Genomic DNA, 140,092 nt, shown 5'->3' on the forward strand with positions numbered 1-140,092 from the left:
CAGCAGGCCCAGTAAGCTCCGCTCTCAAGAGGACAGCTAGATACCCCGCAGTTCCCAGGAACACATGGTGAGACCGAAGTGTCAGAGATACCCAGGCTCGGTGAAGAGCGTCCAACGACGCCTCCGATCTGGGGTTCGGGCCGCCACGCCGTGGCCAAACACCCATTCTAACACCACTCCGGGCCTGAGGTCGAGTTGGGGATCTTGCCTCCCGGAGCCGCCAGCATTTCAGGTGGAAGGGGAAGGGCTTGGAATGGGTGATGTGTACGAGCCTCTTTACCAGGAGGACTCCTTTCAAAAACCCAGCAGCGGGCGCTTGGAATGTCAGCACCCTTCAAAGTGGCAAACCACCCCTGGCTTGGGGATTACTGTGGCACGGATTTCCTCTCCACTTGGCATGTGAGTCGCAGATCAGCCAGGCTTGGCCACAGGGTGCTGGGAACCAGGTCAGAGGAGGGTCCCTGTAGGCACGGAAGCCAGAAGGAGCGGGAATCCCAGACGCCCCCAAGCCCCTGGCAGGACACACACATGCGACCCCCATGTCCCGCATCCCATTGTCGGGTGATATCAGGGGGTATCAGCCGTGTGGGGACAAGGGGGCCATCCCCCCACAGGCAGGGGTGAGTGTGAGCGGGCACACACTGACCCTGCAAGCCAAGCCGGGCTCTGGGGCTCTGGCCCCAGGAGGATCTGGTGCCTGCTGGCCCGCGGCCCTGAGCAGTAGCCCCTCGGGGAGCCAGGGCCTCGCTGCAGAGGAGTCTGCAGGCCACCAGCTAGGCCCCTGGCTCAGGCCCCATTACGGACTAAACTCTGTCCCCGCAAGATTCCTAAGTGGAGATCCTAACCCCTGGGACCTCCGAAGGTGCCCCTATTTGGAAATAGGGTCATTGCAGGTGAGCGAGGTAGGGGGAGTAGGGTGGACTTCGAGCCAGGTGACCGTGTCCTTATGCAAGGGGGAACGTGGACATAGAGCATGAAGGCAGAGGTCCGGGTGACGTTTCCACAAGCCAGGAAGCCAAAGATGCCAGCAAACCCCCAGAAGCCTGGGGAGAGGCCTGGAGCAGACAGACGCCTCCTCCCGGCCCCCAGCCCGCGGAGGGAGTGCAGGCCGGCCAGCACCTCGGACTTCTGGCCCCAGACTGAGGGAGAGCAAATGTCTGCTGTTCAGGTCACCGGGACTGTGGGGTGTGGTATGGCCTCCCCTGGGACACAGCTTCGGTTCCCTTTCGGTGCTAAGCTCTGGCGCCTGTAGACATTTCTGGGCTAAAGAAAGGAGGAGGGCGCCTCTCCGTGGTCGGGCCGGAAGGACCAATTTCTCTGATCTCAGTTCACCTCAGGGCCTCCTGGCGGAGCACGGCCCAGAGTCCTGTTCCGGGATGGGAGGCTCTGGGGCCGCCCCCGCCCTGAGACAGTGCTGGGACCCCTCCGCCTGTGTCCTGTGGGCCCTGCCACGCGTTCCCTCTGGGCAGCTCTAGCCGTAGGTTCCTGAAAGCATCTGCTTCCCAGCACGCACGGGGGAGGTCACGGCAGAGAGCAATGCCCCGCAGAGGGACAGCTGTGCTGACAACATCCTCCCCTGCGCTGGGGACTGCTGCCTCCCTGGGGAGCCCCCTTTCCGGCCACCGCCCCAGCTATAGGGAAGCCCCTTTGGGCCCCTCTGCGGGAGGGACTGGGGTTCTGGTTTCCGCGGGGACGGGGGCGCTGGGGAGTGTGAGGGCCGCCAGGGAGGCGGCGGGGCCGAGGGGCTGCTGGGACAGTTGGGGCTCCGAGGACCCCGGTCCCCGGAATGTGCATCACCAAGAGTGAACTTGACCTGAACCGCAGACTCTGGGTCATGACGGGTCGGTGCAGGCTTGTCAACTTCTGGGACAAAGATATCACTCTGGGGGGGATGTCCATCCTGGGGAGGCTGTGCACATGCTGGGGCGGCGGGAAATGGGGACCGTCTGTGACTTCCTCTCAGTTTTGCTTTGAACTCACACCGCTGTCAAATATAGTCCAGTAAAACAACAAAAAGCTGCCGGCAGCAAATGGCCCGGGTGACCGCCAGCCCTGAGCATCCTAGGGACCCAGCCCCACTTCCGGGGCAGAGCAGGGGTGAGGGCAGACCCCGCCCCTCCCTAGGGTGGATTCAAGGACGGCAGCGAGGGGAGTGTTGAAGAAGCTCCAGAGGCTCAAGCCTCTGCCTCTCTGAACGGGGGACGTCCCCCCATACAACCCCTCTCCCCCCTGCCACAGCATTTCCATTACCGAGACGCCTCTGACTCTGCACCCCAAAGCAGACCGGAGTTCGTTCCTGACCTGCTCCTGGCCGAGAACAGGGTGGCAGCCGCTGGGATGCTCCAGCCCCATAGAGGACTCCTCTGCCCAGCTCACTGCGCTGGGGCGGGGCCCCTAAGGACATCCCTGTGCTGGAGGGCTTGACGCCACGTGCCTGTGCCCAGCCCACCCCATGCGGACCCTCTGCTAGTCCTCACGCCCATCCAGAGCTGAGGTCCCAGTGTGGGCCCCCCGGAGAGGCGGGGGCCCAGAGAGGAGGCTGCGGACTCTGACCCCGCAGAGCCCCACACCTCCGTCCCGTTACTGCACCCCACCAGGGCACATACCCCTCGCGCCCCTGCCGGGCCTCGGTCTCCACAGATCCTCCACCTCATTAATCTGAGTAGTTCTCGTGGTGTCATTTGGACACTTGAGAATGCCAGCTTGGAAGGAAAGGGCCGCTGGATGGTGGGGCACGCTGGCTCCAGGGACCCTTTGAACACACCGGCTGCCATCCCACAGAGGCTCAGCGGGCCAGCTGGGGGGACATCCTTATCCCCCCACCCAGCAGAGCTGACAGCCCACCTGGCCTGCACTTTGATGCTCCCCCCGACTGTGCTCCCCCCTCGGCTGGGCGTGTCACCATCCTCTGGCCGCACGGACCCTGTCCTCTGGGCAGTTTGCACGGTGGGCTGCCTCCTGGAGAGGCTGCTGGGATGGGAAACATGCAGGAGGGGGGCCCTCTGGACAGCAGATGGAGGGCTCCTGCTGCTCTCGCTGCCCCCCCGCCCCGTAAGATCGGGCACTCTATCTGGAGGGGGCCTTCGTGGTGCCTCTCCTGGAGCCATGGGCACGCCCCGGGACTGTTGGGAAAGACATGGGTGTTGAAACAGAAAAGCATCACACAGCAGATGAGCGGCCCACTCCCTGCCAGGGTCAGCATTGGACCCCGGATTCCGCAGCGCCCAGATCTCCAAGACTATCTCCCCAAGACCTCCCAAGGCAAAGGTTCTAATTTTCTTCTTTAAAGGAAAACCTGCCCACAAGGGCAGTAAGTAAAAGGAATGAACAAAGAAATGCTTGGGATTCTCTTTTCGTGATTTATTAACAACGTTTGTTTCGATTTTGGGGAGGATCAGCCCGAGGCCCACTTCTTCTTTTTTGTGTGGGCCTGGCATCCTGAGGTCTCCTGGGGTTTCCTGGCAGCTGTGTGTGGTGATGGGCATACCCGACTTGCTTCCACTCCGTCACAGAACCGGGGACCTGCAGGATCCCTGGGCACATGCCTGCCCTTTTGCAGGGGACATGACTGAGGACCAGAAGGTCAGCGGGCTCAGGGCTGAGCTCCCAACTGGGAGCCCCCTCCAGTCTGGCCTCTGCCCTCTTCCCGGCCCAGCAGAGAGCTCTCCCAGTGCAGGGACCCCCCCCCCCCCGGAGTGTGGGGGTGTGCACTGAACAAATAGGTTATTTCGGGGAGCTGCGGAGTTCCCTCCTTTGGGCCTGCAGGGCTTCCCGCGGGGAGAGGATGAGGATGGTCAGGGGTGGTTCAGGCCTGCTGCCCTTGGACCCCTCAGAGCGTTCAGATCACAGACATGCAGGTGCGGCAGTGTGGGAGCCGCATGTGAGGGGCTGAGTGAATCAGAATGAAACTAAGACGGTCAGATCCTCAGGCTCACTGGCCTTGTTCAGGATGCTTCAAGCTATGCAGGTGCCCCCCTGTATTGGGCACAAAGAATAGAACGTTGCCATCATCGCGGAAGGTCCTAGGGGACGTGCTGCTCTAAGTCCCTGGATGTCCAAGTTCTTCCTGACACCAGCCTCCCCCAGAAGCCGGCATCCCCGATGCTCCAGCCCTCCAGCCCAGGCATCTGCCCCCACGCCCCAGCCCTCCAGGACAATCCTGCTGAGAACTCCAGGGGGCGGGGTTGGAGGGACAGCGTGCTGCTTTTTCGGTTTCGGTTTCGTTTCTGTGCTCCGGATATCTGGTTTCATTTCTCTCGGCGATGCTCAGGGGGAGTGAGCAGCACAGCATATAAAAGGGAAGCAAGGAAGGACCGGATGACTCTCCTGCTGCGGGAGGGCGCTGCGAAGAAGGCAAGAAGGCGCCGAGGTAAGGGGTCCCTTCCTCCGGGGCGGCTGTGCAGGGAGGACCGTGCCTTTCTGCCGCAGATGTACCTTTCCAAAGGATTTCCCGGGGACCGTGGCTTGTGCCTGAAGGCGGCAGGCAGAAAGACAAGTTTCTGCAGGGGCCCCCTTGGGAGATTCGGGGAGGCTTGGGTGGCGTGGGGGCCCCCTGCACGCCCAGGGTGCGTTCTAGAGGACGCGGCTGGTCTGGAGGCACAGGCGGCCCCCCTCCCTGGAGCTGACCAAAACCTTGTGGCCACAAAGGGGTGGTTTCTGGGACGGTTTCTGGGTGGTTTCTCGCTAACGCGTCGGGGGGGCGGGGGGCTCTGCGCCCCTGTGATGTTGTGAGTTGTAACGAGGCGAGTTAACTCTCGTCCCCGGCTGTATGTTACATCCCACAGTCAGTAATGCAGTTAACAACGCTGTAGTGCGTATTCGAGAGTTGCTTAGAAAGGAGATATTAAAAGTCCTTATTAGAAGAAAAACTGTTGACTCGATGTTAATTAGATTTACTGCAGTGATCATTCTGCAACATATTACAAATACCAGGAAAAAAAATATATATATATATATATATATCTAATTTGATCTTCGTCCTGTTCCTGACACAGAGCTCCTAATGTTAATAAGGACTTTAGGTAGCCTCCAAGGGTGGGACTGGCCAGCGACTCCTGAGGGAACTTTCATTCAACCCCCCTGACCTGGGGGGAGGGAGAGTGGTTGGAATTTGAAGCAGTCTCCAGGGGTCAGTGATTTCATCTGTCAGGTCTGTGCAATGACACCACCGTAAAAACCCCAAAGGAGAGGGTTTGGAGCGCTTCCAGGCTGGTGAACACGGGGGCCCCTGGGCCAATCTTTACTTCTGAACCAGCCCTGGGAGTTTCACCACTGATCGATGTCCCCGATACCATTGCGCTGTCTCCTGGGCTGCCAGTGGCCGCTCGTCCTTGCCTTCTTCTCTTCCCCTAAAATCCTTAACCACCGGGTTCTGTTCCTCTGCAATTTCGATGTATCTCCCGAGGTTCCGCAAAAAATGTGCTCCGGGCGAGTAGTGCTGGTCAGGCCCAGATCCCAGGGTGGCCGGGGCCTGAAATGGCCTTTCTTATGTCAAGAAGGCTGCATCTCGTCTTTCTTTTTCTGGAGACCTTCTAATTCTTTCTGCTTGCAAAATCTGAAAACAAGAATAAGGCAATATAAGACTCTGGGAATGAGAGCCAAGGAGCATGGCAAGGCCCACAGCCGTACGAGTCCCCACGATTCCCTTGTGCGCCTGCTTGCCGCCGCTGGGAACAGTGCGCAGGCGGATCGTGTCCTTCACCCTTGGACAACAGGGAGCCCATGATTCACCAGGAAAGCAAAGTCCTCCACCTTGGCCCTCTGCAAAGGAATTTATTCTGTGTACATATTGCGGAGGTTAATAGAACTTGCGTGATTTTCTTATTTAAGATGAAATAAGTCAACAGATTTGTTCTTGAGGTCTCCCCCCGGTCTGCAGACAGGGGTGCGTGGTGTGGAGTTGCGGGGCTGGCCAAGGTCGGGCTGGGAGGGGACTGCCCAGGGACGACGGGCCACTCTGCCCTCCTGTGTCTTTGCAGAGTTTGTCAAGGGTGGCGCTAAGCAGCAGAGAGCACAGCCCCCAGCTCTGACTGGGTGAAGGCCCATGTCTAAGGCCCACAGTTCTTGCCCCTACTGGAGGCCCAAGATATTTCCTCCCCAACAGCAACCAAAAAAGGAAATGAACTTCTTCCAGCCACAGCCGCCACCATCTGGAGAGGCAACAGGACACACCATGTATCCCCCAAAGCATCAAGTCGGGGGGCGGGACCCAGCTGACCTCACCAAAGTGTTCCACTCCATGACACTGAACCCACAGCAGCCAGAAGGAAGCAGGGCCCAACAGAAGACAAAGGTAGGTCACTCAGAGGGACATCAGGAAGGGTGTGTTCCAGCTCCCGGCCAGAGGTGAGCTCCCCAGTCATGGCTGTAAACCCACAAGTCTGGTCCAATCCTGCCAGTAAAGCCGGTGCCCCTGGGTCTCCCAGGCACCGCCAGCAATCACCTGGACATACCCAATCTCTGGGGCAGCAAGCCTGGGGCTTCTGTCCCAAGGGCCAGTGTTTCCTCCCTCTCTCCGGGAGGAGATGCTTTAGTCAGCATCACCATGGCTAACCCACCCCACTCCCAGCCCCGCCCCTGCTCAGCAGCCCAGGGCCTGGTTCCTGTCCCCACTCCGGTCAGGTGCTCCCACCTCTGGGTGCTTTCTGCCTGTTCAGTGAGGCACCTGCCAGCCAGCTACCCCACATCAGCGGAAGCAAAGCCTCTGCAGGAGGAGAATACGGGGAACTCCCTGGGGCCCACTCACCTCCTGTCCGCACCCCAGCATCAGGGGAGGCATACATCCTGCCCCAAATTCTTGGCGGCGCTGGAAAAGGAGATGCCTTTTCCAGGGCCCCGAGCACAGGCTGGCTAGCCAGTACGAGGAGAGGGTGCGCCCCTACATCGACCTCATCGACTCCCTGCGGGCCCTGGGCGTGGAGCAGGACCTGGCCCTGCCCGCCATCGCCGTCATCGGAGACCAGAGCTCGGGCAAGAGCTCCGTGCTGGAGGCTCTGTCGGGGGTCGCCCTCCCCAGAGGCAGCGGTAAGCACCCGGGGCCAGCTTCGCTCTGCAGCCTGCTGGGTCACCCACGGGCCACAAGGCATCCCTGGGGGGCTGGCGTCTTCTTGGGCAGGCCCTGGAAGGCTTAGGTCTGTAGCGCATGGCCTGGGCTAGCAGATGTGTGTGTGGCGGGGGAGTCCCTCGCGGCCCCCGGATTCCTGGCCCTCTTTCCCATCAATAGCTCTTGCTGGTCCTGGGCTGGAGGAGGAGACGATGCTGCCCTTAGAGGGCCGGCAGTATAGACAGGTGGAATGCTCAGGACTTTGCAATAGGAACGCCCAGCCCCAAGCAGCTCAGGGAGGTTCCAGCCTTGAACCCTGCAAATGCCCTTGAACAGCCTCCTTCGGACGTCCCGACTCTTGCCCTGGCTCTAGCTGCCTTCTCCCCACCAACCCCAAGTGTGAGGCGCTTGGAAGAGGTGAGACAAGTCTCACTGTTCCACTCATCCATCTGTCCGCGACCCTCTGCGGCCACCCGGACAAAGGCTGGTCCCGGGGCCAAAGCCCAAGGTGGGACTCCAGCTCAGGCGTCCAGGGGAGCCCTCGGACACACAGAGCCTCAGCTCGGGCTTGTGTGACTTCTAGAGCAACACAGTGGGGATGGTGGCTGTGGTCGGCCTGGAGGCTCAGTGACCACAGAGCACAGGGCCCCGGGTCGGGGCTGGCGGGCACGGCGGCAAATGTCTCTTTCCTCAGACCTGTGCCCCTTTGTGCCCACCCAATCCGAGCCCCTGTCCCTACCCAGCCCTGGAGACGGACCAAAACTTCAGACGAGGACTCCCGGGACGTCGGGGCAGCTCTTTGGGGGCAAGGGAAAAGGGCACCTGCAAACCCTCCTTTTCAAGGGAACTTAGCATGTCGGGGACACTGTCTCAGGGATCGTGACCAGGTGCCCGCTCCTGCTGAAGCTGAAGAGGCAGCTGCAGGAGAGCGCGTGGAAGGGTCGGATCAGCTACGGCACCAAGGAGGTCCAGCTCCAGGACCCCTCCCAGGTGGAGAAGGAGATCCTCAAAGGTAGGAGGCCCGGGGTTTCTGCAGGTGTGGCTCTGGGGGCTGCTTCCCTGCTCTCCCGCCTGGCCATGGGGCCTCTTCCTCCCGGGCTTTTCCATGTGTCGGTCCTCCTGCCTCCCATGCTGTCCCCTCCTCTGGGCAGTACCTCCCACAGAATACACCCCCCCCCCACTGTCCCCGTCACCATTGTCCTGAGCCACTGTCCTGCAGATTACTAAAGCTAATTCAGAACGTGGAGGGGCTCCATGCGACTCATAACAAACACGGCCTCTCCCCGTGACTTCCCGGGCTCAGATCCCCCAGAACCCCACACCTGCAGGCCTCAAATGGCTCAGCAGAGGGACCGCCTCCAGAACGGGGAAGTCCTGTCCTCCCCGTTCTTGTGCTCGCCCCGCCGCCCTGCCGGAGGGAGAAGGCTTCTCCAGCCCTGATGCTCCAGGACCCTCTCTCTGTTCCAAGGTGGCTCCATGGCTAATTCCAAGAGGAGAGGGAGGAAGGGAGGTGGGTATTGAGCCCACCCTTAGGAACAAGGCCAGATGATGGGGAAGCATCGTTCTTAGGTCTCCATGCTTCCCCTTGAGCCGGTGACCAGTGACCTCTGTATCCTTGTCCTTGGCACATGTGTCTCTTGACATTGGCCCGCCCCTCCCCCTCCTCCAGACCATCCCAGCTTCCTCTCATTTCCGGGTTTCCCGAGGCGGTCCAGCCCCGGGCCCTCATCCGGTCTGCAGCAGCCACTCTGTCTAGGGGCTCGTTGGCACTGCAGAGTCTCAGGGAGACACCCCAGACCCGCCCGGTCCGAATCTGGACTTGAACCAGGCACCACAATGGGTCCTATGTGCCCAGAGTGCGAGGAGCCACGCTTGGAGCCGGGTGGGCTACATGACTCGGGCACTCTGCACCGAGTCAGACTCCAAGACCTACCCCCATTCAAAATTACTAAGAATTTCAAGACCGTGAAAGCAGATTAGTAAACCAGGCAGGGGGCCCTCTGAACCAAGGGGCTCCCCGTGACGGCTCGGGCCCCACGTGCATGCAGCAGGCCGTGGCTCTGAGATGTGTGCACGAGGCGTCTGAGTCGGTCCCTGTTCTGGTCGCGGCACCAACAGCCTGCGGGAAGGCTGGTTTTTCCTAGCTCACCCCTAGGGGTGAGATCCCAGGGACCTATCTGGTGGCCCCTGTCTTCCCGAGGGCATCTGAACATCACTGTGGGTGACGGGCAAGCAAGGGCACGCACAGCCGGGCAGCTGGAGAGTGACAGTGAGAGTCGGGGGGGCGGGGGGGGAGACAGTCTCAGCTCCGCCCACATGTCCTCCTTCTGGCTGCGAGGTTTGCTCTGCGATGCTCTCGTGCCCACATCCGCATGTCTGTCCTTCCTCCCCACACCTGTCCTGGCTTGCGGATGGGACGGAAACTCCGCACCGATGGCTGTCTTTATTGACACCTTCAGACCCCCGACCCAGGGACCCCGTCCGTCCGTGGGCCACCCTCTAGGAGGACGGAGGCCGTCCTGCTGCACCGGCAGAGCTTGAGCCCAGCTCGAAACGGAAACTTACTTCTGTCTTTGAACCCTGTGACCCAGTGGAGATACTTGGTGTCCTCAGGACAGGGCGGCCAGCTTCCTGCAGAGTGAGCCATGCGAGAGAAAGCAGGTGGCGGCCACAGCGTTTCCTTCCTGCTGGTCACGCACGGTCACTCCCCCCATCTCTGTCCTGGGACAGAGGTCCCTATGTCCGGCCCCCACACAAGGGCTCACCTTTGGGGGGGGTGTGGAAGCATCTGCAGCCGTGCTTGAAGCCACTATAACATGCCCTGGAAAATATTAAAAAGCACGAAGGGAACAGAACCCTTTCGTCGTCCCATCGTGAGCGTATGGTATGTTTCCCACCCCGGGGCAGGGGTGAGGTCTATGCATTCAGTGGCCCCCCACGTGGCCTCAGAGACCTCTCCTCAGGCCTCTGTGAAGTGTTTCCTAAGCACCAGGGGCTCTCGGCATATCCTTGGAGGGGTTGTTAATCTGGACTCTGGGTTTGCCCCCTGCCTCGGCCTCCGCAGCCCAGAACACCTTAGCTGGGAATGGAGTCAGCATCAGCCATGAGCTCATTAGCGTGGACATCACCTCCCCCGAGGTTCCGGATCTGACCCTCATCGACCTCCCCGGCATCACCCGGGTTCCTGTGGGAAACCAGCCCCGGGACATTGGGCTGCAGGTGAGCTTTTCTGGAACTTGGGAATGGGCCCAGCTGGAGACAGGGAGACTTCCTGGTCTGGGCGGGCAGGCCCAGGGCTCTGGAGTGCCGCCACCCTGGACCTGGTCCCTGGTCCCTGGCCCTGGTCCTGGCTCTGGTCCCCAGCCCTGGTCCCCGACCCTGGGGCTCTGGCTGGGGGTGGTTGGGGAGGAGAACAGAAGAGCCGTGCGCAGGGCATGGAGCAGAGGCTGTCACTCCCCAAGGCTCTCTGGTGGCTCCGGGTCCATCAGCATGAAAGTTCCCCGCATCCGATGTGCTCCGGCCGCATGAGCTCATGGGCCACACCTGTCACTGTGTCCCGTTCCTCCCCTGCTCCAGCCACACCCGAGTCCCTGACAGTCCTCGAGCCCCCCAGCTTTGCACCTTCTCCTGCCTCTCTCTGAAATGCTCCCCCTGCCCAGATTTCCACGGGGCGCCTTCCCCCACTTCCTCCAGAGCTCTCCCAAAAGCCACCTTCACTGGGATTCCCTCCCTGATGCCCAGTACCCCGCACCTGGTCCTTCCACTTCTGTTTACCGTCCCTGTTGAGTGTCTGTGTTCCCTCCTGGGACAAAGACTCCCGAGGGACATCACCTGTGGGTTCATGAACCTCTGCATCCTGGAATGGACCTACCACCTGGGGGTGCCCGTCATGTTCATTGCATGAAAAAAGGTGAAGAAGTGTGTTTCCCATAGTGATTCCTACCCCGAGCCTATCCCCCCCTGCCAAGGGACGTCACCAGGATCTGAGACATTTACTGTTGTCACGGCTTGGGAAAGAGGGGCTGTTACCGGCATGCAGTGGGTAGAAACCAGAGACGCAGCTAAATTTATTCTGTAACGCACCAGCTAACCCCCCTGCAGCAAAGAGCTATGTGTCCTGAACTGTCCACGGTGCTGACAAGGAGAGCCCGGGGTGGGGTGCTGGCTCACAGACCTCGGCAGAACAGGTGCTGCCCTCGGGTGCAGCGGAGGGAACAGAGACCACCAAGAAGACGACTTTTATTTTAACTTAAAGATAATTCACGTTCAATGTGAGTTTAGTCCATAATGTTATTCTATGACATGAGTTGATGCTATTAGGTAGCTTATAGGAGTTGATTGTAACTTTACTCAGGGAAATTTTCCCACAGCTAGGACCTCACGGGGCCTCTTGGTGTTTGTCATCTTTATTCGACCCCATCATTTAATTGTCTCTACGACGCTAGCCTGCACTTACATGACGCAAGTTTCCTATTTGTGGCTGTGCAGGATTATTTCCTTGCGCAACAGAATAATTTCCTGGGGCATCATAAGAGAAAAAACTCTGTGGGAATTGCACCCGAATATACAAAATTGTGTCCCTAGGTGCTGGCTTTCTCCATGTTGGTCTGCACTGTCCGAGGGGAAAATATTTTGAAATTCGATATGTAAGGCTCGTGCTGCCCACATCTCTCTTTTGCCTACAGATTCTAAGAAGTTTTATTGGATTTCTCTAAATTTGAGTGAGCTAGATTCCTTCCAAGAACAAACTCCAGAAAAAGACATTGATATTGGGGATGAACACGTGGAGGGATATTATCAACATCAGATACTATGGTAGAAGGCACTGAGCACCTGCCACTTGGGGCACCATGGGGGACTCGGCATGGGGACTGAGAGCTCACAAAGGTACCCCCGGGCTCCCAGGGCAAACAGGACACATACCAAACACTGTAAGAGAAGCATCACAGGAGAGCCTTGGAGAAGAAGGAGAGTTCTAGTCTGGCTACAGGGACCAGAGAGTCGGCGGGAAAGAAGAAATATCAGTGTAGGGGGGCAGGTTCTGAAGGGACGTAGGAAATCAGCAGAGAACCCAGTAAAGGCAGATGGTACAAGCTTGCCTGTGGAAGGGGACGGGCCACATCAACGCCCCGAAGAGTGAAAACTGGTTCATGCTCTTGGAAGTTGGCTTGTTGCCATCACACCTCTCTAGCCGGGCTGTTGGTTAACCGGAGATATCCTCTTCCTTTGTGTGATTTTTATTTTTCCATCAGATCAAGGCACTCATCAAGAAGTACATTCAGAGGCAGGAGACCATCAACTTGGTGGTGGTCCCCTGCAACGTGGACATCGCCACGACAGAGGCGCTGAGCATGGCTCAGGAGGTGGACCCCAACGGAGACAGGACCATAGGTAAGAAGACGGAACCAAGCTTCCAGAGGACAGGGAGGAAGGGGAGACTTCTATATTTAGAAGTTCGCAGAACGTAGCCCTCTTCCCTGCAGAAGCTCCATAGGCTTAGGACGCCTTCACCCACTGCCGATGGCAATCTCCACTCACAGTCAGGGTGACAGATGTGACCAGAGCCTGGAGGGTCTTCATCCTCTTTCCTCCTGGCCCTCATTGATGTTTGCAAAACCTTCCGGATGGGGGGCCAGAACTGCCTTATCTGCTCTCCCACAGTGGTCTGGAAGGAAGAAATTGACCAGCCCATCAGCTCTGCTGTTCCACAGTTAAAGGTCTTGGAACCTGTTGGTACATGGCAAGGACCTTCATAAGGTCTCAGGGAACATTCTACCGGGCTGATGTTGGGGCATGAGAGTCTGCAGAATTGGTGTTCAAGCAGAAGTCTTTGTGGGGAGCTGGGTTCTCTTAAATATCTTCTAAAAAAAAAAATTCACCCTGGAAGGTGTTACAGGGAACTTGACTTGAGAGCACACACAGTCTGGGTTTGAATCCTTGTTCTAGCACTTAAAGGCTACAGAGCCTTGGGTAATATATTTAACCTCTCCGACCTCCCCATCTTCATCCACAAACTGGTATCACAGTCCTACCTATGCGTTGGGTGGTTGGGAGGATTCCATGAAGAAATATCGTATAGCATGGTCCATAGGTCCAAGCATGTAGTATTTTCTCAGCAAAGGAGAGCTGCTCTTTTTTTTTATTAGTAATTCCGTCACTCACCATCACTTCTTCCTCAGTCATTCCGCCTACCCAGGGAGCTGACCCTCCTAAACTTTGTAGGTCGTTTCCTGATGAAACGCATACCTGACGTGTAATTGCCTTTTCTGTTTCTTCCCAAATAAATGCCTGGTTTTCCAGGAAGGACAGAAATGAATATTAGGGGCACAGACCTTCAGCATATCATTTCATTCTGTGCGGGACCCCCCTGGTGCGCTGTTACCTATCGACTTCCGCAAACATCACCAACACACCAAGTCCGACAGGACACTCAGGCTTTGGGGCCCTGGTTGTCATGCCTCCGTGCTCTGTGTCCTCTCTCGATCCTAAGTCAGGAAGGATGCCTCAGTGATGGCCACACCAGGTGACATCATCTGTCTCGTAGGGTCAGCTATCTGGATATGAGTAGGTCTATAGAAGGGGAGGTGGTCGGGAGTTAGTGGGTGAGCAGAGAGTTTCAGTTCTGCAAGATGAAGCAAATCCTGGGCAGGGGGTGAGAGGCAGGGACTTCACAATGGTGAGGATATGGACACCGCTGAACTGTCCACTTTAAAGTGGCCCAAACAGTAACTTTTATGTGATGTAGATTTTACCATGATTTTTAAAAATACGTGGTTTTTAAAAACAGGAAACCTGAAGATGGAGTGAAGGAGGAAGCAGCTGATTTTCATTAGCTGCATTATTCTGTTGCACGCACGAATTATACAGACTTTTCCACGATTTTTAGAAAGAGAACCGAATGCCTGTCCGTACAGTACTTGGGACGGGCGCAACTAGAACGAGGTTGATGACGAATTGAGTAGAGGTTTACATAACGCCAAGCTGCAGAAACAACTGGGAGCCCATATATTTGCAGGCCCGCCAGTCCATCCCCTAACCCGCCCACTGTTCCACGCATGGTGCCGGCTTGGCCAGCTCCAGTGGGACTCCTATGGCCACCATGGCACAGAAATGGCATCTGGAAAGTCGCCAATGCCCTCCGTGCTGACACGCATGCAGTCCTTTCTCTGTCCCCGTCTCCTCCCCCTCAGACCCAGTCCGATGGCTGACCACTCCCTCCTCGGAATCTCTCCCTCCTTTGCTGTAACACGGCCCGCTGTCTTCCAGGTCACCAACCTTCACTGGCCACTGGAGGTCACATTCCTAGTCTTGTCTGGTTGTTCCTTCCCTTCTCTGACCTCTAAGTATCGGAAACCCAAAACGTGGTTCTGAGATCTCCCCTCTATCGCACGTGCTCATTAGGCAAGCTGACCGGCTTTAAGTCTCTCTCTGTGCTGGCAACTCCCAGACCTAAATTTGTAACCCTTCCCGTTCCCTGGAATCGACATTTCCACTTGGATGTCCATTGAATGTCTCCAGTGGAACGTGACCAAAAGACCGCTCCCGACACCCCAACCCCCCAGCTCTCCTCCCTCCCACGGCTTCTCCTCACTCACAGCACCGCACCTGCCGGCCAAGTTCTAGAGCCAAACCTAAGAGTCACACCTGACACCTCCTTCCCCGGCTTCCATGTCTGATTCATCTACAGTCCCGATGACTCTGTCTCCAAAACTAAGCCAAGTCTGTCCACTCCTCTCCGTCTCTGTGCTCACCACTAGACCAGACCCCATCGTCTCCTGCCTGGATGACTCAACCTTCCTTCGACTGGGTCTCCAGACACCCGCCTTGCCTACTACACCCCCCGCTGGCCTTTAAGTGTGTAAATAAATCAGACCCCCCCCCCTTCGGCTTTTTCTTGATTGCTTGTATATTTCTAGACTAATTTGGCTTTTACCCACTAGGGGGTGAGAGGATAGTCACAAAACCAGGGACCTGGCAGTCTTGTTCCCAGCCCCTTTCTCGATACCTAAAGCAGAGTGCTTAATAGGCATCCTTAAATTCAATATAAACATGTCACGTACTCAGGAAAGGGTTCATTGAAAAAATAAGAAACGTTGTTGACCGTGCCCTTCTCTGTGGCCCAGTAGCTGGGCCACTAGACGATCTTCACGAACCGAGGCTGTCGAAGGAGGCATGAGTTTCCTACTTGGGTTCTCAGCTTCAAACAGAGGCACTGGGTGAGAAGGCCTGTCTCCCCAGCGATGGGGAGTTCTCACTGCAAACTTCCTTCTTTCTTATCTTCCTGCTTTCTCAGACTCCAGCTCAGCGTTCTGGGCTTTCCTGAGTGACTGCTGGCTCCGAGGAGGGGCCTTCATGGTGCTGCCGCCCCTCCCGGTGGAGGGTCCTCTCCTTTCCCGGTGGCAGGTGCCAGCGCAGGTTCAGAGACCTGTCGGCTCCCTTGGGGACACGGAGGTCTGTGCGCACACAGACCTCTTTGTCAGTGTAGAGGTACGCTCTTGAGGACCACCCTTGGTAAAGGTCAAACAGAGAGAAATCCCGCAACTTAGATGCCAGGGAAGGTTCAGGAAATGAGAAGTCCGATGGCCAGATTCCACCCCAGATTAAAAACAAGGACAAAGAGAGTAGAAGATGACTTTGGGTTTCCCCCTGTGACAGACCAAAGAAAAAGTGGCTACTTGAGCAAGTAAAGACACAGGTAAGAGGGTGGCGAGGGACTGCGTGAGTCGGATTTCAGGCCCTGCACCGTCGGAGCTCCAGAAGGCTTCCCAGGTCCTGGCCAAGGCAGGATCCCAGAACCTAGCGGCAGTCAAGTACATGGAAGGAGAAAACTGACCCCTTCCGCTGTCTTTGCCGCTCCTCCCCCAGGAATCCTGACCAAACCGGATCTCGTGGACAGCGGTGCGGAACCCGTGGTTGTGAAGGTGGCTCAGAACCTCACGTACCGTCTGCAGAAGGGCTTCATGATGGTGCGGTGCCGGGGCCAGGAGGAGATCACCAACAAGCTGAGCCTGGCCGAGGCAACCAAGAAGGAAACGATGTTCTTCCAGAAACATCCGTATTTCAGGTGAGCTTCCTTAGGACCGTCCCAGGACTGCCCTCTGTGGAGGCCAGCCCTGCCTTCCAGGCCAGAACTGGCCAAGACAGGGGGCCAAGTGAGAGAGATCAACGTGGTCAATGTGTTCACCCCGGGTCTGGGGCGGGGCCCCAGGATTCTTGTTTCCATCACGTTCCAGTGTTACCGGGGCAGGGACAGCGCTGTGAACACCAGGACTCAGGTCCGCGGGGAAGGGAAGTCTTGGACGTGCTTTGTCATTGTGCGTCCGAGCGGAAACCTTTGCGTGCCTGTGGGCAGGGACTCACTGTTGCGAGACAAACGCGCAGAGCAGCACTTGAAAAACGGTCTTGTGGGACCAGCTACGGAGCCTTGCCGTGCCCTTAAAATCGGTTGTTCACGGATTCAACACACACGTATTTGTAAAACCCTTAGAACCGTGCCGGCGGCTTAGTGAGCACCGTGTGAATTTTTAACTTTAACTGTATTGTGGTAAGAACCTAACATGAGATTAACCGTCTGAACACATGTCCAGCGCACAACACCGTCTTCCTAACTACGGGCACGAGGCTGACCAGCCACCTCCAGAACGTTCTCATCTGCGTCCCTGGAACGTCGTCCCTGGTGATTAGCAAGTCCCGGTTTCCCGTCCCCCAGCACCTGGGACCACCACTCCACTCTCTAGTTCTGTGAGCTTGGCCAGTGCAGACAGATCATGCAGGCGGCATCGGACGGTTTTTGCCCTTCTGGAAACAGCTTATTTCGATCAGCGTGACGTCCTTAACATTCCTCCGTGGGGGAACGCGTGTCAGAACGCCCTTCTTTTTTTTTTTTAAAGACTTTATTTATTTGACAGAGAGAGATCACAAGTAGGCAGAGAGGCAGGCAGACGGGGGTGGGGGGGGGGGGGAAGCAGGCTCCCTGCCGAGCAGAGAGCCCGACGCAGGACTCGATCCCAGGACTCTCGGATCATGACCCGAGCCGAAGCCAGAGGCTTAAACCACTGAGTCACCCAGGCGCCCCAAAACGCCCCTCTTTAAAAGCTGAACCATATTCCTTTGTGCATCTTGTCTTTATCCGTTCATCCACCCACGGACACTGAGCTCGTTCCCGCGTCTGTCGAGCGAACCACAGTGCGCATTGGAGCGCTAACGTCTCTTTCTTCATTTCTTGTGCCAAATGCCCAGGACTGGGATTGCTGGACTGTACGGCAGTTCCGTATCATCATTTCTCCGACACTGCTTTATTTCTCTATAAATTCTCCTACACCGCTCTCCACAGCGGCTGCACCGTTGGCTTCCGGCCAGCAGTGCACGAGGGCTCCTGTGCCTCCACGTCCTTGTCGACGCTCGTGGGGTCTGGGGATGGCACCCGTCCTAGCGGGTGTGCAGTGCTGTGTGGTTGTGCTTCTGGTTTGTGTTCTCTGGATGCCGGTGGCTTGGAGCTTTTTCTCACGGACCTGTTTACCCTTGGTGTGTCTTCTTGGAAGAGATCTCTGTTTGAGAACTGGGCCTGTTTTTAAACGGGTGGGGTTTGTTTGTTTGTTTGTTTTAAGATTTTATTTATTTATTTGACAGAGATCGCAGTAGGCAGAGAGGCAGGCAGAGAGAGAGGAGGAAGCAGGCTCCCTGCTGAGCAGAGAGCCCGATGCAGGGCTTGATCCGGGGACCCTGGGATCATGACCTGAGCCGAAGGCAGAGGCTTAGCCCACTGAGACCTCCAGGCTCCCGGTTTTGGGGGTTTTATTGTTGTCGTCATTGTTGACTTGTGGGAGTTCCTTGTACGTCTTGGAAACTGACCCCTTATCAGCTCCGTGGCTCACACATATCTTTTCTCACTCCGAGGGCTGCTTTTCCCTTCGTTGGTCGTCTCCATCGCTCTGGAGAAGCTTTGGAGTTGACGTAACCCTGTTTGTTTTTGCAGCGGTCGCCTGTGTTTTTCGTGTCGTATCCATAAAATCACTTCCAAGACCAATATCACGAAGATTTTTCTCCTGACGTTTTCGTCCAGGAGTTTATTTTTTTCCCCAAGATTTTATTTATTTATTTATTTATTTATTTATTTATTTATTTGAGAGACACAGAGAGAGAGCAGGAGACGGGGGAGAAGCAGAGGGAGAGGGATAAGTGGATTTCCCGCCAAGACAGGGCTCGATCCCATGACCCTGAGATCATGACCTGAGCTGAAACCAAGAGTTTGACGCTCAGCCGACTGAGCCACCCAGGCGCCCCTTACATTCAAGCCTTTATTCAGACTTTTGTGTAGTCGTGTAAGAGATGGATGGATCCAAGTGCACTATTTTTGCACACGGTTGTTGTTTTCCCATCATCTTTCGGGGAAGAGACTGTTCCCGTTACATATCCTTGACCCTCCAACACGGACCAGCTAATCGCATGTGCGTGGGTTTATTTCCGGCTCACTGTTCCGTTCCGCTGGTCTGGGTACCTGTCTTTATGCAAACACCGTATTGTTTCAGTTACCGTAGCTCCGTACTACGTATTTGAGACCAGGAAGCAGAGTGCCTCCTTTTTCTTCTTTATCAAGACGGATTTCGCTATTTGGAAATAATTGTTACAAGAAACAAAACACTAGTGTGAGTGAGTCACTTATCCTCTATGAAGTTAAGTGTTTTGGTTGTCCTGTAGCTAAGAAGATGACTTACCTCACGAGTTTGTTGAGATGATAAAAAGAGAAAATAAATGTAACCTTTTGAGCAGCCAGCTTGCTCGAGTTTGGGCTCACCCCGTAATTAGGAACTGCCTTTCAAATGCGCTGCTTGGCTTTCCGATGGCCTGTGTCACCCTAGGGAGATGACACAGAAAGCCCGGAGTGGGAAAAACGATCATATTCGTTATCAACCTTAGAAATAGAAGAGTGAGTTCTTTTTTCCAGCAAAAATGAATTTATTTGGGAATAACTGAATTGCGATTTGGGACATTCGAGCCATATAGCCGAACCAAAGGCAAGCCCAGCAAACAAAGGAGAGGAACGTTATCTTACGGCGAAGAGGGAGGACTTGGGTTGTTTGGAACTCAGTCCGCGGGAGGAAGGCAAGCGTTCAGGGTGCTGACGGTTTTTTGTCGGCTGAGTCGCAAGGGTGGTGGGTTGCTTGTGGGAGAGTCAGCTCACATCCTTTCCGGCTGGGGTTCTCAGCCGAGGTTTCTCTCCCATTGAGGAGTCTCCTCTGGTCTTCTGGTCCTGACACTTCTTGGGCGGTGGTGTGGCATGGGAGCTCCCCCTTCTGGCCTCCCGGCTCCATTTCAGCGAGGTTTCCCTGACAGTACCGAAAACCAGGGCGCTTCCTGAATAGCCCGTTTGTTCTGTCTTGTCTCAGAGCTCTCCTGCAGGAAGGAAAGGCTACCGTGCCCTGTGTGGCGGAAAGACTGACCAACGAGCTCATCTTGCACATCCATGTGAGTCAACGGGGTTGGGTTGCCTCTTGTAGAAATTACAGCCTACCCAAGTCCCTTCGTCCTGCCATGGCTGAGCTGCCCGCACAAGCCGATCGGCAAGTGCATTCTGAAAACCAAATCGCTCCCGGTCAGAGGTTCCCAACAGAGCTTCCAGAGCCTGGAGGCAAGAGCTGCGGGCTGTTGAGGCAAATTGTCGAATCCGTCAATCTGGGGGAAGCACAGAGGAGGAGGAGTGGGATCAGCCAGTTCAGAAGGGTGAGAGGAAGGCACACTGACTTAGCAAATGCCTCCTTTTGCAAGAGGCTGACACCTCGTCAACCTTGAAAATGAAAGTCAGTGGTTTTACCAACCTGTCAGACAAAAGCGATAAATTCTTCCGAGCCAGGAAATACAGACTCCAAGAACGTTTGGTGGGAAGGGGCCAGAGCTTCTCAAGCTGCGTGCACGAGGCACCTGGAATCTTATTTAAACTCAGATTCCCGGGTCCCAATCCAAGTTTCTGAGTCGGTAGATCTAGGGGGTGGGGGACAGTGAATCCAGCCTTTTAACTTCCCAGGTGGTCCAGGGAATATACTTTGAGGAGCCCTGTTAATCCAGAAACTGCCTGCAAGCCCCCACGCACCCCTCCTTCCAGACTGCAGTGATCCCCAGAGGTGGAGGGCGCAGAATGGCTCCTGGCCCAAAGACAGCCCTCCTGGCGCCTCTCGAGGTCCTTCCTTCTCCCCCCCCCACCCCCCCCCCCACCCCCCGCTTCGCATCAGCATCGCTGACTGCTTAGGGCTCCTCCCAGCCTGACACCGATATCCAAGACGTCTCCTCTACCGTAGCACCGTTTATCTGCTTATAACACCCAAATGATCACCAGCATAACATTTTACTAAAGAAAACTTACATTATACGCAAGTGTACCTGTTTCCTAAAAAAGTTTTTTTAAGATTTTATTTATTAATTTGGAGAGAGATAGAGCACGCAGGGGGAGGGGCAGAGGACGAGGGAGAGAGAGAATCCCAAGCAGACTCCCCGCTGAGCACAGAGCCCAAGCTGGGACTCGATCTCAGGACCTGAGCCAAAACCAAGAGTTGGATTTTTTTTTTTAAAGATTTCATTTATTTATTTGACAGACAGAGATGACAAGCAGGTAGAGAAGCAGGCAGAGAGAGGGGGGTAAGCAGGCTCCCCGCTGAGCAGAGAGCCCGATGATGTGTAGCTCCATCCCAGGACCCTGAGATCATGACCTGAGCCGAAGGCTCACCCAGGCACCCCAAGAGTTGGATGCTTAATCGGCTGGCCACCCAGGCACCCTTTCTTGTACTCTAACTACAGAGCACCACCCAAAGCCCAACCTGGCCATGCCCCGATTCCTCCCTAGTCCAACGACATCAACGAAACAGCAAATTCCTGCACGCGGTCCTTCAGGCTGTAGGCGCACTCAGTGCCTGCACAGCCCTCCCGGGGCCCCTCAACGGGCGTCCGTGTTCACGGGCTTCACACAGTAACAGGAACTCCAGATCCCCTCGAGAGTGTTCGCAGGGGACTCTGTGTCTAAGAAACCTGTCGGCCAGTGTGAGCCAGCTGCGGCTTTCATTGCCGGCTCCTTGTTCAGAAATCACTCCCGCTGCTAGAGGAGCAAATTCGGGAGAGTCACCAGAGGGCCACCGAGGAGCTGCACCAGTGTGGAGACGACACCCCCAGCGACGAGGCCGACAGGATGTTCTTCCTGATCGACGTGAGCATGACCCGGGGCTCCACGGGACACTCGGCACAGGACCGGGCCACCGTGTCACCAGACCCCGGAGATGGCCGCACGCTCCCCTGGGGCCTGCCCCCCTGATAGTGGCCCCCCATACATCCCTGCCTGTGGCCTGCCGGGAGCCCTGTTTCGTGGGGAGCTGCCCGCCCGAGGGCTGGGGAGGTGGGGTGGCTGCCGGGTTTCTTGACCGCCCCCCCTCCGCCCACCCACCACCATACGCCGCTGCCCCAGGGAAGTCCCCGGCTCTTTAATGGCATTACAGCACAGTCTGATGACTTTGTCTCAATTTAGAAAATCAAGATGTTTAATCAGGACATTGAGAAGCTTACAGAGGGAGAAGAAGTCGTCAAGGAGAGAGAGACCCGCTTATTTAACAAAATCAGGGAGGAGTTTGAGAACTGGGTGCTCGTACTCACTGCCAATACCCAAAAAGGTAAGTCCTGGGACAAAGCTCCCCCGAAACTCGGGACCAGAGGCTCCTCGTGGCTCAGAGGAAGCGCACAAACAGCCGCACATGCTACACAAGACACCAGGGGCCCCTTAGCCATCGATAATGGCTTCCCAGCCATCTGTGTGCGCACTGTCCCCACCAGAGACAACTCCACCACCGCCAGCCTTCTTCTTGCTTCTTTGAGACTAGACAGTTCTGCTCACCTCCTGTGCCTTCCTCTCTTCGCCCCTAAGGCAGAGGTCAGTGGTTTGATAAGAACCCCTTGCTCTGCCTGGGGAAGTTCCAACGTCCCTTCTGCTGGAGCCCAGATGCCTGCAGGGTGTGTGATGTGTGTGTGTGTGCGTGTGCGTGTGTGTGTCTAGCACCTGAAAAAAATAACCACTGTTCACGCCCATGGTGGGATTCCTCCAACTGTCATCTGGACGTGTTCTTGGGAGATCTGTGAATCCTATAATAATATTTAAGGTTCTGTTTTTGTGGAGCGAATCTGGTACCTTCTACCAGTTACGAACACTAAACTCATCTCTCAGGCTGAGGACTCTTAACTAAAACACGTTTCCATATGATAACGATTTTGTTTCTTAAAAGCCAGTTTTCCTTCAACTAGTATTACGAGACCATAATTATTTTTTTCATTATTAAAAAAAACTCCATTTAGGAATATTGCCTTAGGATGCAGTGGGTAAGCAAGACTCCAAGAAAAAGATGTTTCTATTTTTTTAATGGTGATTTGTTTTCTCCTGCAGTTAAAAATATTATTCACGAAAAAGTCTCAATATATGAAAAGCAGTATCGCGGCAAGGAGCTTCTTGGCTTTGTCAACTACAAGACGTTCCAGACCATAGTGCACCAGTACCTAGAACAGCTGGTCGACCCCGCAATCACCGTGCTCCAGAAGGCTGTTGGTGAGGAGCTCTCCTGAGTGCCTTTCGTAGGGTCACCCCGGCCCGCTACCATCTGGAGCGCTCAGTGCCTCCAAGGGAGGGGTCGGGATGCAATTACAAAACCAAGCAGGAAGCTCTTCCTTGACCATATGTGGGGGGAGGACAAGAGTCAGGGGAGTGTTCTCGGGTCATCCCCCACCCCTCCACGCAGCCACATGGGGTATAGTTGGATGCTGGTCCCTGAGATAACACACGCTCCATCCAAGGACGGGAAATTGACAGGACCTGGGCAGGGCGGTGGTGGTTTTGCTTCTCCGTGGGAAAACGTACTGTCCCCTCCTTCACTCCTGGTCTGTAGAGCTGGGGAGCACAAGGTTGGAACGGGGCCCATGTAACATGATTCCTTTTTCCCTGTGTCTCTAACCCGTTTTACTCCTGCTTGCCATTTATGGATGCCTTGTTCTTTCTCGGGTCAGAAATCATCCGGCAAACGTTCTCCGACACAGCCAAGAAGCATTTTAGTGGGTTTTCCAACCTTAATCAAAGAGCCCAGGTAAGCACCCACGGTCTACGAGCGAGTCACCTGTACTGCTGGCTCTTTGGTCGGGGTCTAACCTTTGAAAGAAGCAGGATATTTCCTGTTGTCTAGAAATTCGAGGCCGAGGTTAGAACTGTGGGCTGGCTGGGCCGGCGGCTGGTAGTCTGCGCTCCCCGGGAGGGACGGAACAAAGCGCCGGCGTCTGCGGGAAGCTACCGCGGGCCGCAGTCTCGGTGCTGGTGCTCTGAACATACCTGGTGACTGGCCACTTCTTTGAACCTCTTCCCGCTACAAAGGACAGGATCGTCCATTAGTCCTACTCCAAAATCTTTCTCAGTTGGACTTAAAAATATTGTCGCAGTTGTGTGGGTTTCTACGGAAACAGCTCCAAAGCCCCCTCCGTGATGGGAAGCAGGGGTGCTCCAGCTCCCCACCCGACTCCCGGGCTCTCGATAAAAGCCTTCTGCTCAGGGCTGAGCCCGTGGGTCTGAATCTCATTCCACAGCTCAGGTGAGCAGGAAAGAGAATTTCCGCCATTTTCCCATAACGGCTGGATGTCACCTTTTACACCGTTGGCCAGTCTGACTTCGGACTCTCCAGCTCTCCCAGGGGCTGTGTCTGAGGCCTCGGGTGCCTCCCCAGGGGATGGGGACAGGCCTGGTCCTGGACCGCTGTTTCTCCAGGTCTGCCTGTCCTTCCCAGGTCTCAGCGGTTGACCCCCTGCCCCCCACCATGCTCCTGACCCCAAGAAGGGGCTCGTCTGCACCAGGTCACCCTTCCCTTCTTCCCTGAATGCCTCTGGCTGCTGGGGCGATGCAGGAGTCGCAGGATTCCCAGGAAACACAGCCGTCCAGCTGTTACCCCGTTGTCTTCATTTGTGCGGATTTGTTCTGGAAGGCGTGGATTCAAGCCAGTTAGAGACCGGAGGGAGGGAGGTAGAATTACGGAGTAGACACCATCGAGGAGGCAGGCAGATGGGGACGCGGGAGCGAAGGGAGGTCAGGGCAGAGGGGAGGACCCGCGTGGAGCAGTGGGTGGGACCCTGCAGGGGCAGAGAGACAGGATGCAAGAGGGCACCATGGCGTGGGCAGGGAGCCCCCCTAGAGTCGCTTTGTAAAATCACAGGCCTTCTTTGACCTGAAATTATGTTTAATACCATCTCAACATAATAGTACTTCCTACGGTGTTTAAAACAACCAAGGGGAGGGGCGCCTGGGGGACTCAGTGGGTTAAAGCCTCTGCCTTTGACTCAGGTCATGATCTCAGGGTCCTGGGATCGAGCCCCGCATCGGGCTCTCTGCTCTCAGGGAGCCTGCTTCCTCCTCTCTCTCTGCCTGCTGCTCTGCCTGCTTGTGATCTCGCTATCGAATAAATAAATAAAATCTTTAAGAAAAAAAAGGAAAAGAGAAAAAAAAACCAACCAAGGGGAGCCAAGAAGTCATGTGCTTTCTCTTCTCCAACCAGAGCAAGATTGAAGACTTAAAGACGAGACAAGCAGAAATAGCGGAAAATCTGATCCGACTTCAGTTCCGGATGGAACAGCTGGTGTACTGTCAAGACGAGATTTACAGCGTGGTTCTGAACCAAGTCCGGAAAGAGGTTTTCAACCCGGTGGGAAAGCCCATGCCGGATCACGAGTTGAAACTGTCTTTCTCGAAAGATACGTCTTCGATGTCGTCCATCACTGAAATTGGGACGCACCTGAATGCGTATTTCTGGGTGAGCACGTAGGTCCGGGACGGGGGTCTTCTCCCTGCAGACCCCGGGCATTCTGACTGAAGCTGCTTCGCGGGGCAGGGTCTCTGCCGGGTATGCAGCCCCTTCCGCAGGCATAAATGTTCGCATATTATCTCATTTATAGTTATAGCCCTGGTGTCAACAAATAGTTGCAACCCTGGCTAGGAGCTTTCCACTAATTCGGGAATTGGGGAATCAGGTTTGCAATGGGATACGGCATGTACTCAAAACGCATTCCAATGGCAAAGTTCTTTATATTTTATGCTATGCATGAATCCCCAAATTGCTAGTGTCAGAATACAGTGAGATACAATCAGCACTAACTTTACTAGTCAGCATGCAGCTCTCCTCGATGTTCAGAAGGCACTCGGGTCTCGAATGGCCTCAGACTCACCAGCTGCACAAAACTGGAATGAAAATTCCTTTACTTAAATTCTGTGACCCGATCACCTCCAGAGTTTCCAGACACGGTCAGAAATGTGGAGTGCAGAGAAGGGAAGAGAGCTTTTAACCTGCCAAGGAGCCCAACTCCTAAAGGCCTTTCTTCCTTTATTTTTAAGATTTATTTATTTTAGCGAGAAAGAGAGAGCAAATTCAGGCGGAGGAAAAGGAGGAGCGGGAAGAGAGAGAGAAGCAGACTCCGCACTGAGCAGGGACCTGATGCGGGGCTCGATCTCACGACCCTGAGATCATGACCAGAGCTGAAATCAATAGTCAGACCCTACCTGACTTAGCCACCCACGAGCCACCACTCTTGAAGCCTTTTCTGAATCAGAGTAGAAAGCAGTTACGCAGATGTGAAGTCCAGCTGTCCTGCAAACTTGCTCCTACCCACGCAGACAGGGAATGAGGTGGTCACTAACGCAGGCCTCAGTCTGCTCTCAGAAGGGACCAGGGATCGCAGGACCCAGAGGTCTCTCTGGGGAGGTGGAGTGGGATGAGGCTGGAGGAGGAAAGGGGCGAGCTCCCAGGAAGGCGGGGATGTCCAGAAGTGTGCTGCGGGTCCGCTAGCCTGCCAGGTGGGTTCTTAGTTTTGAGGGAGCACCTGCCTGGTCGTGGAACTCAGGCAGCCCATTTAGAACCTTCCCATGTCTTAAAGCTGATCATGGCAATGGGGTGCCCCAGGACCTATCGAGGCAATCACTCACAGATCCAAGAATCCCAAGGCTTTGCTGCGACCACAGGTGGAGACCCCTCCGGCTGACGTCTTTATCCCTTCTTCCAGGAAACCAGCAAACGTCTGGCCAACCAGATCCCATTCATAATTCAGTATTTCATACTCCAGGAGAACGGCAGTTGCCTACAGAAAGCCATGATGCAGGTCCTACAGGAGAGGGAGAACTATTCCTGGCTGCTTCAAGAGCAGAGCGACGCCGCTGCCAAGAGGAGATTCCTTAAGGAGAAAATTTACCGGCTATCTCAGGCGCAGCGCACCCTCTATAATTTCTACTGTTAAAGGGGGCGCATCCGCGAAGGGCAACGATGCTTTGGGATTTTCTCTTCTGTGCATTCACCTTAAGGGGAGGAGAGAGGTGGCCTCTCACTTGGAACCAAGCTTTTCTGCTGCCCCCTGTGTCCACCTTCTCTGTACTGCGCTGGCGCTCAGCCCAGAGTTTGTATCTAACGTCCTCACACAGTCGGGGCGGTCACCTCCGTCAGGAGGTCCTCTCTGATCTCCCCGAAGTGGTGGCTCTCCAGTCCTTGAGCCTCACAGCCCCGGTCACGGCGTTGTCACCTACAGCTCTCTTTCTTTGCTGGGTTGTAAGGCCCCAGAGCGGGGAGGTCAGGGTCACGTTCTTCTGTATTTCCAGAATCTTGAATGGCACCGGCTACACTCTAGCCCCTTAATTCACGATCTGTCGCTGAGCACGTGAATGAGGAAACCTCCCGGGCGCTACGGCTTAAATCCAGACTTGGGTGGTTTCAGATGGTGTCCCTTGGCTGGTCGCTCTCAGAGCAATTCAGCCGTGCCACCTGCTTCCCGAGGTTGACCGTAGCCGGGGTTGACCGTAGCTGTGTTTCCGGCCGCCCAAGGGAAAAGAGCTTGAATGATACCGATTCTAATGTATATGGTTTCCTGGCTCCGGTGAGTTCCCATGGACATGCGAAGTCTTGAAGAGAAGGTTAATAAGGAAAAACATTTTTTGAAGAGTGTATTTGTTTATTTGACACAGAGAGAAAGAGAAAGCACAAGCAGGGTGAGCAGGAGAGGGAGAAACAGGCTCCCCACTGAGCCAGGAGCCCAATGCGGGGCTCGATCCCAGGATTCTGGGATCATGACCTGAGCCAAAGGCAGACATTTAACTGACTGAGCCAACTGGCGCCTCAGGAAAAAAATTTTTTAATGTAGAGATTTATAGCAGTGGCCATCTCTAGGTTGGAGGATTATGGCTAATTTTATTTTGTTCGTCATGCTAGGTAATACCTACTTCAGAGGAATTTTAGGAGGGTCAAGGGAAACCATTTCTGCAAAACACCTGTCCCAAAGCAGGTGTTCAAAAATGCCAGCAACTCCTCCCTCCCCATCCAACACCGCTTCCTTCCTTTCTCTCTAGGTCTGTAGAGCAGCCCTCGCTTCTAAAACCCCTGCAGCCCGCTCTATCTCCCTGTCCTTTGATACTCTGTGAGGCAGCTGCTCTGAGGTGGTAGAGGAGAGCGACCTCATTGTTTTGCACACGCCGTTGTCCCAGCGCCCTGGTTGAAGAGACCACCCTTCCCCCACTGGTCGTGGCACCCTCGCCAAAAAATCATCTGGCCGTACGCGGAAGTGTTTATTTCTGTCTCTGTTCTAGTCCGCTGGTCTGTGTCTGACTTTAGGCCAATACCACCGTGTTTTGGTAATGGTAGCTTTGCATTAAATTTGAAATCAGGAAGAGGGGGTCCTTAGGGTCCTTCTTCTTTCTCAGGATGGTTTTGCCCATTTCGAGGTAGCTTGAGATTGTACGTGAATCTTAGGGTGGGTTTTTCCTCTCTCTACCAAAAATGTCATTGGAATATTGACAGGGACGGTGCTGACTCTGGAGGCCACTTTGGAGGATATTTGCATCTTAATGATAATAAATCTTGCAATCCATGAACACGGGATGTCTTTCCATTTATTTATGTCTTCTTTAACGACTTTGAGCAATGTTTTTATCATTTTCAGCATATGCATCTTTCATTTCCATGATTAGGTTAATCCCCAAATTGTTTATTCTTTTTGATTCTATTATAAGTGGAACTGGTTTTCTTTATTTCTTGTCCAGATCGTTCATTGTTAGGGTTACAGAAATGCAACTGACTTTCACGTGATCATTTCGTATCTTGGTACTCTCCAATTTGTTCACTAGTCCTAACAGGTTTTTGTTTTTTGTTTTGGGGGGTTTTTGCGGAACATTTGTGGTTTTCCACTTGTAAAGTCATTCAATCTTTGAACACTCTGTGAACAGAGAATATTGTACTTCTTCCTTTCCAGTCTGGATGTCTTTCATTTTGTTATCTTGCTGGATTCGTCCTCGGATACCATCTTGAATTGTAGTGGCAAAAGGGGAATGTCCCTGGTTTTAAAGAACCTTTGTGGGCACCTGGGTGGCTCAGTGGGTTAAGCCGCTGCCTTTGGCTCAGGTCATGATCTCGGGGTCCTGGGATCGAGTCCCGCATCGGGCTCTCTGCTCAGCAGAGAGCCTGCTTCCCTCTCCCTCTCTCTCTCTGCCTGCCTGCCTCTCTATTTACTTGTGATCTCTCTCTGTCAAATAAATAAATAAAATCTTAAAAAAAAAAAAAAGAATGTTTAAAAAATAAATAAATAAATAAATAAATAAAGAACCTTTGTGATATTGAAGCTAACCGTTATGGAAAGAGCATAGGAAAGAGAAAATATTGGTCTTAGTTCTGGCGTCCTTTACTTTTCTTTTTTCTTTTGTAATTCGGATTTTCCCCCTCATTTTATGAGTTGGGTCACATACACCAAAAGTAGCAGCTCTGAGAAGACCCACGGTCCCTGTTCCCTTGTTTGTCATCTTCTTAACCTTTAAATTGTAAATGCTGTTGTGAAAATAAAGTCTGATCATTAATACTTGTTCCATTAATTGCATGTTCAAAGCTTCCCCATTTCACACATATGTGCACACGCCTCCACGCGCGCACACACACAGAGCCTTGGCCAAAGCTGCTCATCTGCCACCTTGGGACTGACCCCAAGCCCAGGTGTGAGCACGCGGGGAATGCACCCAGGCTTGGTGTCACCGAGTTCTGGGGCTGCCGCAGCAAAGTACCACGAACTAGATGGCTTCCACGGGTGAAGTCTGTTCTCTCACACTCTGGAGGCTAGAGGTCTGAAGTCGAGACACAGGCAGGGTTGGAGCCTTCTGGAGCGGAGGGAGAAGGTGTCCAACCCGCCCCCCAGCTGCAGCTGTCCTGGGCGGTCTGAGCCTGGCAGCTGCATCTCCCAGTCCCTGCCCTGTCCTTGCGGGGCTTCAACGGCCTTCTTTGTGTCTCTCCGGCCCAGGTCCCTCTTTCTCATGTATAGACCCCAGTGGTCAGGCTGAATCAGGACGACCTTGTCTCGGGATCCACAACTTAATGACATCTTTAGAGATGCTACTTGCAAGTGAGGTCACGGTCCCAGGCTCTTGGCTGAGCACAGGAACACAGTGCTGGGGACCCACAGTGAGGAGCACGGCACCTGGCCCGTTCCCATGAGAATAAGCGCCCCCTCCTCTCCGCAGCTGAACACAACCCCATGGTGCTCCCTTTCACATCACCGATGCCTGCGGCCCACAGGCAGGGTGCTGAGCCACGTGGTCCCTGGGGCCCCATCGTCCCCGGGGCCTTCGAGCCTCCACCAGACCCTCTGCTCCCACCAGCAGGTGAGGAGAGAGATGGTAGGGGATCTGCAGGGAGGTTCCCGGGAGCCCAGGAGATCACTTCCTCCCGCGTCCAAGGGCAGGTCTTGGGCTCCGGCTGCACCCAACTGCAAGGCAGGCTGGGAAACGTGGTCCAGCGAGGCCGACGGAGGAAGGGGAGCCAGGTTTTGGGTGTTGCCACACCAGTCCCCACATCCACCGGGAGCGTTCCTGGAACAAGACACGGGCGTGAAGAAAAAGACATGTTCCCTGCTCTTGTCTCTCCCACCGGGTGGCTGACTCGTGCACACGCAGGCACACATATGCACACAACGGTCTCCTCCCCTGCGGTCCTGTGGGGCTGCGGTTTGCTCCTCACGAGTGCAGAAGGAAGACCACCCAAACGGGGAGCAAAGCTATTCGGCCAGACTATTGCAGGCAAGTCAGCCGCCATCATCGAGGTCCTGGCAGAGCCTCCCAGGCAGGGAAAGGAACGGCCAGGCTTCATGGGGGGAAACACGGAGGCTCCCTGCGAGCCTGGAGGAGGCTGTGGCCCGGGGAGGCTGGACCCGCCTAACTAGAAGCAAGCATCCCACGTGACTGCGTCGGGGGTATACATGCAGCTTTCTCTGGTTGGTCCGAAAGCAGGAACGGGGACAAAAAAAATTAGAGAATCTACCAGTTATTAAGCAAACCCTGGTCATTGGGGACGAACGGTCATGAAGATTATTGTTCAGCTTTCTGGACTGTTGGCAGGGAGCCTGCGGACTTCCTACGTCCGACTTACAGCAGGCGGCTCCCTGGGCTGGTCAGTTTCTGGGCAGGGGCTGCAGGAGCACCGTGTTGACAGACGGTCTGGCCACCGTGTGAGTCCAGCCAGTCTCTCCCAGCTTCCCTCACCCTGTGGGACCTTCCCTTCTCCAGGACTTCCCGTCTTGTTTCTACGCTGTGAGACCCTCGGATGCCCCTTTCGGCATGCACAGTGACATGGCAGGACGGTAATCTATCGTTATGTAACAAAGTATCCCGAGCTCTAGCCCCCCAAATTTCCTGTCTTGGCCTCTTGGGATCAGGGATTCGCATGTTCCTCAGCAGGTGCCGCTGACTCCCGGCGGCGTCTCAGGGAGCCGGTCCAGCGGGAAGCCAGGTGCCTGCTCTCTTAGCTGGAGGCTCGGCGGCAGGAGGACCGACCTCTGTGATGGGCGGAGGGACGGGCCCCCAGGTAGCCGGGCCCTAATCTCTGGCGCCTGTGACCGTGAGCGGAACTGTGTACAGTCTCTGAGCACGAGGGACTCCGTGCGGAGGCTCCATTTTACCTTCCGGCTAATGAACTCTTGGACTGGATCGGAATCCAGAATCGTTTTACAAGTGGCTGATCATAAAATCCAACAAAATGACTGGCGTTCGGCCACAAAACTGATGATATGAACTCTAGGAAGAGCGAGGAGTTAATGAGTGCAGCCAGGAACACGTTTGTTTGATGACAGCGAGAAATGAATCCTTCAGCTGGTGATCAAGAGAGGCTCAGCCAGTTAGCACTGAATTCACGGGGTTTTTTCTTCCTTTTCTAAATCATGTGATTGTCTTCTTCTTCTTTCTCATAAACCCCCCTGGCTTTCCCTACCCAAGCGGGACACTTTTCTGGTTACTCCGGAAGATGCACTCCCAGAGTCGCAATCCGGGCGCCCCAAATGAAGGCCCTTGTCTTCTCTGAGTTTTGCCCTTCTTCCTCAGGTAGAAGCTACTTTGTTCATTTTAAAAAAAAAATACTTTATTTATAGAGCTTGAGCAGGTGGAGGGGCAGAGGGAGAGGGAGAGAATCTCAAGCAGACACCATGCTGAGTGTGGAGCCCGACACGGGGCTCGAACTTATGACTCTGAGATCATGACCTGAGCTGAAATCAAGAGTCGGACGCTCAACCGACTGAGCCACCCAGCTGCCCCAGGTAGGAGGGGGGTGAGGGGGCAGCTACTTTAAGTGGAGAAAGGATCTCTACGGGTCTGAGGAAGCTACAGACCTTGAGATGGGGAGAGGACTCCAAATTATCCAGCTGGGCGCCAGATGCCATCCCAGGTGTCCTCATGAGAGGGAGGAGGAGCAAGAGGGGCTACAGGGAAGTCAGTGCAAAGAAGGTGCCGATGGGAAGATGCACCTGCTGGCTTTGGAGAAGGAGGAAGGGACCCTGAGCCAAGACAGGTAAGGAACGCAGCTCTCGAAGCTGGATAAGGTGAAGACAAGCATTCTGTCCAGAGTCTCTCAGGGGAACATGGCCCTGTCAACACTGTGACTTCAGCCCCCTGGGAAACTGACCTTGGGCTTCTGACCTCAAAACTGTAAGAGAGTCAGTGTCTGCTGTTTCAAGCCACTGAGTTTGTGGCAATTTGTTACCATAGCTGCGGGAAACCAACACGGCCCCCAAGCTCCCTCGCCTGTCTGCGGGTGGCTGTGGCCAGAGACATGGGTTCCTTGCCACATCACATGTCGGTCCATTGGCACAACACGGCAGCCCAAATGCAAGCACTATGGGGTTATCAGGATCCGGATGGCATTTGATACATAGAATTGACTGGGTTTTCCTGAAAGCTGCTCAACCCAGTGGGACGCCAGGCAGTGCGGAAATGCGTGCAGAAATCCGTTCCCGTCATGGTACCTGAACACGGAAGACGTCTTAGAAATGCTTTTTGGAGCAATGAGTGATGACTGGCGGGTGCCCGCAAAGGCGACACAGAGAACAGGAAGGCTCGTGAGAACGTGGAAAGGAGTCTCCATTTCTCACGAGCTGTGTGATTTTGGGCAAAGGGGTCCGCTTCTCTGAGCCTTCCCTGACTATTTGAGTCTGGCTCTGTTGGAGATCTTGGGTGTAAAGAAATCGGCCCAGTAATATGGCATGAATGCTCCGCAGCCAAGGAACGGCATTTTTAATAGAGCTCCTGTGTGAGGACGGTCTCTCCACTTCCTACACTATGGATGGGCTGCCCACTTTCCATAGCAGGCAAGCACCCCCCCACTTTTTAAAGACTTTACTTATTTATTGGACAGAGACACAGCGAGAGAGGGAACATAAGCAGGGGGAGTGAGAGAGGGAGAAGCAGGCTCCTTGCCGAGCAGGGAGACCTCTATGGGACTCCATCCCAGGACCCTGGGATCATGACCTGAGCCAAAGGCAGACGCTTAACGACTGAGCCACCCAGGCGCCCCGGCATCCCACACCCTATAGTATGAAATACTGAGCCCAGCTGCAGGCAGAGGAGGAAGGAGGCAGCCTGGGTTGGAATTCGAGAATTGGCGGAAAGAAAAGGGAGGGCAGCACAGAGGGGACGCTGCGCGGGAACTCGGGCACTGCTCTGCCCTTCCGCCTAGACGCCGCGTGAGCGCCACCCCACCAGTCCCCACCCGCTCCCAACACTGCCCCCTCCCCTTCCCCCGCCCCGGCAAAACCGCGCCCCCGCAGAGATGGACGTCGGGGAGGAGCCCCTGCCAGAGGGCCTCCTGCCCCGCCCCTGCCGCCTCCGGCCCCGCCCCTGCCGCCTCCGGCCCCGCCCCTGCCGCCTCCGGCCCCGCCCCTGCCGCCTCCGGCCCCGCCCCCGCTCCTGCCGCCTCCGGCCCCGCCCCCTCCGGGGCACGCGCAGGACCGCGTCCCGGCAGAGCTGGACATCCGGGAGGAACCCGGGTCTGAGAGCCTGGGCGGTCGCCGCCCCTCTTCCGCCCGGCACCGCCCCTCCCCCCGCCTCCGGCCTCGCCCCCTCCCCCTCCGGCCTCGCCCCCTCCTCCCGCTCTCTGACGTCCCTTTCTGCAATCCAAGAAGCAGGGAAACCGAAATCGAAGCCGAGTTGTCTAGGAAACGCAAGGTCGGGCAGCAGATGCTTAGGGTCATTCCCCGGGGTCACCAGAGAGCCCTGTCTGCAGGATGACACCCACCATCCTTCTTCCGGTAGTTCTTTCTAGAAACATCTATCATGCTGGGGGCCGCGAACTCCGCTAGATCCCAGGGCCTGGTGCTGCCCTGTGGACAGCCTGGCGGCGTTCCGAGAGGTCAAGGCAGTGTGACGAGGCTACGTGCCGTGGGTGGGATGCGGGGAACCCGGGCTCTCGGGGAGCCGGTGCCCTCGGTCTGGGGAAGACAGCCGGAGGCTGTGGGCTGAGAAAATGCTCAGAGCGCAGGGGAGGGAGGAGCAGCCCCTTGAGCGGGAGGGCTTGTGCGTAGGGAGCAAGGTGTTGCCTTCAGGCGGGGGTGGGGCTGAGCCAGGTGAGGCTGGGCATGGGCAGGCCTGGCACATCTTTGGAATATCGCACCTGTTCCCACCCCGCTATGGGGCGCCCTGCGGCATGGAAGCCGGGCGCCGGCCGCTTCCCACGGGCGCTGATGCTGAGAAATGCACCGGGGTGGAGACAGGGAGTCGTGCCTGAGGGCGTGTGTGGCTCTCCATGAGCCCCAGCTTGGCCGTCCTCGGCGGGCCAGGGCCGGGCCGGGCAGGTGAAGAGAGGGCTGGACAAGGTCCAGCGAGACCTGGAAGGACCTGGTAGCCAGGCCGGCGCTGGCCCAGGAAGTGGCGTCCGTGGGATCGTGCGCTCCTGCGTTTCCTGTGGATGCTGTTTTGGCCAGCTGCCTTTGAACGGAACCGGGACACAGTAGGAAAAGGGCAGTACAACGCAGAGCCACTGGGCCGGCTGCGCCTTCAGTCTGCACACCAGACAGATCACCCAGCAAGCCCAGTCCTCGCCCTGGCATTATTAACTCGTTCCACCTGGTTTTCACATATGCCCCTAGTCCTGTCTGATTTCGTTCCTTCCTCAAAGTGTGGCTAGGGGGAGCATCCTGTATTTGAAGAAGTACCGTCATTCCTCCGAGGCACGTCTTGTCTCTCCCCAGGCCTGCTCACACTGTCCCTTGTATCTGTGCACTTTTTCCTCTAGCCTGTTCACAGCCCATCAGGAGATGATGTCATTCATCCTCATGACTAGGAAGTAACGGAGGCCTGGAGTGATGAGTGGCCAGAGAGAAGCTCCTCACTGATGATGGGAAGAGCCTGTGTTCTCCCCCCAGGACCCCAACACCGGGCCCTGCAGAGCAAGGGGACTTCACCTATACTGTGGGGCCCCCTTCCCTCCCACTGACGCTTTCCCTGACCTGGAGCTGAGGCGGGTTCTGGGTTTCTGAGTGGACTGCGAGTGACCCTTCCTAACACGGTCTTTGGGGAGCTTGTTGTCTGCAACTCTGAGCCGAGCTAAGGAGCATGGAGGCAGGGGCCCTCCTTTTCCAAACGGGAATGGTACTCCCCACCCACAGAGGGCCACCCTCGGGCCTGCTTGCCCTTAGCCGCCACCTTCCATCCATCTCCATCCTGGAGAAATCAGATACGCCCAACTCAGAAGAGGACTTGAGGTGGGCCGGGAGGCAGACGCAGGTCTAGTGAAAATTAATAAAGAGAAGTTCACGGAAGTGGATTCCGGATGCTGGGTGGGGTAGGGGAGCCCTGCCACTGGGAGTCAGTGACAGGAATGGTCGTGAGTCACCGACCCCGTGGGAGACTCTGCAGCAGGTGAGAACCATCCGTCAGGGTCCAACAGGGAAGGGGGCACTGCATCCCCCAGCAGCCAGCAGCCACCCCCGCAACTCAGCCAGCCAGAAACCGCCATCGGCGCAATGCTTGCCTTTCTCCAGCAGACTTCTGTTCAAAACCGCCCCTCCCAGCTCCCTTTCTCTTCTCCACAACATAATGTTCCCCTCCTCTGTTGCGCTTGCCTGTGGTTTTGCTCTAGCTTGCTTGTCCCGATTTGCAATTTTTCTGCTGTTCCCAAATAAACCCATCCTGTGGTGGTGAAATAATTTTTTTTATTTTTTTCTTTGTAAGGATAAGAGCTTTCTGCATGGGAGGGGAAGTTGGCTGGGGGAGCAGCGGGGGGGGGGGGGCAGGTGTGGGTCACTGACGTAGTAGGATGCTTGCGAATCCGGCAGGTGCCTGACCGATCCAGAATTCCGCTGGCAGGAATTCAAGACCCCCAGTGATCCGTGCACCTGCTCCGATGCCCAGACATTAAGGGACTGCCCAGGTTCACGGCTGCCTTCGGCTCCGGATGGCTCGAGGCTCCTAAGGCAGCAGTTCTCAAACTGGCTTCCGAGGCCCCGCACCTGAGTTTCCGATTCCGCAGGTCGTGGCCCCGGAATCTGCATTTCTCTCCAGTTCCCAGGGATGCGAGGGCGAGGGCGAGGGCCGGGGATGGGCTGGAGCGCAATCCGGGCGCCGCGCAGAGGCCGCAGGGGGACCCTGATGGACAGGCACCCGGCGGTCGAGGGGAGGCCGTGCGGGGTGGGCCGTTCGGTTTCGTTTCTGCGCCGCGCCGCCCCCCTCCCTCGCTTCTAAGGAAGTTTCGTTTCTCCGCGGCGGCGGCGGCGGCGGCGGCGGGGGCGGGGGCGGGCGGGCAGTGAGGGGCGGTGCCTGGCGCTGTATAAAAGCGGAGGCTGCCGGGAACCCTCGCGGCTGCGCGGGGACCGGTGAGTGTCGCTCTCCTGCGTCGGGCGCCTCTGGGTCCCGGCACCTTCCAGCGAGCTGGGGGAGGGGGGTGGCGGTTTGGGTGGAGGGGGGATGGCTGCGGAGACCAGCGCCCTAGGGGGCGAGGGGGATTGCAGCAGCTGGTCGCGCTGATGCTGCTGGTGAAGGCAGTGATGGAGGGATGGGCTGGGCTCGAGCACGCCTGATTCTGCTTCTCGCCAGCAAACAGGTTGCTAAGCCTCCTGATGACTCATCAGAAACGCCCCCCCCCCCCCCCCGACTGCCGCCCGCCCAGACCTGGGGGCTTTTCTGCTGGGGGAGGTGGGCCGGCGAGGGGATGGCGGCCAAGGGGGTCTCCCAGGGAGCTAGTCAAGGGGTGCGCACTAAGAAAGTTTCACATCCACCGCTGCGGGGCCTCCAAGCCCACCTCAAAGGAGGACCATCGCTTGGATCCTTTTATATTTCCTGCCATTAACCCTCAAAATAAGCGGTTATTTTGCCAGCAACAGTGGGTTTATTGGGGGAAAGGCCGAGATCTGCAATCCGGGACACGCAGGCTCTGGCCGACACGTCCCACCAACAAAAGGACAGGAACGTTGTTTTCTGGAAGGGGGTTGGGAGGGGCTGTTGGACCCCAGGTCCCCTGGAGAAATGCAAGGGTTTCAGGGTGATGGCAGGCTCCTGCTGGCCGGGTTGCCGGAGTGGCCGATCTCTTGTAGGAGACGCAGTGAGCATCCTTCCCTGTCGGGGGCCGGAACTGATGATTCTCTTCTGTTGGGGCCTGTAATTGACAGTCCTGGCGCGGACTGAGGAGGAATGAATGGTACAGACCCCTTCTGGCCTCCCACTACTTAAGTGAGGTGTTAATTTTGTTACTTTTCACGTTGCTAAGGAGTGCGAACCAGGCAAGACAACAGTGGGATTGCGTAGACGAGGGTCTGCGCTAACCTGCGGGCCACCGGGAGGGTCCGCGCTAGAGGGCGTTCTGAGCAGCCGAGCCGCGCAGGGGGGCCGCGCAGGGGGGCCGCGCAGGGGGACCGAGCGGCAGGTGGGAGGACCGAGGCTTCTGGTCAGGTGCCTGCCCGTCGTACCCGCAACCCAGGGGGTGGAAGGCTGCCCAGGGTCTCCCTTCGCTGTGGCTTGTGCAGCGGGGTCAGCCTGAGGGGGTGGGGACCTGCTAATTTTCGGGGATGGAGGAGGGTAAGACAGTCTTGGGGGCTGACAGAGGGAACCAGGCTCTGAGACCTGCGCTCTCCAACAGGGACGACCGCTGAGCTGTGCATGTGGGATTCCCGGAATTACCTGGTCAAATTTTAAGTCGGATTTTTGTCAGAAGCAGGGTCAAGTGATGCTAGCCCCCAGCTGTCACTCCCAAACGGCTCCTAAAATGTCTAACTGTGTCAGGTTTCCACTTTGGAGCAGAGCTGCTGGCCAGGATGGCCGGCCAGCCCTGTCATCTGGACAGCACCCCCCCCCCCCCGCCATTTTCTTCCTGGCTTCCCTCCCCCCACCTCCTGGCACTGAGCTCAGCATGGTTAGGTAGAGAACATCAGGTCTAAGGTACTAGATATTCTCCCCTCCATCACACACACACAAAAAAAGTAAATGTCTGTGGGTTTTTGGAAGGCAGAACGCTCTCAAGAGAAAAAGTAAATTTAAGTTCTGCCAGGATTATTTTTAAAACTGGACTTAATTTTGTTGGACAAGTTTTGGACTTTGGATCAGGCATTCAGCAGGATGCATTGGTAGGTAGTTCTTTTTTTTTAAGGTTTTATTTATTTATTTGATGGACAGAGATCACAAGTAGGCAGAGAGGCAGGCGTTGGAGGGGGGAGGGAGCAGGCTCCCTGCTGAGCAGAGAGCCCAATGCTGGGCTTGATCCCAGGACCCTGAGATCATGACCTGAGCCGAAGGCAGAGGCTTAACCCACTGAGCCACCCAGGCGCCCCTGGTAGGTGGTTCTTATTAGAGATTGGACCCTAATAAGAGGCTTTCCCACAAGGGGAGTGACACACTGGGGCACCTCTGGAGGCCACCCCCACTCCCTACCCCAGTGACGTTGCTGGGAGATAATGTCCAGGTCTGGAAGCCGCAGGCAAACTTCTACCTTCTGGAACCCAAAGTGCGGGGGACAGCGGACAGCTGCCTCCGTGAAGAGCGGACGCGGTGTGTTCACACACCTTCCCTAGCTAGTTTCCCCACTTCCCGCCCCAAACCCTGGCGGTGAGAGAAGAGGCGTCCCCGACTGCTGGGGGTGAGGAAGATGAGTGTGGACAGAGGTGAGGGGTGGTGTGTCTACCTCAGAACTCTCCAAAGTCTTGTCTGTAAACACAAGACATTTTATGAGTGGTTTGGGGCTGAGAGCTTGACTCCATCAAGGCCAAAATGGGTGAACACTTTCAGTTCGGTCTAAGCGCTGCAGCGGGATGCTGAGTGTGGTGGGTACTAAGAAACGGGCTTTAATTCCTGAGATCGCCCTGCTCCCGAGATCCAAACTGATCTTCAGAGATGACCTGTGAAAGGGTGCAAACATCTAAGAGGTACAGATAAGACTTTGAGTTCAAGGAATTGTCATCCTATGGCACAGAATGGGGGAATATATTCATGAAATCCTCTATTCACCAAATTTGAACCCGAGGCCATGGCACGGCAAGCCCTGGGGCCACCGATGCCCCCTCTCTGGGTGCATGAGGCCAACTGAGGCAGCTGCGGTCTTCAGCCTGGGGCCCCAATCTGGGACCTCCTGAGCACGCAAAGTGTTTCCAAAGTCATGGTAGGGAAGGAAAGGGGTAAGGAAATAAATTTCCAGATTGCTCTATTCCATAAGTACTCTTTGCAATTGACTGCTTTCCAAAAAACCTTTCTCCTACTTGTGATAAAAGGAACACATCCCGTCTCTCCCTGGTTCTCTCAACTGCCCCAATATTTATTTATTTATTTATTTATATTTGTTAATTTGAGAGCAAGAGCAGGAGGAGCAGAGAGAATCTCAAGTAGACCCCACGCACTGGGTGCGGAGCCCAGCTCGAGCCTCGATCCCCCTACCCCGAGATCACGACCCAAGCAGAAGCCAAGAGCCGCTCACCCAACTGACTGCCCCTTCCAGGTGCCCCTCAACTACCCCCAAATTAAAGGAAGACTGCAGAGCTCTTGGGCGAGGGTCTCGTGAAGAAAAGCACAGAGAGCATCAGAAAAAAAGTCACTGATTCAGGGGCGCCTGGGTGGCTCAGCCAGTTAAGTGGCCACCTTCGGCTCAGGTCATGATCCCAGCAGAGTCCTGGGATTGAGCCTCGCATCAGGCTCCCTCCTTAGCGGGGAGCCTGCTTCTCCCTCTCCCTCTGCCTGCCTCTCTGCCTACTTGTGCTCTGTCTCTAATTCTCTGTCAAATAAATAAAATCTTTTTTTAAAAAAAAAAAGATCATTGATTCAGGCAGTAATTTGACAGTAAGGCTCTCTGCCTTATCCATCTATCTTAGAACTAAAATATTTAAGATTTACCAAAAGGATTCTGAGAACTATGGCCTTGCTTCAACGCGCGTCCCCTGCACACCGTTCTCTGCAACAGGACCTTCCCTTGATGAGCACTCACGTTTATTCACCCATTTGTGGTCTAATTTGTAAAATTTGCATCATTTCAAGGAAGTGTGGGAGAACGGCTCTGCGTTTCTGTCTCAACTAGTCAGCGTTACATCGTCAAGTTAAAAGGAAGGTGTATTGGAGGTAAGCAGGTGTTTTTTATTTTTCATGACATTTATTTCAAGTTATGGAAAATTTTTCACTTACTTTTATCCGAGGTTATTAGGTATAGAAAATGTAATATTTAGAGACTTGTGGTCCCAGACATTTTAAAAAATGAATTCCAAATTCCATGTGTATGTGTTTTTTGGATACAGACAAGTATGCTAAAGTGGTTGATTAACTTCTTCCAAACAAAGTCATATTGTGTCTGTACCGTACCTGTATGAGAAAGTGGGTATTAGCCGAACCTATTGTGGTAATCAGAATAGGTTCAAAATACACAAAATACGTAAATCAAACCATCATGTTTTACGCCTGAAACTTACGCAGCGATGGGTGTCAATTATTTCTCAATAAAACTGGAAAAAAAATAGAATAAAGTAAAGGACCCTAAGATACACTCATGTGGGAGAGATGGAATAAAAACATGAAGTCGGGAACAAAGGGGACAGAGTGAAAGAACTTGGAGTTCAGGCATTTTTTTTCGACGATCAAATTTCCCCAGTTTTCAGAATCTCGCAGCTCCATTGGAAGTGGTTCTATAATAATTTTACTTTTGCCTGTGAATTTTAGTTCATTTTATTTTTTTTAAAGGTTTTATTTATTTATTTGAGGGAGAGAGAGAGAGACTGCGCGCATGTGTGCACCCATATTGCAGGGTTTGGGGGGGAAAGGGAAGGAGAAGCAGGCTACCTGCTGGGCAGAGAGCCAGATGCGGGGCTCAATGCAGGACTCCATACATGGCTCGTTGAGCAGAGAGCCTGATGCGGGGCTTGTTGCGGGACTCGATGCGGGGCTTGATCCCAGGACCCTGGGATCATGACCTGAGCCGAAGGCAGAGGCTTTAACACACTGAGCCACTCAGGCGCCCCAACATGTGAATCTTAAAAACGCATCCATCATTTCATTCTTTGCCACTATTTAAATGTGTGGCGAAAACATTTTTAGTGTGCAACCTAAAATTGTAACAGGAAATACCTAGGGGGAAGGACTCTTCAGGGGTCTGGGAGCACATTCCTAAAGACAGTTGAGCCGGGAGGCAGGTGTGTTCCCTTCCGTCATTTGGCTCTTTGTCATTTTTTTCCTAGTCCCTGCAGAGTTAAGGAGCCCCCAGTGTGTCCACTGGGGTTCGGGACTGAAGGTGCCGGCTTCGGAATTGGTGTTAACCCTCATGTGCTTGACTGTAGGTGGCAGTGACAGAGGAAGAAGATGGTTAATTCTACCGGAAACGTCACTGACTCAGACCTTGGTCCGATGCTGAATGGACTTGCCGATAAGGCAGAGAAAAATCCAGACACGGTAAGCTGCTGCCTGAGCACCTCTGTCCGTGTGGACAGGAGCTGTGCTGGGGGCTGTCCTTGTAGACCCCCGAGATGATGCCTCCTTGTCTCTCCCACCATGCTTGCCGGTGCGGTCCCTCCTCTGTTCCGCCAAGGCCCCTCCGGCAGCCTAGAGTGGTGTTGACACTTTGCCTTGGCCGACACTGGTTGCTGGGATGCAGTTTCAGCCTGGGAATCCAGGGGAGATGCTGAATGCTGACGGGCTCCCTTAGGAACTGGCCTGGGCTCTGGGCTCAAGGTCATGGATCATTACCCTCTTTCGGGTTGACCCCATCTTCATAATCAATGCCAAACAATATCTGAAACAATATTAAAAGCCACATAGAAGGACGTAGAAAGATAAGAAGGTCCCTGGTATCACGTTCCTTGCCGGACTGTTACCAGCAGTGGGGCAGTAGGAACTCACCCTACCCACACCCTCGTGCTTCGCCGGAGCTTGGCCAGAGGTTGGCCAGAGCTTGGCCTTTCTCAGTCACCTTGAATGCGCGTGTCTTGTAATCCAGCAATTCCATTTCTAGCTGGAGACCTTGGTTCTCAGTGTGTGGCCCCCACACCAGCATCCTCAGCAAGGCCTGGGAAGTCTGAAATGCAAATGTGTTTGAAATGTAGATATCATCCAGAAGCATCCCCCTTCCCCAGACCTAAAGAACTGGGAGCTCCAGGGGTGGGGCCTACTGGTTGTGTTTCAACCGGCCATCCAGGGGATCCTGTCTGTGGTCAGGTTTGAGAACCACTCAGACACTCCTACGGGGACCCACCGAGAGCCATCTTCATAACGGTGTTGTTTATGAGAGCAAAATCCAGAATCGATACAAGTGCGCAAGGAAGCCGGATGCATCCGTAGGTAGCGGGATGCTCATGGGGCAGGATCCTCTTTAGGAGTGGGAATCTAGGCACTGAGATCTAAAACACCACGGTGGCAAAACAGAGTCAAGGCACAGAAGAAATGTGTGGTGTGGTCCCATTTACGTGAAGTCCCAAATCAGGCAGCAGGAAGCAGTGTATGGCTTAAAGTAGGTGGTTAAAACCATTAAGAAGAACAAGAACGTGGTTCTCAGAGCCTCAGGATGGAGGGACCCTCGATGGGGGGAGGGGTAACAGCAGGAAGGGGATGGGGGAGGGTACAGGGAGTGTCCGGCGTGCTACGATTATGTTTTCTTTCTTTTTTTTTTTTTGGATTATGTGTTTTCTTAATTCAGGTAGTTGGTTCATGCAATATCACTACTATTCATGTTGTATAAACTCTTGTGAATGTGTGATTTAAGGAAAAGGAAACAAGGGGAACCTGGGCGGCCCAGTCGTTAAGTGTCTGCCTTCGGCTCAGGTCACGATCCCAGGCCCCGCATTGGGCTCCCCGCTCAGTGGGAAGCCTGCTTCTCCCTCTGCCTCTACCCTTGCTTGGGTTCCCTCTCTCACTGTGTCTGTCTCTGTCAAATAAATAATTAAAATCTTAAAAAAAAAAAAGAAAGAAAAAAGAAGTGAAAAAAAAAGAACCTAGGAGGAAGGCTAAGCGGGAGGCTGGTGGGTACCAAGGTGTAGCCAGGCCACCACGGTGCTGTCCCTGGGGAGGTGAGCTCCAGACCCTTCGGAAGCTTGTTACAGAGAAAAATTGCAGCAGGCTCTTTGCAAACGTGGCCAGGAGGATCTTCTTCATGCCTGTCGCTTTAATGGAGAGAGATTGAGATCAGGATAATATATGAGGAGGACAAGTGGGAACATATAGACATCCAGAAATGTGCGGGAGAGGAGGGAGAACTACTAAGAGCAGGTTAGCATCAAGGGGGCCAGGGGAAGGAAATCAATTAGCTCTCAACAGCGAGGGTCTTCTGGATGAATGAAATATAAATAGCTTCTGACCATGATATAAAGGAACTATTAAAACTTAGGTATATTATGAAGCCCATTCTCATATTTTCTTCTTAATCAGGTTGTTTTCTTGTCAAGTTTTGAGAGTTCTTTATATATTCTGGGCATAAGTCCTTTGCCAAATATCTGTTTTGCAAACATTTTTTCCCAGGTTATGGCTTATTTTTATTCTCTTAATGGTATTCTTGAAAGATTGGATGTTTTTGATTTTGATGAAGTCTGACTTATTGATGGCTCTTTTATGAATTGTGCTTTCAGGGCCATAGCTAAGAAAACAGGGCCTAACCGACAGCCACAAAGATTTTTCTCCTGTTTTCTTCTAAAAGTTATGTAGTTTTGGGTTTTGCATTTAAGTCTATGATCCATTGTGGGATAGTTTTTTTTTTATATGTGTGGAGTATAGGTACAAAGTTGTTTTGTGTGTGGATGCTCAGTTGGCCAACCACCATTTGTCTTAAGTCTTATCTTTCCACTGCATTGCCCTTGCACTTTGGTCAAAAATCAGTTGGCCACGCATAATGTCAGTTTATTTCTGAAATACATGTTCTGTTCTATTGATCTCTTTCTCCTTTTTTACACCAATATCACATTGTTTGGTTACTGAAGATTTTTAAGTAAATATTGAAATCAGGTAATGTTAGCCTTCCAACTTTATTCTTCTTTTTCCAAAATCACTTTGAGTATTCTAGGCATTTTTAGGCCATTTATATTTATTGTGGTTGTTAATGTAATTAAGTTTGAGAAGATTGTTTTGCTATTAGCTTTCTCCTTGACTTATCTGTATTTTATTTCCCCTTTTCTCTGTTCGTAACTTCTTTCAAAGTAATCAGATTATTTTTTATGATTCTTTTATTTCATTTATTAGTTTATTAAATATGCCTGTTTTAGGGTTTATAGTATACATCTTTAACTAATCAAGTCTACCTTGAGGTGGTACTATGTGATTTCATGTTTAAACAAGAACCTTAGAACCATATGCTTCCAAACCATATCCTTCCATTTCTCCCCTCCCAGCCTTCATGCTGTTTTTCTTTTTTAGAAGATTTTATTTATTTATTTGAGAGAGACAGAGAAAATACACAAGCAATGGGGGGAGGGCCACAGGCAGAGGGAGAAGCAGACTCCCTGCTGAAGCAGGAAGCCTGACATGGAACTCGATCCCAGGACCCTGGGATCATGACCTGAGCCAAAGGCAGATGTTCAACCGACTGAGCCACCCATAACCTGCCTTCATGCTATTTTTATCATAAATTTTGATTTGACCCTATCACAAACCCCAAACATATTGTTCTTATTATTTATGTTTGGTCATATGTCTTTTAAAGATATGTAAGTTATTCTAAAAAAAGTATAGTAACCATTTCTAGCATAGATTTCTTTGTGTAGATTTAGATTTTCATTCAGTCTCATTTTCCTTCTGGCAGAAGGACTCTAATATTCCCTGTGGTGCTGATCTGCTGGTGAGGAATTCATTCACTTTTTTATGTCTGAAAAAGTCTCTGTCTTCATTTGTTAAAAAGATATTTTAGCTAGGTATAGTTCTAGGTTGATGGATGATTCCCCCCAGTATTTAAAAAAGGTTATTCCAATTATCTTCTTCTTTAAATTATTTCTGATGAGAAATCTGCTGTGTACATTTCATCTTTGTTTTTCAGTGCCTAACATGTTCTCTGGCTGCTTGAATCACTGTCTCCATCACCACTTTCGAGCAATTTGATTAAAATGGGCCTTGATGTAGTTTATGCTTCCTATGTTTGGGGTTCATTGAGCTTCTTGGGTCTTTGGGTTAATCATTCAAGTTTGGGAAATTTTTATCTATTACTTCTTTTAATATTTCTTTCTGTTCTTTTCTCATTCTCTTTTGTGAGCACCATGAACCTATGGTATTAGGCTGATTGAAGTCTGTCTTTGATAGAAAATGGTCCACAGGCCATGACGGAATTCTTTGATTCTGCTTTCTTTAGGAGCCTGAGAACAGCCTGTGTAGCCACTATGAGGAGAAGGTGCGCCCCTGCATTGACCTCATCGACTCCCTGCGGGCCCTGGGCGTGGAGCAGGACCTGGCCCTGCCCGCCATCGCCGTCATTGGGGACCAGAGCTCGGGCAAGAGCTCCGTGCTGGAGGCTCTGTCGGGGGTCTCCCTCCCCAGAGGCAGCGGTAAGCACCTGTCCTGTGTATTAGTCAGCTCAGGCTGCCCTAACAAGATGCCACAGATTGGAAGGCTAAAACAATAGAAATTTATTTCTTACAGTTCTGGAGGCTGGAAATCCAAAATCTAGGTGTTGGCTGGGTTGGTTTCTCCCACAGCCTTTCTCCTCGTGCAGGTGACCATCTTATCATTGTGTCCTCATATGGCCTTCAGTCTGTGCACACATGTCTGGGATCTCTTCTCTTTTTTGGATGGATGCCAGTTGTATTGGTTAAGGCTCCACTCTTAAGACCTCCTTTAACCGTAATTACCCTTTTAAAGAAAAGCCCCATCTCCAAAGGCAGTCATATTGGGGTTAGGTATGAATATGGGAGGGGGGACATGACTCAGTCCACACACCCTCATATGGCCCATTTTTATGTGTATTGTATGTAAACTGCACTTCGTGGCAGGTCTACATAAATGTATTTGGGCACCCAGAACCATGTGGATGTCTGTCCCGAGTCCCTTCTCAAGAAGCGACCCTCCCAGTGGGAGGTAAAGACTGGTGCTCTGGTCAGTGTTGTTGTTTGAGCGCCAAGGCCAAGGGATAACGAGGGCTCCAGGGGAGGGGGCAGACCTGAGATGGGCTTTGAAATACAGGTCAGATGTAGAGGAGGGTGGGATCTGGAAATTTACAGCAGGAGGGCAGTGGTGAGGGGGCCTGGTGAGAGCAGTGTGCGTTCCTGATGGCAGTGGACGGTGTATCCAGGGGGTTAATGGAGGACCCTTGCCTGAGTTTGGCGGTTTCCGAAACACTGTGGCATGCCTCTGGAGCCAATGGCAAGACGCTGAGATGATGGGAGAAGCACAGAGTATTGACTCTCAAGCGTTAGTGAGCAAAAAACTTCCTGGGCTGTGTAGTCCCCATGCGTATTTCTAAGGCCACCCGGACGTAAAGCATCAAGTATCAGAGAACGAGACAGGACGTTTTTAGTGGTCTGCCTGGATGATTATGGAAATGTCAAAGGCCACCCTCTAAGACCCCTCAGAGCAGAGGACAGGACTAATATGGACATGGTCTCCAGGGATTGTTACAAGATGTCCTCTGGTGCTGAAACTGAAGAAGGCCACGAACCAGGACGAGTGGAAGGGCAAAGTGAGTTACCAGGACTTCGAGAAAGAGATTTCAGACCCCTTGGAGGTGGAAGCGGAAATCAATAAAGGTGAGGGCCTCACGTCTGTTCATCATCGCCTCTTCGGACGTCTGGTCACCTGTGTGAAGTGGGAGGGGGTCCATCTCTCACTGCTCCTACCTTTCCCGGTCTGGGCCCGTCCTGCTCCCCTGGGAACCCTCCCTCCCCAGCCAGGTCTGCGTCAGGTCCCAGCTCCCTTGTAGCTTCTCTTCTCTGACCCCCGTTAAGACCAGCACTTTGGACAGAATCTGACCTCAGCCATTTGTTGCTCTGTTTGTAAGTATCTGAGAGTGATGCAAATTTTAAAATTTAAACAGGGAACATCTGTCCCTTACTCAAAGGCTCTCCCACTCCGCAGATGGGATGAAGGAAGGATCAGGGTGTAGGGCCAGGGAACCCCTTTCGTGTTCACCTGGTAAAAAGGCATTCCAGACCATCCCTGAACCCTCTTTAGAAGCTTTTCCTGGGCCTTTTCTTCCAAGAGTGAAATGCACGCGTGTGCATAATCCTAGCTCAGGTTGACGGATGGGGGATCTCAGTGAATGAAAACCACACTGATCACTCAGCCATCTTAGAGCATCTGAAAGGAGAAATAGAGCTTGAAGTCGGTCGGGACCCCGACCGACCTGTTGGCTGCTGCTAGGACTGAGCGAGGCGAATAAATGGCCTTCCCCTTGTTGACCCGACTTTCTTCCTTATCACCATTAAGGTTCAGTTATTGGAGGTGGGTACAAACCGATCTCAAAACCTCGTGGCTTGGAGCTGTTTGCTTCTCGTGGTTCCGTGGCTCAGCTGGGCAGTTCTTCCCCTCCAGCTGGCTTCGCTGGGGCCGGCAGTCTAGGATGGCGTGGGTCACCTACCCAAGCCCAGGGCTGGACTCTCCATGCGGTGGCCGTCCTCCTCTGGGAGTCCAGACTGGGCTTTTTATGTGGCGGGTGGGTGGTTCCCAGCGGCAAGAGAGGAGGAGCCTCCATGCTCCAGTTCTTGATCTCTCCTGGGATCCATTCTGTGATGTCCTGTCAGCCAAAGGGGGCCCCATGGGACACTCTCTGGATGGGAGAAGGTCGCCCTGTAGAAAAGCCTACAGCGATGGCAGGACATCTAGAGGCCACGTTGTCCAGTGGGCCGCTAACAAGGTGGTTTGAGTGATCTGCCCGTTTTATTTCTCTTGTGCGTAGATGTCTGGAGGCAGGCAGCCCAGAGCTGGTTTGGGGTTTCCGGTGTCTGGAGCCCGACTCCCTTGTTGTTTCTCCATTGTGTGTGGCCATCAGTCCCAATGCTGCCTGATCTAGACGGAAAGCCCCTGTCCCAGCTCGGGGACACCAACACAGGGCTTCTCCTGTCTTCCCAGTGCAGTTTCTGGAGGTTTCCTCTGTCTTTGTCACACTTACCGCATAGGCCAGACTTAATCTCACAACCGCATGTACGGTAAATGGATACTGGGCACCTGGGTAACAGAGGGTGATGCCGTTGTCTCCGTCACTCCTGTCCCCGAGTTCCTGACCGCTAGAAAGCAGGCCAGAAAGGCATTCTGGATTTGTGGAGAGGAGTCCAGGGGTGTTAGCTAACAATTTGATGAAATACAATATATCCTTTTTTTTTTTTAGATTTTATTTATTTAACAGAGAGAGAGGGAGCGAGCATGAGCAGGGGGACGGGCAGAGGGAGAAGCAGACTCCCCCACTGAGCAGAGAGCCCAATACGGGACTCGATCTCAGAACCCCGGGGTCATGACCCGAGCTGAAGGCAGACGCTTCACCGACTGAGCCCCCCAGGCCCCCCAGAAATACATGTATATCTTGAAATTTTCATCATTAAGGAGAAAGCAGCAGAATGAGATCCTGTGTGGGAATACCAATGCTCATCAATTTTTCAACAAGGAAAATCCCCTCCATAAGTTCCCAGACCATGCTTCAAGAGTTCCCATGTGTTTTTATTTGCTTTCATTTTACGTTGTTAATTTCCTGATGGCATCAAAGGGAAGATTTAGTGTGACAGCGGCAAGAACGCAGGTCTGCCCCGCTCTGGACCGGTACAAGTCAGGGTGATCCCGAGAGATGTTTTCACTAAATGTTTTCTCTCCGGAGACAGCTCTGGCCACTGGAAAGAAGATACTGAGTTATTCTTTGAGGTTCCTTTTAGCTCCAGAAAGGGGCGTCTGCTCCCAGTAGGCCTTGTCCGCGACTCGTGCGGGAGGACTGGCTGTAGGGAGATGCTTCCGCTCGAAGCTGTATTGACTTTTTCTCATTTTCCCTGTCCCCAGCCCAGAATGCCATTGCCGGGGAAGGACAGGGGATCAGCCATGAGCTCATCAACCTGGAGGTCAGCTCCCCTCACGTCCCGGATCTGACCCTGATCGACCTCCCTGGCATCACCAGGGTGGCCGTGGGCAATCAGCCGGCTGACATCGGACGCCAGGTAAAGCCTCGTTCCGGAGGGTGGAGCGGTGCCGCAAACAGCAGTGGGCTTGGGGCTGAGTCGGGAGAGTGTTCATCAGAAAGTGTGAGGGGGATTGGGAGTGCGTGTCGGTCTCCATGGCCTCCATTTGACTTGCTGGAGTCCGATGGAGGCTTTCTGGGGAGCCTGAGGCCAACAGGGAGAACCAGAAATCCATTATACAGGTGTGTGGGGTATCCACAGTGACCCACCTTTGGTTATTAGTTTACATCGGGTGACGTATTTAAGCCGATATGTGTTAGGAAGGGGTTTTATGTAGGGAGAGGAAGCATTAGAAACAAGTATAATGACGCTTTCTTACTGGTGAATGTCACCCAAGGGGTTAAAGATTTAGGGCACAGTCAAGCACGTCTGGGCATCTTGTTTTTCCCTGTGGTTATCAGCTGTGGAGTCCTAGGAGGCGGTTGGTGAGCTAAGATCTGGCGGTCCCCACCCCCGTCGCCCCGCCCCGCCCTGACCCGGAGCTCCGCTTCTGCTGTGGCGAACTCAGTTTCTCGTCACTCTGGCTCTGGCAATACCACCGGGCTCGTTCTGCAGGCTCCTTTCTCTTGGGGAGCTACCCCTGGGACTCTGAGGTCCCGAAGCAAGTGCAAGGTCAGGACCTGTCCTTGTTCTCATACACACTCTCTCGATTTCCCACAGACCAAGCAGCTCATCAGGAAGTACATCCTCAGGCAGGAGACCATCAACTTGGTGGTGGTCCCCTGCAACGTGGACATCGCCACGACAGAGGCGCTGAGCATGGCTCAGGAGGTGGACCCCGACGGAGACAGGACCATAGGTAAGAAGACGGAAGAGCCCAACAGCCATAGGTGGTAACCTTCACTTTGCGGTGGGCTCAGCAGATGAGGCCGCCGGTCCTGGGGGGACCTGTGCTTCTCCAGGTGTGGGCCACGCCTCCCCCACCGGCACCAGAAAGAGCTAAAGGATGTTTAGCAATGCGAGGCCCAGCAAACGCCCTCAGGGAGGGTCTCCGGGGCAGAGCCCAAGACCCTGCATTCGACGATTTGCCTCAGGAAGGGGGTTCTACGGCCCAGGCAAGTTTGAGAACCAGCCCAATAGAGAATGAACGCTTCCGCTGGGCAGAAGGAAAATTGAAAGGTCGTAACACATGTTGCTGTGTCTCTGGCATGAGGGCCAAGACCTGGGTGAAGCCAACCCCCCCCAGCCGCCCACGGGGGCACGTGATCTTTGCGCCACCGGAGCTGTGGTTCTGTCCCTGGCCGGGGGCTCTGCCCGCACAGTGGTCCTGCGGGGGCGTCCGTGTGCCCTCGAGCAGGCTGAGAGGAAGCAGCGCGCGGCCTCTAATCGGAAGACTCCGGCTTGCAGGAATCTTGACAAAGCCTGACCTGGTGGACAGAGGTACCGAAAGCAAGGTGGTGGACGTGGCCCAGAACCTTGTCTGTCACCTGAAGAAGGGCTACATGATTGTCAAGTGCCGGGGCCAGCAGGACATCCAGGACCAGGTAACCCTGGCCAAGGCTCTGCAGAAAGAGAGAGACTTCTTCGAAGACCACCCACATTTCAGGTACCCTGGCCGTGTTTTCGCAAGGGCGCACCAAAACCTGGGGAGAAGGGTTGCTGTCCAAAAGCAGACATCCGCGGTGTCTGCACCTTGGCAGTGACCGTGGGAGTCCCCTGGAAGACCAGAAGAGGAATTGACAAAGTTACCAAAAAATACCTTCGAAGGATTAGATAAGGAGGGAATGGGCTGCAGTCGTTTCTCTGGTGTGGTGCTGCCGCCAAAATAAAAACATAAATGCCTTAAAATGGGGGGGGGGATCAGAAAGCCCAGAAGCTGACCCAGGTACATGTATGTGATGTATGACCCATGTGGCCTTTCAAGTCACGGGCCGCATTAGTTTGACTCTCAATCAGCGGCACAGCGGGGAATTGTCAGTTTTACGTACATTTTACCACGATCAAAAAATTGACGGATGTGGAAAGTGATATTTAGCTGTGAGTGTACCCTCCCAAACAGGCTCGTAAAATCATGGTTCCCTGCTGCCCTGTAAAATAAAAGTCCAAAAAAAGTCCTTTAAAATATAAGGATTCCTGTACTAACTCAGCAAACACAGATTTGGGTAGAACGAGAATAGGCCCTCCTTCCTCCAAGCAGCTCGTGGTTTAGGCTCCGGTCTTGGGGAAGGGTGTGTCCCCTACATCAGTGTCCTCTGCGCTCCCATGTAGGCACTCATCAGTGTGTTTTCCTGAAGCCCTATGCCACCAAGTATCCATATATGTGCACGTATTACACGCAGAAGGGTGTGTGTGTTATGAAAACTCATTTGTAGGTGACCACGTGTATTTCTATAAAGACCAGTTTTTATAGCTGGAGGTCGTGAGACACACTTAATATATCAGCTGGAAGGGGCCACCTATACTTTTTTTTTTTTAAATATTTTATTCATTTGAGACAGAGAGAGAGGAAGAGAGCATGGGCAGAGGGAGAGACACAGGGAGAGGGAAAAGCAGGCTCCCCACTGAGCAGGGAGCCAGACACGGGACTTAATCCCAGGACCTGGTGCTCACAACCCAAGTCAAAGGCAGATGCTTAACCCACTGAGCCACCCAGGTGCCCCTATCTGCCCCCCCCTTTTTTTTGAAGTAGGCTCCATGGCCGACACAGAGCCCAACGCGGGTCTTGAACTCACAACCCTGAGCTCAAGACCCAAGCTGAGGTCAAGTGTCAATGCTCAACAGACTGAGCCACCGAGGCGCCCCGTGCCATTTTCACATTAAACTTTTAATTTTAATTCCAGTTAGTTAACGTGCCGTGTTGCATTCCTTTGAGGTGTACAGGATAGTGACTCAAGAACTCCGTACAGCCCTCCACCCCTCGAAGTATCCGTAATAAGTCCAATGGAGGCATCGTCACTCCGTGCGAGCCGGGGCGCTCATCAGTCGGGTGCCCACTGGAAGTCGCTTGGCTCTGTGGGCAGCAGAAAGCTAACTCGCATTTTCTGGCCACGCCAAGGTGGGTGTGTGCACCGTCTCCTCTGCTCTGTCTGCAGGGTTCTCCTGGAGGAAGGAAGGGCCACCGTCCCCTGCCTGGCGGACAAGCTGACCTCCGAACTCATCATGCACATCTGTGTAAGCACGGGCACAGCGGTCCGTTTTCTGAATAGAGCCCCGCAAACCCAAAGCTGCACCGTGCAGGCTGAGTGACCCACTGATGCTCCCGGGGGCAGGCGACATTGCAGGAGTGGGTCAGTGGGTCTCCAGGGCGGCTCTCCCTTTCCAGCAAGCTCCCAGATGCTGTGGACGCTGTTCGCCAGAGGACCATACGTTGGGTGGAGCTCACAGACGATATCCACACGGCCTAATTAACAATGAAAACCTTACGGGCCCTGCACCTACATTCCCTTTCCCCTTACCGGCCACTGTCATACGCCTTGGTCGTTGAGATGATCGTAGCATTTCATATTTTAGGTCTCTCTGGGTTTCTTTCTCAGAATTTGTCTGGATAGAATCTCTTGCGGTTTCCCGTGTGGAATCCCTTAGATTTCTTGGCACACATCTCTCTTGCATTTTGCGCTTGATAATTCCTGGGTCAGAGGCCTTGGTGCCCTGGGTTCTGCTGGTCACCCCCCCACGATGACCTGGCTTCGGGTTTTGACTCTGGGCCTGTTTTGGGACTGGATCTGTGGCCACTCGGGGAAGCCCAGGTTCGAAATCCTTTTCTCCGGGGAGAGGCAACCTTGGCTCCTGCCAGCCCCTCGGAAGGGCCTCCTGCCTGAACACTTCAGATTCTCCGCTTGACTGCCTCAGGGAGTGCAGATTTGAGCGGCACACCCGTCTGAGGGCTGGCTCGTGGTCACAGATTTTCAGTCCTGATTTTATGTTCTTCTGCTCAGCTCCGGGTCCAGGGGTCCCGTGCAGTCCCCGAGAATGGGGAGGGAGGGCGGGGTTGTTCCTAGCTGACTCGCCAGCGAGAGCCTGGCTCTTTGGGGTCCCGGCTGTATGTAGAAGGAAGACGCCGGCTCCTTAGATTCCCTGCCTCCAGCAAACCCGCCGGATTTATTCTTAGCCCCAGCCAAGTCCTATTCCTTGCAACAGATGCCCCGTGAGGCCGTGGTTCTCCTCTTGCTTCCTCGTCCATCCCCAGTCTCCTACGTCACCCAGCCGTGCTGCCCCTGCCCACCCACTGATGCTTTTCCAGCGATGCTTTCCCCGCGTCAGCCAGCAGTTTTTAATGTTTGCCAGCAGAGGGAGCTGGTGCCCGCCATCCACCACGTTATCAGGCACAGAAGTCCCCAGTACCATTCATCTGCGGACAGCAGGAAAGTGGTTGGATCTCAAATGGCTCCAATGGCCGCTTTTTCAGAGCCCATTAGACGAGCGGCTCTTTCTAATCGAGTGGCTGTCACGTGATCACAGACCCACCTGTTCCTTCTCCCAGGGGGCAGGCTCCACGCAGAGTGGTAGCCCCCGTGCCTCCCTGAGGCTGTCCCCCAGGGGAGCGGAGACATGGGGAGGGCTGGGTGGCATGGGCACCTGCTAACACGCCCCCCCATCTTCTCTCAAGAGGAAGCCAGGCAGTCAGGCATACCGTGCAGAGGGAGGCCTGGGAGCTCCTTCTCCTTCCCGGTCCGTATTCATGTCTGTGCCTTATTTTCTCTTTTCCTCAGAAAACTCTGCCCCTGCTAGAAAATCAGATAAAGGAAAATCATGAGAAAATAACGGAGGAGTTACAAAAGTACGGCTCAGATGTGCCCGAAGACGAGCACGAAAAGATGTTTTTTCTGATAGACGTGAGTGTTGCACATCGCGTCCAGTCCGGGAGTCACACATCTTTGTCCAGAAAGGGATCTTGGGCCTCACGCACTTTCTTCTTGCTCCCCGAAAGCTGACTCAGGCTCGGTCTGCCTGCTGGGCCCCAGAGAGGGGCTGGGGCGGAGGGACAGTGGGCAGGGAGTGACAGGTGTCATACGTGCTCCCTGAGACCCCGAGGCATCAGGGCAGGGTGCGGGGGTCTGTCACCCCCGGAAGGGGGCCAGGAGAGACTCACCTGCCCTCCGCCTCCACGAGACCTCCCAATGCCCCACGTGTTTGAAATACCTCCACTTACCCCTCTGTCCTCCTTGTTGGCAGAAAATTAATGCCTTTAGCCAGGACATCAACTCCTTGATCGAAGGGGAGGAGTCAGTGGGCGAGAATGAGAGTCGGCTCTTTACCAAAATCCGGAACGAGTTCCACAAATGGAGCACTGTGATTGAGAAGGCATTCCAGAAAGGTGAGTCCGGGGTGCCACCGGCGACCCGGAGAGCGAGCTGGAGTGGGGGGGGTTGCCCGGGGGCAGGGGCTGCGGCTAATATGGATGCTGGTGAGGGGGCGCGGGGCCGCGGGCGTGGAGGCCACACGTGACCCAGCCCACCCCCCTGAGCTCGGGCCAGCAGGGGTCAGCTGTGGATTTCAGACGACACCCGCAGAGGACACACCATGACCTGTTTCTGCTGACCAGCCTTTCCCTTTGACCACTGTCCTTGGCTTTGAGTTCGGGACAGAGGAAGATACCTTATGCATTCTTTTACACAATTCAAAGGCCACACCTCTCAGTCCTGCTTGTTCCTTGAAGGAGATACGGAGGGCAGGACGAGGTAAATAACAGCATTTCTTGTTGGAAAAATGGGGCCGTCCCTCGCCCCATCCACACAGCTGCCGCGCTGCTACTAGAGCTAACCCCACGGCACAGACGGCCGAACACCCGCCGTGTGGTGTGATCTTCCGTCAGGGAGGGACCGCTGTCCCTTTCAAGGAGACAACAGTCCTGACCTCTGGCAGCCCCCCCATGCAGCCATCGCTCAGCAAGTTTATGCCAGTACACAGCCCATGAGAAATCAGCTTATTTTTTTAAGACGCTAAATTGCTAAATTCCTCCCAACAAATGATCAGTTGCAATTCATTGGGTGCCACATGCAGGTAAATGAATTTGACCCCTAAAACCCCCCTTACGCAAAGATAAACTCAAAATGATTCAGAAACCAAAATGTGAGCCGTAGAACGGTAAAACTCCTAGAAGAAAGCGTAGATTTGAATCATGTCCTTGGATAGGCGGCAGATTTTAGACAGGTCGCCTATAGCACGGATGACCAACAGAATAACAGACAAACTGGACTTCATCAAGGTTAAAAAACTTGTGTGTGTCAAACAGCACCCCTCCCTCCCATACAGAACAGGAGGAAATATTTGCAAATCGCACATCTGTAAGGGCCCCGTATCCAAAATATACAAAGAGCTCTTCAGATTCAACAACAAAAAGACAAATCATCCAAATTAAAAATGGACAAAGGATTAGAGTAGACATATCTCTAAAAGGAGACGTACAGATGGCTCAGAGGCACGGGGATAGACTCAGTGTCATTAGCCATCAGAGGGACGCAAGCCAAATCCACAGGAGAGCCCCACTCACACCCGCTAGGATGACTAACCCGTGCTTCTCCAGATGCCTCTCTCCTTGGCTTGTAGATGCCGCCTTCTCCCTGTGACTTTCCTGTGTGAGTCTGTGTCCTGCTTTCCTCCTCTAAGGACCCCTGACAGATGGGATCTGACCATCTCCAGCTCCAAGCACAATCACATTTCTGAAACACTAGGCATTAGGACTTGAAACATACCCATTTTGGGGAGTCACAGTCAGCCTTTGACAGCAGACCGTGGACTATTACTCAGCCGTGGAAAGGCATGGAGCACTGAACTTGGTACAACATGCGTGAGCCTTGAGGCCCTCATGCTAAGGGTAGGAAGTGAGACACAGAGAGCCCCAGGATCTTTGATTCCATTGATATGAAATGTCGAGAACAGGCAAATCCATAGAGATAGAAAGTGGATTAGTGGTTTCCAGGGGCTGGGAGAGGTGGGGAGTGGGGAGCGTGTGCTGATGGGCACAGGCTTCCTTGGGATGATGGAAGTGTTTGAGAATTAGCTGGTGGGGATAGTTGCACTATGTCCCTCATGCACTAAAAATCACTGAACTCTACGCTTTATTAGGGTGAATTTTATAGTATGTGAAGTATATCACGATTAAAAAAAAATGCCTATGAGAAAATTTCTCCTGACCAAAAGAGGAGACCCAGACCACGATTCCTGGTTAGTTCTTCAAAAAGAGGAACCAAAGCTCTCTGATCTTGCACTGCTGAAGTATCCTCCATAGTCCAGTTTGTTGAGAATAAAAAAAAATTGCAAAAGTATAAAGAAGAAAAAAAGTGTTTTAAGTAGCAAAATGGGATCTTATGTATCTGGTTACTCTGTTGTCTCCTCTGATCTATGAACAATTTCTACTCCTGCTGTTGTACGTGGATACTTGGATGTGTGATGAGTCGCTGATTCTGGACGGTGATACAATTTCCTTGGTAAACAGCTATAGAATTTCTCCCCCAAGAGGAAATTCCTTCCTTCCTCCCTTTCCCTCCTCCCGAGGTTCACTGCCCTCTGGCCTCACACGCTGGCTGTGCACTTGCCTCCTTGAGATGACTTCAGGAAAATGGTCTTGAGATCCGTTTTTTAATTGCAATCCCTGAATTTTTTTTTCCATTTGCAAATCAGATTTGATTTTTTTTCCCCTTGCCTCTCTGTGTTTTCAGAAAGTCCAGAATGATACTGTATTTAAAAAAAAAAAAACCCACAAGGTTCTGTTTGTAAAATAACTCCAAACGCTTCTTTTCCAGGTTACAAAGCTATATATAAACAAATTGAGAAATTTGAAAATCGGTATCGTGGCAGAGAGCTGCCGGGGTTTGTCAATTACAAGACGTTTGAGATTATCATAAAACAGCAAATCAAAGAACTGGAGGAACCTGCCGTCGATATGCTGCACACGGTAACGGGTGAGTTCTTGATTTTGCTTTTAGGCATTTTATTTCCCAGGGAGGGAAAGGCTTGCACCCAAACCAGTGCTGACCTCCACAGCTCTCCTCCTGGGGTGTTTCTTCACCTCCCAAGAACCGATTAATTCTCTGGTTCAACATTTCGATTCAGTTCTGAACCTGAGTTAGTACCCATCTTCCAGCTTCAGGGCTCAGCCCCGCGGGACCCCCCCGCCTTGTCCATGCTTCTGATGGACATATTACTAATTAGAGTTCGCATAGCCCCCTGCTCAGGTTCTGTACTTTGCTAGAACAGCTCACAGGATGCGGGAACACACTTTACTTATCTCTGCTGGCTTATCTTAAAGGACGTACTTACCTTTGCCAGGTTACTGTAAAGGACGTGAATGAAAGATATCCATAGGGGAGGTCTAGGAGAGTCCCAAGGGCAGGTGTTTTTGTCCTGTGGTGGGGGGTACCACCCTCTTGGTCCGTGGGTGTGTTTGTGAACCTAGAAGCTCTCTGAACCCTGTCACTTAGGGGATTTAAAGGAGGTATAATCAATGATCACAAGGACATCATCAATTATCAGTTCCATCTCCAGCCCCTCCCCCCTCCCCAGGGGTGGCAAGGGGGTGCTGAAAGTTCCAGGCTTCTCCTCCAGACAGTGACCAGGCCCCCTGTCCTGAAGCTGTCCAGGGCCCACCAAGGGTCCCCTCGTTAGAACGAGAGATATTCCTACCACCCAGGAGACTGTAAGGGGTTTAGGAACTCCGCATCAGGAACCAGGAGCACAGACCAGATACCTGTGTCTTACTGTCCACACCTCCAGGCAGTTCCAGAGCTGTGATTTCTTCAGACTCAAATCCTGCATTTATTTGACACCTCTGAGGGTCACGGTTCACCGCTAAAGAACTGTCCATTGTGGGAGAGTTCTGAGATTCTCCAGGCCTTGGAGTCGGTGCTTTGTTGTCACGGCAGGTGGGAGAGCGTCTGCAGCCACTCAGGAGAGAGGCATCTCTCCCGTCTCCTGTAACTGCCATGCTCTCTGTCACCGAATCTCTTTTCTCTGTCCCCACCCTGGCTGATGCCATATTGTCACTCATGCCTCAACTGTCTCCTTTCAGCAGGAAGTAATAATCATTTATGGATCCGTGAACCCGTAGAGGTTGGGGACTGTCCCATGACAGCACCTTAACAGATGTATTTCTAATACAGTTTTACCTTGAGTCTTTTTTTTTTAATATTTTATTTTATTTATTTGACAGAGAGAGATCACAAGTAGGCAGAGAGGCAGGCAGAGAGAGGTGGGGGTCGGGGAAGCAGGCTCCCTGCTGAGCCTGATGTGGGGCTCGATCCCAGAACCCTGAGATCACGACCTGAGCCGAAGGCAGAGGCTTAACCCACTAAGCCACCCAGGCGCCCCATTTACCTTGAGTCTTAATGATTGTGTATCAAAACTGGTCATTGTGTTGTGCTGTTAGAGCCTTACCGTCACAGACAAAAACTCTAAAACATCTATGTATGTACACCTCCTCTGTTTCCGGAAGACAAGATGTGGAGTCAGGGAAAGATTTTCTGGGCGCCTGGGTCAGCCGAGCGTCTGACTTTTGATCCCCGCTCAGGTCTCGAACTCAGGGTTATGAGTTCAAGTCCAACGCTGGGTTCCATGCGTGGTGTGTAGCTTACCTAAAGAAAATTTCAAGCATAAAGATGCTGCGCGTCGTATTAGGACAAAATTTTGTCAGGAAGGCCAATGGAAATATGAGGAGTTTCACAAACTAAAAATATACAAAAAATAAAGATATAATGATGGGGCACCGGGGGCTCAGTCATTGGGTGTCTGCCGTCAGCCCGGGTCATGATCTCAGGGCCCTGGGATCGAGCCCTGCATCGGGCTCCTGGCTTGGTGGGAAGCCTGCTTCTCCTCTCACACTCCCCCTGCTTGTGTTCCCTCTCCTGCTGTCTCTCTCTCTCTGTCAAATAAGTAAATAAGATCTTTAAAAAAATGTAAATTTTCTGATGATAAGAGCATGTTCATGTTTTTTTTTTTTCCCAAATAAATAACATGGCCATTTAGAGCCCATTGATGTATGTGAGAGTGCTGTGTCTTACTATAAAATATTTATATAGTTATAACATACCAGAGATTACATTCTTTGCAACTATCTCTGTCTCGGGTGAAAAAAAATTTTTTTTAAGATTTTATTTATTTTAGGGAGAAAGCACAAGAAGGGAGACGAGCAGAGGGAAAGAGAATCCCAAGCAGATTCCCTGTGGGGTGTGGAGCCCGATGCGGGATGCGGGGCTCAATCCCAGGACCCTGAGATCAGGACCTGAGCCCAAACCTAGAGCTGGAATCTTAACCAACTGCGCTAGCCAGGCGCCCCAGGCTGCAAAGTTTAAATGTCAAAGAAATAGGCCAGGGGACAATTAGACTTTAAGCCAGAGACCCTCCAGCAAAAAAGGCAGGCGCGTATGTCCCTGAATGGGAAGACGGGTCAGGAGGGAGGGGAGGAAACTTCATTTCTGGATATTTCACCCTCTTTTTTTTTTTTTTTTTTTGGCAATGTACGATTATGAGAGAATCTTGTTTTTTCCTCAGATATGGTCCAGGCTGCCTTCACAGGTATTTCGAAAGCAAACTTTGATGAATTTTTCAACCTCTACAGAACTACCAAGGTAAAACTGACCACCACATGTTATTAAAAAAAAAAAAAAAAAGTCAGCCTGCTGCTGGAAAATCAATTTCTTGGATTAAGACCGTCTCGACTTTACTGGGTGTTTGGAGAAGCGAAGAGTCCCACTCGGTAGTGAAATTTACCGGTGGTCCTGCCGGTGAGGTCTGGTTGGAAGCAGTAAGGCAGGCTGAACGAGTGAGACGGAGCGTAGAAACCTAGAAACCAAATCCTCAAAACCACAAGAACAAAGGAGACACATAGCTCCTGTGGAACACCTTCACCTCTGATCACAATGGCTTTAACCTTGAAACTCACTGAGGAAGCCGCACGGACACCTGGTGTCTTCCGAGAGTGAGGAGGCAGGAGGAAGTCACACCTCCCTGGTCCACTCTCAGAAACCGGGGCTCCCCGCGGCTCAGCCCGGGCCCACGTGGCCCAGAGCGTGGCCTTGGCCAGCTTACTGGATAAGTTAGATAGTCACTGAACCCTCGCATTCTGGAGGCTGGAGGGCCCCGATCGAGGTGCTCAGATCCCATGTCTGCTGAGGGCCCAATTCATGGCTTGTCGTGGCCGCTACCCCCTTGTATCCTCAGGAGACAGAGAGAGAGGGAGGGAGGGAGGGAGGGGGAGAGTAAGGGAGAAAGAAAGCACTCCGGTGTCTCTTCTTACAAGGGCATTGACCCCATCTGTAAGGGCTTCACTGGCCAGGCCTGACCCCCTAAAGTCCCCCCCGATGCCATCACACTGGGGATTAAGCTTTCAACCTGTGAATTTGGGGGAACACACACTATTGCCCCCTAGCACCCAGCACCGCTGGGAAGACTAGCTTGGCCTTGCACAGGCTGGGGGGCTTGGGGTGGACTACTTCTGCTGCCCGGACCTCTGGAATGAGCACGGAAGAAAATGTTTGGGGCTTGGGGTGCCCCTGCCACTATGTGTCACAATTGGTGGCCCTGAGTGTGAGTTCTGGGAAGTCCAGATACTCTCTGTGTGACAGACCGATGCCCCGGCCAGTTTCTCCAAACTGTAGGGACACGAAGCATGCAGAATTGAACTGACTTAAATTTTTGGCCCCTCTCTTATTCCCATGAGCGCTCTGATGGGGCATGTAGTCCTGATTCGATGGGAAAGTCTCCCCAAAGAGAAAGACAGAAGCTGAGACCTTGGGCCCACAAGCCAGCCCATTTGGATTTCAGGAGGGGCGTCCAGGCTCCTGGGAGGTTCCAAGCCCAGCCAGGGTGGGAGCCCCATCCTAGACAAGCCAGCATGGGGTGCTGTCTTGGCTCACCTGGGAGCCGGCTAGCCGTGGGCTCTGCGGAGGACCTCCTTCCTCACGCCGGCGATCTGTTTCTGAGGGACCTTCGTTGTGCTTCTCTCTTGCTGCAGTCCAAAATTGAGGACATTAAATTTGAGCTAGAAGAGGAAGCCGAGAAGTCCATCCGCCTTCACTTTCAAATGGAGCAGATCGTCTACTGCCAGGACCAAGTGTATCAGCGGGCACTGCAGAGGGTCCGAGAGAAGGACTCGGAAGAGGGAAAGAAGAACCAAAAGACAAACACTGAAGAACTTTCTCCAGTAAACATCTCCTTGTCTGAGATCTTTGAGCATCTGATGGCTTACCGTCAGGTACGTCCGTGGGCACCTCCGAAGGCCGGTTTTCAGTCTGTGTCCTTGTCTCGTGAATGCCTCTTTGGCCTCCCGGGCTCCGCATGGTGACCACCAGTCGGCTCGTCTTTCAGGCCCTTCTGGGAGCTCTGTGGAGACATTGAGCCTCGGAGAGGCGAGCAGAGGCCAGGGCTCAGAGCCACCCACTTCTGGTGTGGACAGGCTGTGTGGTCCTGGCCAGGTTAATGGACCTCTCTGAGCCTCAGCTTTCTTCTCTGTAAAGTGGTATCTCCTCCCAGTTCTTGTGAATCTTCAGTGAGATAAGCATGGGTAGGACCCTCCGCTCAGTGTCGGTGGGCAATGGCCGTGTGCCCAGTAGAAGCAACTCACAGAGACACATGCTTTGATGGCTGCTGTCCATTTCAACGAATGTGGAAAGCAGTCTCATTCATGCTGGGGAAGGATGACCACCTCAGAGCCGCTGAGATGGGTCAGGGTCTGGACAGGTAAAGCAAATAGGCTTCTCTCGGTTTACCAGATATCTCCATCAAGTCAGTATGTGGATGCTTTCAGGCTTCTCGAATTCAGCAGCGCATGCAGGTCTCCCAGGATCTGGCTGTCATGCGGATGTGGGTTGCAGGTGTGAGGTGGGGTGAGGATTGTGCGTCTCTAATGGGCTCCCAGGGGATGCCCTTGCTGTGGGGCAGAGCCGGTCAGACTCCATTGCCTGCAGATGCTGTGACGTGTGCCCACATGAGTGAGTCCTGTGAAGGGCTAGTCAGGAGGCACCCATGCTCCCTGGCTTCTCCCGCAGTTAAGCCTACTACCTGTCTGATCGTGGGCCTCACGAAGAGGTTTAGAGGAGGCAACGCACACACAGAGAGAATCCCGGGAGGAGAATGAGTTGATGGTGGAAGATGTCCCCACCCACCCCGTCCTGAGCCAGCCCTTCTCCCCAAAAGAGGGCCTTCTCTGGTTTCTTGACATCATCCAAGGGAAAGCTTTCTTCTTCTTCAGGAAAATCTCTGTTTGGTGCTTAAGGCCTTCAACTGATTGGACGAGGCCCACCCTAGTGATCTCAGATAATCTCCCTTACTCAGCGTCAACTGACTGGAGATGTTAACCACATTTACAAAATATAGCAATATCTAAGTTAGCGTTTGATTGAATAACTGAGTGCTTTGGCCGGGCCACGGTGATCTATGAACGTAGCGCACTCCTTTACGTTGATGATTCTCCCCCACAGATGGCCTGCTTCATCCACACTTGGCAGTTTGGTCTCCACTGAGGTTGTTGGCTTCTCGACATGGCGACTGGTCAAACATGAGCTCTTGTTGTGTTTTCTCTTATTACAGTGAGGTGGGGTGTGGTTTCACAGCGCAAGAGCTATTTCTGTTTCCTATTTAGGAAACTGTGCTTCTGGCAGAAATTCTCTGCAGAGCAGGGTCTCAGATCTTGGTGCAAATACCCCAGTTTGTCATCTGCCTGGTGACTTTCTTTTTGGTGGTTTTAGACCATGCTGGTGTTTTCTAGATTTCTGAGTTGGGCTTAATAGTTATTTCCTTGTGGGGCTTCTGAACTTTTTGTCAAAATGTCTCCACTAACACTGTTGGACTTTGTCTCTGAGATTTAGAAACAAAGTCTGTATATTAAAAGTACTGTATCATTTCAACTTTTATATTTAAACTGTGATCCATTTGGAATTACATGATGTCCAGAATGAGGCTTGCTCTAGATGGCTGATGGTTGTCCTTGAACTTGAAGGACCTGTCCCAGGCCCCCTGGTGCGTAATATGCCTTTAATCGGTCACCCTCCTCCTCTTGTGTCCAGGGGTCTTTTCCTAGATCCTGAATTCTCTTCTGTTGGTTTACTTTTCCTAATCAGTATTGACATGATTACATTCGCAGCTTTTTATACAAATCTTAAATGTTTAGTGTAGCTGATATCCCCAAATAGTGCGGTAAAATATACATCACGTAATATTTACCATCTTAACTGTCTTTATGTGTCCTGGTCAGTGGCTTTAGGCACACTCACACTGTCGTGCAGTCGTCCCCCTGTCTGCCTCCAGGACAGTCCCCATCCCGTCCCCATGAAACATGGAGTCCCCCATCCCCTCCGGCCACCCCGATCCTCCTTCCAATTTCCAATTCCACCTTCCAATTCCGTGGATTTTCATATTCAAAGTAGCTCATGTAAGGAGACCTGTGCAATCTCTGTCCCTATGTGTCTGGCTTATTTTACTTGGCATAATGTCCTCAAGGCTCGTCTTTGCTGGGACATGTGCCAGAATGCCTTCCTTTTAGAGTAGAGTGACTTTCCGTCGTAGGGACCGACCACATCTGGTTTATCCGCTCATCTGTCCGTGTACATTTCACTTGTCTGCCCCTTCGGGCCGGATAATGCTGCTGAGAGTATGGGCAGGCAATGCGGTCTGTGATTCTACCTGGCCTTGGGCAGGAGTGTTCCGCCCATTCTTGTTTGTTTGTTTCAGTGTGAATTGTCGGATTCGCTTATCGCGTTCCCGATGAGGCGAGAGCTGCTGACATGCTCACTGCGTTTATATTCCTTTACCGGTCTGCCAAGGAGACTCGAAATCCTCATGATGTTGAGATTTCTCTGTCCAGGAATATCGAGGGTCTCTCCGCTTGAAGATCTCCTTCTGGGGGAGCCTCGGAAGTGTTTCAACGCTCTCTCTGCATAGACTGGGCGCACTTTTTCCATTTTGTCTTCTGTTTGCTGTTGGATATGGTTTCTGCAGCTGATTCTTGTGCGTTTTCCCAACAAACCCTCCCCGCGCGGCACAGAGCGATAGCTTCCCATCCCCCTTGCCTTTCCGGTTTCACTCCCGGAGCCCCCGCTTCTGATCCTTTTAGTGCATCTGGAAACAACCGGGGAGTCAGAAGGCAGCCTCATTTTGTCTGAATCTAACGAGAATGCTACTTTTCTCCATTTACGTATGATTCTCCCTGGCTAAAAGCAAGGTATCAGTGGAACTGGGCTCCCCCTTGAGGTTCCAGGGGAGAACCTGTCTCTTTGCCTCGTGCAGCTTCTGGAGGCCACCCGAGGTCCTCAGGGCATGGCCACTCCTCCATCTTCAAAGCCAGCGATGATGCATCTCCGACCTCCTTCCGGACCACACGCCGTCCGAATCTGCGGCCGGCTTCCCTCCTTTGCACCCCGCCCTCCAGACAATGCAGGATACTCTCCCTAGTTTAACATCAGCTGACGATCTTAACCCCATCTGCGTCCTCAACTCCCCTTTGCAGCATGAGGGCCTGTGCTGTTCTGTGGTCAGGACGCAGGTGTCCTCGTAGCCGTCTGTCTCCCTGGTGCGCTCATCATGAACTCGGGCAGGTGTCCCTAGGTCAGGGATTGGCACAATGGCCCTGTGGGTCGGTGAGGGCCAAGGCAGCTGGCTGTCACCACTCAGAAATTTCTTCTCCATTACCGGAGAGATGGTTTCCCGCAAACGTGGCCCATCTGGGGGATCCCCTGTGGCTCCTCGTCCCCTTCCCTCTGCCTGCTGTGGTGGCAGGCCACATCCCTCGCTAGCTGTCACCCTGGAGCCCAGAGCTGTGTCCCAGCTCTGCTGCATGGCCTCTCGGGCGGCCTTCACCGAGCGCCTAGTCCACGCCTGGCCTCTCTTCCAACTTTTCCCTTTCAGCTTCTTTAATCTTTTTAAATATCTCGTGAGGCCAAGTGCTCCGAGTCTCACTATTTTCTGGGGGAGGGAACAGAGGCATTGAGACGTGGAAGGGACATCAGCCTGTCTCAGGAACAGGAGGAGGGAGGGAGGAGGGAGGGAGGGGGAAGGGCTGACACCGACTTGGAACATGCAGAAACAGCAGAGGACGCCCCTCTGTGGCTTTTGACAGCCCAGCCCTTTTTTCTGCTAAATAATTTTCATGTGGATTAAAAACCAAGTCCTAAAATCTTTCCAGCAGAGCTGCAAATCCATTGAAATTGGAGTTTTTGTGCTCAGTCTGTGCATTTACCCTTTTCAAACCCGTTTTACCCTCTCTGATCAGAAGGAACACTCGGGTGCGGCGGGGGGAGGTGGCGTCGGGGCTGGGGCGCTCCCTGCACCAGGGGTTCCCCAGAGGACACTGCTGGGTTGGAGGCCCAGCCGGGGAAGTGCACCTGCCCAGCCGTGCCCGACACTCGCAGGCTGCTGTGGGCCCCTCAGCCCTCCGTGACGGTGACCCTGACCTCTTCTTCCCCGCCAGGAGGCCACCACGCGCATCTCCAGCCACATCCCCCTGATTATCCAGTACTTCATCCTGCAAGTGTACGGGCAGAAGCTGCAGAAGGCCATGCTGCAGCTGCTCCAGGACAAGGACACCTACAACTGGCTCCTTAAGGAGCGCAGTGACACCAGCGACAAGAGGAAGTTCCTGAAGGAGCGGCTGGCGCGGCTGGCCCAGGCTCGGCGCCGCCTGGCCAAGTTCCCCGGTTAAGGCAGCTCCTGGACCGGCCCGCGTCTCCAGGGCACCTCTGCCAGGAGCCGGACCCACGCTCTCCCCCGAACCCATGTCACAGATCCTCGAGCAGGCAGCAGCCAGTCTTCCCAGCCATTATCCGTGCCTGTCCCTGCGCGGGCACAGAGCTAGGAAGAGGACGTAGGTCGTGATTTGGCCTGGAGGACCGCTGTCGCCACCGCTGCCTTCCCAGTTAGGAAAAATGCATTTCCACCCTTGGGACTGCTCCCCCGAACCCTCTGTGCCTCCCATGGGGACCAGTGCACGCGAAGCAACGTCGTAGAATGCTTAGTTCCTGCTTTGGCACCCTGCTTTCATGCCGCTGATGTTTTGGGAGCGTTTGGGGAGCTTGGGGCGGGCACTCTTAGACCCTGTATCTCACTGATTTGTAATAAACTCGTTTCTACCAGACGTGCTTCTGATGCCTCATGTTCTGGGGGAAGGACCCTGAAAATGATAGTGGGTGAGACCCCGTGGTGCCCACGGCGGGGCCCTCGGCAGCCGAGCAAAGAACGTGGCTGTTCACGAGAGGCCCCGGGGACACGAGGATGAGAGGCAAAGCAGCAGAAAACATAGGAAAGCAGGAGTGGGTGACGGGGGTCAAAGGCCCAGGCCTCCCATTAGAAGGTGAACACGCTGACAATATTGTCTTGGGCATTTGAGGTTCGCTAGAGAGTAGCCCTTTAACGTTCTTATTGCAAGAAAAAGAATCCTCAGTATGGGAGGTGCAGGATTGTGGCTAACTAGACCTGCTGAAGTGAGTATTTCACAAACAGGCAAAAAGAAATGAGCAGACGCAACAGGGGTTTATCACGTGCACTGGCCAGGCGTCTGTCCAGCTTTCCCGTCGTCCGGGGGCTGGCTTAGCGCTGAAACTTTTCAAGCCGGTCACAGGGGCACCTGGCAGGGTCTCTCAGGCAGATGGTGGGAGGCCACGAAGGCCTTGACCTTGAATTGCCCTTGAGGAGCCCTGCAGTGTCTCTACTGTTCTTCTTGGTCTGGTCAGGGCTGGGGACCCGCAGAGACACTCAGCCGTAGGCAGCTTGGGCGCAGGAACCCGAACGGCGGGCTGTGTCCAGGCAGGACACAAGGGTATCTGCCTCCATGTCCCGTAAAGGCCTCGAGTGGCCCAAGCCTACAGGAGAGCCGTCCGAAGGAGGAGGGGAGCGAATGTTCTCTGGGGACATGTCCTGCACAACCAGAGTGGGCAGTGGGAGCGCTTTCTGCCGGCTGTCCAGAAAGGGAGTAGCTGCCCCGGGAGCTGTGCGTTCCCAGGCAGCGGGGGCTTCGGGCCGAGCCAGACGACCGCCTCTCCGGGGTAGCTGAATGGTGACATGTCCCCTCCCAACCAGCCCCAACCCCCAGGTCCCTTCTGACCGTTGGGACGCTATGATCCCCAGTAGTACTTTGGCACAGTCTGAGAATTTGCTTGTAAGAGGGGATGCGGCGAGAACAACGGAGGTTGAACCAGTTTCAATCAGCTTCCAGCAGGGGGCGGCACCTTATGCCTTTCATGGATGACCACAGGCGGGGGCGGGTTTCCCTCCTGCTAAGAGGAAACATTATTACCAACTACCAACGCACATAGACTTCTGCAAGAGTGAAGGCAGGTGGGTGGTGTGGGGTCCCCTTCAGCAGGTGGTACGAGGCCTGTGTCCCTTTAGCACAGGGATGCAGGCCAGCTTCTCGCCGGCCTAAGTAACGTCTCCCACACCAGGCACCCCTGCCCGCCATGGGAGGATTCTGCAGGGACCAGAGGCAGCCCAGAGATGTCAGCGTTGCTCCGGGGGCTTCTTTTGCTGGGGTTACGATTTTCGTGGAGATTGAAAGAGAAGGTGGTGGAAGAAAGCTCAGTACGGCTCCGGGAGAATAGAATTTCCCCTGGGCGCACACCTGCCTCGAGGTGCTTGGAATCACTTTCATTTTGGCCCCAAATAGCAGGTGTCTAGGGATTCCCCTGGGCTTGTCCTGACCTGCCATCCACAAGGTAGAAGTGGACTGTCCATTCTCCCAAGTTGACTGTCCCCTCTCCCAGGGAGAGAGCGCTCTGGAGTCCACCTGGTGTGGCTTCTTCACTCAGAGGACAGCCAGGCTCAGACGCGACATCGAAGTGCCCTCCCCATTCTCCCATCCGCCATCCCTACCCCCTACCCATGAGGGACACTGCCAGACCAGAACCTCTCTCTCCAGATTCTGCTGCCCCCCTAGAGCACTAACAGGAAGGGCCATCTATCTGTGAAGAAAGAACATGCTGGAATACCTACGGTGCCCACTCAGGAACCCTCACTTCAGGTGAGGCTGGTTTGGGGCTCCGCACCCCACAGGCTGGGGCTGAGTTTGGAGCAGAGCACGAGAGGGGCCGGATGGAATCGAACTGACTGAAACAGGAAGCCTTGGTTTTCCAGGACACCGGGTCTGACATGCCGTAGGTGCTTAACAAATGCTGTGAGCAGGAGTGGGGCCTGGGACACACTGAGCATCTGTTCAGAGGACTCCTGGTGCATTGGCTGTGAGCTCCGTGTTTCTGCGTCAACGTGTATTCAACTAGGTGTCTTTACATAGACACCCGCAAAACAAGGTCATGAACTGATCAGCTGACAAAGACCGGAAGCTCATAGGCAGCTGACCCTGTCCCTGTTTGTCAACTGGAAACAATGATTCGTTATTCACTAAATCAGCATTCCTGCTGGTTTTCTTTTCCACTTTATTTATTTTTTCATCGTAACAGTATTCATTCTTTTTGCACAACACCCAGTGCTCCATGCAAAACGTGCCCTCCCCATTACCCACCACCTGTTCCCTCAACCTCCCACCCCTGACCCTTCAAAACCCTCAGGTTGTTTTTCAGAGTCCATAGTCTCTTATGGTTCGCCTCCCCTCCCCAATGTCCATAGCCCCCTCCCCCTCTCCCAATCCCACCTCCCCCCAGCAACCCCCAGTTTGTTTTGTGAGATTAAGAGTCATTTATGGTTTGTCTCCCTCCCAATCCCATCTTGTTTCATTTATTCTTCTCCTATCCCCCTACCCCCCCATGTTGCTTCTCCATGTCCTCATATCAGGGAGATCATATGATAGTTGTCTTTCTCCGATTGACTTATTTCACTAAGCATGATACGCTCTAGTTCCATCCACGTCGTTGCAAATGGCAAGATTTCATTTCTTTTGATGGCTGCATAGTATTCCATTGTGTATATATACCACATCTTCTTTATCCATTCATCTGTTGATGGACATCTAGGTTCTTTCCATAGTTTGGCTATTGTAGACATTGCTGCTATAAACATTCGGGTACACGTGCCCCTTCGGATCACTATGTTTGTATCTTTAGGGTAAATACCCAGTAGTGCAATTGCTGGGTCATAGGGTAGTTCTATTTTCAACATTTTGAGGACCCTCCATGCTGTTTTCCAGAGTGGTTGCACCAGCTTGCATTCCCACCAACAGTGGAGGAGGGTTCCCCTTTCTCGGCATCCTCGCCAGCATCTGTCATTTCCTGACTTGTTAATGTTAGCCATTCTGACTGGTGTGAGGTGATATCTCATTGTGGTTTTGATTTGTATTTCCCTGATGCCGAGTGACGCGGAGCACTTTTTCATGTGTCTGTTGGCCATCTGGATGTCTTCTTTGCAGAAATGTCTGTTCATGTCCTCTGCCCATTTCTTGATTGGATTGTTTGTTCTTTGGGTGTTGAGTTTGCTAAGTTCCTTATAGATTTTGGATACTAGCCCTTTATCTGATATGTCATTTGCAAATATCTTCTCCCATTCTGTCAGTTGTCTTTTGGTTTTGTTAACTGTTTCCTTTGCTGTGCAAAAGCTTTTGATCTTGATGAAATCTCAATAGTTCATTTTTGCCCTTGCTTCCCTTGCCTTTGCCGTTGTTCCTAGGAAGATGTTGCTACAGCTGAGGTCGAAGAGGTTGCTGCCTGCATTCTCCTCAAGGATTTGGATGGATTCCTTTCTCACATTGAGGTCCTTCATCCATTTGGAGTCTATTTTCGTGTGTGGTGTAAGGAAGTGGTCCAATTTCATTTTTCTGCATGTGGCTGTCCAATTTTCCCAGCACCATTTATTGAAGAGGCTGTCTTTTTTTCATTGGACATTCTTTCCTGCTTTGTCAAAGATTAGTTGACCATAGAGTTGAGGGTCGATTTCGGGACTCTCTATTCTGTTCCACTGATCAATGTGTCTGTTTTTGTGCCAGTACCATGCTGTCTTGATGATGACAGCTTTGTAATAGAGCTTGAAGTCTGGAATTGTGATGCCACCAACTTTGGCTTTCTTTTTCAATATTCCTTTGGCTATTCGAGGTCTTTTCTGCTTCCATATAAATTTTAGGATTATTTGTTCCATTTCTTTGAAAAAAATGGATGGTATTTTGATAGGGATTGCATTAAATGTGTAGATTGCTTTAGGTAGCATAGACATTTTCACAATATTTATTCTTCCAATCCGGGAGCATGGAACATTTTTCCATTTTTTTATGTCTTCCTCAATTTCTTTCATGAGTACTTTATAATTTTCTGTGTATAGATTCTTAGTCTCTTTGGTTAGGTTTATTCCTAGGTATCTTATAGTTTTGGGTACAATTGTAAATGGGATTGACTCCTTAATTTCTCTTTCTTCTGTCTTGTTGTTGGTGTACAGAAATGCAACTGATTTCTGTGCATTGATTTTATATCCTGACACTTTACTGAATTCCTGTACAAGTTCTAGCAGTTTTGGAGTGGAGTCTTTTGGGTTTTCCACATATAGTATCACATCATCTGCGAAGACTGATAGTTTGACTTCTTCTTTACCAATTTGGATGCCTTTAATTTCTTTTTGTTGTCTGATTGCTGAGGCTAGGACTTCTAGTACTATGTTGAATAGCAGTGGTGATAATGGACATCCCTGCCGTGTTCCTGACCTTAACGGAAAAGCTTTCAGTTTTTCTCCATTGAGAATGATATTTGCGGTGGGTTTTTCATAGATGGCTTTGATAATATTGAGATATGTGCCCTCTATCCCTACACTTTGAAGAGTTTTGATCAGGAAGGGATGCTGTACTTTGTCAAATGCTTTTTCAGCATCTATGGAGAGTATCATATGGTTCTTGTTCTTTCTTTTATTAATGTGTTCTATCACATTGATTGATTTGCGGATGTTGAACCAACCCTGCAGCCCTGGAATAAATCCCACTTGATCGTGGTGAATAGGATCCTTTTAATGTACTGTTGAATCCTATTGGCTAGTATTTTGGCGAGAATTTTTGCTTCTGTGTTCATCAAGGATATTGGTCTGTAGTTCTCTTTTTTGGTGGGATCCTTGTCTGGTTTTGGGATCAAGGTGATGCTGGCCTCATAAAATGAGTTTGGAAGTTTTCCTTCCATTTCTATTTTTTGGAACAGTTTCAGGAGAATAGGAATTAGTTCTTCTTTAAATGTTTGGTAGAATTCCCCTGGGAAGCCGTCTGGCCCTGGGCTTTTGTTTGTTTGGAGATTTTTGATGACTGTTTCAATCTCCTTACTGGTTATGGGCCTGTTCAGGTTTTCTATTTCTTCCTGGTTCAGTTGTGGTACTTTATATGTCTCTAGGAATGCATCCATTTCTTCCAGATTGTCCAATTTGTTGGCGTAGAGTTGCTTATAGTATGTTCTTATAATTGTCTGTATTTCTTTGGTGTTAGTTGTGATCTCTCCTCTTTCATTCATGATTTTATTGATTTGGGTCCTTTCTCTTTTCTTTTTGATGAGTCTGGCCACGGGTTTATCAATCTTATTGATTCTTTCAAAGAACCAGCTCCTAGTTACATTGATTTGTTCTATTGTTTTTTTGGTTTCTATTTCATTGATTTCTGCTCTGATCTTTATGATTTCTCTTCTCCTGCTGGGTTTAGGGTTTCTTTTTGTTCTTTCTCCAGCTCCTTTACGTGTAGGGTTAGGTTGTGTACTTGAGACCTTTCTTGTTTCTTGAGAAAGGCTTGTACCGCTATATATTTTCCTCTCAGGACTGCCTTTGCTGTGTCCCACAGATTTTGAACTGTTGTGTTTTCATTATCATTTGTTTCCATGAATTTTTTCAATTCTTCTTTAATTTCCTGGTTAACCCATTCATTCTTTAGAAGGATGCTGTTTAGTCTCCATGTATTTGGGTTCTTTCCAGCTTTCCTCTTGTGATTGAGTTCTAGCTTCAGAGCATTGTGGTCTAAAAATATGCAGGGAATAATCCTAATCTTTTGATACCGGTTGAGACCTGATTTGTGACCCAGGATGTGATCTATTCTGGAGAAGGTTCCATGTGCACTAGAGAAGAATGTGTATTCTGTTGCTTTGGGATGAAATGTTCTGATTATATCTGTGATGTCCATCTGGTCCAGTGTGTCATTTAAGGCCTTTATTTCCTTGTTGATCTTTTGCTTGGATGATCTGTCCATTTCAGTGAGGGGAGTGTTAAAGTCCCCTACTATTATTGTATTATTATTGATGTGTTTCTTTGATTTTGTTATTAATTGGTTGATATAGTTGGCTGCTCCCACGTTAGGGGCATAGATATTTAAAATTGTTAGATCTTCTTGTTGGACAGACCCTTTGAGTAGGATATAGTGTCCTTCCTCATCTCTTATTATAGTCTTTGGCTTAAAATCTAATTGATCTGATATAAGGATTGCCACCCCAGCTTTCTTCTGATGCCCATTAGCATGGTAAATTGTTTTCCACCCCCTCACTTTAAATCTGGAGGTGTCTTCGCGTCTAAAATGAGTTTCTTGTAGGCAACATACTGATGGGTTTTGTTTTTTTATCCATTCTGATACCCTGTGTCTTTTGATTGGGGCATTTAGCCCATTAACATTCAGGGTAACTATTGAGAGATATGAATTTAGTGCCATTATTAGCCTGTACGGTGACTGTTACTGTATATTGTCTCTGTACCTTTCTGATCTACTACTTTTAGGCTCTCTCTTTGCTTAGAGGACCCCTTTCAATATTTGCTGTAGAGCTGGTTTGGTGTTTGCAAATTCTTTCAGTTTTTGTTTGTCCTGGAAACTTTTGATCTCTCCTTCTATTTTCAATGATAGCCTAGCTGGATAGAGTATTCTTGGCTGCATGTTTTTCTCGTTGAGTGCTCTGAATATATCATGCCAGCTCTTTCTGGCCTGCCAGGTCTCTGTGGATAAGTCTGCCGCCAATCTAATATTTTTACCATTGTATGTTACAGACTTCTTTTCTCAGGCCGCTTTCAGGATTTTCTCTTTGTCACTAAGACTTGTAAATTTTACTATTAGGTGACGGGGTGTGGACTTATTCTTGTTGACTTTGAGGGGGGTTCTCTGCAGCTCCTGGATTTTAATGCTTGTTCCCTTTGCCATATTAGGGAAATTCTCTCCAATGATTCTCTCCAATAGACCTTCTGCTCCCCTCTCTGTTTCTTCTTCTTCTGGAATCCCAATTATTCTAATGTTGTTTCGTCTTATGGTGTCACTTATCTCTCGAATTCTTCCCTCATGGTCCAGTAGCTGTTTGTCCCTCTTTTGCTCGGCTTCCTTATTCTCTGTCATTTGGTCTTCTATATCACTAATTCTTTCTTCTGCCTCATTTATCCTAGCAGTGAGAGCCTCCATTTTTGATTGCACCTCATTAATAGCTTTTTTGATTTCAACTTGGTTAGATTTTAGTTCTTTAATTTCTCCAGAAAGGGCTTTAATATCTCCAGAGAGGGTTTCTCTAATATCTTCCATGCCTTTTTCGAGCCCGGCTAGAATGTTCAGAATCGTCATTCTGAACTCTTGATCTGACATAGTACCAATGTCTGTGTTGATTAGGTCCCTAGCCTTCGGTACTGTCTCTTGTTCTTTTGTTTGTGGTGTTTTTTCCGCCTTGTCATTTTGTCCAGATAAGAGGATATGAAGGAGCAAATAAAGTACTAAAAGGGTGGCAAAGACCCCAGAAAAATGCGCTGTAACCAAATCAGAAGAGACCCCAAATTGTGGGGGGGAGAAAGGGGATAAAAACAGGTTCTGGAAAAAAAAAGAAGAAAAAAAAAAAAACGAAAAAAATTTAAAAAATAAAACAAATAAAAAAATATAAAAAAGAAAGAAAAAATATATATATTTAGATGAACTAGTCAAAAAACGTTAAAAAAGAAAAGGGTAAAAGTTTTAAAAAATTTTCCTCCTGGTTTTCTGATACGTGATTACCATGACTAAGACTCAGCTGTATTTAAGCGTGTTGCCTAACAAAAAGGCCTGCTTTACTTTTTAATACTTTTTTTATAATTTTAACACATCTTGATATAATGAACAGTCACCTGTCATGTATGTAGGACCCACAGGATTTGCGCAACGCAAAGGATCCGAATGCATTTCTGTTCTCGGGCGGAGAAAAAACTCGTCCAGTCTCTCTCTCTGGCTCAGTCCCCAACTCCATGGGGCTGGCGTCCAGGAGAGCTGAGGAGGTAGCATTGTCCCCAAGAACTGAAAGGGACTTCGGGAAGACAGCTGTAGGGGACAAGACGCTGAATGCATTTTTGGACAGGCTGGCCCTGCAGAGGGATGTGTGGGATAATGAGCAGAGAGGTCTGGATAAGAGAGCTGGGTCTCAGGGCCTGAGTCTGGGGGAAGCTCGAGCCATGGGTGATGCCCAGGCAAGAGATACCGTGGGTCACCTCCGACAGGCCAGCCCTGAGGGCAGACGGGACCAACCATTAGCCCACATCTGCCCACACCCCCTGCCTCACCTCCTACCTCAGACCAGCCCCCATCACCCCTGCTCCGCGGTGCAACACCTACCCAGCATCGCTGTCCTCCAAGGAGAGGCAAACCGGTTCTGTGCACCACCCAGATCTCCAAAGATTCAATAAACATTTGGAAAAAAAAATGCATAATTTATTTGTACAATATTTCACAACTGAATTTACAGTTTAAAATAAAGATACAAAACAAAAAAAGATACAAAGGAAGACAAACAGTGGTCACAGAAAAAGAGGTTAAGGAAGGAACACGTTCTCACCACGATAGTGCTTTTGAACACCTGGCTTGGGGAGCAGGCGGGGTACGGAGGATTAGGAAGGCCCCCCGAGATGCTGCCGCCCAGGAGGCACGCAGATCCCCGGAATGGGGCCCCACGACCTTCTGCTTCAAGGTGAAGCCCCAGCGGTAGAATCCTTCCTTCTCTTCTGGGCAACCAGCAGGCCTGAGCGAAGGCAGAGCCTTGGGAAAGCAGTACTCACAACCAAGAGCCCCGACGCCCCCCACTCGGCAAACCACGGCCCTTCCCTCCCTGGGAAGCCTGAAGGGCAGGCAGGGGCCTCGGGGAGGCCGGAACGCCCCTTCCTCTTCTTCGCTGCTGGCCCGGGCACTGCTGCTCAGCACTGCGTGCGGAACGCTCTGCTGAGCAGCTCGAGTTGGCCGCTGTCTGCACTTGCGAGGACGATCATTTCCAAGAGCCAGACGCAGCAACTACTTCCGAGGCGTGGGCCAAGACTCCGGGAGCACTGAGGTAGTAACGCGTAGAAACTTGACATGCAACAGTGTATCTTCAATCACGCATCCCTGATTTCCCCTGGGGTGACCTCGATTTGCATGTGATTAGCAGGCTCCAGAGGGTCAGCATGGACCCCACATTCTCCAATGAAGAGGGGGTGGGGAGTGAGGCTAGGTCTCCCTCGGGGGTGCCCCCAGCCGTGCTCAGGGGGGGACGTGTTTGCAATGGCTTTCCTTGTTCCGAGGGCTCAGTCTACGCTCTTGCCCTCGCGAGCAGGAGCAATCTTGTCTTCAGCCATGAAGGGCTGGTCCCCTGGTTTCCAGCCACCATCCGGCAGCTCTGAGAAGGCACTGGCCCCAGGTGCATCCAGAAGTGGTCCCCGCAGTGGGTTCGGAAGGAAGATCCCAACAGGGCAGCCTCCCACCCACTGTTCTGCGCTGGCCCTAAGTGCCCACACCCAGCTGGGCCCGGTCACCCCTTTCAGATGAGAGGTCAGGGAGCAAGGGCCTGTGACCTGCGCAGAACTGTGGAGAGCGCCAAAGACAGACAAAACCACTATTTAATAACAATGAAAGGACCTTCCAATCATTTCTAGAAATACACGATGCCCGGGGAATGAAGAACCAGCCCCTTCACTTTCTCACGGACAGTGCCAAGGACCCAGGCACATGGATTAGCTGTTTGCCTGTTCAAAGTGGAAGAAAGAAATGATGTTATTTTCTTCAGCCATAAAAAAGGTAGCCAATTGGTTTTTTTTTTTTTTTTCCCTGCTAGACTGACTTCTAACCAAACGAGCAAGTGAGTGGGACCAACAGGTATTTCTCTCTCCTGCGGCACGAAGGTCAAGGAGTTGGGCGATCACCCCTCTGGACTGATTCAGGAAACTTTCAACTTTCTGTATTTGTGGGTCCTGCTCTGGGCTCCCAGGGAAGCTGTACCCCAATTCTGCTCATCACCACCTTTCCTTATACCTGGGAACTCCGGCTGCTCCCCCAGACCAGGGCACAGAAATCTGGCTCGCTCGGCTCTCTGGCTGTCCCCGCAGTTGGGTATGAGGAGTCTAGGGGTGCTGGGGAGCAGACCTGGCTGAGCCAGACCGAGGAGGTGTGGTCCGCAGGGCACAGGACAGCAAGGGGACAGCGGGCTCTGGACTCGGAAAGGCTCCCGGATCTTTGCAGCAAGCGATGCGGACTGCACACCCACACCCCACAGACTTCGGGGCCCTGACACCAGACTAGGAGCCCTCGGGGAAGAGAGAGATAGGAAAATTACCCTCATTTGTCGGTAAATCCAGTCCGTAAACACCGTCATGTTTCCGTACACGCCTGGCCTGTTAGCTTTGGCGCAGCCGGATCCCCAGCTCGTGTCCCCGATCAGCCACCAGATGTGGCTCTTCAAAGTGACCAGGGGACCTCCGCTGTCACCCTGGGGGACGCAGCAAGGGCAGAAGTTCAGACCACAACCCGCGCACACAAGGGGCCACGTGCCGAGGGCAGGGGTCGGGGTGGGCGCCCCGTGGGAGTCACGTGTTGGGGTGAGCGTTTCGGGGCTTTCCGAGAAGGGACAGCACTATAATCTGCAGGGTCTATGTGCCGGTAACGAGTTTTAGTCGGCACCAGGCAGGAGTCACCCAGTAAACTGCTGACTGTACTTTTAAATAGTTCAGAAACTTACTTCTGCCCTCGCCACGAGTTGACAAAATAAACCCCCGGGGCGCAAGCGGGGTGGGGGGGCCAGCACGTGCGTCCCCAGCGTCAGCGCTGCGCATGGCCACGGCCACGGCCGCCCAGAGCGGGCTTGGGTGCAGGAGCACAGACCCCCCCCCCCCCCCGCAATGCCCACGCGCTCGCTCACCTGGCAGGAGTCGGTGCCTCCCTGCAGGTAGCCCGCGCAGATCATGGCCGGCGTGACCAGGCTGTTGTAGACGTACTTGCTGTTGCATCGCCAGGGCTCGATGAGGGGCACCATGACCGCGTTCAGCTCGTCCGAGGTCTTCCCTGAGAGGAAGGACCGCACGAGCTGCCGCGGAGCCCCCCTCCCCAGCAACAGGACACCGATGGGCCCGCCCCTTCCTGCCCTCCCTGCTCCTCCCAAGCCTTGTCCCGGGACGCGGGGTCAGCCTCATTGCGGGCGCTGTGTGCTCAGTGCGGCCGGCTCCATCAGCAAGACGGTGGTTCCTTCCCACACGTGCACTGGTGTCCCCCCACTCCAGCCCGCCGCCCACGGCTGAGCTGCCAACTGGTCAGGCAGGACCACGCCACGCTTCCCCACACTGGGGTTCAGCCCCACTCCTGCCTGCATCCTTTGCACTCGCCAGAGGGCCACCAGATGATGTCATTGTCCTTTTTCCAAAGTAAGATTTATTTGAGAGAAAAAGCACGTGTGCGAGCAGGAGGAGAGAGAATCCTCGGTTACACTCCTCTGAGCATGAAGCCTGAGGCCGAGCTTGATCTCAAGACCCTGAGATCATGACCCGGGCCGAAACCAGAAGTCAGATGCTGAACCGAATGAGCCACCCCCGGGCCCCTGTTCTTCTCCTTAAAACCTCCCGATGGCTTCCCCTGTCACGCAGAGTAAAAGCCCCCGTAGCCCGTGAGGACCCGCACAGCCCACACCTTCAGCCCCGCTCAGCGCGCCCCAGCCACAGCCTGGTCATTCGGATCTCAGCCCCAACGTTGCCTCTTCCAAGAAGCCTTCCCCGACCACCTCTTCAAAGCAGCCAGGCCCTTGCTGTCACAACTTCCTGCCGTTTGAAAGCCCTAATTCCATTACCTGCTTCCTGCCTGGCCACATTCTGCCCCCAGACACCCGCGAGAAAATGCGGACAGTATCTGTCCTGTTTGGTTCTGGGCTGCGCTCCCAGTCCGTGCTCCCAGCCCGTGGGAGGCGCCCCGCAAATCCGTGCTGATTTTCCCATCGTCTTGGCCACCGCGAAGCCGAGCATACAACCGTAGGCTCACCCGCGGTATCCGTGTCCACACCAGACGCCTGGGTGTCCGGCCGGCCTGCCCTCCCCGACATGCCCCCCTCGCTGCCCCGCCTGGCACTTTCTAGCTTGCTTTAGAGGCGGCGCGTATGCGCAGCACACACCGCTCGGAAGGCTGCGAACCGGACGGAAGAAGCCTCCTCGTGCCGCTAAGCGCTCGCAAGGTGAGGTAGTAGAACCGGATTAAAACCCAGACCTCCCACTGCCAAACCGCATGCTGTGTCCCAGGGGACCTCACCTTTCTCGTAGGTGGCCCCCCACCCGGAAATCCAGCAGGACTGGTTCGGCTCCAGCATCAGGCCCGGGTTGGGCAGACACACCGGTTTCACTTTGTCTGTTCCGGGAAGAGAAAACACGGTGAGCGGGTCTGGTCTAACGGAAGGCTTCCCGCGACCGTCTTCACCTGGACCTTCCCCACCTGGGCGCGGCGGGGCCCGGTAGCGCCGTCGCTCACGGAAAATTCCAGGTTCCGACGTGTCCTGGCACTCTTGCTTCCCGTCCCTGCACCCCTCCTTCCTACAGGCGGGGAGCTCCCTTCTCTGGAGCTACGCTACTTGCCAACGGGATTGCTGCCTCGAAACGCTCACATTCGGGGCGCTCCCAGCTGCACCCTGGAGGCCCCCGCCGGACACCACCCCCACAGAGCAGCTCCGTCTGGGTCTAAACCGTATCCCAACTTCAATCCAAACGCCTCGAGGGCAGGGACAAGGCTCTGCCTCGTCTGTGCCCAAGCCGGCTGGAACATGCCCTTGCACGGGCTGGAACGTGCCGCAGGGACCCTTGCACGGGCTGGAACATTCCGCGGGGACCCTTGCATGGGCTGAACATTCCGCGGGGACCCTTGCACGGGCTGGAACATTCCGCGGGGACCCTTGCACAGACTGGAACCACCCAACGCGAAGCCAAGGGAAACCCTGCATGTTTTTTACTGTTGTAAACTGTGAAGTGTCTTTTTTTCGGGGACCACGTGAAAACGAAAGTACTGACAAACGTTAGACCAGCAGTTCTCAACTACAGGCGATGTTGCCCCGAGGATGTGTCGCAGCGACGGGACACACTGTTGTCACAGCGGAAAGGCGCTGCTGGCCTCTGAGGGTGGACGCCAGGGCTCCCGCTCCATGTCCCACCCCGCACAGGACGACCCCGCAACCGGAAGCGGCCAACCCCAAAAGTCCACGGGGCTGTGACTGGAGCACCTTTCGGACTTCCGTGTGTTGATGAACTCATCGCTCTGTAAGGGGCAGGACGCCCCCAAGCCAGCCCTCCGCACCCCTCCCTCTGGTTGGTCAGCACAGCCTGGGGTTCGTTCCCATCCTCCTCTGTCCTTAAGATGCGGCGCAAGTGGGGCGCGAGCCCTGAGCCCCAGGGACACGGGGACGTACCGTTGAAAGTCAGAGGTGTCTGCAACTTCATTAGAGCGATGTCATTGTTCTTGGTCTTGGAGTCGTAACTGGGATGGGAAATCACTTTCCCCACGCGGAATCCGTGTCCGTAGAACATGAAAGACTGTCTCAGGATGCCCACGAAGACCGTCCAGTAGCGGGCGTTGTTCAGGGGTCTGGAGGACAGAGCCCAACGCCACTCAGTGTCTCGGCAGCATGAACACAAAACACTCACCTGGTAACTCCAGAAGTCACACGCAGGAGCCAGGCGTCCCAGAGGGGTACGACCCGCTAGAAGCTACATGGGAGGCTGGCAAGGTCATCCCCGGCTCTCCCATCCCCCAGCCCCTCCCCTCTATGTCGCCATGAGCTCCTCCCTCCTGTGCTCCCCGCCAGCCTGCAAACCCTCCATGTTCTAAGAACACTTCCTCTTGGGCCCGGTGCCTCTGAAAATGAAGTTTCACACCTCATTTCTGGCAGGACAGGGTCTCACCTACCTTTATGTGGTAGGGCATCTTCTGGCATACAGTAGGTGCTTAATAAATGTGCACCAATGTCTAGACTCTAGGTCTAACAGCCATCTGGGCATTAGCCTTATCGAGGGGTTTCCCTTGAAGAGAATCCCGGATCCCGGGAGCCGTCAGCAGGAGGAAGGAGGAGGAAGGAGGGAAGGAGGGAAACCTCGCTCCGTCCACCCTCCCCACAGCCCCTGGGAGGAGCAGGCTCACCCGTCCCACAGGGGTGCAGAGGGGACACTGTGGTCAGACACCTTGTGGGAAGGGCCGAGGCCACACGGCGGGGAGATGGCAGGGCCGGGACCCAAGCCGGGCACAAGCTCATTCTGACTCAGAACAGATCTGCTGCATGAACTTTCCTCCCAAATAGGGATGTGACCAAAAAAACTCTTTTGTTTAAAGGAAAAGGCCAACACTGTACATGGTGGCCGCCCTCCCCGCTCCCTACCCATCTGCGTGGGCAACGCCGTCCCCAAGGCTGCCTAACCGTGGGGCCCAGGGCAGAGCAACTGAGCTCCTCCAATGTGCCGTCTTGAGGACGAGCATCCAGGAGAGACCAGGCATCCCAAGGACTCAGCTAGGACGCAGGCTGGAAGGGGTCTTGCCCCCAGCACCCCCCACAGCAGCCCGCCCAGAGCCCAGCATGCTGGGGAGCCCGCACACAACAGCTGGGGGATGGGGGATGGGGGATGGGCTTGGCTTCCGCTGCCCACGCACGAGCCCACTGGACCCTCCAGCGGCCTCACGAAGCGGGTGCTGTGCCCCATGTACAGGCAAAGAAATCAGAGCTTGCAGGGGTGCCCCGGCCCTGAGCCACGCCCGAGACCCCCTCACCCCATGGACTTACTCCTCCACACAGTGGGCGGCCGTCACGATCCACTCGGGGGTGATGATGGAGCCCCCGCAGACGTGGGTGCCCTGCACATGCAGGCTGACCTGCCAGGGCCAGTCCCCCGGGGACGCGCTGCTGCCGCCCACGATCCGGCTCTGACGCATCGTCTTCCCCGTGACCCCGCACTCTGAAAGCGACAAGCACCGTGCGGTGGGCACCAGCGGGGCCGCCCCCCGCCGGCTCCACCCACGTCTCCTGCCAGACTGCTGGGCCACTGCACTGCCCCTCAGTCCCTTCATTTGGGTCTGAATTCGACAGAGTGTGTCCTAGACGCTCCCCAGACACACCCCCCCGACCCCGGGGAAGCTTCTGCGGCCTTCGATGCCGCCCTTCCTCTGGCCCTGATCCTGTCCGGTCTCCTGCACAGCCAGGTGGGGGGTCATAACAAGGGGCCTGGGCCTGCTTGAATGTTCAGAGGCCCCAAGGTTTCTAACAAAGCAAAGGAGGGTGGGAAGGAGGGAGGAGGACGAAGGAGAGGGAGAAAGAGGGAGTGGGAGAGGGAGGAGGAGGGGAGGAGGGGAGGAGGGAGGAGGGAGGAGTAGGGAGGAGAGGAAGAGAGAATGAGGGCGCGAAGAGGAAGAGAGGAGTGGGAGAGGGAGGAGGGAGGAGTAGGGAGGAGAGGAAGAGAGAATGAGGGCGCGAAGAGGAAGAGAGGAGGAAGAGGGGAGTGGGAGAGGGAGGAGGGAGGAGGAGGGAGGGAGGACAGGGAGTGTGAACCCTCAGGGCCTTGCCTGGCCTGGTGCCAATTGCACCAAGTTCCTTGCCAGAAAGGGAGACTTCCTTTGTGGAAACTCGGGACCACCAGTGGGGAAAAGGCCCACTTTACAAGACGGAGCCTCCTAATGGGAGGGGGCAGGTGGTGCAGGGGCCTCGGAAGCACAGGGAGAAGTTCACGGTGGACCAGGACCAAAGGAGAAAGGGAGGCTGGAAGGCGGTGCTGAAGACCCAGGGGCTTCCCTGGATCAATCTCCGACCCCCTCCAGTCCCCTGGCCTGTCCCCATCCCCGACAGCATAGAGGAGCTGGGCTTCCGTCAGCATCCCCCATTGCACCTGCAAACTCTCGAGCGTGGGGGTCCCATGCCCCACGAGGTGGATGGCGAGGGCTGGAGGATGGGGCAGGCACTACACTCTCTTAGGGCCTGAAGAAGCTTGAGCTGAGCCCAGCTGGGAAGCAGCGGCCGGGACTGCGGGGTCACTCAGCCCCCCCGAGTGACTACTGGATTCACCTCTTGAAAAGCCGAGCTTTGGAACCAGTACCCCATTGGGAAACAGGGCTGGGCCACCCCAGAGAGGGGAGCACAGGGACAGCGCCTCCCACACTGACGATTTGGAAACTGTAAGTAATCCCAACCCAGAGATGAAAGAGCCACGGCCTCCAGCCCCACCTGGGAACGGCCGGAGAGGGGGGCCCGTCAGCTTCCCGAGACTGCCTGTCCTCAGGGGACGGCTGTTCTGGACCCGAGGCTGAAGGCACCCTAGCACACCGTCATCCCAGGAAGGTGTTCCTTGCAGGGAGCCGGGGTGCAGGCAGGGCACAAGGCTTCCAGGCACATCCCAGCCCATCCCCCCACCTCCCCAGACACCAGGGAGGCGTTTCTGAACCTACAGCGTGTTCCCGGTTTAGAAAAAAAGAAGGGGTAAGCGAGAATCACTTACCTATACAACGCAAAGAAACCACTGTTTTCGAGGCGCAGGTGTCACTGCAGAAGGAGAGGGGACACTCGGGTCACTCAGATGCTCGACTCTCAAAATACTTAGAAATAAACATTTTCTTCCAATGTTCTCACTGCCCAGCCTCCCCAGGTGTGGAAGGGCCCACGATCGCAGACCCGGATAAGGAGAGCAGATGTACATGGGGGACACCAGCCCAGAGCAGACCCTGAGTCAAAGCCCGGGTTTCAAGTCTCCACTGTGTGCCTCTGGGCAGGCTACATCACCCCCCCGTGCCTCAGTTTCCCCATCTGTAGAGTGGGATGAGAAGCGTACCACGTCAGAGTGGCACCCAGAACCATGGCTACGACTTTCATTCCCAGGACTCGAAGTCACCCCCTGGTTTTGTCCGGAAGCCATCCGGAAAGTTCCAGGTTCCTGCTTTACAACCGCACGGAAAGCAAAGGCAGCCGATCACTGGCCCGGGAGCCAGAGAAAAGTTACTCGTTTGGGAAGGAAGTGTTTGAAGCTACAGTCGAAAGATAAATGAATACGCAGTGATACGAACTGTGTCCCAGACACACGGTCACCGACAGCCCCCTCTGCTGGCCACCAGGAGGGATGGCACCCATTTGCCAATCGCACCGCAGCCAGGCTTCATGCCCGCCCCCTTCCAGAAGCAGGGCTGAGATTCCAATCACAAAATCACCCTCGCTTCCTAGCCGCACCCGGTCCAGAGCCAAGCCCTGCTTCCTGGAACCTCCCCAAAATGATCCAACACAGGCCCAAGTCCGACGTACAAAGTCCCCTCGGCCACCCCCACACCGAGGGCCCCGTGCTTCCACGGACACTGCGGGTCCTGCTGGTGTTGGGCTGTGGGGCTTAACCACCCCGAGAGAAGCCACGTTCCCATGAAGAGATGTTTTCCACGAATCACGAAGCCGACCGTCCTCTCCGTGGAGGTGCAGCGCGCGGCCCCTCGGGCGACCCCAGTGGGAGCCTGCGACCCGGCTATCAATGCAAAGGAAGGTGCCTTCCACCCCCCCACATGTACGGGACACCCCATGCCAACCTGGCGGCCACCTCGTGAGCTCCCAGGGCTCTCGTGGCCGAGAGGCAGCCTTCTGTCCCCGCTCAGACCCCAAGCCACAGAGACGTCTCCGCAGAAGAACGGAGACACCCAGTGTTTACGAAGAGCCCCGGCAGCTGTGCTTAGCACAATACAGCCCTGCTGTTTTGATGCCTGCACCTGGCCGGCACAGCCCTCCTCCCGGGCTCACCCTGTCACATTCCTGGGGACAGCCAGGCTGGGCGGCTAGGGGGCGGAAGTCAGCCCCCTAGCCACTGCGGTCAGCAGCCACCAGGAATGCAAACGGCTGCCAGCCTCCCACTCAGAGGAAAGGAGGGGCGGCATGGTTACTTCACCCTCCCGAGTCGAGGGCAGCCCCTGGCAGCTGGCCGACAGGGAGGAGACGGCTTGGCTGGCCACCTGCGGATGAGCGATAGGGACCTGGGAGCGGACCGAGGCTTACACGCAAAGGAGGACACTGTGTGACTTTTGCATTAGAGAACATTCAGGTAATAACGATGATCCCGGGAAGACGGCAGGACACTGACGGGATCTCCGGGAAGCAAGACGTCTGGACTGAAACTGGCAAACACCCGCGCAAAGTGCGCTCAGTTGGTCCCCCTGGCTGCGACCCTGAGGCTTTCTCTGGACACACACCCTGCACATAGCATGTACGTCTCTAATGTCCAGGGAGTAAAGAAAAGCTGTAAGGGGGCGCCTGGGGGGCTCTGTTGGTGAAACGTCTGCCTCTGGCTCAGGTCATGATCTCAGGGTCCTGGGATCGAGCCCTGTGTGGGGCTCCCTGCTCTGTGGGGAGTCTTCCCCCCAACCTTTCCCCTCTTGCTTATGCTCATTCACTCTCATTCAACTAAATAAATAAAATCTTTTTAAAAAAAGAAAAGAAAAGCGGTAAGGAGGACTCCATTTTACGACGTTATCCGATGCCATCAAGGGCACCAACAACAGGAAATAATCCCTTAGCTGCTTCCCAAAAATGAACCCAGAGCAAACAGCCCCGCTTACAAGCCCCATCTCCCGCCAACGAGAAACGCAGCGACACCCGGAATTCCGGCTCAGGGAAAGCAGCCTCGGCTCTGACTCCCCGTGGAGTCTCCCAGTCGCTCGTTTCCCATCTTCTCAGAGGGCGAGACGCCGCCCCGTACCTGTGGTACAGCTTCTTGTAGAGGTCCGTGTTGCCCGCACTTGTGTTCAGCTTCATAAAGCTTGAGGCTCCGCTATCATCCACGATCCCTCGGCTGGAATAAAAACTATTCCTAAAAGAGGCAGAAGACGTTCATCAAAACAATGGCTTCCTGATAAGCAGCCCCGAGTCCTGTGCCGGTCATCAGACTTCTCCTGCATGGGGCTCCACTAAGAGAAACACCGACGGCCCTTTGGAAAACAAAACCCCAAGTTCAAGTCAAGTGACCTTGGGTTAGAACCGTCCCGCCCACCGCCCCGGCAACAACCGGGAGTGTCAGGTAAAAGCTCTCCGCCGGCCTTTTCCTCAGGCCAGGATCAGGGAGCTCCAGGGTCAGGATGAAGAAACCACGGGGACAGAACTGTGAGCACATGAACTTGAGGAAATGGACAGAGACTGAAACCCACCCAGTGTACGATCCCATCAGGTCCTGAACTGTGAGGGGGACCTCACTAATTTTGAAAACCGGCCTCTGGCGAAGCCCCTAGGACTGCACAGGGGTCATAGGGGGACACTCCAGGGAAGAGGTGGTGACATTAAGGTAACCCGGCCCAGCCCTGCCCCCCGGGTCCATGCCCTCCGGGGGATGCTCTGCTGAGCCGCCGGGAACCCCTGGGAAGGGCCCTCCTGCCTCTCTCACCCTCCCCGTGGCCCCCGCGGGGCTGAATTCTCTTCCATAGAAATCTGATGTCACGTGTCTCCCGTTCAAAGGCTTCCGTGCCTCCCCCAAGCGTGCACACAGTGAAGGTCAAGGACGATATCTTCCCTCTGACCTTCCCCAGGGACCCCCGCCCCTGCCCATCTCCACCCAGATCCCACCCACGACCGCTGGGGAGGTTAAGGCTTCAACTCTGCCTAGAGGCTCCTGGACAAAAGAGCCACCAGGACCCTCAGCTAGCACCCTGGATCTTGGTGACCGCGGCACAGGGCATCCCCGAGTAACGGGTGGCAGTGAATCTTGGTCACTAGATGCAGGAAGGTGGCAGGGGAAGGGGGGATACAGTGGTCACCCGCTGGTTTCCCCAGCCAGCCCTGGTCAGGAGACCACTGTCCTAGCATTGGGGTGCCCGGACGTCCAGGGAGGGACGGAGAGGATCCTTCCCGGGTTTCTGCAGCCGGGGCCACACTCACCGGTAGCCCATGTCTTGGCAGGCGGCCCTCCCGTAGCTGTCGCTCCAGTCGTCCTGACACACGGGGTGCCAGGACTTCCTCTGGGCCGAGTACACCTGCAGGATGAAGTTCGGGCCGTAGAGGCGAACTGCAGCGGGGGAGAGGCTCTGTGAGTTCCGGGAGGCCGTCCGTCACCCTCGAGCCCCCAGCCCTCCACACAAAAGCTCAGAGGGGGCCGCACCAGGTCCCTGTTTCCCAGGCACGGACCACACCCGGGGGGGCGTCCCCAGTCAATCCCTTCTCAGCTCCCACGTGCTCTGTACCCCACAGAACGGAATGCTCGGCCACGACCCGCCCGAGATGTTCGGCAGCGGCGTTAATCCCAACGGCCGGAAGCGGGGAGACCTGAGGGACCGCCAGCAGAGGAACGGGCAAAGTGCGGTCCGTCTCCACCATGGGGTGCCACCCAGCCTGAAAAGAGCCAAGCACCGGCCACGTGTGCACCCCCGTTCGCCCCCGTTTCTGTGAACTGCGTGGAGTAGGAAATCCACAGCCACAAAGGGAAAGTGAGCCACTGCTTGGGGCCCCGGGCGGGGCGGGGCTGGGGATGGGGGGAGGGACAAGCGGGGGTCCCTCAGCTTTCCCTAGCAGGTGACGAAAGTATTCCAGAACTGACACGGGGATGGCTGCACTTACGTGGACGTGTAAAAACCACCAATCTGTATAATCCGTTTTTTTTTTTAAGGTTTTATTTCTTTATTTGTCAGAGAGAAGGAGAGAGAGAGAGAATGTGTACAAGCAAGGGGGAGAGGCAGGTAGAGGGAGAAGTAGGCTCCCTGCTGTGCAGGGAACCCGATGTGGGACTCGACCCCAGGACCCTGAGATCATGACATGAGCCCAAGGCAGACACTTAACAGATGGAGCCCCCCAGGCGTCCCCAAATTGTATATCGTAAAGGATGAATTTTATGGTATGTGAATTACACCTTGATACAGCTGATTTTAAAAAAATAAATGAATAAGGTAAAGGGTTTCTTAAAAACGACCTTTAAACGAGCCTTTTCAACAACAAGCTGACCCCTTGTGCGCCACAACCCGGGTCCCAGCGGGGCGCCCCCCAAGATGTGCCCGGAGCCCTCACGCACGCTCTACACCTCTAATCCAGCAGCGTCTGACCCAAACGACCCCAGCTCTTTTGCTGAAAGAAACAAAACATAAGCCTCGCTTTATTCCGGTGCCTTCTGCCACCATCCAGGATCCCGAAAACGTTCCCCATGTGAGCGGCCTCGTGGAGGCGGGCACAGCCACAGAGCGGGAGCCCGTGCGGCTGCAGGACGGACCGGTGTCCTGAACTAACAGAAACGACCCTGAAAGGGGCTGTGAAAGAGGGCCCACCGGGAAACGCTCTGTTCCACGCCATGCAAAGTCTAAAAGCGGGCGAAACCGCTCTCTGAGGTCTGGGGGCGAGAAACATGGGATGTCAAATGTTAAAGGAGGACTGGTCACTGCAGACCTGTCGCCGCCCGTCTGGGGCCACAGCTCACTGCACGTCCTGACCGACACCTTCCACGCACTCCCCGTGAAGCCAGCAGCCCTGGCTGATCATTTCCCGATGCTTCTAGGGTGAGTGACCCCACACACCCCGGACCAGCTAGCCGCGTGCTCCAGGGGCGGACAGATGCGCTGCGCTCCAGCCAGACAACAGACTGTGACCGTGTGCTACAAAGAAAAGAGCCACCAAGCCAGGAAAAGCCAGGGAGGAAGCTTAAGTGCCTATCACAGCGAGTGTCCGAGCGAAAGGCTACAAGGCATAGGTTTCCAACAGGTGACACTCTGGAAAGGGCACAATTACGGAGACAATAAAACCATTAGTGGTCGCCGGAGGCTGGAGGAGGAAGGGGTGGAGAGGCAGAGCGTGGACGGTTTTCAGAGCAGTGAAAATCCTCCGTACGATATCGTGACGGTGACGAGGCATTTATTCAAACCCACTGTCCAGATGCAAACACATTATGCATTTGTCCGCACGCCAAGAACGAACCCAAGCATGCACTAAGAACTCGGTTCTCTCTCAAGAAGAACGAACCCAAGCGTGCACTAAGAACTCGGTTCTCTCTTAAGAAGAACGAACCCAAGCATGCACTAAGAACTCGGTTCTCTCTTAAGAAGAACGAACCCAAGCGTGCACTAAGAACTCGGTTCTCTCTCAAGAAGAATGTATCAATCATGGGCTCATCCATTAAAATGAAAGCCTCCTACCAACGCAAGGTGTTAAATATGGGGGAGGTTGTGTGCGGGGCGGGGACCCGGGAAGTCCGGACCAATCGCTCGATCCTCTACACTACTCAACACTGCTGGAAAGTAAGGTCCATTCGGTTTTCCAAGAAGTCACTGGAATTAAGCATAATTCCAAAATTAAAAATAAAACGGACCCTGCAGCACAGCAGAAAGCAAAGGAAACATTATTGCCTTCTGGATCTGTGGTCGTTTTAGAGGCTTTTTCCCCTCCCAGGTCTCTGTGACCAAATGCTAACAGGGAGAGGTGACGGGGAGACAGGAGGACGCAGCCTGTGACGATCACTGCGGGGGCGGGGGGGGGGGGCCAAGTGTCCCATCACTACGTGGTACACCTGGAACTAATATTCCACTGTGCGCTCACTCGCTGGCATTTACGTGAAAACCTGAAGGGGCACCGTCGGGGAAGCGTCTGCCTTCGGCTTAGGTCGTGATCCTGGGATCCTGGGATCGAGTCCCGCGTTGGGCTCCCTGCTCAGCAGGGGTCCTGCTTCTCCCTCTCCCCCGACCCCCTACTCATGCTCTCTCTCCCTCTCTCTCTCTCTCAATAAATAAATTAACTTAAAAACACACACACACTCACAAAAACTTTAAAAAAAAAGTGCTAACTAGGGAAACATGGCAGCTGATACACCAGAGAGCTGGACATGGTCTCAAGCTCAAATTCTTTTCTTCAGTCTTAGGAATTTTGGGGGCTTTGCTGAGGTGTAACTGACCAAGGACGATCACATGTGCTGGAGGGGTACGACCCGGCGTTTGGAGGTGGCACGCACACCCTGTGAAGCGGGCTCCACGATCCAGCGGGCAGTCGTGCCCACCGCCTCACACAGCGGTCACCTTCCTCCGTGGTGAGGACGCCTGAGGTCCTCCCTCCCAGCCAATCTCCCAGCCAATCGCTGTACGAAACAGCGCGCTCCCCGGGCCACCCTGAGCCGTTCTTCAGTATCTCCTGTGACACTAAATGGTCCCAGAAACCATGGACACGGGCGCAGGCCACGAACTAAGGCTAACAATACGTATAATTCAATACACATATGCACATTCGAGGACAGGTATGCTCTGAGGAAAGCAATGCTCCGCACGTGCACTTGAACGCTCTCCCGGGGTGGGTGACGCTCTAGCGTCAGAAGACGTATGTTTCAGTGACAGTAATTTCCGCTCCAGGGAGGGGACAAATTAAACGCCCGTCAAAGGCGTGTTCTGATCCAATACAGAATACACACGCAATGCCGTGTGCATCGATCTCGTTTTCTACCAGTAATCGACGTGGAAGTCGTACAATCCCACATTCAGGTGGGTCGATCAAAAGACACACGTGCCAGCACTGACCCGGCGGTCTTCTGGGGGTCTTCTGGGGGTGTCTCTGCCCGACGTGCTCCTACGGCTGGAACACGCGTCACATGTCCATGGAGACGAGGGGACTCCCAGGGCCCTGAAGCCACACACCAGAGCACAGAAATGGTCCCCAGGATGTGTTATCTGTGCCATCCAGACCTGCCCGTCAGCCGGGCACTGGGCACTGAGAAAGAAGGACAGTAGGAAACAGACACACACATAAGCTTTTTCACGTAAAAACTCTCCAGAAGGGGAAGCTAGAAACGCGTATGTTGCCCGAGAAAGAAGCGTGATTGGCTGGTGAACGGGCACGCGTGTGCGTATGTGTGTGTACACATGTGTGCGTGTGTGAGCACAGCGGGGGACATGGAGTTGTCCCTGCATATCCTTTGGGACTTCCTGATGCCGATGTGCTTGAGGACATGAACTCAAAGTGTTTTAAAAAACACAACTTAACCGTTACGAGAGGGATGACGGGGAGGGTCTGCAGGACACAGCAGGTCTGCTGGAGCCTGTCCTCGCACCCGCGCATGCCCACACGTGAAAACACCGAAAGCCGTCACACAGGACATCACATCACACAGGACAAAAAAAGCCATCACACAGGACAGCCGAACCGTGCTCCAAGAACCCGGACACCCCCGGCTCAGGAGAATAGGGACAAACCCATCGTCAGCCACACGGGCAAGACGCTGTTCTTTTTTTTTTTTTTTTTTTTTTAAAGATTTTATTTATTTATTTGACAGAGAGATCACAAGTAGGCAGAGAGGCAGGCAGAGAGAGAGAGAGGGGGAAGCAGGCTCCCTGCTGAGCAGAGAGCCCGATGCGGGACTCGATCCCAGGACCCTGAGATCATGACCTGAGCCGAAGGCAGCGGCTTAACCCACTGAGCCACCCAGGTGCCCCGGGCAAGACGCTGTTCTAAGTCGACGGCGCGAGTGGGTCACTGCCAAGTGCAGACACTCCCCAGACATGGGAGCAGCTCGCAGGACCGAGAGGCTCCACCGCGGGCACAGGTGACCCCAGGGGCCACACAGAGCTGGGACCGGGGCCCACCTTCCTCTCTGGACTCCCCCCGGCGTGCCCCCCACAGGTGCAGGGACTGGGTGGGGAGGACGTGCAGGGCAGCAGTCCTCACCCAGGCGGGCACAGGACAAGGCACGGGACCCACATTCCGGCCCGCCACGGCCCTCCCCGTGCTTAAATGAAGGGGAGAACTTGGGGCAAACTTGAGGGAGGAGAGGAAAGCTGATCGTCAGAGTCCGGTGCTCCCTCAGACTGCGACTCTGAAATTTATTTAAAAACAAGAGCTTCTCCGGTAAGCATGTCAGAGGGCACAGCAGGGAGCAGGACGTAGGGACGCAGCACCACAGGGCCACGGTCATGGCCACGGCCACAGCCCCACAGCCAGGGAGACTGGCTCACACGTTTTGCCAGAGGAGGACAAACTACAGGGTCATCAGGAGAAAGAAGCCAGCTGCAGGCCAGGGCAGAGGTCAGCTACACGCGTGGCCGATGACGCCAGCTCCCCCACGTCCGCCCACCCACACGACAGGGAAACAGCCCACGGGCGGTCCCTTCAGCAGGGGCCAGGCCAGGGTCAGGGTCATGCCGGGGCTGGCTGTCCGTGGGTACGGGCACCACACCCCCACACGCACACTTTTCCAGAACATCCACTCCACCGTCCTTGAAATTCCTCCCAACAATTAACAGAAAAAAATAAAAGGCCAAAGCCGGGTGCCTCTCTGTGACAAGAGATCCCCACCATGCGGAAGGCGAGCGGCTTGAAAATACAGAGCCCAACTCTGCGCTTGGGAGCCCGACCCCCTCCCACCGCCGTGTGGGGCTGGGCCAGCAGCGCACGGTCTGAGCCTCGGCCCTCATCTGCGGTTGGAGTATCTGTCGCGGGTCAGTGACCCCCTGGGTGGCCGCACCGGACACAGGGTTCCGGCATCGTGCCCGAGACGGGCCGCAGTCCGGGCACCAGGGCAGAGCGACTGCCTCCCCGGGTGCACACGGCGCCTCGACTTACCGCACTGGTTCTCGTCCTCCCCGCTGGGGCAGTGCAGGACCCCGTCGCACCAGTGAGAGGGGCTGATGCAGGTTCCCGACGAGCCGCACTCTATCCCGGACACCGAGCATTTGTTCTCCACTTGACAGTGACAGGAGGGAGACCCAGTCAGCCGGAGACGTCGAGAACACCTCACGCACACAGCTGAGTTCCGGCGACCTCTCTCAGGGCCCCAAGCAACAGGAGAGAAGAACCTTTCCCCCCTCAGTGTCACTAAGGAGCAGGTGTGTCCTTGCCACCATCAACAGCAAAGAAGCAGGGCTGGCAGTCAGCAGCAGCAGAGGCCCTGGTGTGAGTGGGAGGGGACCGTGGCCTTGGACTTGAACAGCACCTCATGTCCTCTGCCACACAGCCTCTGTGCTCCATCCAAGCCGTGAGTCCGCACCGCCCAGGGCTGGCAGAAAAGGCCGGGCTGTAGATCACGAGGTGGCAGAGGACAGTCACGTCCCAGCACATAATTGGGTGATGCGGCCACCGAGATTCAGGGACAGGTGTGGCTGAATCCCGAGTCTGGGAGCCTGTGCTCCCCAGTGCCAGGCGACGCCTAGTGCCCAAAGCACTGGATACAGTCGGAGTGGGTCAGTGCCCAACAGCCCACAGACCAGTAGGAAACATGAAAGTGACTCAGGACAACCCAAACAATGCAGTCAGATGACAATAGTTATTCAAGTGTCCCCATCACCAAAAAGAAAGAGAAGACAGCTGACTGGGGGAGAGAAACTTCAGGAAGGCTGGCGGGCCACCCACGAGAGCAGGCACCCCGCAAAGGCTTGGTTCCCCTCCGACACTTACTGAAGTTCCAGAGCAGAACCGCGGTCACGGCGGCTCCCGCCAGGACGGCCCCCAGGGAGACGGTGATGCACAGCGCCTTCTTGGCCTCTGGGGAAGGGCGAGAGCACACGACAGAGTCACAAAGTTTCTTTAAGTTCCACTCAAATCTTACCCGCTACTTTTAAAAGAGGATGGCACATCGAGCAGGAATTTCTCATACACTTAAAAAGGAGACTTAAAGTTTTAAGAATTTGTCTGGGGAGATCTTACATCTCCCAAGGAGAAGCCATGATATGAAGTAACCTTTATTTATGTAAGTGTTAAAAAGTATGGCTTTGTGGGTGGTGGGGTCGGTGAAGCGTCCCACTCCTGCTTTCAGCTCAGGTCATGATCTCAGTCAGGGTCGTGAGATCGAGCCCTGCGCTGGGCTCCCCACCACGCTCTCTCTCAAGTAAAGAAATAAATTAAAAAAAAAAAAAATAGAAAGTAATGGTCTTAGAATAGCCCAATAAATGATTCATGTAAAAAATTGCCTGAAAGAGGGAAAATACCTTGTTTCGGTGATGGCAAGCATAGGAAAACAAAAGCAATGTCCCCAAAAGATCACCTCCCTGGCAAGAGTGCTCAAAGCAGAATAAATCGTCCTAACCCACGACAGTTTAGGGAAGGGCTGCCGCAGAGCCCCGTGTCCCATCCGCAGGCACTAGCCACGTGTGGCTGTTTGCGCTTCAAGTACTTCTCGTGACATTTATGAAATACTTATTCATTCGTAGTTATGGAAATTCAAATGCTCAACAGCTACAGGAGGCCAGGGGCTGCCTCTCTGGATACGGCTGAAATAGAATGTTCCCGTCCCTGTGAAACGTTCCACTGGGGACCGCTGACATCCGTCCACCCTTTGGTTCAAGGCAGGAGCACTGGGCTCACATCTCAGCCAAGAATGAAGTCATTTGGAGACAGTCCCCAGGGCTCTCCAGTCAAAACAAACCCACAGGTCACTGTTGGCCAAAGCCAAAAGCGATTATCAAGGGTCAGACACACCACACCCAACTGGAGCCCGGCGGCAGGCGCAGTCCTCAGAGGAAGCAGGGTAGAGGCAGAGGGGAGGGAGCGGAGAAGGCATTCACAGACCCTCCCACCCCCTCAGTTTACAGGAGGACACCCAGGTCGGTGTCCCGGAGCGTGGGGGAGGCCGGGCACCCCCTGAACCCATCTGTGCCTCTAGAGTCTGTTGGACTAGGGCAGACACATCCATTCGGGCTCAAAGCCACGGCTTTCGTCCTGTTGCCACATTCTCAAACCCTAGTAGCAGGCTTAGGACTCACCTGTGGCGCCCGCTAACCTGTTTCCCGGCCCTCATCACCAGGAACTCAAGAGTCCGCTGGGGAAGGGGAGGCACAGATTTGTAGTCTTAACAGGTTCACGGGGGAGGCAGAGGCCACTGGTCTGAAGAGAGCCACGTGCCACTGAACCACGTTATCAGAACTCAGGGCTGGACTGGGCAGGGCAGGGCGGAGTGGCAGAGTAAACTCAACAGGGGAAGTTCCAGATGCCCAATGTGACTCATTAGCCAAGGAGGATTTCTTCCTTTGGGGGGGGGGGCTTTCTTGTTCTTTGACCCTAGATAGACTGACCTGGGCATTTATCCAATTAAGATAACGCGTGCAGTGAGCAAAGAGCTATTAAATTAAGTCTTCAGCACATCTCATTGAGCAGACAGCGATCTGCCCAGCTCTCACGGGGAGCACGTAGGCAGGGGGAACCCCCGAGGCTACCTTTCAAGGACAGGCATCTTGCAATCAGTTGTCTGGTCAGCCCAGACTTGACTTGGGGCCAATCGGCAAACGCAACACCACTGCATTTAATGACAACAGACGACTCATGTACCCTCATCATCATCGAGTCCGTCTCTCGTTGACTCAGCCCTAACACGACCTCGGCCAACCATCTGCATCAGACCGTGGACCTTCAGTGCTCCGAAACCCAGACTTGAGGGTGTGTGAGCACAGGGACACAGCATGGAACTTTTAGGATGGTTGCTGGAGCAAACCGACAGCAGGGAGGCCCCAGACGGCCCTTGCACTCCTGAAGGGTTCCTCTGGATTTGCGCTACTAAGTAACGCGCAAAACGCTCTCAAGGCTCTGCTAAAGCTAGATACTGCACGATTTCAAACAAACGGCATCCTGGAAAGAAAACCCAAACTACGGAGACGGAGATCAGTGGCTGCCCATGGCTGGCGAGCCACGGGGGGGCTGAATGGGCGGAGCACAGGGGATTTCGAGGGCGCTGGAACTATTCCGTATTTCACTGTCATGATGGACACGCCAGTATACTTTGGTCAAAAGCTACAGAATATACAGAAGGGGCGTGATCCTCACTGAACTTCTGGACTTTAGTTAGTAATAATGTATCAACACCGGCTCATCAATTGCAACAAGCTTGGCAACGCTAAGGCAAGATGATGGGACAAACGTGGTGGTGAAAGAAGGGGCGTGTGGGAACCCAGCACTCAATTTTCTGTAAGCCGGAAACGGCTCTAAAAAAACAGTCCATTCATTCAGAAAAATATGTCCAAGGCCAAACCTTAAACTTATAAAATGTACATGCAAGTCAATAAAATGGTTTTCAAAATAGCAAGGTAAGGGGTGTCTGGGCGGCTCAGTTGGTTAAACGTCTGCCTTCGGCTCAGGTCAGGATCCCAGAGTCCCAGGATCGAGCCCCGCGTCGGGCTCCCTACTCTGCGGGGAGCCTGCTTCTTCTCTCTCTGCCGCCTGCTGCTCTCCCTGCTTGTGCTCACTCTCTCTGTCTCGAATTAGATAATATCTTTTTTAAAAAGTTTAAAAAGTAACAAGATAAACTCACTAAGCAATTTTTGAGTTCATAGGGCGGTTTGATGATGCAGAACCCCACGTGCAGGCTTGCGTTCCTCCCTTATGAAGTCCCGGGTGAAGCACTGAGACTTCCGTCCCATGCTTGCCATCACCAGGATGGTGACGTCGGTGTCACGCAAGTGGGCTCGTCTTGTCTGCCCGGGCTGGACGCTGACTAGTATGAACTTCAACTCCGAATGTCTAATCTCAAGAGGGGACCCTTGGTTTCTAACCAAAGCCCTCTTTTCCGGGGGAGACAAGTATACCTCTGTGGGGTCTTCCTGCCAACCCCCATGGCGACCTCAGAGCAGGGCTCCTGGGGCTCGGCACCTCGGACACCTTGGCCGGGTGGTTTCAGTTCTGGGACGCCATGCTGCAGCACCACAGGTGTCCCCAGGACCCCCGGCACCCACCCAGCAGGTGCTGTGCCGGCCTCTCCCCGGTTATAGCAAACAAGGGATCTCTAGACACCGCCGAGTTCCCTGGGAGCCGGATCACTGGCCCCAGCACCCCCAAACGCCACCAGAAGGACATCGACGCACAGAGGGGGATTTCCTTGATGAGAGAGGAACCGTACAGGAAAGGGATGGCTGCGGAGGAGGGAGACTGAGGGGTAGGAGATGAGGGAACAAACAGGTTGATGGGGAGAGAAAGGACCAAGAGCCGTTTTCGGAGAGTGAGGGATGCAGAGCCCCGCCGGGGGCAGGATGATAGGCGACAGCACTGGTGAAGGGCACGCCGGGGCTTCCCGCAGTACGGGTGTTGAGGACTCGCTATTCTTTATGAGGTGCTGGGGGCCACGTGCAAGTTCACGTTACTGGTCCTCCTGATGCACGCCCTGGGCACACGCATGCTCGCCAAACAGAAAACTCCATCAGCAAAAACGATGCTGGTTTAGCCACTCGTACTCCTACCGGCTGGCAGCTGTACCAGTCTACCAGGCAGTTCTCAACGCTCCACTGACCCGCACTACAAGCTGGGAGGGGCAGGGGCGCCTGGGTGGCTCAGATCGTGATCCCGGGGTCCTGGGATCAAGCCCCACGTGGGGCTCTCTGCTCAGCGTGGATCTGCTTCTCTCTTATAAATAAGTAAAATCTTAAAAAAAAAAAAAGCTGGAGGGCTGCGGGAAGGAAGGAGATGAAGAGAGTTAGAGAGAAGCATGTGGCATTGAAAGGGATCAGTCCTCAGAGCCCTCACCCTGCTCTACGGCTGCTCCGCTCTGCCCCCGAGACCCCTAAAGCGCAGACATCCTCCGGTGTGCCAACCACACCAGCCGCTTCATTTGCCGAGCCTGAAGCCCTTGTGCATCTTCAGCGCGACCTGCTGTATCCAGGGACCCGCACCGCAGAGAAAGGGTGGGTTGGGGGTTCCCGCATCGGAGCTCACCCTTCATTTGGGAGGACGCACGGACAAGCCGCGGAGGCAGGAAGAGGGCAGAGAGGCCCGGCTTGGGAGATCGCCCTGGGTGGGACGGGCCAAGCTGGGCCAGAAGAGTTAAGGAAAGTAAAGGAAGGGCTTTGCAGCCTGGCAGCTCTCCAAGGGCCCTGGGCAGGAGGCGAGAGGGGCAGTGACAGTTGTGTCAGCGAGGGAGACGGGAAGGGCCTGGGACCAGCCCCAGCAGAGGGAGGACAGTCGGCGACAGAGCCCCCGGGGAAGATGGACCCCAATGCTGGTTCTGTTGTAGGAATGAAATGCAAAAAAGGGTCCTACTTGCGGTACACGCCGTCCCCGATGGGGACTTGGGCTGCGTGTGGACGGCGGGTGTCGAAGCGTGCGTCAGCACCCTGGGGGTGTACTGGGGCACGGCGGGCAGGTAGTACGGGGCTGGATACGCCGGGTAGGCGCCGGGGACCGTGGCAGGCTGCGCGGGATACAGGCTTTCGGGCTGGTATCCATGGTTTTCATAGTAAGGTCCAACTCCCGGCGGTGACCCCTAAACCATGAAAGAGAAGGTGAGTGATATAGACGCTCGGTCGCCCTCCAGGCTGGGCTTGCGTCCGTGGTGTGCGGACAAGGAGCTGAAAACCTGCTGCAATTCTCGTCGGGCCAAATGCTGAAGTCACCTGGACGAAGAACTAACCAGAATTTTCCACTCACTGTCAACGGTTTTTGTATTTGCTTGTTTACTGATCTTTTTTTTTTTTGAAATAAAGAGAAAGGAAACTGTCAACACTGAGATTGAGTGAAAAAAAAAAAAATGTAAAGAAAAGAATGTGTAGAAGCCCAAGTAGGCGTCCACACCCAAACCCTGAGATGGAGATTATAGAGAGGGCAGTGACATCCAGGGTCTCCACTCCCGGCCTCCTGGAAACTGGGCCCCACCCCCACTGCGGTGCAGGCCTGACTCGTGGACCCGTTCTGCAGAGAGGAACGCTGAGTGACAGAGGGACGAAATTTACCAGAACAGTCGTCCTGCTCACGTTATTCTGAATGCTCCTTTTCTACCTCCTCCTTCCTTAAGACACTTGTCACCGTTTACTGAGGGACAGTTAAAGAGTCTGAATGCCGTCCCGCTGCAATGAGCCTTCTCCCACCGCACCACACCTCTGCGGGGAGCCACTGGGTCTCTGCGCACAGGACAGGGAAGGTACTGTCTGAGCCTCGGATTTTATTTTATGCCATCCCCACCCATGGCCTTGGAATGTCCTTCTCCTTGCCCTCTGTCCGCTTAAATACTGCCTCCTCTGGCTGCCCCCACAGGCCCCCAGCTGGCCAGCCTGCGTGTTCCCTGCTTCTGCCCTCCTTATCGCCCTCTGGCGGGGCCACACGGGGAGGCCACATGTGCCCCCCCATCTGAGAGCCCTTCAAACTTCTTCCCACTCATTCATTTCTCCCCCTGCTTCTTGCTGACCGTGGGCTCAGACAGGACCGGTGTTCTGAGCCGAGGCAACGCCATGCTTGATTTTAAGTGGGGCCTCCAGGGAAGCAAGACTATACAGGAATGAGCCAGAGTTAACTTCCACTTAATAACTCACCCATGCTCTCCTTCAAGTCCAAAGACTGTAACTCTGAACCGAAGCGGTGGACAGAAAGAGAAAGTGTAATCTCTCATCTAAAAGGGGCACCAAAGGCCAAAAAAAAGGCAGCACATGGTTTTGGTCTCTATCGGAAGCATCTAAGAACATGCTGTCCCACCAGGAAGGTCGCGGCAGGCACAGCGGGCTGTCCCGGCGAAGCCCTTGCAAGGGATATGAAACTTAAAACGGATCCAGTGGAAATAAAAACCAGCAGCTGCTGAAGAGGGAAAAGCAGGAGGGCTATTTTCCCGACACAAGACACGGCAGATGCTGGTTATTAACCACAGGTCCGTACTGTGCGCATGCATTCCCAGGCAGAAGGTGAACTAGAGAGAGACAACGGGGAACGAAGATGCTGCGCTTGTCTCCAGAGTTGTTTCGGGCGCCGGGGTGGGGGGCGTCCAGGGAGAGGGACAGTCAGCCCAGTACGATTTCAATCACGGCCTCCTCCAGTTTACTGGGACGCAGGGCAGCACAGGGGTCCGCTGGCCAGTGATGCCTCACGTACCCGTTCTTCCCCGTTCTTCCCTCCCAGCGCCCACCTGCCCCTGGCTGTCCCCACAGCTCACCCTGAAACTCAGCTGCAGGGCAGGAAGAGAGTGAGCAGTGCACACCCCCCACACCCACCCGACCGCTTGGGGTGCTCTCTGGGCACAGCTGCTGTGTGTCTGCACCCTGACCCGCCCCCACATCCCCATCTGAGACAGCGCCCCGACCCGCTTCCCCCGAGGACACCCATTCCCTGCGGCCAGCTCTTAAAATGCAGCCCAGCACACAGTTTGGAACGGAAGGGCGGAAATAAAGGAACCAGGGAAAAGTCCGGCAAGGTAATGATTAACCACTTACTGAGTTCAAAGCCATCCCGGTTTTATCAGCAGCATCGGGTAATGGCAAAGATTTCGGACGTTCAAGATGACCTAGAAGAAAGAACGATAAGACTGTGTTATTGCGATGCCGGTTGTTTTTAGGAGACACACGGAGAAAGAACTAGAAGGCATTCTAGGTGAGGGTCAGCTCTTTCTGGGGCAACGGGCAGTGCTCCCCGTTCACCTTGGCCGTCACCTTCGCCCGCCTCTTCCCCACAGGACGCACATGTGACGAGCAGCCGGTGCCCGCACCTCCCTGGATCCGGGTCACAAAAGATGTGGATGGAGTTGGGTATGGTCCCGATCGGGCGAGGATTTAAGGAGGGGGTCCAGTGAGCCACAGCAGGCCCTGGGATGCCCCCTCACTCACTCCTGCAGACGATCCCCGGTGGGGGAGGGGTGCAGCAGGTGGCCCGGAGCTGAGTACCAGAGGAAGCCACACCTGCCTTGCTAAATAAGCCACACGGAACCTCCCACTTCCTAATACTCACAGGGGAAAAGTACTCCATAAAACACAGCCGCACGCACCCATTTCTTCACGTACGACCCCAAATCCAAACAAGAAAACATTTCAGAGCTAGCCCTTTTTTTTTTAAAGAGTTTATTTATTTGACAGACAGAGATCACAAGGAGGCAGAGAGGCAGGCAGAGAGAGAGGAGGAAGCAGGCTCCCTGCTGAGCAGAGAGCCCGATGCGGGGCTCGATCCCCGGACCCTGAGATCATGACCTGAGCCGAAGGCAAAGGCTTAACCCACTGAGCCACCCAGGCGCCCCTCAGAACTAGCTCTTTTGACAGTTTCCAAGGTTGGCGGTGATGAAGAGAAGGTCCTGTTGTTGGCAGATGCTGGCAGTAATTTCTAGAAAAACCATCAGCACGGAAGCCTCCATTCGGGCATCACGCTCTCTCTCCTGAGCGTGCGTGAAGCGCTTCTCCCCGCCCCTCCCTGCTGTCTTGGAATGACCAAAGAACGCTTCGAGAAAGAGCCTTCCAAACCCTCCATCCATAAGACCACATTCCCGATGAGAAAGCTCTGGGCTTCACACCAGCGGAAAGGTGCCCACAGCAGGTACTCAAACATCAGTAGGCAGCACAGTGCCGTGGTTAAGCCCGTGATCTTTGGGACCTGTGACCTGGGGCACGTCAGCCAATGTTCCCCGTGCCTCAGTGGTCTCATCTGCAGAAGGGGATAAGAGTATCCCCTGGAATGGCCTATGGAGGGAGCTGCTGCCATTTCTGTTCAGTGAAACCGATCCTAACGCTTACAGAGGTGCCGCGAAGGGGCAGGGGAGGCGACCGATAACGAGGCATTTGCAGGTCTGCAGATTTGCATCTGGTGTTTCTCCCTAAGTCCCAAGTCCAGCTCAGAAACGCTGGTGCAGCTCAACGCAGCAGAACCGGACCCAGGCCACTTCCTGCCTCCTGTCCACCCCCCAGCACAATTATGACTGGACTCGTTAAACTAAAAACAAACAAAAAAACATGAACTTGCTATAAATAAAAATGTGAGTACGGCTTCTCAATCTTGGGAAACCTCCAATGAGTAAGTCGTAATAAAAATGCATCTGGTCATTTATCTGCTTTTCACATAAAGCTAAAATACAAGAATAAGGAACGCGTAGGTGGTTCAGTCCGTTGAGTGTCCGACTCTCAATCCAGCTCAGGTCTTGGTCTCAGGGTCCTGAGTTCAAGCCCTGTGTTGTGCTCTACCCTGGGCTTGGCGCCTACTTACTAAAAATAAAGGGGGGGAGGGCGCCTGGGTGGCTCAGTGGGTTAAGCGTCTGCCTTCGGCTCAGGTCATGATCGCAGGGTCCTGGCACCGAGCCTGCGAGCCTGCGCTGGGCTCCTGCTCAGTGGGAAGCCTGCTTCTCCCTCTCCCACTCCTCCTGCTTATAATTCCTCTCTTGCCATCTCTCTCTCTGTCAAATAAATAAATAAAATCTTTCTCAAAAAAATTAAGAAATTTTAAAAAAATACAAGAATGAGTTCCTATTGACAGCTTTGAGATTTTTTTTAAGTTTAAATAACAGGTCAACACCCTTCTGGGTACGAGGAAAGAAAAGATCCTCACTTACTAATACACCTGCCCCGGGTCTGCTGCTTACAGCCATCCCAGCGGTGCCCCCCTCTACGCTGGTCCCCGCAGGGCAGAAAATCGCAGTGCGTCCCTGAGGTTCCGTTCCGAAGCATCCCGCCGCACCTCTGCACTATCTCACCAGTTCTAGGTTTGGGTGAAGTTTCAGGAAATGAGAATTCGATCCCCTGGCCACGTTCCCAGTCTAGGAGCCTTCTGAAAGGACTGATCCGTCCGTGCTCGAAATCCGCGCTTCCCATTCATGCGCGATCCCTAACAGTGAGAGACCAGGAAGCCGGGGAAGGAAGGCACAGGCGTCTACCGCCACAGATTGTCCCGTAAAAGCCACAGGACCCAGAAGTAACCACGGGATAATCCCATCTCGTCCAGATCCCACGGCCCACAAAACCTCAGAGCCAGAAACACCCAGTGCGCCCAGATGGGCCCCCGCGGACTTTGGAACAGGAGATGGGAGTCGTGCTGCCTGTAATTTCTCTGGCCGAGAAGCAAGGAAGGGGGACGTGCCTCCCTCTGGAACCGGATTTGCGAGAACCACCGCTGTCCGACAGGCCCAGGAGCCACACCGGGTCCGGTTCTTTTTCAAAACAGGCATTTACCGAAATACTGTTGTGCGTCCAAAAAAACACAATACCAAACACACAGACACCACACCGCAGGCATTCCCGCAGTAAATCCCATCTCTGCAACCGGGCTTTGAACAGAACAAGGCAGCCAAGATCTGAGAGCTTGACGCCGTCGCCCAAATGCTCTTTCCTGTCACGTAGAGGACACGGATGACCGTCCCTGATTCCGGAGAGTCAGCCATGACAAAGGGCTCTTCCTACAAGCGGCGAGAGAGCAAACACGAGACAAAGTTCCTCGTCCCTCCTCGTCCTCCGCCTGCTCCCACGCCAGCACGGACAAAGTGGCCCACTTGAGTCACAGGACACAACACTACGCGGCAGTTTCGGTCACTCCGGGCTCTCCTCTCGGGGAGCTGAGTCATCCCCAAGCACCTGCCAGGGCAGGACCGTGCGGCGACATCCGGCCTGTGCCCCGCAACGTGATGAAGCTATTTCCAACCACGAGCGTCTTTTCTCTGGGGATCTCAGGAAGCATTTGCTGTATTGTGAAAACTAGCAAACCGAGGCAAACAAGGCCAATGTCATAGATCCGGGCTCCCATCTGGGGGCCCAGGGTCTTCCTTACACCTATATCCCCGCGGATCCCACCGCACACGACCACTCAAGCATTTGCAGCCGCGCGGAGCCCCACGGGGCGCCCTCAAGACGCCGGGGGAGTGACGGGGTATGACAGGATGACAAGGCCCCACCGTCCGTGACCCCCGCGCTCCTCCTTCCAACTCCGAAGTGAACAACACCAACACACACTCCCTATCCAATACACAAGTGACCCCTGAACGCCCCTTATGTTCTCAACCACGGCCCAGAATGACATCATACGACAAGATGCTCTCATATCCTGTGGCGGATGCAAAGCGCAGTGAGATGTCAGTTACGGGACAGTGGTGGGTCTGAGCAACCCTTCCACACAAACAAGGATGAGACAATCGGACCCAAGGCCTGCGCGGTGATTCACACGGGAACGACAGAGACAGAGACAGACAGAGACATCACCTGGCAGAGGCACGGCCAGTACCTTCGCCGTTTCTTTTCCTATGAATGCCTCATTGTCCCAGTGCGACTGCAAACTTTTCAGGGCAGGAACTGGGTCGGGTCCTTTTTGCTCGTTTGCTTTCTTCCAAACTAAGCTTTGTAGCTTACAGGAGTGTTGTGATATTTTTCGAGTTCTGGAGACCAAATGAGTAAGGTGGAATTTGAGAGAGAGAGAGCCCCTGGACGAGAGCAGCCGCCAAGGTGAGGATGTGGGTGACCTCCAGGGGCAGGTGAACAACATACTTAATGGGACAAGGACTGGAGAGGCGCCCAGGTCCCTCCCGGAGGGAGGAGTCCTGAGACTATGCAAAGGCCACCGCTAAGCGTTAAAGACCTCACCCAAGGCCATCCAAGGAATGGGATAATCAATGAATAGGGTAGTTTTGAGGACAGAGTGTGGCTGTTTCCAGCAGTGGCCAAGACACACGATGGACACACGATAATATCACGATGGCAACTCCGGTCTACCTGCTGGAACGGTTATGTCCAAAAGAGATCTAGCTTATTCTGTGCAAGGCAGAGGGCGAAAAAAAGCAGGACCCACATGGTCAGCCACATCAGAAAGGCAGATTTGACTCAACCCGGGAAAACCACATTTCCAACAATGCAAGTTTAAATATCGACGAGTTGCCTTGGAAAGAACAGTGTTCTCCAAACTGTGAACCACTTGATCCAACGTGGAAGGTGGACTATCCACGCGTATGTTATCCCAGAATATTCTAGAACAGAACCGAGCTCTGGCTGGGGGCCAGGCAGGGTGATCTTACATTGCCTGTGGTCAGACACTCGCAGAAGGAGCTCCAAACCTGACATCCCTAGACACAGGCTCCGCGTCCCGAGTTCTGATCAAGGGTTGAAATGGAGTCAGATGTGGTGCCCTGCCAGGAAGGCCCCTTGGGGAGCAGGGACCGTGGGGGACGCTGGCGCTGGGTCTCGAGCCCACGCGAAACCCGTTGCACCTTCCAGCTCCTCTCTCACTTGAAGACGTTTCTCTGTCAAATGTCCATCCGCTTGATGCCACGGCCTCTTCCCAGGTCCCCTCGATCCTCCTGTTAACTCTGCCCTTCCAGAAACTTCCAGAACTTCCAGACTTCAGCCGTGGCTCCTGCCAACCCTCGGTGCCCTTCAAACTTCCTGTGCGTTCTTGTCTTATCTCTGCACACTCAGCCCCCTGCACGCCCGGGCCGATGAAGCCTCCCAGCTCAGCTCCGTCCACACCGACAAAATGCCTGGAGTTTTCACCCAGAGCCAGCCCTACCCTCCTCCTCCCCCACTCGCCTCTACAAACCTGTCTTTCTTTCTGGGTTTTGTTTTGTTTTGTTTTGTTTTGTTAAGATCTTATTAATTGATATGAGAGAAAGAGAGCGTGACAGAGACAGCAGGAGTGGGGGTGGGAGGCAGAGAACGCAGCAGACGCCCGGCTGAGCAGGGAGCCCGATGCGGGGCTCCATCCCAGGATCAGGAGCTGAGCCGAAGGCAGGCGCTTCACCAACTGAGCCACCAGCCGCCCCTACAAGCGTATCTTCAAAACACCCTCCTCTTCCCTGGTCACAATCTAAGTAACGGCCCACATCCCCACCAGAGAATCAGTGTCTGCCTTTCTCCCCTGACGCCCCTGACGCTGACTGTGACATTCCACATGTGGCTGGGGCCAGGATGGTCAACGCACAGAGCCTACAAGTCCCCCTCCTCCACAGCCAGGCCGACTACCCTGGAGGCTTGCAAGCCAGGGTGCCCTGAGATGGCCATTAGGGTCCCCACTACCAAGCCAGGATGGAACTCACGTGATGCCCCTGCACCCCAGAGACCACCAACTTGTCCCGGGGCAGACCCAATGTCAGGAGGTCCCTGCGGGTGCTCTGGAAAGGCTCCGCAGCTGCGGGAAGCGGGATGACCCCAGGAGATCCAGAATGGAACAGAAGTGGGAAAGCGGGCAGACCCCGTGCCTCTCCAGGCCCTTCACCCTCCCCACCAGCAAGCCAGCTTAAGTAGCCAAAACCCTCCGGCCACCAAACTGCCCGAGTCAATTTCCTTTCCGTTTCCTACTCCCATTGTCAAGGCTTGGACTTGACTCCCGGGCCTCCCAACCCCGCGATTTTTCTGGAGGACTTAGAAAAACAGAGGACTGAGCTCCACTCTCAGTCTGGCGCGGCGACCCCCTACGATCACAAAGCTCTCCCGCGTGTCCCGCCGCAGGTTTGGGTGGGAAACGAGCGAGGGCCAGCAGCCTGGACTCCTGGTGCGCACTTCCTGGGAGGCCCGCGTGTGTCCGGGGTGCCCTGTCTACCGCACGTTTGACCCGAATCTTGTCCCCCATCGCCCCATTAGCCGGGAGCTCAGTCCTCGGTACTGCCCCACTGAGGAGTCCCAGACACTCCTGCCCAGCTGGCTCTGGAAGCTTCAGCATAGAGCCCAGGTGTGGCTGTGGGCAGGGGGAGCCAGCCGGGCTGGCCAGCAAACACAGGCCTCATGGGGCTTCCTCAGGCCTGGTTCTCAGCTCCTCTGGCCCTCCGTCCTGGTCCCTGGCACACACCAGCCTCCAGGAGGAACAGGCAGTCCAGGACTGGCCAGAGCCCTAAGGAGCCAGATGGCCAGGCTTCATCCCCAGGGGTCTCCCACAGGTTCCAGGACCCTGGGCCAGCGTCTCGCCTCTCCGCTGACTCCCGGTGAAGGACGTTACAAAAGCGTCTGGAGTGACACGTGGCTGGAACAAAGTGCCGCATCCGCATTTGCTGTTATTGTAATACCAACGTGGCGAATTTTCTCCGCAGTTCCGGTGGCGGAGCCCAGGGCAGGGCAGCCAAGGGCGCGAAGCCTGAGCCCCGAGCCCACTCCGGGGTTCTGGCCTTGCTCGGAGGAGGCAGACTCCGGGAATGCTGAAGAGACAAGGCGCTTGCTGGACCTGTCAAGGCCAAGAGCAAAGGCCCGTGCTGTCCACCCGTTGGTATTTAAAAACAACAACAAAACAGAGAGGAAAGTGTTGAATGACTGTTTTCCAGGCACAAGTCCTCCACTGAAGGGCTCCCCCAACCAGGGAGCTTAGTATACGTTTCCTTGGTGGTGTCCTTGCTTTTCCGGGAACCCCAACCTCGTGTAAGGTCCGCTGCTCTGTGGGAAGAGGGCCGACCTCCCCTCTGGGAAAGCTGGGAAGACGGAAGCCATGCCCCAGCGACTTGGGGGGCCCCCATCACCTGGTCCCCCAGATCCTCCCACCTCGCTCAGCAGGGGCATGCTGGGAGCCTGGGCTCCGTGGGTCTCCCCCCCTCCTCACGTTGCTGGGCCTGGGTGAGCTCTGCCCACATTGCCAGTGGCCGGGCCACCCGCCTGCAGGGGAGGCTGGTGCTGGCCTCACTTCCTGGAGAACCTTCCCCGACCTCCCAGGCTAAGTCAACAAGCCTCCTCTCACTTGGGTTTCCTAAACACCTTGGAACTCCGCTTGGCACCCTGTGTAATTTTCCATGATTCAGGGGACCCTCGACAGCTGTCACAACGGCAAGGATCAGGGACCCCCTGCGCGTCCCCATCTCAGCCCCGGGGCCACTGCGCCGATTGGAATGGAGGAGGATACAGTCTCAGGGCTGAGCCCAGGGTGACCTGCCCACCAGGTGGACCTCCGTAGCGAGCTACTGGGATTCCTCCTGAGCAAGCTGCTGCCTGTTGGAAAGGGGCCTGGGGCTCCGCTCAACTCTGGGCCACTGCGCGGGGCCCTCAGGGCTCTGGGCACCCAAGCGCCCTCTGGGATGGGGACCAAGAACTTTGGGGCCATAAGGCAATTCTTTCGCAAGGCCCGTGGAATTGCCGCCCAAACCATCCACGCCAGGCTGGCGCGCTCCGCCGCGCGGCCACCGTCCGGAGTCCCGCTGGACGGCGTGCGGTGGAAGGAAGCGCCCAGGGGCCGGCCTTGTCCCCGGCAGGGAGCGCGCTGGGGGCCAGGACCGCTCCTCCCGGCCGGGCTCCTGCGGACCCCGGTGCTCGGGCGGCCTGGTTCGGATCGCCGCTGCCGGGTCCGGCTGCCGACAGTCCCTCCACGGGACCGCCAAGCCGATCCGACCTCGCCAGGGGGGCCATCCGGGAGCCTTTCCCCGCCGTCCCCGCCGTCCCGCCGCCCTGGCCGTATCGCTCGCGGAATCTCAGCGAGTTTCCAGTTTCTCCCCACCTCGGCAGGAAACCAAGCAGCAGCAGGAGTTCAGGTAACACTCCGGGGCTGCGGAGATTTTCCCGAAACAAAGAAACGGTTAGACAACTCTCTGTCCTCCTTGCCCCCCCCCCCAAAAAGGCGCACCCCTGCTCCGTAGCTCCTGGCCGCAGAAGGCAGGTGGTCCAGGAGCCGACTGTGGCCGAGAGGCCGACCCCGAGGCACCCTCTACTCCGACCAATGAGCCAAAGACTCGGAGCAAAAGGTGCCGGGTCCGCGCGCAGCCAACGCGGTGGCCGGGGGGGGCCTCCGAACGGCGCACCGAGGGATCCCAGGAGGGTCACAGCCTCCAGCCCCACCGAGGGCCCTTTGCCCTGTCCGGCCCGGCCCGGCCCCGAGAGTCCCGCCGGTGGAAGGACGCACCTGCTGCGCTCGCGCCGCGCACACCCGGCCTCCAGTCCAGTCGCTGCCACCCAGCGCGGGGGGCGCTGGGCTTGTCTTCCGGCGCCCAGATCCTTCCTTCTGCGCCCGGGACCCGCTCCCCACACTCGCACGGAGAACCGGCCGCGCGCGCGACCTACCTGCGGGGCTCCGGGGCCGGGCGCTCTCCGCCCCTCGCCCTTCCTCCTCCGCCTCCGCCTCCCCCGCCCCGCTCGTCTTCCTTGGCCCGGCGCGGAGTCCCCAACGCTCCCTGGCGCTCGCTTAAATCCCGGGAGGCGGTGTCCGACGGCCCAGGGTGACACCCCTAAACGCGGTCCCGGGTCACCTCCGGCAGGGGGAGGGGGCGGGCCGGTGCGCGGCCCCGGGAGGGGCGGGTCCGGGCGGGGCGCGGGTGGCGCTCGGGTGGCGGGAGGAGGAGTTTCCCCCAGGGGAAGCCCGGGAAGCGCTCCAGGCCCCGGCCGGCTGGGGGATCCCACGAAGTGGGCTTCTGGGCTTCGTTCCCCCACCCACCTCGGGCGGGCAGTGTGGGCCCGGGAGGAGAGCGTCTCCCTCCCCTCGTCCCCACGACCGCTCCGTTGTGGGCGCTCCGAATTTGGATTAAGGAAGGGAATTCTGGAGAGCCCTGACGGCGTTCCGGTGTGAGCCCCAGGAGCGCTGCTCCCTGAGCTCCTGCACGCGAGGACCGCCGGCCCCGCCACCAGCGCCCACGACCCTCCAGCCCGCCTAGGCCAGCCTTCCCTTGCCTGCAGCTCCCAAGTTCCCCCCACGCTCCCGATGCCCCCAAAAGTGGTGAGAGGACTCCCCACGCACCGCAGGGACGCGGGCGAGGAAAAGGGTGAGAGAAAACTTAGTCCAAAGGCATGACTTTTCCCGGTCCTCCAGAAGTGGGAGAGGGAGGACGGAAGCTGAATTCATTCCGAGTCACATGCCTCCTTGGCCTGCCACCTGGGCTCTCCCGGTAAAATTTTCTCTCCCACCCTGTACTTTGGGTCCCACCCCTAGACCCACAAAGGGGACGATCCCAAATATCCCCGGGACCTACCCATCTTTCCTATTTCACAGGGGCCCAGAAGGCCCCAGGTAAAACGTTCCAGGACCGTGTATGGCACCCAGGTCTGCGCGACTGATGAAGATTTAGAATAAGTGAGGTCCGGAGCCCACGACCAAGAAGGAATTCTTGAGATATCTGTGAGGCAAGAAGTGGTTTATTAAAACCCGAGGCCAGGACCCGAGGGCAGAAAGAGCTGCGGGAGGTGGGGGGGGGGGGGGGATGAGGCGTGGCCTGTTTTAGTCCTGCAAGCTGGAAGGTGAAGGTAAGGAAAATGGGAGGTTTCAAAAGAACTTTCCTATCTTGAGATACCGAGGCCTTGACTTGTCAAGTTAAGGTTGTCTTTTCCCGTCTAGCAAAGCATTAAGATTGAGCTGGTTGGGAGGGTCGGGGAGGAATGTCCCACGCGGCCCACCCTGGAGGGAGGGGGGGTAGGTTACAAGGTGTCAGCTCCCGCTCTGTGTTCCGCGCGCCTTCTGTTCCCTCACCAAGACGGTGTGTCTGGAACTGTCTGCAAGTGACCCCAAGGTGCCACCAGCCCCGTAATGTCCACCTTCACACCAGGGGACTTGCGTGTTTCTACAGTCAGCCTCTTCTGCGGGTGACTCTCTCGACGCGCGTTTCTCCTCTTGGCATCTTCTCGGAGACGCAGTGGAGTAGGGACTTGGACCCCGAGCTTCTGGCGGGTGCACAGCTCCCTGAGCCTGTGATCAGGCTGAGCAGCCCGCGGGACCTCCGCGCTCTCGCGGTGGGCGTGTACCCAGTCTCGGGCGCCACGGGCTGCGACTTGTCCCCTTCCAGGATTCCCGCTTCAGGGGTGAACACACAGCCCCCTTCTGGCCAGGGAGAAGTGGGGCTTTGAGGGGAGGGTCTGGGGGTTTTTCTCCCTCTTCTAAGGGAGCTGCAGACCCCCACTTCCTTGTGCTCAGGGAACGTTGGTCGCCGTCTTGCCATCAACACGAAGCTGGCTCCAGGCAGCGAAGGCTCCTCCATCAAAACAAACCGCGTAGGGGCCCCTGGGTGGCTCAGTGCTTAAGCATCTGCCTTCGGCTCAGGTCATGATCCCAGGGGCCTGGGATCGAGCCCCACGTCAGGCTCCCTACTCAGCGGGGAGCCCGCTTCTCCCTCTCCCACTCCCTCTGCTTGTGTTCGTCTCTCGCTGTGTCTCTGTCAAATAAATAAATTAAAAAAAAAAAAAAACCGCGTAGAGAAAACTGGAAACCGAGTTCCTCCTGCCGTCATGGAACAGCTGCGTCACACCGGCTCTGAGGTGAAGCCCACTTGCCACTTCTTTCGTGAGTAATTATGGCAGAATTTGCCGGAAAAGTTGGGAAATCCTCAGCCACAAGAGTGAAGTAGAAGTATGTGTCCAGGAAGGGGAGAAGGAATCCTAGTGGCAGGCCCAGAGCCCGATATGGAGCTGGATCTCAGGAGCCTGAGATCAGGACCCTGGCCAAAGCCAAGAGCCAGGCGCTTGACCCACTGGGCCACTCAGACGCCCCTAGAAGCTATGGTTTTTTAAAGATAACTTAGCAGAGGGGCGCCTGGGTTAAGCAGTCTATTAAGCATCTGCCTTCAGCTCAGGTCATGACCTCAGGGTCCTGGGATCGAGCCCCACGTCAGGCTCCCTGCTCAGTGGGGGGGTCTGCTTCTCCCTCTGATTCTGCCCTCTGCCCCCCCACCCAGCTCATGCTCTCTCTCTCACACACACACTCACACACGCGCACTCTCTCAAATAAAGAAATAAAACCTTTAAAAAAATAAAGAATGAGAAATAGAGTGTGGAGGCCGAGAAAATTAAGGCCATCCCACCTCAGGTTTAGCCTTAGCGTAAGTACCGCCATCTTGGCTCCGGCGGCCATCGCAGACCCCTGTGCCCAAGGGCTGAACTTTCCCCCACGCCGTTTTGGTTCCAGGAAGCCCCACCCTGGTTTAGTAACAGGAGCCCATAAGTACCCCTGCCTTAACTAAGCTGGGGTCCAAGTCCCTACTCCGCTGCATTGAGTATACTTGGGCCCAAGCTTAAGCTTGTCAACCCTCGTGTGAGTGCATCGGTGCCTGGTTCCTTGGTGGTCTCTCAGAGTGAAAACTCGGGCACAAGAGTATATGTTGATTACATCCAACCCCAAAGAAGAAAAAAATGGAGTACGTGGAAAAGAACTCAGTGAAGCCAAACAAAGTGAAGCAAAGAAGGCTGAAGGGGAAGGGGAGTAAGACTCAACCCAGAGAAGCCGGATAAGAAGAAAACACAGAATACACGCAGAGATGCGTAGGCAAGGTACCTCAGCCATCCTACGAGGAGATACTCTCAGTTGGGCTAAACTGTCCAGGTCCTATGCATGGGGTTAAAAAATATATAGATTATCAGATTGCGTAGTTTTTTTTAAGACAATAGTATGCTATGCTATTTATTAGACATATTTAAAACGAGCTGGTTTGGCTACATTAGTAAGGGACCAAATAGACCTGAGAATAAGAAGGTTTTCTTGAGAATAAGGAGGGTCCATGATAATGACAAAATGCCTAGAAAATATGGTCATTGTGAGCTTGCGTACACCTAACAACAGTTTCCAAAAATGTCTAAAGGAAACATTTATAGAATTACAAGATCTTTACAAATTCACCGCCTTCCCTCTTGGCCAGCAAAGGTCAGGCAAAGACATAAACATCAGTGGAAAGACAGAAGATAACAACAGTGATGGGGTTTGGAAATACAGGTGAGGTTTGCCGGCATGAGGTCCAGAGCCGACGACCAGGATAGAATTCTTAAGACGACTCTGGTGGGAAAAGGTGATTTTTATTAAAGCGCGGGGAGGAGGACCCACGGGCTGAAAGAGCGGCTGCACCTAGGTGGTGAGCAGAGGCTGATTATATCCTTGGGAGCTGGGGGAGGTGAGGAGACGAAGGTTTCTAAAGGATTTTCATATGTTAAAGAAGACTCCCGAGGCCGGAGGCCTTGCCATTGTGAAGTGAAGGTTGTTGTTCCCCCTAGCAAAGCATTAACATTAAGATAGCTGGGAGCTTCCGGGAGGAACGTTACCCTCTGGCCAACTCAAGCATCTTTCCACCGGCTGTGTTATAAGGACATTGGGTTGTATCTACGTTTCCTTCTGGAAGCTAGGTTATTGACAGAAATGCTTTGTTCCTGCAAATTGCTGAGGCTTTTGTAAACTGAGGGCGACTCCTGTCTTGGAGGACTGTGATCTCTCTAAGTTAACTATTTGTTTCTCCTTCCCTTAGTTTTAGGGCCGCCGGGAGTGCCTGAGGAATGGGACACACATCCTGTGGGGGCGGGGGGGGGGGGGGTCTGCCTTCTCCTCAGCTAGCCTTCTGCTCCCTCATCAACACAGGGAGCAAACTTTATTAATGAACTTAAATAGACGCCAAATAATTGGCCAGATGATCTTCCGCGTTAGTTCCTAGGAACAGTTAAACTCACTATTCTAGTCTTTCAAAATTTCTTCCAAGGAACTGAAAAGCAGAAAATACTCATTAATCAATGTCTAAACCAGCAAAAATAGTTCAAGGAAAATTACAAGCCAACCTAGCTCACAAATATAAATGTAAAAATCCTAATCCTAAACAAATACGAACAGAATGAATCCAACACTCTACAAATAGATTATGATCAAGTTGGCTTTATCCTGGTAATAGGATATTGCTTTAATATTAGCAAAGCTATCCGTATAGTTCCACACAGTAACATAAATCACAAAACTGTCCTAGTATCTTGAAGAGCATTTGATAAAATTCAACCTGACTCTTGTGATTAAAAAAAAAAAAGTCCTTTGCAAGGAAGAAATAAAAGGAATTTTTCTTACCTGATAAAGGAGATCGAGAAAAATCTCCAAAGATACCACCCTTCGTGGTGAAATGGAAGGGATTGTTGCTGGCGCTCAACACCGTGTGGGTTGGTTCCGCAAGGGCGAGAAATTCACCAGATGACAATTACAGTGGCGGAGGCAATCTGTCATCATTTGCATACGATTCCAACCGGCAGCCGGAAGTGCTCTCTTTAAAGGTGTCCTCTACTGTAACCAGGAAAGCGTGGTTTCCTGGGAGAACGTCGTCCTTGGAAGAGGCAAATAGAAACAGTAAGGCATGAAGTGTCCTGATGTGTGTGATTTAATTTCAAAGGGTTCATCCAAAAAAAAAAAAAAAGCCACCTATGGGGGCCCCCTGGGTGGCTCAGTGGGTTAAGACTCTGCCTTCGGCTCAGGTCATGATCCCAGGGTCCTGGGATCCAGCAGCACTGGGCTCTCTGCTCAGCAGGGAGCCTGCTTCCTCCTCTCTCTCTGCCTAGTTGTGGTCTCTCTCTGTCAAATAAATAAATAAAAAGTTCTTTAAAAAAAAAAGCCACCTATCAGAAAACATTAATCGTTGTTGGCTTTAGGAGGAGTGTGTACATGTGTTCATTGTACTAACCTTTCAGATTTTCTGCATCTCTGAAATGCGTCATCATGAAAAGTTGAAAGAAAAAATCACCCTATGGGGCACCTGGGTGGCTCAGTGGGTTAAGCCGCTGCCTTCGGCTCAGGTCATGATCTCGGGGTCCTGGGATTGAGTCCCGCGTCGGGCTCTCTGCTCAGCAGGGAGCCTGCTTCCCTCTCTCTCTCTCTCTGCCTGCCTCTCTATTTGCGATCTCTCTCTGTCAAATAAATAAATAAAATCTTTAAAAAATAAATTTAAAAAAATCACCCTATGAAGGTATACCACTTAAATGACAACAAAAAATAAGTCACCTTGAATAAATCTTACCAAAATATGTGAAAACTCTCATGGAGAAAATTATAACCCTCTAATGAAACGTTTTAAAGATGAAATAAATAAATACATTTCACATATAGAAGATGTAGTATTAAGAGGTTGTCAACTGTCTCCTCAAATTGATGTCGTATTTCACACAATGGGCAGCCAAAATTCTGACACGTGTGTGTTGGAGCTCAGGGATGCGTTCAATCTAAAATGTTTGCGCAAGAGCATGAAGGAGCAAAGGGCCAAGACACGCCCGTCAAAAGCACAGACGTGGAGGGAGTCTTCCCCAATAAACTGTCTCAGAAGACCACCGGTAGCAGATTGAGTCTGATGACTTTATTATAAAATCTATACAATGGTCCTGGGAAGGGGAAAAGAAGGAACAGTGAATGGGGAAGAACAGAGAGCCAAGGAACAGAACCACGTGTGTATGGGGACGTGAAGCGTCCCCGGTGTGTGGAGAAGTCTCACGGAAACCGAGTAGGATACGGAAAAAGATAAGACTTAGAATCCTGTGTCACATCAGACCTGGAAGTCAACTAGGGTGAATTAAAGACCATATGTGAAAATAAACGTGCTCGATCTTTTAGGAGATGGGGTAGCTGTGCAATGACTTGTCTTCCCCCGGAATTCCCTACTTCGTGTGCACAGAGGAAGTGGGGTCGGGCCGTAAGGGATCACGGGGGGTTTGGAGGGCAGAAGTGAAAGCAGGACCTGTTTTTGCTTCCGCTTCATGCTGCCGGTCAGCTGACACACCCCTGTGCCTCCCCAAGCCTCTCTAGCTCCTGGGCCAGATGCGTGTGTTCAGCTCTGCAAGGACTGAACCCCTGCCGGGCTTCTGTAGGACACCCTCATCAAGGTCACGGGCAAATGTGGCCTCACGGGCTCCAGCCCATGCATATAGGTTCCAGCTTGTCTGCACTGTCCCCCACTTGACATCTGGTGTAGACCGAATTGTGATCCCCCAAATTCATCTGTTGAAGTCCTGGCCCCCTGGGTGACTGCTGTGGAGATGGTGCGTTTAGATAATTCAGGCGAAATAAGGACCCAGGGTGGGCCGATGATCGGTAGAGTTGACGGCTTTTATAAGAAGAGAGATCTCCGTTTGTGTGTCTGAGGATCTGTCTCAGTCTGGGTCTGTCTGCCTCTCCACGTGCGCACCACCAAGGAAAGGCTGTGCGAAGACACAGCAAGAAGGTGGGAAGAGAGTCCTCCCCAGGAACCAACCTGGCCAGCATCCCGATCCAGGACTTCTGGGCTCCAGAACTCTGGGAAGTGACTGTCCTGTGGATCGCGGCAGCAGCCGAGCTGACCAAGACCCTGGCCTTCCCCACCACGTGTTCTTCAAGCTTCAACATCACGTGCAGAGACAAGGGACTCCCAGGGGCTGGTTGGAACTCCCTCCAATGCACTCGAGTCCTCTGTCCCATCCCCTGGAAAACACACATGCACGCACACACACATACACGGCAGACTAGCCAAAGTTAAAGTCACTCAGTACCATGTGTGGCCCAAACCAAGTCCGCGGGAAGCTGGGTGTGGGAGGGGGTGAGAAAGGAGGAGGGTTTTAAATTTGCTACAATCACTTCGAAAAGCTTTTCAGTATCATGTTGAAGACCAGTAACCCTTTCACCCAGAAATTCCACGTGAGTGTACGCCCTACAGGCACTCTTGCATTGTGCCCAGAAACTTCCACGGGAAAGTTCACCGAAGCGCTCTTGCTGTTGCCGAAACCCGGAACCCACCCAAAGACTGGCAGGAGACTCCCGTCAGCTCTTTCCAGTAGGAAAGGGGATACTAGGTACTGGTATCAAGAGATCGAAAGTGGGGAAACCACAGTATACTCATTACCATGAATAAAACCCACAAAACGTTGAGCAAAAAACCAAGTTGTCCTAGGACACGCGCAGGTGATTCCATTTATGTAAATATCTAAACATTCGCCATTAGACAATATATTGCTTAGAGGTACACACAGATACACACACGTACTGACACCAGGAAACGTAGAAAGAAATGGGCAATCACGAGATTTGGTGTCGTGGCTTCCCCCAGCGTGTTATGGGGAGGATACGAAGTGAGGGGATCCATCGGCTGGTGTTGGTGACAATCTGCTAGTTGGGACTATGACGACACTTGTCCCCTTTCTTTTTCTGTATGCCCTCTTTTTGCATTACGTGTGTTCTGTTGTATGTACGTAATATTTCATAGTTTTAAAAGCCGTGTACACATGCCATTAAGCTGACCGGTTCTAAAACGTGTGCCCCCCTGGGTGGCTCAGTGGGTTAAGCCGCTGCCTTCGGCTCGGGTCATGATCTCAGGGTCCTGGGATCGAGCCCCACATTGGGTTCTCTACTCAGCAGGGAGCCTGCATCCCCCTCTCTTTCTGCCTGCCTCTCTACTTGTGATCTCTCTCTCTCTCTCTCTCTCTGTGTCAAATAAATAAATAAAACCTTTTTAAAAAAAAAAAAAAAAAAAAAAAAAAAAAAAACGTGTGCCCCTGAGAGCAAGTCCGTGGGTGGGAATAATCATGGTTGGCCGGTTATAAGACCTTGGTCCCAGGCTATTTACGACAGAGAAGATCATTTTGTATTTTCGTTGTCCTGTTAACCAAGTTCAAGAGTCCCCTTGGTACCCAGAGTCGGAAGGAGTGAAAGAGAAGGAACACACCCCTGGAAAAGGTGGGACCCGGAACTCAGTCCCAGCAAAGTGCTCTCGGAGGAGTGAACAGCGTCTCAGCCACTTGAAGCCTGAGCGCAAGACCTTCCACGTGTCCTGCAGGGAAGGGCGAGACCCCTGCTAAACCCCACCCCTGGGAAAACGCCCCGGCTCCGTGGGCCCCTTGTGGCAGACACCCTGCTCTCAGGAGTTCTCCAGAAGAATTCACATCCCAGTGTTCAAACAAGGAAGAAGTATTTGTCCTTTGTCACCATTGAAACAGGTTACAAGACTTGGCCCCAAGGCTCAGCATGCTCTGTGTGTCCAGCTCTGTGGAAATGACAACGACCTTTTATTAAGCATTCAGTGTGCCAGTGATCTCCTTACGGGATGGGCACATGGGAAATCCCAGTTTACAGCTGGGGGCACCCATCTCTGGGAGGACACAGCACTCCCTGGTCCCACAGGTGTGCTGAGACCAGAACTGGGTCCCTGGGCTTGGGTGTCTCTTGGGCAGCTAAGTAGGGCTGGGGCTCTGGCCAGGGAGGGCGTTCTGTGTCAGAGATCCCAAATCCCAAAGACCCCTTGGCTCGGGAACCCAGAGGCAGGCAGTTCCGGAGAAAGGGGGTGGGCTGGGGAGTGTGGGAGCCCACAGAAGCTGTTAGCCAGGGAAGAACCCCCTCATCTCCCATTTCCCTTTGTCAGCCTCCTCCCATGCCCTGAGTCTCAGGCAGCCAACCTCGGTCCTCCTTCCCCACAGTCCTCACCTCCAGCGGGAGACACCCCGCTCGGCAGCATAGGACGGGGCGCTGGCTGAGGTGCACTCGCGGAGATCAGGGAGTTTCCTTGAGCCTCGCTCTGGAGGCTAAGTTATCACTTTAACTCTCCCCAACACACCTGACTCATGATGATGGAGGGAAAAGTAGGGTAATGGTAATAGAAATTTCAGCTTGAGAAAGAGGGAAGGAGAAGCAGCACTCAGGGGCCACATGGCTTCCCTTGGACCCTGTCCAGCAGGAAGGACCAGGATTCCTGCGCTGCTATCCTGAGAGGTGGGTGGCCCCCAGCTCTGCTCTCAGATGACCCTGGGTCCAGTAGGTCAGGGGACAGAGGGAGAGGTACTTTCCTCGCTGCCCTGCTGGATGCCTGAGCCTCCCTCTGTTACCCCGGGGGAGGCACCCAGAAATGGGGGTTGGTTGGCAGGTTTTCCTGGACTAGACCAGGGCAGCTCTGGCCTCAGGTCCGTGGCAGGTTTCCCAGGGTATGGTATCCAACCACCAGAGTCCTGGTCACATGTGGTCCTCCAAGCTAGACTCGACCCCGTCTTTTGGCCTTGATGGCGGTGTCTTGTCACAGAGAAGCAGAGGTGCAGAGAAGATGTCCCACCACCTCCCTGGGAGACGCCAACCCCCGCCCCCAAAGAAACTTCCTGCCTCCCAGAGAACCCACAACAGGACAGAAGCTACTTAACCTCTGGATGCCCCCGTCTCCTCTGTAGAGTCTCACAAAGATGCGACTCTGGCGAAATGAGTTACCGCGTGTTCAGGTTTCGAAGAGCACGCGGCCCCTACTAAATGCCCAGTTACGACCACTGCTACTTCTTCTACGACTAGAGAAGCGCTCAGGACGTACTCCCTCTCCTAAAACACGTCTAGCAAAACACCTACCCTTATCACGTTGAGGACACATTCTAGACTCTCCAAGATGGCACCCATGGCTCCAAAAAACCATAAAATAAAGGTACTCACTTTTTACATATGTGAATTAATCCATTTCTAAGTGATCCACTCTACAATTAGCCTCTGGATGGGTGAACCACCACTTCCCTCTGCCTGGGGAGTCCCAAGTTCTGCTTCTTGTCGAGCCACATGTCTGCATCGGACTGGCCAAGACCGACCTCCCTAGTGCAGTCTACACTCCATCTACCCTCTCTCAGGGGTCCAGCGGAATTGCTCAGTTTGAGTTAGTGAATGCAAACCTTGTTTGTCTTCATCGTGTCGAGATGAATAGTGACATTACGTTGTTGAATGCCAACATTTTGGACATCAGTGAGAACATCACTGCAGGCTCCCAGGACAGTGCTGATGCCCACCGGGTACCCGCAGTGCCCTTTCAAGCATTTTAATAAATGCAGCACCAGCTCTAACAATAACGAGTTATCGTTGAACAGACTTCGTTAAAGGTCAACCTCCAGAATTCTATCTCGAGCCCACCGCCCGGGCTTTGACTGAAGGGTGACAGACGTTAGGGCCGGAGAGGCCTATGGGGGCTACTTTGCAAGGTGGGATGTCACAAAGCCTTTCCGTTCACTCGTCCCACTTTCTGGAAGAACAGGGCCCAGGAGACCAGCTGCCCAGCTCGTCCATGAAGATTCTTTAGGGAGGGGCTGGACGTTCTCTGCACCAGAAATGTGTACAAAGCCAGGCTGGCTGCCTCTTCAAGCTGAGGCAAGAGGGAGGCAGTGAGTGGCTCCAGTGTGGGACAGGGAACGTAAAGGAGCTGCTTCCTCTCCACCCACCCCCCCCACCCCCCCGACCGCACGGAGACCTGAGCTCACTTTGCATGTACTCGGATAAGCTACCGCATAGGACAGGGCTCCTCCTGGATGGGCGTGGAGATGCCTGTGGTGGGCACTAAGGCAGGGCAGGCACCGGCAGGTCCGAGTCCCCTCCTTTGTCCTCTGCTTGGGTGTGTTCTACAGAGGGTGTGCCAGGCTTCTCTGGAAGAACAAACACTTGACAACATTTGAAAGTGGGCTGGATCAGAACTCCAAGACCCATTCAGAGAACCTCGTTTGACCTCGGTGCTGGGGCATCCTTAGGGGTTTAAGACAGAAGGTGAGATGAATTTGCAGCTCTGGTTTCTGCCTCCTTCCCTCCCCGCAACCCCACACCACCCCCACCCCCCCTCCCCCACTCAGGTACAGGGCAGGGAGGGGCAGTGTTTGCAGGGGGAGGAGGGGGAGCAGTTAGAAGCCAGGAATAGTGTTCAGCTTCATTTGCATAGCAAATGTTCTTCCATCCCTCTTATTATTTCATTTTTTAGCTTTTTATGAAATTTGTTTCTAAGTGAGTAGTGCAGGTTTTAATATTCATCTCAGAATGCACTGAAGGGGGTCAGAGTAAGTCTCACCAGAATGGCCCCCTTGGGCATGTGGATTATTTTGAGCTGAGGGTAACTGACACCCTGTGGGCCTCCAGATGATTCTGAAAACAAGAGAAATTTTGCCCCTCCCTTAAGTACATGGAAGAATCCAAACTGAGGGTCTCTCCCAGAACTGGAGTTATTAGTAGAGATAAATTTATCTGGGTGACCCGTCATGGTGGACATCTGTTTGCCAAACGTCTGTTGTCGTCTCATCTCCCTGTGAGGTGCCCTCCTCCCCTTTGAAACCCAGCCCCCTATCCCATTTCTTGGCTCAGGAGGGACTAGATAATCTCATTAAGCTCCCTGTCTTCGAATCTTTCACATATGTAGGGTTTCCATTGTTATGAAATTAAATTTTTTTCCTGTTAATCTGTCTCATGTCAATTTCATTCTTAGACCAGCCACAAGAACTTTAGAAGGGTAAAGGAAAATTTTTCCTCCCCAGCAGCACATACCTAGGGTCTATCAAGAGAAGTTAAAATGTATTAACTACCAAATGCAATTTCATTTCCAGAAACGTTGCTCCGATGAGATGCGTCTCAACGAACCCCTCGTGTGACCCCTGGAGCTTTGTCCTCCCCTCACTCCCACCTTACAAAGAGAAGCCTTTTTTAGGGGTGCTGATCTGGATACATTTTTTTCTTTGAAAGAAAGAAGAATTAGGGGCGCCTGGGTGGCTCAGTGGTTTAAGCCTCTGCCTTCGGCTCAGATCATGATCCCAGGGTCCTGGGATCGAGCCCCGCATCAGGCTCTCTGCTCAGTGGGGAGCCTGTTTCTCCCTCTCTCTGCCTACTTGTGACCTCTCTCTCTCTCTGTCAAATAAATAAATAAAATATTTAAAAAAAAAAGAAAGAAGAATTAGAAATATTTCATTCATAGTAAGGTGGATTTTTTTTGGTTTTGTTTTTTGTTTTTTGGGGTTTTTTTTGAGCGAGAGAGAGTATGAGTGAGCAGGGGCAGAGGGAGAGGCAGAGAAAGAGCATCTCCAGCAGGCTCCCCCTGAGCACAGAACCTGACGTGGGACTGGCTCTCACAACCCTGAGATCACAGCCTGAGCCAAAACCAAGAGTCCAACACTGAACTGACTGAGCTAACCAGGTGCCCCCATAGTAAATTCTTAAAGATCTAAAATTTAAAGTTTTTTGTCTTTTTAAGGTATTTCTCATCATTAAACATACTGTCCCCCTCCTTGCTTATTATGATTTCTTTTTTCTGGCTAAAATGCACAAAAATTTAAAAAAAAAAAGATTGGAAAAAAATCTTAAAAAAAGATTGAACCAGCCTGGTGATTCTATAGATGCTCTCTTCAATATTCACACCTAAATATCCTTCAGACTTTGAGTGGATATTTGGGACTCCCAGAGCCTCCGTGGCCAGACCTTGGTACGGCGGCTGAATTTACCATCTTTCCTGCCCCTCCGCACCTCCAAACCCACGGCTCTGAGTTAGGAAGTCAACTTAGGGAGCTGTCCCTGTTTTCTGTCTCTGTCCTGGTAACGGCTGGCCCAAAGTTTCATAAAACCTTTAAGTGTGTCTCCCCAGAGAAAGCGACGTGGAGCCACGAGAGCCTTTGTGATGTGTGAAGTGGGCAACCGCAGTGTTGGGATGGGTCAGTGCGCTTCAAAACGAACAGGAACCCGTGGCACGGCCCGCAGCGTTGGTGAGCACTGGTCCTCCTCCCCTTTCTTCCGCACGAGGACACGCCACATGGCGACTTGGTGGTCACACCTGTGCCCACTCAGAACACGAACCATGGCCGATCGGCAAACAGCATAGTTTGTCTTGACTTGAATGTTTCTCGTTCTGTTCGTCTGGGGACCCGTGACGCGCTGAGCACAATTTAAACATGCACACACGTGCCTGTACGTGTGTGTGTGTACATGCGTGTGCGGGCACACACATGTAAACAATATGTCAGTGCATGTGCGTATGTATCTATTTCTCACTCGTTTTCAGAAACCGTAAGCGCTTTAGTCAATCTGTCCTTTAAAGAATGAGTATGGGAACCACCCAGGCCCACACCCGAAACAGTCCCCTACCTCCATGACTTCCCTATTCCCAGCCAATGACTTGATGGTTCACCACTGAGGCTGTGGGAAGTTCTTCCAATTCTTCCAGGGCAAGTATCAGTGGGTTAGGCCCAGGATTCTTCAGATCCCTCCCTCAAACTCTGTGCTGGGTTCTTTCCTCCAGTCTGGAAAGTTGCAAGGAGGATCCAAACCCAATTGCATTCAAACCATCCCCCACCCAACCCTGAAGGCCCGACCTTAGGCTAAACTTCCTGTCCTCACTTGGTCCTGCCTGGCCTCCCGGCTCCCAGACTTCTCGGAGGCTCTGCCTTATCACCGGGAGTGATAAACTGGTCTTTGTCTGGGTGAGTTGGTGGTTATCTGGGAAGCCTACAGCTCACAATAATGGACGATTTTATGTAGATGCACAGTGATATATTACTCAACAAAGTAATAAAGAAAATAAAACAGGGGTCATGTTCCCAGTTGTAAAAATCTTTCAGTCCTGGGTACAAAATGTCTGTTGTAAAACAGTAAATTATTCCATTATAAAGAAAGAAAACAAAAATACACTTCCTTCTTTACTGACTTCAAAAAGGACTGGGTGTCTCCCTGGCTATGGGCCCTGGGAGGGGCTGGAGGTCACCCCTCAGTGAACTAAAGGGTTGAGTGGGCATGAGAGTGCCCACTGTTATGCCCCAATAATGGGTCCATGAGTAAAGGAGCGAGACTGATATAAAGCGAAGGTCAAGCAAAGCTTTATTTCGCGCCAAGCATCAAGAATCTAACCGAACATTCGGGGCCACACCTCTTCCAAGAAAGGGCGACCCTTCTCTGTTTCACAGACTAGCTTTTAGGGGCAAAGGCCATGCGGTTGGGCCTGGCCACGTACAGGTGACCAATGAAATTGTAACACACACAGGAAACCCCACGGTGATGCTAGGTGACCAATTGAGTTACAATTTACCCTCGTAGACATTAGAACCAGCCTATTACACCTTGATTAGGATTGGCGCCAAAAAGGCTCCCAGAGGGCAGGGGTCCCTACTCCTTGGTAGCTAGGGAGACAGTATGCATCCCCCACTGATCGGATTTCTCCACCTGGGTGACCCACCCTTGTATCTGGGCTTTGTTACCTGGAGCTGGTTTCTGGGACTTGTCTCCAAGTAAACCCCCTGGGGGAAGGGGAGCAGGGACAGTTTCTAGATAGGTCCTTATACCCACCACCCAAAAGGACAGGGTCAGAGCAGTCCAGCCACACCAGGTGGAGCAGCCCAGACCTCAGGGACCCCTCAGGTCAGAGCACTGGGGTTTGTACTCCACTTTATCTACTTTATCTCTAAGCACTTGGGGAATCTCACAGGCAAATTGCTTAAATTCTGAGACTTAATTCCTTTGCAACCATAACATAGGCAATCTAACATCTTTCTGTACTGCACAGGATTCAATTAGCCAATGAATGCAAACCATGAAGAAGGAGACAAGTAAAAGCTGTCATCTTTTCCAAGGAAGGAAGAATTCCTAGACCAGTTTAGGTCTAGAATTGGCTGGAATGAGACATCCATAGCTGGGGCTGTCCTGTGTGGCTGTGCAGGTTGTGTACTGTGCAAATCCAGGGAGTGCCTTCCACATTTGTAGCCACATTTATGGCACTTTTAACATGGCAGTTTTCAGCAAATGCTGGAAAATGTCCTGTGGGAGAGGTGATTTATTCCAGTTCATACAAAAGTGCTGCACGAGCCCCTGGTGAGGTGCCTGTCTATGCTCTGTCTGGCAAGACAAGAGAAACTAAGCCTGTAGCAGTACTCTCCTTCATGTGCACTGTAAAGTTGAATCATGGTTTTGTATCCTAATTGTTCTCTGACTTAAATATATGACTAGAGGCCAGAAGCAAAGGCATTAATCACTTTAAAAATAGGTCAAGCCACTTTGGACTGATTTATAAGTAAGTTCTCACTTGGTTGTAGTGGACCAAACCCAGAATGATATGTCTTACTAGAAACAGGGTGCTAAAGCCATTTGCATGGTCATAGGGAGCAGGGATGGCCTCCGAGTGACCGGCCCTGGCATGGGACAGGTTTGGAACTGCTATGAGCTATTCCAGAAGGTGCTGGGTCCACTTTCTGGGACCATGAAACCTTGAAGACGGTCCCAGAGTCCTGTCTCCCCAGAGGACCGAGGTCAGAAGCTATTGCTAAGTAGGAAACATCTTTGCCTGCTCCGTGCTCCCTCCTTGCCACCTAAATTCCTTAGCGTAGAGACAATGAGGAAAACAGCCGGGGGCCCCCACTCACATACTTCTGCTCTGCAGGATTACTGAGCACCTACCTCGTGCCAGGTCCTGTGCTGGGGGCACAGAGGGAGCTCACTGTGAGTCATCATGTCGTTTTCATCCCGTTAGGGAAGGCAGAAACTCATAGACAATAAATACCTGGAATGCGATGTGCTAAGGGCTAAAAAGAAAAGTAAAAGCAGGTCAAGGGGGCACAATGATGATTGGAGTGGGCTCCTGCTCATTCTGGAGGCAGGGGAGGCCCCCAAGAGGGCAGGAGGGGTAACAGACGCACCTGCAGGAGGAAAAGCTTTCCAGGCAGAGGTCCTTGCCGGAGTAGGCATGGGGCTGAGAGGAAAAGGCCAAGAGACAAGAATCTAGAATATAAGAGATTGGGAGAGAGGTCAATGACACAAGTCCTTAGAGCAAGAAAATAAGTTTTATTTATTTATTTTAAAATATTATTTATTTATTTGACAGGAAGCCCTAACAGAGATCACAAATAGGCAGAGACGCAGACAGAGAGAGAGACAGGGAAGGAGGCTCCCGCTGAGCAGAGATGCGGGGTTCGAACCTGGGATCATGACTTGAGCCGGAGGCAGAGGCTTTTAACCACTGAGCCACCCAGGCGCCCAAGAAAAGAAGTTTTGGGTTGTGTTCTGAGTTGGGTGGTGGCAGAGAGATCGCACGACCCGGCTTGTGTGTGGAAGGGGCGCTGTGCTCTCTGCTGTGATAAGAGCGAATTGTTGGGGAGCATGCAGCTGACAAGGGTCCTTGGAGAAGGTGCTCCCAGAGGTGCCTGGAGCGTCACAGTGCCTGGGGCCGGGGGTGGGGGTGGGGGTGGAGTGGATAGGATTCACGTGACCAAATGAATGTGGGCCTTGCAGTGAGAAGTCAGAGAGGTCCCCAGGGATTTTGGTCCGAACAACTAGACCAGCAGGGGTGCCACTGACCGGGTTGGGGAAAGTGGATTTGGGACATGGCTGTGGGCACGTTGAGTTTGAGATGCTGCTTGGGCTGAACATCTCACCACCCCCCACCCCCATTCATATGGGGAAGCCCTAACCCCAGGGCCCCAGAGCGACTCCACCTGGAGATAGGGCCTCTATGATTCAGTCAAAACGAGGCCCTTAGGGTGGCTGTAATCCTGTCTGACACACGTCCTTATAAGAAGAGGAATTTGGATGTGCGGAGGGATGACCATTTGAGCCACAGGAGGAGGAGACCGCCACCCAAAAGCCAAGCAGAGAGGCCTCAGGACGAACCAACCCTGCCGACACCCTGATCTTGGACTTTTGGCCTCTGGAACCATGAGAAAGAAAATTGCTTGAGCTGCCTGGTCTTCAGTATTTAGTCATGGCAGCCCGGAGAAACTAACACCGGGGGCCATTAGCCCTCCAAGTGGGGACGGTCAGTACGCTGTGGGAGCTAAGAGAGTGGACATGGAGTTGGGGTCTGCAGAGAGATACTGCTGAAAACCAGGAGCTAGGCAGAGCCCCGGGGGCACCTGCATGAGGGAGAGAGGGACCCACGGAAGGAGAATGAGAAGGGGTAGCCCGTCGTCAGGTGGGATGGGGGAGGGGAGCGCCTGGGAGGCTGAGGGACCAAAGGGTTCAAGGGGAAGGAAGGAGCTGGCTGGCACCTGCGGGAGGACCAGACTCCATCCAGGGGCCACGGTGGAGGCAATTCTAGGGGACCCGCGGTGACAAAGGCTTGGTTGCTGGGGAGTCAGGAGAGAGCAGGAGAAGGAAGGGATGCCTCATGCCCTTCTCAGCACAGTCTTAAGGCCATTCCAACAATAAAGGATTTCCTTCTATGCAGTTTCTAGAAGGAACACCCAGTGTAGAGAATGGGCATTCCTACCGGCTCTCCCGGACCCCACACAGCCCTGTCTATGCCGGCGGGGGGGATGGCAGGGAAGAATCGGGTCCTTCTGGAAGGGACCATCGTCTGCCACGACGATGTAGTAGTTCTGGGGCTCCCTGCGTGTGTGCCCCAGAGCCCTCCGCCGCTCCTTGCCCTTGGTTCCACGAAGCTCAGAAGCAAATTTATCATGTCTACCTCTATAGTCCGTTGCTTTGCTTTGCTTCCTCTTCGTGCTTCCGTTGGTTTATTTCAATCACCTCATGCGGGTCTTCACTCTCGGTTCCACGCTTGCACCCAACGAGGAAGAGAAAGGGCACGCAAGTCAGTCCCAGCAAACCCACTTCCCGTGTGGTCCTCCGGCTCTTCCGGGGATGGACACCTGGTCGGTCTGAATTGCTCTATGTCCTCCCAGAGTCCCCACGCCGGATTTATTTTTAAGGTATGTTTCACCGTCACAATGACAACCGTATTTAATTCTCAAATTTTCAAACCAAAAGAATCTCCTCACTTCAATTTACAAAAAATTTACATTCGATGCCTCGCAGTGGCTTAGAAAGAAAGGCACAAACCCAGAGCGTCGCTGGTTAGATAAGGGCTCGCGGCCGTTAGGCAGCACTTGACGTTTTGCTGAGAACGACGTGAATCCGTCCCGAGCATCGCAGGCGAGCGCTGTCCCTGTGGGCGGAGCGCTGTCCCCGCGGGCCCTGCAGTGCCGGGAGGCGGGCCTGCCCGGCAAAGGGAACATCCTCTCCCTCGAAGCGAATTCCCTTCCTCCTTTCACTTTACAGCCTTTCAGAAGGGGTGCTCCTAGAACAGTCTCCTCAAGATTTAGGCTTTTGGGCTCTGAGAACCAGAAACCATTTCTGGTCGTTTCCCCCAGTCTGCCACCTCGGGCTCCAGAGAAACAAATTCCAGAGTCGGCTTGGTCTGGGCCAGGGGGGAAGAGGGAGGGGAAGGAAAGATATGAATTAATTCCTAAAACTACCCAGACACACGGGAAACCGTCGGTAATACCGTTGCACGGGACTAGGGGGCTTCACGGACTCCTTTACCACCGGGAGATTGGTGACACCAACAGGCTTGTTTCTGGTGGGGGGACACCTGGGTGGCTCAGTCGATTAAGCATCTGTCTTCGGCTGCCTTCAGGTTGTGATTTCAAGTCCCACCTCCGGCTCCCTGCTCAGCAGCTCTTTTTTTTTTTTTTTAATTTTTTTTTTTTATTTATTTGACAGAGAGAAATCACAACTAGGCCGAGCGGCAGGCAGAGAGAGGAGGAAGCAGGCTCCCCGCGGAGCAGAGAGCCCGATGCGGGGCTCGATCCCAGGACCCTGGGATCATGACCCGAGCCGAAGGCAGAGGCTTTAACCCACTGAGCCACCCAGGCGCCCTGCTCAGCAGCTCTTAAAACAAAAAGAAAAACAAAAACAAAACAGGATTTAAAAAAAAAAAAAATACTTTTTGTCCTGCAGGGAGGGATAGGGAGGTGACCCAAGAACTTGAGAATAATGGGACCGTTGCTTGCTTGCTTTCTTTTTTTTTAAAGGCTTTATTTATTTGAGAGAGAGAGAGAGAGAGAGAGAGAGTGAGCAGGGGTGGTAGGAAGAGGCAGCAAAAGAAGCAAACTCCCCGCTGAGCAGAGAGCCCGCCCCCGGGGCTTGATCCCAAGACCCTGGGATCATGATGACCTGAGCCCAAGGCAGACGCCCAACTGACTGAGCCACCCCGGGGCCCCAAACAGTTGCTTCCTGACAGTAAAATGTGCAAGTCAGTTCACAGTGGCTGAGAGCACTGGAGGCCACACGCCGGAGATGGGGCCGGGCACCAGCAAGACCTTGCCTGAATTCAATCGAGCGCGTGAATGCGGCGGAAACAAGCAATCATCCCCACAGCGGAGGGCTGCTCACACGTGGCAGCGGGGGAAGGGCCACCACGGAGGCCGTCCGCGTGTAAGTGTGAGTGCGTGATGTCTCCATTCATTCTCCAGGGTCGCGGTATGGGAGAATCACCTAAAAATCCCAATTAAAAAAATGCAAATGCATGAGCCCTACTTTCGAGAACCTTTAAAGTTGATGCCCGTGGTCTGGAATGCAGTCAGATATGATAGAATGATAGAATGATAGAGACAGACATAGCAAGAGAGGGAACATAAGCAGGGTGAGTGGGAGAGGGAGAAGCAGGCTTCCCACTGAGCAGGGAGCCCATGGGGGCTCCATCCCAGGACCTTGGCATCATGACCTGAGCCGAAGGCAGATGCTTAACAATGAGCCACCCAGGTGCCCCTGACCTTCTATTTCTTAAATTGTCTTTATTGCCTAAGTATTTAGAATCTAAAGACCTCCATTTGAGTAGAAGACCTATTATTACAGTTTTGTGTCTATAAATCAGTACCATAATTTTCTCTTTCAGTTTTCTTATGTTAAATGGAAATAACTCAGCTATACAAATACTAAGTAAACACTAAGATAGTTATCATTATTAAAAGTATTATTAATTAGCCTACCAAATAGAGCTAGCCCCTCCCGGTTGCCCTGGGGCTTGGGGGCTGGGGGGAAGCTCCAAGTGGGGTTTTCTGTCTTGTCAGATGACGGGAGTTTCATCTGGAAGGGTGAGGGCCAGCTCTGCACTGTGATTTCCCCGGGGAGCCATCCCCCTGTCCTCGCTGCTGAGCGCTTGGACCAAAAGGCCCCGGGCGGGTGACGTCTTGCTGGCTTTCTACTGTTAATTCAAATTTTAAAATCATCAGAAAAGAAGACGGGGTATTTAAGGCGACAGTTTGCAACTTGGCTGTCACATCGGTGACGGTGACGTTTAAATTTCAGGTCACGGAGCAGTATGTTGACCAAGATCCCCACCCCATCCCCAGCCTGCTGTCCCTGGGATGCCCTCGGCAGGGAGATGAAGAGAGGACTTGATTTCGATTCCGTCCTCTGGGTAAGTAGCCAAAGGGACCAGGTCCGCACCGGATAATCAGTTTGTATTTTACAAGTCATCCTGAAAGTCAGGCGGGCTATCCTTGTGAACGACACGTGTGAGTTTTGGAAGCCCTGAGAGCGGCACCCGCCCGAGAAGCCGCACCTGAGCCAGGTGCCTGGACGTGGGGGGTTCTTGTGGCAGATTTAAGGGGGCTGCTGGGCGTGGCAGTGGTGCTGGGCGGAGGGGAGCATGAGGAGGCTTGGGGAGGGGCTAGGAGCAGTCTGGGATGGTGCCTTCCAGTGGACAGGGTGGGTGAGCGGGAGGCTGGCTGGAACCTCGTAAAGTAGGAAGGGAAGCTGGGAGAGAAGCAAACAGTAGGAAGGGAAGTGGGGAGAGAAGAAAACGGAGCTCAGCGAACGACCAGGATGGCTTCTGGTCTTTAAACAAGCAGCTCCTTACCCGAGAGACCCTTCTGCTGGAGCTAGGAGCCATACGCCGTGGCCCCTGGCCGCCTTCTAGTCTCAGTAATTAACTCTTGCCTGGACTGCGTAGGCGCTCCCTGGAGAGCGGTGGCTGACCAGCGTGTTCAGGTCAAGCTGGTTAAAGTCAGACACCTGGTTTTATCTTATTTTATGTTTTTAAGATTTTATTTATTTGACACACAGAGAGAGAGAGAGAGAGCACAAGCCGGGGGAGGGGCAGAGAGAGAGAGAAAAGCAGGCTCTCTGCTGAGCAGGGACCTGAGGAGGGACGCGATCCCAGGACCTTGGGATCATGACCTGCTGAGGGCAGACGCTTCACCGACAGAGGCACCGCGAGTCCCAGACAATCGGCTTTAAACCCTGTCACCATCATTCGTGAAATGTAATCATGGAAAGTGCCTGAAATTCTCTGAGGCGGACATGACAGGTTACGGGGACGATCAGGGGACACAGGTATAAAAGGCAAAAACACGCACTTGCCAGGCTCGGCGGTGCCCAGCCTGCCCTTACCACACCTGGATGGCATCCGACCACTGTCAGGATTCCTTCCCAGGTGTTCTCCAGGCCCGGGCCACCAAGGAGATAGAGAGGGAAGAAGAGTCTTTCTGTGTTTACAGAAAAATGGTGATGATAGCTTGACACGGAGCTACTGGGAGCCAGCTGGAGGACCTGCCCGAGGACTCAGATCACCAAGGTCCTGGTCTTGAGGAAGGAGCCTGTGGCCCATTCTCAGAACCTGGGCACTCTTGTCTGCTTATTTATGAACTTCAAACTCAAATCTCACCCTGGCGCTGGTGACGTAGACATGAAGCTTGGCTACCCAAAACACGACCCAAAGATAGCTGGGCTTCTAGGTGTCAAATGTCTTCCCTTTCCCCCGAAACTTAATGAAGAGGTGGTCAAAGGAGAACCACGTGCATTCCTTTTTTTTTTACAGACCCTTGACTAATGTAACTTCCTGTGCGAAGACAGTGACGAGGCGCCATTTTGTCAGGGAGGAGTTCGGGAGGATAAAGGAGCTTCCGGGGGCCACGCTGGTTCTTGCTCAGCGGCAGCCAATGAAAGGAGCCTAGAGCAACAGGGGATACTTGAGAAGGGAGACTTTTATGGTCAATGTTTTTGGAATATATAAGCTGTGATATCAGTTATATTAAGTAAGTACAATAAATAGACAAATGAAACATTTTGCTGTTTGTAATGGGAATGTGATCACATAGGTGGACTAAATATTTCTGCCCCCCCAAATTTGCATGGGGAGATCCTCACCCCCACTGTATTTGGAGGCGGGGCCTCTGGGAGGCCAGTATGTCATGAGGATGAGGCCCCGTGAGTGGGGTCAGTGCCCTCATGGATGTGGTTCCCCCGCCCAGTGTTTCCTGGCCTCTGGCCCTGTGTGAGGACATGGGGGAAGGTGGCCATCTGTGCACTGGGAAGAAGGAAGCTCCCGGAAGGTGCAGGAACCTTGAGCTCAGTCCCCCCAGACTCCAGAACTGTGAGAAATGCTTGTTGTTTGAGCGCCCGGTATACGTTAAAGTCGCCTGAATGAACTAAGGCAAGAAGTTGTCTTTCTTTTTCTTTTCTTTTTTTTTTTTTTAAGTTTTAAGAGGGTTGACCCTGTGCTCAGGACTTTGACGGAGCTTTCTGACTGTGTCCTCCTCAGATTCTGGGCAGATACTAGGACTCAGGGGCCACGAGCCTACATTGCAGATGAGGCGTGGAGTTCGAGCGTGTCCTTCTGAGTCACATGGTGGTCAGGGGCCTGCCAGGATGCGGGAGAAGGGACGGAGAGAAGTCCAGGATGCGAGAGAAGGGACAGAGAGAAGTCCAGGATGCGGGAGAGGGGACGGAGAGAAGTTCACGTCTCCTGCACGCCCTCCCTCTGAACAGCTGGGCTGGGCACCATGCGGTACTGATGTAGGAACGAAGCTAGGATTCCAAGCTGACTGCCGAAAAGGAATTCTTGAGACACCGTTGGTGCAAAAAAGTGATTTTATTAAAGCACGGGGACAGGACCTGTGGGCAGAAAGAGCTGCTCTGGGGTCATGAGGAGTGGCCCTTGATATACTTTCAAGGTGGGAGGGGGTCAGGGAGAGCTTAAGTCTCTAAGGCATTTTGGAAGCTAGGTTTCCAGGACCTTGAGGGGGCTCACTACTGTTGGGAAAAGGCCATTTATTACTAAGAAAATCTGAGTCATGAGACCCTTCAGATGTATATCAATGGGGCATATGCTTGGGGGATGATTGCCAGCACGTATCTTGGGGGGTTTAGAGATAAAGGAAGTTTCCAAAGGAATTTTTATATGTTAAAGTCGATGTATAGGATCCTGGAGGAGGTCAGGCTTCGACTGCCTTTTGCCCTTAAAGGATTAACACTCAGGCAGTTGAGTCCCTAGAGGAAGGTCACTCTCTCCACCTGCTTCAAGGACTTATCAGTGGGTTCTAGGTTTCCCACATCTGTCTCCCACATCAGTACCCCCATCAAGGTGGGCGAGCTGTGGGGGTGGGCCACCAGGTGGGGCTGGGACCCCTTCCCCAGAGTGGGTGGCAGCAGCGTCCCACCCAGGCCTGAGCCCTGGAGACTCTGTCATTCCCTTCCCCAGCTCCCAGAGGGCCATGCTCTGGAAGCTGGGTCTCTTGCATTTCCAGGTTTCCTTCTAGGCCACGAGGGAGAGCTGGTCAGGATCACCGGTCCTATCTGGGAGTGCGTTGACGGCTTAAAGACAGGATGAAGGGCTCGGGGGAGCGGGTAGAAACGGGAATCAGTGAGGAGAAGAGGCGGTGGGACCCCTGACCCTCACTCAGCCGGGGCGCACAGCCGGGGGGGGGGTGTCCCAGGGGTGAGGAACCTGGAGCCCCCCGGGGAGCGGTTCTGCTGGTGGGAATCTGGGTGGTGTGTGTTTACCTGTTGAGTGATTCAGCTTCTTTTCTCACCGCTGGCTTGGGGGAATTTCTCCTCTTCCCGCTGCGCAGCCTGCCGTCACCCGGGACCTGGCCTGGTTTTTCCAGTTGGACCAGAAACGCCAGTCAAGGCGCTTTAACCCCTGGGTCTCGTGAGCATCCTCCTCGGGGCCTGGAGGAGAGAATAATTCCTTGCATGCATCTGGGCTGCCCCTGGGAATTTCAGACCATGACCCTCACTGGCTGTGTCCATATCCCCCAGATAAGCATCCGGACTGCAGTGCCGGGGTCGGGTTCCAGGCCGCCAGGATGGATCCCTCATTGCCAACGACTGAGCCCTCCCTTCAGCCGGCCAGTCTCTGCGCCAGCGGTCCCAGGACACGAGGGATCTGAAGGCGATTTAAAAAGAGAAAAAAATGCTAAGCCAATGCATAGACCTGAACATAAAATCCCAACCTTGACCAGCAGGACCCAGGCCCTGGAAGCTTCGGGGACTGGGTTTTCTTCCGTCTTACGTATTCAAGCTCTTGCCTAAAGTGACTGACGGCGAAACCAACAACCTGTTTCCACAAGGCCTGAGTGTGTCCTGCTGGGGACAGGGCGGCCTGTGTTTCTGCCAGAGGCCCTCCTAGGGCTGGGCCTCTGTTGTGCGGGGGCTTGAAGCTTATCCAAGGCGGGAGGACCATCTTTAAGAAGTAAAACACAAAGTTGTAAGTACAAGAGCAGATCAGAAGCAGGTTTCTCTTTCAAATAAGATGAGAAACCACAAGAAATAATGAAAGCTAAAAGGCAAATGGTACCAGAATAGCATAAATCTAGAAAAACGACCCAAGAGTTCTGTTAATTCTGTAATAACATTTTAACTCCATGTTGGGGTGCACACATACGCTTTGCCTGCTTCCTGTGACCACGGCTTACACACGGCGTTTCTGTGGAGGGAATGGATGGACCTTTCTGTGTTCCTTGCTCTAGGAGCTTCTAGAACTCACAAACGTAGGGTGCTGGGCACCGTTGAACACCCAGCCTGCACCGTGGGTGGCAGGAGCTTCCTTGGAAGCCTTCCCACCCCTTCCCGTTACCAGCAAATTACCGACACATGACGGCAGACAACGCAGGAATTACTCATCCCGCCTGAAATGTAACCCCAGCGCCCGTCCAAGTGCGCCTGAGGCGGCTGTAGCATCAGCCAGGGAGCTGGGATAAAGGGCAAGTGTGAGCAGAAAGAGGCTGTGGTCCTCATAATTGCAGTTGAAATATTTCATATTTGCCATGTTTGCAAAATGCTGGGACCGCACGGGCGCCCTCCCCGGGCTCCCGGAGAAATCCCACTCTGTGTTCCCACTTGAGGCTCTGGAGCAAAGCCCGGCTTCTGGGGCGTGGGGGGCTGTGAAGGACTGAACTTGTCACCAAAGGACAGGCGCAGAGCCCGCGCAGACCTGTTGGGAAGGCCTCCACCTGCTCCCTCCAAGCCCTTCTGGAGTCTGCGTCTGCAGTGACAGGAGACGGGACTGAGCCCAGACCCCATTGTCCCGGCACCATGTGCAATTACAAGCCTCTGTGCCTTGATTTCTCTGCAGCCTCCTGTGGTTGGAAAAAGACACTCTTGGCTCATCGCCTTTCCCTGAGGACGAGCGGAAAGGAGCCCCGCGCTCAGGTGTTTAGGCCTGAAAGCTGGAGGGAGGGCGTTGTGATCCACCTGGATGAGAGGGGGAGCATCTGCGGGGAGGTGACTCGTTCAGGCTTGGACCGGTAACGAGTGCAGTGTGGACTCAAGACCACGTGGAGAGGGTGGAGACCGAGGGAGCTGAAGCCTGGAGTTTGGAGCTGCAGGGACAGGGCTGGCGGGCGCGGGGGGCATCATTGTGTTCAGTCGTGGAGACAGTGAGTGTAAAGCCTGAAGTTGGACAGGGTCACTGAGCCTGGAGCTGGTGGCGGCAGCTCGGATGGGTCCTGGGCTCAGCAGAGGACTCGGAATGGGGCAGAAAAGAAACCAGGCAAGGGCAGGGCCCTGAGCTGACTTGTGCACCAACCCCTGAGTTCACACCTTGAAGCCCTCGCCCCTGGGACCTCCGCAGGTGACTGTGTTTGGAGACCGGGCCTGGAAGGAAGTGGTCGGTTACCGTGAGAGCATTAGGGAGGACCCAGTCCAAGCTGGTGTCAGAGCAAGAGGAAATGCGGACACACAGAGACGCCACGGGTGCGTGTGCAGAGGACGACCACGTGAGGACACAGGAGGGGGCAGCTGTCTGCGTGCCCCAGAGAGAGACCACGGGAGACAGCAGTCCTGTCCACACCGGGGTCTCAGACTTCCAGCCTCCGGACTGTAAGAGAAGAGAGTCCTGCTGTTTGAGCGTCCCAGGCTGTAGAACGGTGCCTGCAGGCCCAGGGGACTCCTCTGGGGCGAGGGGCATGGAAACCCAAGAGAAATCGTGCCCCGTCGGGGGAGTGACCAGTCACGACACTCTGCTAAGGGTCAAGTCAGGTGAGGATTGACCGTGACCTTCCCATTTGCATTTTGAATTTTTGTCTGATAACAAATGGGCAGGTAAATATTTGAAATAGTTCAAATGTCGCAGAAATATATATATATATATATATATATAAAAGAAGAAATAAGGTGGTACAGTATCGAGTACCTTGAAACATTTTCATTATCTTTTTTAAAAGATTTTATTTATCTATGTATTTATTTGACAGAGAGAGATCACAAGTAGGCAGAGAGGCAGGCAGAGAGAGAGGAGGAAGCAGGCCCCCCACTGAGCAGAGAGCCTGATGCAGGACTCGATCCCTGGACCCTGAGCTCATGACCTGAGCCGAACGCAGAGGTTCAAACCACTGAGCTACCCAGATGCGCCTGTTTTCATTGTCTTGAACACACAGTAATAACGAGAAGGATGTAAAAGGGGGCTCCGGGTGACTCAATCAGTTGAGTGTCTGACTCTTGATTTTTGTCTCAGGTCATGATCTCAGGGTCGTGAGATCAAGCTCCAGGTCAGTCTCTGTGCTCAGCGCAGAGTCTGCTCAAGATCCTCTCTCTTCTCTGCCCCTTTCCTCCTCATGCTCCCCCTCTCACAATGCAAATAAATAAAATTGTAAAAAAAAAAAAAAAAGGCAGTCTGTGAAGGGAAATATGTAGGCTGAAAACCAGAGTGCCCGGTGGCCGCGGCCTGAGCCAGCAGGGGTCTGGGGTGGGCTCCTGGTGGATGGAGCACAGACACCCAGGGGCATTTGGAGAGATGAGGAACCAGGCTCAGACTATGGGGCTTGAAGCACCGACTGGAAGAGATCTGTACAGACCTCTCTCCCGAGGTGTTCTTATAAACCTGGAAGGCATGTGGACGAGGGCGCTGCTGCAGGAAATGGGGGAAACCCAGCTGCTGGACCCGGCTTCCCCAGTGAGGGTAAGACAGGGGCCTTGAATGCCAAGGTTAGAGCTGACTCCGAACAGGGAGCAGCGGTCAGGAGGAGGGAGCCACAGAGATCCACAGCACAGGGGAGGGTGAACTCTCCCGGAAGGGGCTGGACACCAAAACCCCATTATGAACCCTAATGCTGGGAGACACACAGGAAAGCTGATCTTTAGAATATGAATTTTTGCTGAGCAAATTTATTTTATAGAAGAGCTTGCAAAGTCTTTGTAATAGGCATGTGTGTCTGCTCCCAGCCCGGTGGAGGAACTTCTGTTCTTCGATTTGGATTTTGGCTGTCCTGGATGGAGGTCATTTTTTGTATATAGAAAAGACTGCTTGCAACTACCTTTAAAACACCTAATATGTGCTGCAAAAAATCACTTGTCTACCAACTAAAAAACGGGATAGCGTAGGCAAGCTGGGCTGACCCGCCAGGCACTGAGGTCCCTGACTGGCCAGAGCCCATGGCTGGGACTTTTCACTCTCACTGTGACATCTGAGAGGCCACCAAGCACCGAATACTCGAGCAAAAATGAACTGTGAGGTGGGATGTTGCATTAACACTCTGGAACATTAAGGATGATGGGAAATCCGGAAGGCCAGAGAGCAGCAGATTACTGAAAAACAGACAACAATTAGCAGACAATAAACCTTTTTTTTTTTTTTAAGATTTTATTTATTTATTTGACAGACAGACCACAAGTAGGCAGAGAGACAGGCAGAGAGGGGGAAGCAGGCTCCCCGCTGAGCAGAGAGCCCGACGTAGGGCTTGATCCTTGGATCCTGGGACCACGACCCGAGCTGAAGGCAGAGGCTTTAACCCACTGACCCACCCAGGCGCCCCAATAAACCTTTCATTGCCAATCCTAGGATGGAGAGACGCCAGGGGAGCGAACGTCTTCACAGCGCGGAGCAACAAGGACGGTCACGCCAGCCTCTTGTCTTCATCATAGTGGAGAGCAAGAGTGAGAACATAAAGATACTTTCAGACAAGGAAGATTCATAGAATTTTCCTCGTGCCACTTCCCTTTCATAGAGTATTCATGCAAGAACTTAAAAGTAAATTGAAACCAGTGTCAGGTGGGTGGTTTAGGAAGTAGTGGAGAGCACAGAAATGGACCAAAACTGGGGCGCCTGTGTGGCTCATTAGGTTAAGCGTCTGCCTTCGGCTCAGGTCATGATCTCGGGGTCCTGGGATCGAGCCCCACGTCGGGCTCCCTGCTCAGATGAGAGTCTGCTTCTCCCTCTGCCTCCTCCCCGCACTGCTCATGTTCTCTCTCTCTCGCTTGCTTGCTCTCTCTCAAATGAAGGAATAAAATCTTAAAAAAAAAAAATGAGAGAGTGGAAAAAAAGAAAGGAAGGGACCAGAACATACAAAGTGAGCTTTCCTGTTGTCAGAAAGCACAGCAAGGAGAATAACCCCGCTCCCAGTGATGTCTGTGCCCTGGTCCCCAGACCCGGTGACTCTGTGACCATACATGGCAAAAGGGGCTTTGCAGGTGTGGTGAAGGGACAGACCTTGAGACGGGGAGACTAACTTGGATAACCAGCCACATCATGAAAGAACCTTCTGAGGGTCAGGGTCAGAGAGAGATGTGGGCACTGGAGAAGCTCAGAGAGAAGCAGCACGGCTAATGCCGAGGATGGAGGAGGGACCGAGAGCCTAGGAGTCCGACCCACCGGAAGCTGGAAAAGACAAAGAAAGCAATTCTCCCCCAAGCCTTCAGAGGGAACACAGCCCTGCTGACACCTTGGTTTTAGCTTGGGGAGCTCTGTCTGACTCCTGATCTCCAGCACTGTAGGAGAACAAATGTATATCATTTCTCCCACGAAGTCTATGGTAAATTGTTACAAGAGCAATAGACCAGAAGGAGGAGTCAAGATGGCGGAGAAGTAGCAGCCTGAGACTACATCAGGTAGCAGGAGATCAGCTCGATAGCTTATCTAAACATTGCAAACACCTACAAATCCAACGGGAGAGCGAAGAGAAGAAGAACAGCAACTCTAGAAACAGAAAATCAACCACTTTCTGAAAGTTCATCTAAATATATATATTTTTTCTTTCTTTTTTATATTTTTTTATTTGTTTTATTTTTTAAATTTTTTCCTTTTTTTTTTCTTTTTTTTTTTCCAGAACCTGTTTTTATCCCCTTTCTCCCCCCCACAATTAGGGGTCTCTTCTGATTTGGTTACAGCGCATTTTTCTGGGGTCTTTGCCACCCTTTTAGTACTTTATTTGCTCCTTCATATCCTCTTATCTGGACAAAATGACAAGGCGGAAAAAATCACCACAAACAAAAGAACAAGAGACAGTACCGAAGGCTAGGGACCTAATCAACACAGACATGGGTAATATGTCAGATCAAGAGTTCAGAATGACAATTCTGAACATTCTAGCCGGGCTCGAAAAAGGCATGGAAGATATTAGAGAAACCCTCTCTGGAGATATTAAAGCCCTTTCTGGAGAAATTAAAGAACTAAAATCTAACCAAGTTGAAATCAAAAAAGCTATTAATGAGGTGCAATCAAAAATGGAGGCTCTCACTGCTAGGATCAATGAGGCAGAAGAAAGAATTAGTGATATAGAAGACCAAATGACAGAGAATAAGGAAGCCGAGCAAAAGAGGGACAAACAGCTACTGGACCATGAGGGGAGAATTCGAGAGATAAGTGACACCATAAGATGAAACAACATTAGAATAATTGGGATTCCAGAAGAAGAAGAAAGAGAGAGGGGAGCAGAAGGTCTATTGGAGAGAATCATTGGAGAGAATTTCCCTAATATGGCAAAGGGAACAAGCATTAAAATCCAGGAGCTGCAGAGAACCCCCCTCAAAGTCAACAAGAATAAGTCCACACCCCGTCACCTAATAGTAAAATTTACAAGTCTTAGTGACAAAGAGAAAATCCTGAAAGCGGCCTGAGAAAAGAAGTCTGTAACATACAATGGTAAAAATATTAGATTGGTGGCAGACTTATCCACAGAGACCTGGCAGGCCAGAAAGAGCTGGCATGATATATTCAGAGCACTAAACGAGAAAAACATGCAGCCAAGAATACTCTATCCAGCTAGGCTATCATTGAAAATAGAAGGAGAGATCAAAAGCTTCCAGGACAAACAAAAACTGAAAGAATTTGCAAACACCAAACCAGCTCTCCAGGAAATATTGAAAGGGGTCCTCTAAGCAAAGAGAGAGCCTAAAAGTAGTAGATCAGAAAGGTACAGAGACAATATACAGTAACAGTCACCTTACAGGCTAATAATGGCACTAAATTCATATCTCTCAATAGTTACCCTGAATGTTAATGGGCTAAATGCCCCAATCAAAAGACACAGGGTATCAGAATGGATAAAAAAACAAAACCCATCAGTATGTTGCCTACAAGAAACTCATTTTAGACGCGAAGACACCTCCAGATTTAAAGTGAGGGGGTGGAAAACAATTTACCATGCTAATGGGCATCAGAAGAAAGCTGGGGTGGCAATCCTTATATCAGATCAATTAGATTTTAAGCCAAAGACTATAATAAGAGATGAGGAAGGACACTTTATCCTACTCAAAGGGTCTGTCCAACAAGAAGATCTAACCATTTTAAATATCTATGCCCCTAACGTGGGAGCAGCCAACTATATCAATCAATTAATAACAAAATCAAAGAAACACATCAATAATAATACAATAATAGTAGGGGACTTGAACACTCCCCTCACTGAAATGGACAGATCATCCAAGCAAAAGATCAACAAGGAAATAAAGGCCTTAAATGACACACTGGACCAGATGGACATCACAGATATATTCAGAACATTTCATCCCAAAGCAACAGAATACACATTCTTCTCTAGTGCACATGGAACCTTCTCCAGAATAGATCACATCCTGGGTCACAAATCAGGTCTCAACCGGTATCAAAAGATTAGGATTATTCCCTGCATATTTTTAGACCACAATGCTCTGAAGCTAGAACTCCATCACAAGAGGAAAGCTGGAAAGAACCCAAATACATGGAGACTAAACAGCATCCTTCTAAAGAATGAATGGGTTAACCAGGAAATTAAAGAAGAATTGAAAAAATTCATGGAAACAAATGATAATGAAAACACAACAGTTCAAAATCTGTGGGACACAGCAAAGGCAGTCCTGAGAGGAAAATATTTAGCGGTACAAGCCTTTCTCAAGAAACAAGAAAGGTCTCAAGTACACAACCTAACCCTACACGTAAAGGAGCTGGAGAAAGAACAAGAAAGAAACCCTAAACCCAGCAGGAGAAGAGAAATCATAAAGATCAGAGCAGAAATCAATGAAATAGAAACCAAAAAAACAATAGAACAAATCAATGAAACTAGGAGCTGGTTCTTTGAAAGAATCAATAAGATTGATAAACCCGTGGCCAGACTCATCAAAAAGAAAAGAGAAAGGACCCAAATAAATAAATCATGAATGAAAGAGGAGAGATCACAACTAACACCAAAGAAATACAGACAATTATAAGAACATACTATGAGCAACTCTACGCCAACAAATTGGACAATGTGGAAGAAATGGATGCATTCCTAGAGACATATAAACTACCACAACTGAACCAGGAAGAAATAGAAAACCTGAACAGGCCCATAACCAGTAAGGAGATTGAAACAGTCATCAAAAATCTCCAAACAAACAAAAGCCCAGGGCCAGACGGCTTCCCAGGGGAATTCTACCAAACATTTAAAGAAGAACTAATTCCTATTCTCCTGAAACTGTTCCAAAAAATAGAAATGGAAGGAAAACTTCCAAACTCATTTTATGAGGCCAGCATCACCTTGATCCCAAAACCAGACAAGGATCCCACCAAAAAAGAGAACTACAGACCAATATCCTTGATGAACACAGAAGCAAAAATTCTCGCCAAAATACTAGCCAATAGGATTCAACAGTACATTAAAAGGATTATTCACCACGATCAAGTGGGATTTATTCCAGGGCTGCAAGGTTGGTTCAACATCCGCAAATCAATCAATGTGATAGAACACATTAATAAAGGAAAGATCAAGAACCATATGATACTCTCAATAGATGCTGAAAAAGCATTTGACAAAGTACAGCATCCCTTCCTGATCCAAACTCTTCAAAGTGTGGGGATAGAGGGCACATACCTCAATATTATCAAAGCCATCTATGAAAAACCCACCGCAAATAGCATTCTCAATGGAGAAAAACTGAAAGCTTTTCCGCTAAGGTCAGGAACACGGCAGGGATGTCCATTATCACCACTGCTATTCAACATAGTACTAGAAGTCCTAGCCTCAGCAATCAGACAACAAAAAGAAATTAAAGGCATCCAAATTGGTAAAGAAGAAGTCAA

The 140,092-nt window shown here is 53.4% G+C and overlaps 3 protein-coding genes across 8 annotated transcripts; 2 read left to right on the forward strand and 1 right to left on the reverse strand.

Moving 5' to 3' along the window:
• Positions 1-4,259: 4,259 nt before the first annotated feature.
• MX2 (MX dynamin like GTPase 2) lies at positions 4,260-27,944 on the forward strand. Of its 3 annotated transcripts, none has more exons than XM_046001617.1 (14): positions 4,260-4,369; positions 6,134-6,292; positions 6,831-7,023; positions 7,917-8,054; positions 10,107-10,261; positions 12,295-12,433; positions 15,908-16,106; positions 19,429-19,507; positions 21,111-21,233; positions 21,549-21,690; positions 22,455-22,613; positions 23,069-23,145; positions 24,595-24,849; positions 26,093-27,944. In XM_046001617.1, the coding sequence occupies exons 2-14, from the start codon at positions 6,173-6,175 to the stop codon at positions 26,321-26,323; spliced, it is 2,010 nt and encodes a 669-aa protein (XP_045857573.1). In that variant the 5' UTR covers positions 4,260-4,369; positions 6,134-6,172; the 3' UTR covers positions 26,324-27,944. The 3 variants fall into 3 exon arrangements, with proteins under 3 accessions (XP_045857573.1, XP_045857570.1, XP_045857572.1); XM_046001614.1 differs by having other exon boundaries at positions 4,276-4,369; positions 5,979-6,292; XM_046001616.1 differs by having other exon boundaries at positions 4,286-4,369; positions 6,104-6,292.
• An 8,176-nt stretch (positions 27,945-36,120) lies between these two features.
• Positions 36,121-65,881, forward strand: MX1 (MX dynamin like GTPase 1). 2 transcript variants are annotated; one of them, XM_046003496.1, is made up of 16 exons: positions 36,121-36,184; positions 39,822-39,902; positions 41,108-41,219; positions 44,551-44,586; positions 45,091-45,283; positions 46,343-46,480; positions 48,714-48,868; positions 49,550-49,688; positions 50,237-50,435; positions 51,922-52,000; positions 53,539-53,661; positions 54,002-54,143; positions 56,572-56,730; positions 59,315-59,391; positions 60,777-61,016; positions 65,226-65,881. In XM_046003496.1, the coding sequence occupies exons 3-16, from the start codon at positions 41,130-41,132 to the stop codon at positions 65,454-65,456; spliced, it is 2,001 nt and encodes a 666-aa protein (XP_045859452.1). In that variant the 5' UTR covers positions 36,121-36,184; positions 39,822-39,902; positions 41,108-41,129; the 3' UTR covers positions 65,457-65,881. The 2 variants fall into 2 exon arrangements, with proteins under 2 accessions (XP_045859452.1, XP_045859453.1); XM_046003497.1 differs by lacking the exon at positions 44,551-44,586.
• An 8,436-nt stretch (positions 65,882-74,317) lies between these two features.
• On the reverse strand, positions 74,318-107,517 carry TMPRSS2 (transmembrane serine protease 2). Of its 3 annotated transcripts, none has more exons than XM_046001793.1 (14): positions 107,430-107,517; positions 98,946-99,016; positions 96,793-97,015; positions 92,233-92,319; positions 91,402-91,521; positions 85,765-85,891; positions 84,596-84,706; positions 82,370-82,413; positions 80,668-80,839; positions 79,306-79,481; positions 78,162-78,257; positions 76,792-76,934; positions 76,210-76,362; positions 74,318-75,622 (listed from the first exon to the last, which is right to left on the reverse strand). In XM_046001793.1, exons 2-14 carry the CDS (start codon positions 98,958-98,960, stop codon positions 75,611-75,613), a joined length of 1,479 nt encoding a protein of 492 aa, XP_045857749.1. In that variant the 5' UTR covers positions 98,961-99,016; positions 107,430-107,517; the 3' UTR covers positions 74,318-75,610. The 3 variants fall into 3 exon arrangements, with proteins under 3 accessions (XP_045857749.1, XP_045857750.1, XP_045857748.1); XM_046001794.1 differs by lacking the exon at positions 107,430-107,517 and adding an exon at positions 107,272-107,423; XM_046001792.1 differs by lacking the exon at positions 107,430-107,517 and adding an exon at positions 101,039-102,493.
• Between the last annotated feature and the right edge of the window lie 32,575 nt (positions 107,518-140,092).

Source organism: Meles meles, chromosome 4 (assembly GCF_922984935.1).
Source record: "Meles meles chromosome 4, mMelMel3.1 paternal haplotype, whole genome shotgun sequence".
NCBI lineage: Eukaryota > Metazoa > Chordata > Mammalia > Carnivora > Mustelidae > Meles > Meles meles.

Excerpts from the sequence above, each read along its gene's own strand:
- MX2 (XM_046001614.1), top strand. The coding sequence starts at position 6,044 with ATGTCTAAGGCCCACAGTTCTTGCCCCTACTGGAGGCCCAAGATATTT. Across the intron at positions 7,024-7,916 it reads CGCCCTCCCCAGAGGCAGCG|GGATCGTGACCAGGTGCCCG; the intron begins GTAAGCACCCGG and ends ACACTGTCTCAG. Across the intron at positions 24,850-26,092 it reads ACCTGAATGCGTATTTCTGG|GAAACCAGCAAACGTCTGGC; the intron begins GTGAGCACGTAG and ends CCCTTCTTCCAG.
- MX1 (XM_046003496.1), top strand. The coding sequence starts at position 41,130 with ATGGTTAATTCTACCGGAAACGTCACTGACTCAGACCTTGGTCCGATG. Across the intron at positions 41,220-44,550 it reads CAGAGAAAAATCCAGACACG|AAGGACTCTAATATTCCCTG; the intron begins GTAAGCTGCTGC and ends TCCTTCTGGCAG. Across the intron at positions 56,731-59,314 it reads TATGCTGCACACGGTAACGG|ATATGGTCCAGGCTGCCTTC; the intron begins GTGAGTTCTTGA and ends TTTTTTCCTCAG.
- TMPRSS2 (XM_046001792.1), bottom strand. The coding sequence starts at position 101,297 with ATGGGAAGCGCGGATTTCGAGCACGGACGGATCAGTCCTTTCAGAAGG. Across the intron at positions 97,016-98,945 it reads CCGGGATGGCTTTGAACTCA|GGGTCACCGCCGGGAGTTGG; the intron begins GTAAGTGGTTAA and ends TTCATGGTTTAG. Across the intron at positions 92,320-96,792 it reads GGGGACGGCGTGTACCGCAA|AGGCCAAGAAGGCGCTGTGC; the intron begins GTAGGACCCTTT and ends GCCCTTCCCCAG.